The following is a 144,179-nucleotide window of genomic DNA, read 5'->3' as shown; positions in this document are numbered from 1 at the left end:
TTTCGCAACGGTGCATACTCAGGGAGAACACTTGTACCTTGATAATTAGTGCGAGATCATCTTATAAAGCTACCGTCGAACTAAGCAAAATAAGATGTATAAAAGATAAACATCACATGCAATCAAAATATGTGACATGATATGGCCATCATCATCTTGTGCCTTTGATTTCCATCTCCAAAGTATCATCATTATCTCCATCGTCACTGGCATGACACCATGATCTCCATCATCTTGATCTATATCAATGTGTCGTCACATGGTTGTCTCACCAACAATTGCTCTCGCAACTATTGCTATCGCATAGCAATAAAGTAAAGCAATTATTTGGTGCTTGCATCTTATGCAATAGAGAGATAACCATAAGGCTTTTGCCTGTTGCCGATAACTTCAACAAAACATGATCATCTCATACAACAACTTATATCTCATCATGTCTTGACCATATCACATCACAACATGCCCTGCAAAAACAAGTTAGACGTCCTCTACTTTGTAGTTGCAAGTTTTACGTGGCTACTACGGGCTGAGCAAGAACCGTTCTTACCTACGTATCAAAACCACAACGATAGTTCGTCAAGTTGGTGCTGTTTTAACCTTCGCAAGGACCGGGTGTAGCCACACTCAGTTCAACTGAAGTTGGAGAAACTGACACCCTCCAGCCACTTGTGTGCAAAGCACGTCGGTAGAACCAGTCTCGCGTAAGCGTACGCGTAATGTCGGTCCGGGCCGCTTCATCCAACAATACAGCCGAACCAAAGTGTGACATGCTGGTAAGCAGTATGACTTTTATCGCCCACAACTCACTTGTGTTCTACTCGTGCATATTACATCAACGCATAAAACCTGGCTCGGATGCCACTGTAGGGGAACGTAGTAATTTCAAAAAAAATTCCTATGCACACGCAAGATCATGGTGATGCATAGCAACGAGAGGGGAGAGTGTTGTCTACATACCCTCGTAGACCGAAAGCAGAAGCGTTAGCACAACACGGTTGATGTAGTCATACGTCTTCACGATCCGACCGATCAAGTACCGAACGCACGACACCTCCGAGTTCTGCACACGCTCAACTCGATGACGTCCCTCGAACTCTGATCCAGCCGAGTGTTGAGGGAGAGTTTCGTCAGCACAATGGCGTGGTGACGATGATGATGTTCTACCGACACAGGGCTTCGCCTAAGCACCGCTACGATATGATCGAGGTGGATTATGGTGGAGGGGGGCACCGCACACGGCTAAGATATCAAGAGATCAATTGTTGTGTCTTTAGGGTGCCCCCTTCCCCCGTATATAAAGGAGTGGAGGAGGGGGAGGGCCGACCCTCTCTATGGCGCGCCCTAGGGGAGTCCTACTCCCACCGGGAGTAGGATTCCCCTTTTCCTAGTAGAACTAGGAGCCCTTCCAAGTAGTAGGAGTAAGAGGGAAGGAAAGGGAAGGGAAAAGGAGAAGGAAGGAAGGGGGCGCCCCCCTTCCTAGTCCAATTCAGACCAGCCCATGGGGAGGGGTGCGGCCACCCTTTGAGGCCTTTCTCTCCTTTCCCGTATGGCCCATTAAGGCCCAATACGAATTCCCGTAACTCCCCGGTACTCCCGAAAATACCCGAATCACTCGGAACCTTTCCGATGTCTGAATATAGTCGTCCAATATATCGACCTTTACGTCTCGACCATTTTGAGACTCCTCGTCATGTCCCCGGTCTCATCCGGGACTCCGAACTCTTTCGGTACATCAAAACACATAAACTCATAATATAACCGTCATCGAACTTTAAGCGTGCGGACCCTACGGGTTCGAGAACTATGTAGACATGACCGAGACACGTCTCCGGTCAATAACCAATAGCGGAACGTGGATGCTCATATTGGCTCCCACATATTATACGAAGATCTTTATCGGTCGGACCGCATAACTACATGCGTTGTTCCCTTTGTCATCGGTATGTTACTTGCCCGAGATTCGATCGTCGGTATCTCAATACCTAGTTCAATCTCGTTACCGGAAAGTCTCTTTACTCGTTCCGTAATACATCATCCCACAACTAACTCATTAGTTGCAATGCTTGCAAGGCTTAAGTGATGTGCATTACCGAGAGGGCCCAGAGATACCTCTCCAACAATCGGAGTGACAAATCCTAATCTCAAAATACGCCAACCCAACAAGTATCTTTGGAGACACCTGTAGAGCATGTTTATAATCACCCAGTTACATTGTGACGTTTGGTAGCACACAAAGTGTTCCTCCAGTAAACGGGAGTTGCATAATCTCATAGTCATAGGAACATGTATAAGTCATGAAGAAAGCAATAGCAACAAACTAAATGATCAAGTGCTAAGCTAACGGAATGGGTCAAGTCAATCACATCATTCTCCTAATGATGTGATCCCGTTAATCAAATGACAACTCATGTCTATGGTTAGGAAACATAACCATCTTTGATCAATGAGCTAGTCAAGTAGAGGCATACTAGTGACATACTGTTTGTCTATGTATTCACACATGTATTATGTTTCTGGTTAATACAATTCTAGCATGAATAATAAACATTTATCATGATATAAGGAAATAAATAATAACTTTATTATTACCTCTAGGGCATATTTTCTTCAGTCTCCCACTTGCACTAGAGTCAATAATCTAGTTCACATCGCCATGTGATTTAATACCCCCACATTGCATGATCATGTAGTTCACATTGTATTTGTGGCAAAGCCACCATTCATAATTCTTTCATACATGTCACTCTTGAGTCATTGCATATCCCGGTACACCGCCGGAGGCATTCATATAGAGTCATATCTTGTTCTAAGTATCGAGTTGTAATTCTTGAGTTGTAAAGAAAATAAAAGTGTGATGATCATCATTATTAGAGCATTGTCCCAAGTGAGGAAAGGATGATGGAGACTATGATTCCCCCACAAGTCGGGATGAGACTCCGGACGAAAAAAAGAGGCCATAAAAAAAGAGAAAGTCCCAAATAAAAAAATAAAAAAATGAGAGAAAAAGAGAGAAGGGACAATGCTACTATCCTTTTACCACACTTGTGCTTCAAAGTAGCACCATGATCTTCATAATAGAGAGTCTCCTTTGTTATCACTTTCATATACTAGTGGGAATATTTCATTATAGAACTTGGCTTGCATATTCCAATGATGTGCGTCCTCAAAATGCCGTAGGTCTTCGTGAGCAAGCAAGTTGGATGCACACCCACTTAGTTTCTTTTTGATCTTTCATATACTTATAGCTCTAGTGCATCCGTTGCATGGCAATCCCTACTCACTCACATTGATATCTATTGATGGGCATCTCCATAGCTTGTTGATACGCCTAGTTGATGTGAGACTATCTTCTCCCTTTTTGTCTCCTCCACAACCACCATTCTATTCCACCTACAGTGCTATATCCATGGCTCACGCTCATGTATTGCGTGAAGATTGAAAAAGTTTTGAGAATGTCAATAGTATGAAACAATTGCTTGGCTTGTCATTGGGGTTGTGCATGATTTAAATACTTTGTGTGGTGAAGATAGAGCATACCCAGACTATATTATTTTGTAGGGATAAGTTTCTTTGGCCATGTTATTTTGAAGAGACATAATTGCTTAGTTAGTATGCTTGAAGTATTATTATTTTTATGTCAATATTAAACTTTTGTGTTGAATCTTTCAGATTTGAATATTCATACCACAATTAAGAAGAATTACATTGAAAATATGCCAAGTAGCATTCCACATCAAAAATTCTATTTTTATCATTTACCTACTCGAGGACGAGCAGGAATTAAGCTTGGGGATGCTTGATACGTATCCAATGTATCTATAAATTTTGATTGCTCCATGCTATATTATCTACTGTTTTGGACATTAATGGGCTTTATTATACACTTTTATATTATTTTTGGGACTAACCTACTAACCGGATGCCCAGCCCAGAATTGCTGTTTTTTTTTGCCTATTTTAGGGTTTCGAAGAAAAGGAATATCAAACAGAGTCCAAAAAGAATGAAACCTTCGGGAACGTGATTTTTGAAACGAACAAGATCCAGGAGACTTGGACCCTACGTCAAGCAACCAACAGGGAGGCCACAAGGTAGGGGGGCGCGCCTACCCCCCCCCCCCCAGGCGGGCCCTCCACCCTCGTGGGCCCCCTGTTGCTCCACTGACGTACTTCTTCCTCCTATATATACCTACATACCCCCAAATGATCAGAGGCGGAGCCAAAACCCTAATTGCACCATCGTAACTTTCTGTATCCACAAGATCCCATCTTGGGGCCTGTTCTGGAGCTCCGCCGGAGGGGGCAGCGATCACGGAGGGCTTCTACATCAACACCATAGCCTCTCCGATGAAGTGTGAGTAGTTTACCTCAGACCTTCGGGTCCATAGGTATTAGCTAGATGGCTTCTTCTCTCTTTTTGGATCTCAATACAAAGTTCTCCCCCTCTCTTGCGGAGATCTATTTGATGTAATCTTCTTTTGCGGTGTGTTTGTTGAGACCGATGAATTGTGGGTTTATGATCAAGTTTATCTATGAACAATATTTGAATCTTCTCTAAACTCTTTTATGTATGATTGGTTATCATTGCAAGTCTCTTCGAATTATCAGTTTGATTTGGCCTACTAGATTGATCTTTCTTGCAATGGGAGAAGTGCTTAGCTTTGGGTTCAATCTTGCGGTGTCCTTTCCTAGTGACAGTAGGGGCAGCAAGGCACGTATTGTATTGTTGCCATCGAGGATAACAGGATGGGTTTTTCATCATATTGCATGAGTTTATCCCTCTACATCATGTCATCTTGCTTAAAGCGTTACTCTGTTCTCTTGAACTTAATACTCTAGATGCATGCTGGATAGCGGTCGATGTGTGGAGTAATAGTAGTAGATGTAGGGAGGAGTCGGTCTACATGTCTCGGATGTGATGCCTATATACATGATCATACCTAGATATTCTCATAACTATGCTCAATTCTGTCAATTGCTCAACAGTAATTTGTTCACCCACCGTAGAATACCTATGCTCTTGAGAGCCCACTAGTGAAACCTATGGCCCCCGGGTCTATCTTCATCATATTAATCTTCCAATACTTAGTTATTTTCATTGCTTTTATTATACTTTGCATCTTTATCACAAAAACACCAAAAATATTATCTTATCATATCTATCATATCTCACTCTCATAAGTGACCGTGTAGGGATTGACAACCCCTTATCGCGTTGGTTGCGAGGATTTATTTGTTTTGTGTAGGTGCGAGGGACTCGCGCGTAGCCCCCTACTGGATTGATACCTTGGTTCTCAAAAACTGGGGGAAAACTTACGCTACGTTGCTGCACCACCCATTCCTCTTCAAGGGAAAACCAACGCAAGTGCTCAAGAGGTAGCACAAGGTAGCGAACGATAAAAGTGAGCACAAACGGTATTGCAATGCTTGAAAATGAGGCACAAGGTCCGTACTTTCGCTAGAGCAATCTCTCAACAATGCTAATATAATTGGATCATATAACCATCCCTCAACGTGCAATGAAGAATCACTCCAAAGTTTCTATCTAGCGGAGAACATAAGAAGAAATTGTTTGTAGGATACAAAACCACCTCAAAGCTATTCTTTCCGATCAATCTATCCTAGAGTTCGTACTAAAATAACACAAGTTATTCTTTCCGATCGATCTATCAAGAGTTCGTACTAAAATAACAGCAAAACAAATTCAGATTCAAATACTCAATCCAACACAAAGAACCTCAAAGAGTGCCCCAAGATTTCTACCGGAGAAACAAAGACGAGAACGTGCATCAACCCCTATGCATAGATTACCCCAGTGCCACCTCGGGAATACGTGAGTTGAGTGCCAAAACATATATCAAGTGAATCAAAATAATACCCCATTGTCACCACGGGTATTCATATTTAAGACATATATCAAGTGCTCTCAAATCCATAAAAGTATTCAATCTGATAAAATGAAATCTCAAAGGGAAAACTCAATTTATCACAAGATACAGAGGGGAAAACACAATATGATCCGACTATATTAACAAAGCCCGCGATACATCAAGATCGTGACATCTCAAGAACACGAGATAGTGAGATTAAACACACAACTACTAGTACAAACCCTCTGCCCCGAGGGTGTACTACTCCCTCCTCATCATGGTGGCCGCCGGGATGATGAAGATGGCCACGGTGATGATTTCCCCCTCCGACGAAGTGCCGGAACGGGGTCTAGATTGGTTTTTCATGGATACAGAGGCTTGCAGCGGCGGAACTTCTGATCTAGGGTTACCCCCGGGGTTTTTGGAATATTTGAGAATTTATAGGGCGAACAGGCAGTGAGGGAGGCCACCGAGGTGGGAACAACCCACCAGGGCGTGCCCAGGTGGGTTGTGCCCACCTCGGGGCACCCCTCTGGTACTTCTCTGGCCCACTCTGGGTGTTCTAGCCCATAAAAATTCTCCAAAAAGTTTCGTGGTGTTTGCACTCCGTTTGATATTGATTTCCTGCGAAGTAAAAAACAAGCAAAAAATAGCAACTGGCACTGGGCACTATGTCAATAGGTTAGTAACAAAAATTATATAAAGTTGCTATAAAATGATTGTAAAACATCCAAGAATGATAATATAAGAGCATGGAACAATAAAAAATTATAGATACGTTGGAGACGTATGAACATCCCCAAGCTTAATTCCTGCTCGTCCTCGAGTAGGTAAATGATAAAAAAGAATTTTTGATGTGGAATGTTGCCTATCATGTTTATCACATTCTTTTCTTGTGTATCATGGACATATGGACTTTTATATAGTTCAAAGCAATATTGTAGTTTTGACCTGAAGATTTCAATACTCAATCATATCAACAAGCAACCATGTCTTTCAAAATATCAACAGTAAAGCAAGTTATCCCTAGCCCATCATGCTCAATCATTAATCCATTCATGAAACACACTCGCATATTAGCTACATCCAATGCTCAAGTACGATCATAGTGCCCCTTAGTTGGTGCTTATAAGAGAAGATGGAGACTCAAATAAAAATAAAAATTGCATAAAGTAAATAGAAAGGCCCTTCATAGAGGGAAGTAGGGATTTGTAGAGGTGCCAGAGCTCAAGGCTTAAATTGAGAGATAAAATATTTTGGGAGGCATACTTTTCCCATCAACGAAAATGATCGAATAGTTCCCAATACTTTACATGCTAGATATATCATAGGCGGTTCCCAAACAGAAAGTAAAGTTTATTCCTTTTTCCACCATACTTTCACTTTCCATGGTAGCCGTATCCATGGGTGCCTTCCATACCAAAACTTTCCAAGGAATTTATTATTTGACAACATAAAGTAAATTCATTTTTCATTTTGGGACTAGGCATCCCTAATACCTTTGTCATACTCTCATGCAATGACAAGTGAATAAACACTCATCTTGAGAATAACACATCTAGCATGGAAATATATCAGCCACCCCCTACCGTTTCATGAGCAGTACGAGCACACAAAAGAGAAATTTATTTTGAAAAACTAGAGATGGCACAAACAAATTTGCTTAGAACGGAAAAAGAATACCGCATATAGGTAGGTATAGTGGACTCATATGGCAAAACTGGTTTTAAGGATTTTGGATGCACAAGTAGTGATCATACTTAGTGCAAAATGAAGGCTAGCAAAAGATTAAGAAGCATCCAACCAAGAAACGAAAAATCTCATAAGCGAGCATTAAGCATAACTAACACCAAATAATGCACCACATGTAGGATGTAATTTCATTGCATAACTATTGACTTTCGTGCTTGCATAGGGAATCACAAACTTCAACACCAATATTCTTACTAAAGCGTAATTACTCACCAACATGACTCCCATATCACTATCATCATATCTCAAAACTATTACAAAGAATCAAGTTTATTTTGTCCAATGATCTTCATGAAAGTTTTTATTATATCCCTATTGAATATCTATCACTTTGGGACTAATTTCATATGTTGCTCTTGACAAGCTCAAACAAATTGAAGTGAAGAACATGAGCATAAATTTTTTATTCTATCAAATTAATATAAGTGAAGCATGAGAGAATTTATTCAAAATATATTAAAGCACACCATGCTCAAAAATATATAAGTGAAGCACTAGAGCAAAAGACAAACTACTCCAAAAAGATATATGTGAAGATCAAGTGAGTAGTTAAGTAAATAGGTAGCCATGTGAGGACTTTATCTTATTTAAAAACTTTCAAATCTAAGTATTTTATTAAAACAACAAGCAAAACAAAATAAAATAACATTCCAAGAATAGCACACATCATGTGAAGAAGCAAAAACTTAGGATCAATCGATACTAACCGATAATTGTTGATGAAGAAAGGTGGGGTGCCTACCGGGGCATCCCTGAGATTAGATGCTTGAGAATTCTTGAAATATTATCTTGGGATGCCTTGGGCATCCCCAAACTTGAGTTGTCGTGCCTCCTTAATTCCTCTTAGATCACGGTTTTCCCTAAATCTTAAAAACTTCATCCACACAAAACTCAACAAGAACTCATGAGATACTTTAGTATAAATCAATGCGAAACCTTATCATTTTCTACTATAGAAAGTAACTAAAATTATTATTTAACATTGCATACTAACTGCCTCTGCATATTTAATACTCATATTCGCAAATGGACTCAGTAAACAAGCAAACATATGCAAACAATGCAACCATAACAGCAATCAGCCAAAATAGTATGGTCTGTAAAGAATGCAAGAACAATCATACTTCTGTAACTCCAAAAATTATGAAAATTTACCACACTATAGAACATTTATCATTGCTTATTGTGCAAAAAAATCAGCATTTATCACATTCTGACTTTTCTAGGGAATTTTTCCAATAGTGATAAACTTTCTATTTTGAAACGGCATCATGTATACTTGCAAAATAAGCATGGTGAAGGTTATCCTTGACATTTTTATTGAAAATAAAGATGCAAAACATTATTCTAAATAACATAAAGCAAATTATAACAAAATAAAAAGACGCTGCAAGTAAAACTCATATCATGTGATGAATGAAAACATAGCTCCAAGTGAGGTTACCGATAATGTTGGAGACGAAAGAGGGGATGTCTTCCGGGGCATCCCCAAGCTTAGTTGCTTGGATATTAACTTGGGGTGCCTTGGGCATCCCCAAGCTTAGGGTCTTGTCACTACTTATTCTCCTCATATCAATATCTCACCCAAAACTTGAAAACTTTAATCACACAAAACTTAACAGAACTTCGTGAGATAGGTTAGTATGATAAAGACCAAACCGTTCACTTCGGTACTGTCAAAGACAAGATTCATAATTGTTCTCACACAATGGATACTGTACCCTATCATTTCTACAATTTATATTATGCAATATAAGCCATAGAAACTAGAAAACAAGCAAACTATGCATTGAAAACAGAATCTGTCAAAAACAGAACAGTCTGTAGTAATCTGTACTCCAACCATACTTCTGCTACTCCAAAATTCTGAAAAATTAGGAAAACCTGGGAAATTTATATATCAGTCTTTTTAGAAAAGAATCAGGATTTTATCACAACCTGTAAAAAACTAAAATTATTTTACTGCGTGCAAAAGTTTATGTTTCTCAGCAAGATCAAATCAACTATCAATAAACATAATCCCAAAGGCTTTACTTGGCACTTTATTGAAACAAAAGCTTTAAAACATGATTAATACAGTAGCCTAATCATGTGAACACACCAAAACAGTAGGTCAAAGTGTTGGGTTGTCTCTCAACAAGCGTTTTTCTTTAATGCCTTTTTAGCTAGGCATGATGATTTCAATGATGCTCGCATAAAAGATAAGAATTAAAACATAGCAAGAGCATCATGAAACACAAGGCAAGCACATTTAAGCCTAACCCACTTCCTATGCATAGGGATTTTGTGAGCAAACAACTTATGGGAACAAGAATCAACTTGCATAGGAAGGCAAAACAAGCATAACTTCAAAACTTTCAACACATAGACATGAAACTTGATATTATTGCAATTCCTACAAGCATAAGTTCCTCCCTCATAATAATTTTCAGTTGCATCATGAAGAAATTCAACAATATATATAACCATCACATAAAAGCATTATTTTCATTACACAAAAGCATAGAAAACTTATTACTCTCTAGATAAGAAAATTTCTTCTAATCAGTAGTAGTGGGAGCAAACTCAACAAAATAACTATCATGAGAGTGAAAATTAAAATCATGATGAGACAAGTTTCATGGTTATCATTATTCTTTATAGCATACATGTCATCACCATAATCATCATAGATAGCAACTTTGTTATCATAGTCAATTGAAGCCTCATCCAAAATGGTGGATTCATCACTAAATAAAGTCGTGACCTCTCCAAATCCACTTTCATCATTATAATCATCATAAATAGGAGGCATGCAATCATTATAACAAATTTGCACATCAAATCTTGGGGGACTAAAAATATCATCTTCATCAAACATAGCATCCCCAAGCTTATGGCTTTGCATATCATTAGCATCATGGATATTCAAAGAATTCATAATAATAACATTGCAATCATGCTCATCATTTATACCAAACATTCTATTGAATTCATCTTCTATCAATTGAGCACAATTTTCCTTCCCATCATTTTCACGAAATACATTATAAAGATGAATAATATGATGCAAACTCAATTTCATTTTTTGTAGTTTTATTTTATAAACCAAACTAGTGATAAAACAAGAAACTAAAAGATTCAATTGCAAGATATAAAGATATACCTTCAAGCACTCACCTCCCCGGCAACGGCGCCAGAAAAGAGCTTGATGTCTACTATGCAACTTTATTCTTGGAGACTCGTGTTGGGCCTCCAAGCGCAGAGTTTTGTAGGACAATAACAATTTTCCCTCAAGTGGATGACCTAAGGTTTATCATTCCGTGGGAGGCGTAGGATGAAGGTGGTCTCTCTCAAATAACTCTACAACCAAATACAAGAAATCCCTTGTGTCCCCAACACACCCAATACAATGGCAAATTGTATAGGTGCACTAGTTCAGCGAAGAGATGGTAATAAAAGTGTAATATGAATGGTAGAAATATATTTTTATAACATAAATAAATAAAAACAGCAAGGTAGCGAACGATAAAAGTGAGCACAAATGGTATTGCAATGCTTGAAAATGATGCCTAGGGTCCGTACTTTTGCTAGTGCAATCTCTCAACAATGCTAATATAATTGGATCATATAACCATCCCTCAACGTGCGATGAAGAATCACTCCAAAGTTTCTATCTAGCAGAAAACATAAGAAGAAATTGTTTTTAGGGTACGAAACCACCTCAAAGCTATTCTTTCCGATCAATCTCTCCTCATCATGGTGGCCGCCGGGATGATGAAGATGGCCACCAGTGATGATTTCCCCCTCTGGCGGAGTTCCGAAACGGGGTCTAGATTGGTTTTCCATGGCTACATAGGCTTGCGGCGGTGAAACTTCTGATCTAGGGTTACCCCGGGGGTTTTGGAATATTTGAGAATTTATAGGGCGAAGAGGCAGTGCAGGAGGCCACCGAGGAGGGCACAACCCCCCCCCCCCCCCCGGGCGTGCCTGGGCCCCCAGGCGTGCCTAGGTGGGTTGTGCCCCCCTCGGGGCACCCCTCTGGTACTTCTCTGGCCCATCCTAGGTGTTCTGGTCCATAAAAATTATCCAAAAAGTTTCACGGTGTTTGATGACCCACAAGTATAGGGGATCTATCGTAGTCCTTTTGATAAGTAAGAGTGTCGAACCCAACGAGGAGCGGAAGGAAATGACAAGCAGTTTCCAGTAAGGTATTCTCTGCAAGCACTAAAATTATCGGTAATAGATAGTTTTGTGATAAGATAAATCATAACGGGTAACAAGTTAATAAAGTAACTAAGATGCAGCAAGGTGCCCCAATCCTTTTTGTAGCAAAGGACAAGCCTAGACGAACTCTTATATAAAGCAAAGCGCTCCCAAGGACACATGAGAAGTATTGTCAAGTTAGTTTTCATCATGCTCATATGATTCGCGTTCGTTACTTTGATAATTTGATATGTGGGTGGACCAGTGCTTGGGTGCTGCCCTTCCTTGGACAAGCCTCCCACTTATGATTAACCCCTCTCGCAAGCATCTGCAACTACGAAAGAAGAATTAAGGTAAACCTAACCATAGCATGAAACATATGGATCCAAATCAACCCCTTACGAAGCAACACATAAACTAGGGTTTGAGCTTCTGTCACTCTAGCAACCCATCATCTACTTATTACTTCCCAATGCCTTCCCCTAGGCCCAAATCATGGTGAAGTGTCATGTAGTAGACATTCACATAACACCACTAGAGGAGAGGCAACATACATCTCATCAAAATATCGAACGAATACCAAATTTACATGATTACTTATAACAAGATTTCTCCCATGTCCACAGGAAAAAACATAACTACTCACAAAGCATATTTGTGATCAAGATCAGAGGAGTATTAATTATCATTAAGGTTTTGAAAAATATAATATTCCATCGGATAAACCAACTAGCATCAACTACAAGGAGTAATCAACAATACTAGCAACCCACATGTACCAATATGAGGTTTTGGGACCAAGATCGAATACAAGAGATGAACTAGGGTTTGAGAGGAGATGGTGCTGGTGAAGATGTTGATGGAGATTGACCCCCTCTCGATGAGAGGATCATTGGTGATGATGATGGCTTCCATTTCCCCCTCCCAGAGGGATGTTTCCCAAGCAGAACAGCTCCACCGGAGCCCTAGATTGGTTCTGCCCAGGTTCCACCTCAAGACGGCAGCTCTTTGTCCCAAAAGCTTCCTTTTGATTTTTTTCTTGGTCAAAACACATGATATAGCAAAAGATGGGTGTCAGAGGCCTGCCAGGGGGCCAACAAGGACAGGGGCGCGCCCAGGGGGGTAGGACGCGCCCTCCACCCTTGTGGATGGCTGGTGGCCCCCCTATGGTACTTTATTTGCCCAATATTTTTTATATATTCCAAAAACATGCTCCGTGAAGTTTCAGGACTTTTGGAGTTGCGCAGAATAGATCTCTTATAATTGCTCCTTTTCCAGTCGAGAATTCCAGCTGTCGGCATTCTCCCTCTTCATGTAAAGCTTATAAAATAAGAGAGAAAAGGCATAAGTGTTGTGATATACTGTGTAATAACAACCCATGATGCAATAAATATCAACATAAAAGCATGATGCAAAATGGACGTATCAACTCGCCCAAGCTTAGACCTCGCTTGTCCTCAAGTGAAAGCCGATATCGAAAAATATGTGCACAAGTTTAGAGATAGAGGTGTCGATAAAATAAAATACGAACATGAGGGCATCATGATCATCTTTAGAACAACAACATATAATGCCATGTAATTTCTTATGTTAAACTAACAATTCATTCACAAGATAGAGTATGAATCGGAAACTTCATTGAAAACTAACAAACTATGATCTTAGTCATTGAAGCAATTGCAATTTATCATAACATCAGAAAGAGTCAATTAAAGAGCTTTTCAGCAAGTCCACATACTCAACTATCATTTAGTCTTTCACAATTGCTGACACTCACGCGATACTTATGGGTTCATAGTTTTAATCAGACACAGAGAAAGATAGGGGCTTATAGTTTCGCCTCCCAACCTTTTACCTCAAGGGTAATGTCAACAATAATACTTTGTGAAAACCTATATCTGAGTGGATATATATATCCGGATCTCTCCAACATATTGTGCTTGCCAAAGGAAAAAGTGTAAAAAGGAAAGGTGATGATCACCATGACTCTTGTATAAGGGTAAGAGATAAAAGTAAAAGATAGGCCCTTCGCAGAGGGGAACAGAGGTTGTCATGCGCTTTTATGGTTGGATGCATAAAATCTTAATGCAAAAGAACGTCACTTTATTTTGCCGCTTGTGATAAAGACCTTTATTATGCAGTCCATCGCTTTTATTTCTTCCATATCACAAGTTCGTATAAAGCTTATTTTCTTCACACTAATAGATCATACATATTTAGAGAGCAATTTTTATTGCTTGCACCGATGACAACTTACTTGAAGGATCTTACTCAATCCATAGGTAGGTATGGTGGACTCTCATGGCAAAACTGGATTTAGGGATGTTTGGGAGCACAAGTAGTATCTCTACTTGGTGCAAAGAATTTGGCTAGCATGAGATGGAAAGGCAATCTCAACATGTTGGATGATCCATGACAATATAACTTCAATTCGGATATAAGAAAACATAACCTATTATGTTGTCTTCCTTGTCCAACATCAACTTTTTAGCATGTCATATTTTAGTGAGTGCTCACAATTACAAAAGATGTCTAAGATAGTATATTTATATGTGAAGCCTCTCTTTCTTTATTACTTCCTATTAATTGCAACAATGACCAAAACTAAGTTTGTCAACTCTCAACAACTTCTATTAATCATACTCTTTATATGTGAAGTCATTACTCTCCATAAGATCATTACATGATATTTTTATTTCCTTTTATTCTTTCTTTAATTTTAATTCCCTCAAGATCATAGCAAGAAAGCAAAGCGCTCAACTCAAACTACTCTTTATTATCACCTTGGAGACCGAAGAGGGTGGCAGGCAATGAGGAGCCTGGGCGCGCGGGTTGTAGCAGTAGGTCATCCGCGTGCTTCTTGATTGCGGTGAACTTGCGGATGGAGTCGACCATCATCTGACACATGCGAGAGGCGAAGCCAGCATCGACGAGGGTTATGATGCCGATGGTCACGAGCACCGTCTAGAAACGCTGCGCGGTGCAGGACCGTAGGCTAGCGTCTTGGACGATCCGGCACAACCGACTGCCGCTCGTGTCCATCAATGCCATGGGTGCTTGTGGCTTCTGGTCACTTGGTCTTGGTCTTGGATTGGAGTGGGCAGTGCTGCGCAGAGACTAGGAATAGATGGATTGGAGTGGTGGGGTGCCTTTATATGAGAGTCCAAACTGCATTGCATTCATATGCTCCATTCTGCTTCTCCAATTACTTACTCCTACCTCTGCATACTAATTAAATGCGGAGGCATCATTGACCGTTCAACGTTTCGGGAACCGCTACCCTCTGCCTCGTTGGCATTCAAGCCGTATCAACGTAAATGCATGTCAAAAAGAGACTAGTCGGTAGTAGTATACTCAATATTGTGCACCGCGACCAAGGCGGAGAGGAAAACGAGAGAACTACGTATTTATTTACAGTGTAGATTCACTCATTTTGCTCTGTATGTACTCATTTAGGGTGTAGTCACTTCTTGAAATCTCTATAAAGGCATATACTCCCTCCGTTTTATTTACTCTGCATACTAGAGTTGACTGAGGTCCAATTTTCATAAAGTTTGACCAAGTTTATAAAAAATAATATAAACATTTAACATAACAAATATATATGATGTGAAAGTACATTAAACAATACATCTAATTGTATTGATTTGTTATTGCTTATGTTAATATTTTTTTTATTAATTTGGTCAAAGTTTATAAAGCTTGACTTTTACCAAAGCTAATACGAGGACAATAAAAATGGAGGGAGTATTTAGGAACGGAGGGAGTAGTCCCTCCTTTCCGGTTTACAGGGCTATACTATTAAGAGCAAGTACAATAGTGGGCTTATGGCCTGCTGACATGGCTATTTTGTCTCATGCAAGAGCCTGGCTATATGCGTGCTCTAAGGCTCCGCACCACACCCTACCCCTACACAAAGACTGCCATGCGAGCGTTTGCAACTGCCACGTTCGGGTTGCGCTTGGCTCTTCACATCTTCGAGAAGACTAGCAATGATGTTACTACTTCTACAGTATCGAATCAACTGCTGCATGACTATCCACCGCGTGCAGGAGGGATATCTTGCTGTAGTAAGCAAAAGCCTGTCCTCGTCTACGAGCCACCGCGCGCATGGGCGAGGGAGAGGGCGTGTAGTAGTAAAATCAAGATTCTCCTCGTTGTATGAGTTGATGTGAGACATCATAGCACTGGCCCCACATGCTTGCCTCTAAACTTAGCTAAAAGACCCGCATTGTACAATATATTTGCTGCAACCTCTAACATTTACCCCACCACAAATTAAAATAGGGTTTTTATCATTTATGCCACCGGTTGTGTCCCACTACTCAGTTTTGCCACTAGGAATTTCAACCACTCAAAAATGCCATCTCCTCGTTAGACACATGCTCAAAAATGCCAGTGGACACCATTATTGTGATCTCAAATCTCTTTTGCCATGTTATAATGACATAAATACCTATGGACCAGCATGCCAACTCTTCCTTTATATCACTGCAATAAAGTGTGGGGCCTACTTGATCCCAACAGCGTTCTTATTTTCCTTTAAAATTATTCGCTTGGTTACTCCTGACAAGTGGGGCCACACTTATCATTGTGAGATAGAGAGAACCAACATGTGAGTCTAGGCTTATTTTTGTCATATAACATGGTCAACGGGTTTGACATGAAAATAACAATGTCTAATGGCATTTTTGAGCAAACATCTAACGGAACGATGGCATTTTTTAGCAAGCATCTCATGGATCGATGGCATTTTTGAGTAGTTGTAACTTATAATGGCAAAACTGAGTAGTGAGACACAACTAGTGGCATAAATGATAAAAAACCCATTAAAATATATATTCCTATCTTCTACATGAGCGTGCAAACTACAATCACCAGTATGATAGGTAGGGCCAGAAGATTATTTTAATGAAAAATGCTTCGAGACGGCCTCATAGCATGGAGCTGACTCCAATGATTTTAAGCTTAGAGGCATGGTACACGCTATCCTAGACTATGTCACTATACCTCCCCTACACATGAAACTGCCACACGAGCATCCGGGTTGCGCTTGGCTCTTCGCCTCTTTGGGAAGTCGAACAATGATGGTACTATTGCAGTGGAGTACTACAGTATGCTCCTGTCCATCTGACATCGAATGAACTGCTGCATGTCCACTGCGTGCGAGAGGGAGAGCATGTAGTGAAAGCTTCTCCTACTGCTGCGAGCCACCATGCTCATGGGCGAGGGAGAGGGTGTTGTAATCAAACTTCTCCTTGTTGTACGATTTGACACGACACATCAAAGCAGTGCACTCGATACATTTCAATAATTTAAGTTTGCCAATGCATTAATTACAACGCATGCATGCATGCCGTGACTTTCCTTCTGATACTTGCATGTGTTGATTTAATGCACCTTGAAGTAGTATGAATATGTGATGGTAAAACTTTTGTAATGCCCCGGTCCTAAAGCGAGAGATGGTTCTGCACGAGGAGGGCGAGATCATGCCGATGGAACAGGACCCGACGACGGAGCTCTCTATGGTCTCTATGGACCTCACCTTGCTCCACTGGCTCTTGTGCCTCCGCCCCTTGAAGCCTCCAGTGTATGAGGTTAGAATACACCTCGTCCGTTCGGCTGATTGAGCAAGGTGCAGGTTTCTTGATTGATGTGCTATTCAATTGATTTTTGCAATGCAAGGGAGAGCACTTGGCCTGCACGGACTGCCGCAGCGAGCGACCCGGGAACCAGTGGTAGCGCCAGAAGTGTGAGCGCGGTGGCGACTTCGATGTGCGGAACACGGCGATGGACGCTGTCCTCTCCTCAGTGAGGGTGGAGTGCCCCCACGAAGGCTGTGGGCTCTACGTCACTTACCACAAGCTCGCCGATCACCAGAGCGTGTGTCCGCTCGCGCCTTGCAAATGCCCTGTGCTCGTCTACAGCTATGAAGGCCCGCCGTCGGTGCTCTCCCCCCACGTCAGCACCGTGCATCCCATGCCCCTGCACAGGATCCAGTACGGCAAGGTGCTCCAGCTGCAACTGCCACTATCGGATCCACGGCTCTTGCTGTTCGCGGAGGAGGACGGCCGCGCATTTTTCTTGGTCGGCGGCGTGCTCAACATCGGCGCGCCTATCGCCGTGTTGGTCATCTACATCAAAGTGGGGGTGTCCCCACTTCCACCCTATGCGGCCAAGCTGAGGGCAAACGGCCCGCCGGGGGAGCCCAAAGGCAGGACCGACGCCGTCAAGGTGGAAATGGAGGTGATAAGCAGCAAGGATCTCGGCGATGTCGCCGTGCAGGAGCTGACCTTCTTCACAGTTCCGCCCAAGCTGCTGGCCGGGGCTGGGTTGTTGAGGACGGTGTCCCTCCACATTCATATTGACAAGCTCACCTCCTAAATTATTCTACAGTGCCTTCGGTTTATCTTAGTAATATGCTAATATAGGGGTTAGCTCGGTCTACTTTAGCTTAAGAGATGGTGGGTTCTGGTGGCGATGCAGCAATTACTTCGACATCATATCAACAATTAAAATAATTTCCAACAGTAGAATGGATATTTTGTGTCTGTTGGATATAAAGATCCTTTGGGTAAGAAGTATAACAACTTATATGCTTGTTAGTTCAGAAGTGTTGCATACGTGTGCGAGTTGATGCGACACATCAAGGTAGTACTGCTACTAGTAGTACTCCCTCCGATCCTAATTTCTCTAGGCATACCAAGGAGGGCCTGGTTGTGTCTATACTTGGGCAACTCACCCGACTGCGCACCAGGCACATGAAGCTCGTGTTGTGTTGGTGCCGTGTGTGGTCCGCACATTAACCAAAACCTCGCGCCTCCAGCTTAGCCTCCACATTTTAAACTTCTCAATCTCAAGGCCAAGGAGCAATGGGAACCTATGATAGAGCCAATCAGATGGTTGAGAACACTACAATTCGTAGCTACAGATGCGTGTGTGAGAGAGAACGAGTGCGTGCGTGCACCTCTTCTCTTCGTGTATAACGTACTAAACTCAGAGTACAAGTGTATGTGGGTGGCATCAACCTAGGGAGCTAGAGATGGTGCATGCGAGAAGTTCCGAGAGACTAGGTGTGTGCGTGGAAAAGAGGGAGATAGATGATATGTGTCGATGTAATGCGTGTGAAAAAAGACTAGTCTATAGCTCGCCACGAGGCTATTCCTGTCGAGTGCCCCAATAACCGTAAGATATGTATCCCACGGTGCCAGTTATTGCATGTACACAGTAGTAGAAAAAGAAGTACCATGGCATATTACAAAACTGCTACACCACGCCCGAGAACACGTGCCCACATTACGCCATCTGGGAATAGTGCCGCACTTTGAAACTAGAACCATCAATAAATTTTGAGCTTGCGTCTCGTCACATTCCAAATTACTACTCTATATTTAATTGCAAACCTGTTCACACCGATCACAATCTAAACGGTTTCCCACTTAGGAGCGTATTAGTACTCGGTTATAAATACTACTATGCCAAGATGACTGCACATTCCTCCTCAACTCCTCATCCACAAAAACAAACAAGTCATTCAACATCGTTCCCTTGCGTCTACCATGGCCAGCGTGAGTTCTGGGTCGAGAGATTACCACCAGGGAGAGGCGAGCATGGAAGTGGAAGCACGAGAGATGTCCTGCTCGCCGCGAAAGCAGTCGACATGTCCCGTCGCGCGGAAGTAGCAGCACAGAGGTCCCGCCGCGCCGCCAAAGCAGCACGGAGGTCCCGCCACGCCGTCGATGCAGCAGATTGGTCTAGCCGCGCCACAGAAGCAGGAAGGATGTCCTGCTGCGCTACGAATGCCACAGAGATGTCCCGTCGCGCTGCGCTGGCCTGGGAATATGTCTCGCGGGCAGGTGACGACTCTTACATGCGCATGCATGCGATCGTCCATAGCTAGATGGATCAGATCTCCGGCTGGACGAGGTTGCAGGATGACATGAAAGCCTCGTTTGAACAGGCTAACAGCGTGATCCGACAACTCTGGGAGGGAAATGCAAAGGTCCGGGCCGGAAGGGCGAAGCAGGCAGAGGAGATCGCCGCCTTGTTGAAGAGGACATGCGTCATCGTCGAGAAACTTATGAACGAGAATGACATGCTCCGCATCGAGCATGAAAGGCTGGTGAGGGAATCCGTGGATGCTGCCAAGCAGCATGTTAAGGACATGAAACTGATGAAAGAGATCATCGCCGCTCGCCGCGAGAACTAGTCTCCGCGACCTGCAGCGCATCAAGAAAGCAGAGATCAGTGAGCCACATCATTGTATGTGTCTTCCTTCTTCTTTTGCCCTTATGTATTTCAGGCGTAGCCGCATGTGGCTTTTTAAATTATCTTCCTAATTATGTAAGACAATTATTATCCATTGTCGTTGTCCTTAAATATTCATCAGTCTTGCTATAAGTCTCAGTAGATGCTACATAGGTCTGTCGGATCTTACATCAAGATCCGTGCAAAATTTTCTTTTTAGATTTTCGTTTCTCTCTCTTAAATCTTTGTCGAGTGAGACATAGCCACGCCATTAAACAGGGGCTCGGGCGCCATTAATGGAGACCTTGGGAGAGAGGTGTGCGGCAGATGGAGGTCAAAGGGCTCTCCTCCCGATAAGCACACGCAGGGGCCTGATCGCATGCCTCCTGTACTCAAATAGCTACGCTGCACGGCGCCACCTAGCTAATAAAAAAAGGGGACGCGTGGCAGCATGCCAATGGTATGTAGAACGCCCATGGTTTCAATAATAGTACTTGTGTTTCCAATTGTAACATGACAGCACTTATTCCAAAATGACTTTGTGGATTTTAATGTGTGCGCCTTCGCAAATCGGACAACAAAATTACCACAACATGTTGGTGCCATGTCATGATACCAAGCCAAGTTTCATGATTTTCATGCGTGTTTTGGATTTACAGGAATTAGGAAACCAAGTTTCTCAATGTTTCCAGCCGAGCCACGACGCCCAAATGTTTAAATTTCATTCCCATTTCTTGCATGGGACCTAGAAATTTACCCGAGGACACACATGTGATTTTTCAACCAACTTTGGTGCACTAGAGCATGTGCTTGTAGTTCAAATTTGAATTATGCACTTTAAATGACCAGAAACTCAATTAGTGTATAAAAAGGCCAAACAAACCCGGAATAATTCCAAAATTTGAAATGACACTCATATAGTTCTATGTTGCCTCTGTAAAGAAAATCATGGGGGGCAGCATATATCATTTCGCACACAAAGGTGACACGTTCCCTCTCATAACCACGAGCCTTGTTGAGAGAAGCTATGGTTTGCAAGAAGCTTATACCAAAATTTGTTCCAATTCGGCCAATTTTTTTACCACGGCATGTTATTACCACGACATGACACCATGCCAAGTTTCATGATTTTAAGGCGTGTTTTGGATTTACAAGAATTTTAAAACCAAGTTTCTCAATGTTCTCGGCCGAGACACGATGCCCAGATGTTTGAATTTCATTCCCATTTCTTGCATGGGACCTAGAAATTCACCCGAGGACACACATGTTATTTTTCAACCAACTTTGGTGCACTAGAGCATGTGCTTGTAGTTAAAAATTGAATTATGCACATTAAATGACCAGAAACTCAATTAATGTATAAAAAAGGCCAAACGAACCCGGACTAATCCCAAAATTTAACACGACACTCATATAGTTCTATGTTGCCTTTTTCAATAAAATCAAGGGGGCAGCGTATATCGCTTCACACACAAAGGTGACACGTTCCCTCTCAGAACCACGAGCCTTCTTGAGAGAAGCTCCGGTTTGCAAGAAGCTTGTACCAAAACTTGTTCCAATTCGGCCAAGTTTTTTTACCACAACATGTTAGTGACATACATGACACCATGCCAAGTTTCATGATTTCCAGGCGAGTTTTGGATTTACAGGAATTTAAAAACCAAGTTTCTCAATGTTCTCGGCCGAGTCACGACGCCTAGATGCTTGAATTGCATTCCCATTTCTTGCATGGGACCGATAAATTCACCCAAGGACACACATGTGATTTTTCAACCAACTTCGATGCACTGGAGCATGTGCTTGCAATTCAAATTTGAATTATGCACATTAAATGTCTAGAAACTCAATTAATATATAAAAAGGCCAAACAAACCTGGAATAATTCCAAATTTTAAGAAAATGTAAACTTAATTAATATATTGTCTACGTGGGGCATTTAGTAAATGTCCATTATATATGTTTTCTACCATATTCAAATTTAGTAGATATGACAGTTTGATGCACTCACATAATCTATTATTGGCACTATATATAGGGGATGTTGATTCCTATCAACTACCATATCCTAAAGGTTAAAGCAGGTACATAGTCATCTTCTCTGTTTTGCACAGTGCACTACCAACCCCTATACGATGATGCACATTAAACTATTGATACGAGTTTTATGTAAACTAGTGGCTTAAAGTTGATTTTCATATTGTTTGAAATTGTGTCAATAAAGATTATTTTAAGAATATTGTTTGCTGATGTTGTCGTATGTGTGTATGAAAGATGCTTTTTCCCTTCCTGTTGCAACGCACGGGCATGTTTTGCTAGTGTATAAAAAAGGCCTAACGAACCCGACATAATTCCAAAATTTAACAGTGCACTCTTATAGTGCTATGTTGCCTCCGTAAAGAAAATCAGGGGGAGCCAGTATATAGTTTCGCACACAAAGGTGACACGTTCCCTCTCGTAGCCACGAGGCTTGTTGAGAGAATCTCCTATTTGCAAGAAGCTTATACCAAAACTTGTCCCAATTCGGCCAAAAATTATACATATGAAAACAGGGTTTAGATTATCCCGAACATCTCACTACCTAGACCAATGTACCGTGATTTGAATTCAACATAAAATGGATACAAATATTTGAATTGGAGATCATATGGTACATTTAGTTCATAGTGAAATATGATTACTGTTATATGCATGCTTCCTGTTATCAAGATAATATTTAAATGATGGTATAACTTGACAACAATCGTATTCAAATAAGGAAAATTGATTCAAATTTAATCCATATGGTAGACGGCAATATATATGTTCATAGGGTTGAGTAAAATGTTCATATAAGATGGAAGATCAAAATGTAGGAATACATCCATTATAAACCACAAGGTCACCTAACGATATATTCGAATTCAACATAACATGGATTCCAAAACTGAAATTCGAGATCCTGGCATTTGAAATCATATAAAAAGGGACATGACTCTTTCTTGTGGTGGGAATTGATTTGTTTTTTGTTGTTGTTGAGGGAAGTGCGAATTGATTTGGTACTATGCAGGGTAATCTTGTTCTCCCGATTTTTTTACATTTTTCTTGTAGTTTTTTCAATGGCATTTATAGCAATATAGTAAAAGGGGACATGACTCTCTTGTGTCTTGTATGAATTGTTTTTCTTGTACACGTTAAGTTTGTTATGCCAAACATGGAATCCGTGCCTTGTTATCCCGAAATTTTCAAGCTCGAATATATTTTGTCTCTTCTGCTGTGAAACTCCTTCCTCTTCAACTCGCGCCGCACCTTGTTATCCCGAAATTTCGACGCACGCGGAAACTCCCTCCTCATCCAAAATCGGTCCCGCAGCCGAGACACGCAAAATCCCCCTTCTACCCCTCAGCCAGAAATGTCGGCTCGATGTCGTGTGGTCAAAACCGGTGGGGGTACACTGGTAACTTACCCTACATTTTGGATAGGCGCGTCCCTAAGCCATGTCTCCCCTACCTTCCCCTTCGCCCCCATTCGTACACCGAGGCCGCCAAAACCCACAAAACCCCACGCTCCTCCGTCGACCTCCCGACCGCCGCACAGTCGGATACTCTTCCCCGATGATGTCATCCACCACAACAGCTCAGCGTCCCTCATCCACCGCACCAGATGAGGACCCGTCGTTGATCTCGTCGTCCCGCCGGATCAGTCGTCCTGTCCTCCACCTCCAAGGAGCTGCCTCGATGTTCGTCTCGTCTATCGCGCCACCTCCATCCCCACAGCATCGTCTTGACCTGCCCCAACGAAACCGCAACACCCTCACCAATTCCTTCGATGAAGCCGAGGCCTACTCGGCGCCACCAAGGAGGTTCTGCACTCACCGCTGCATTTTATCTTTTATTCGATCTCACGGGGCTGCTGGTGCTCGATACCGAGCAGCCATGGTGGGTCTCCATCGACGGCGCCATCGCCGGCCACTTCATCCACGACGTCTCTCCCCCATGTCGTTGCTTAATCGGCAGCCAATTCCACATCGGCACTAGCTGCTGCTGCTCCAGCTCTCTCTCGCGTTGCGGCTCTATTCTTGTTGTCGGTCGCGCTGCTGCACTACTCTTGCTTTCGTTCGTGTTGGTGCTCTGCTGTGCTATTGCTGACGGCCGCGATGCTGCTCCGCTCTTGTTCTCGTTCATGCTGCTTCTCTGCTCTTGATCTCGCTCGCGCTGCTACTGCTGCTGCACGACCTCCAGTAGCTACAGGAGTTGCTGCTTTAGCACCCGCCCACGGTGCCGCTACACGAGTTGCTCTCTGCTAGTGCGTCCCTGCTCGAGTGGCTGCTGATTTAGATCACTGCTTCTCTGCTACTAGTGCTCAGACGGCCTAAACTTCTATTGCAATGCTCTGGTACTAGTTTAATCAGTTTCGACAGTAAAATTCAGTTTCACCCTAAACTTCAGATTAACATTGTCTGTCTTATCCTGCTTCAGCCTCGCTGCCGTGCACCTCACCAGAGCTGCTCCAACGACGGAACCGTCCATCACAATGGAGTAGTATGCTCGGCGCCATTTCCAGAGGCCTCAAATCTTCTTCCCCACCTCCGACAATCACACCAGCATCACCATCCTCCACGTCCAACCCAATGATGCTGAGGTCGACAAGGCTATGTGATGTCTCTTGAAGCTACGTCGGATTTCCTCAAAGAGGAAGGGATGATGCAGCACAGCGGCGGTAGGTATTTCCCTCAGATGTGAAACCAAGGTTATCGAACCAGTATGAGAACTAAGCTACACAACGTAAACAACACCTGCACACAAATAACAACTACTCGCAACCCGACGTGTTAAAGGGGTTGTCAATCCCTTTCGGGTAACGACGCCAAAAATTGGCAAATGGACATGAGAGAGTTGTAAATATTGATAGATCGAACTATGAATAAAATAAATTGCAGAAAGGTATTTTTGTATTTTTGGTTTATTACATATGAAAATAAAAGGCAAATAAAATAGATCGCGAAGGCAAATAATATAAGAAAGAGAACCGGGAGCCGTAGGTTTCACTAGTGCCTTCTCTCGAGAAAAATAGCAAATGGTGGGTAAACAAATTACTGTTGGGCAATTGATAGAACTTCAAATAATCATGACGATATCCAGGCAATGATCATTACATAGGCATTATGTCCAAGATTAGTAGAACGACTCCTGCCTGCATCTACTAGTATTACTCCACACATCGACCGCTATCCAGCATGCATCTAGTGTATTAAGTTCATGGGGAAACGAAGTAATGCAATAAGAACAATGACATGATGTAGACAAGACCTATCTATGTAAATATAGATCCCATCGTTTTATCCTTAGTAGCAATGATACATACGTGTCAGTTCCCCTTCTTTCACTGGGATCAAGCACTGTAAGATCGAACCCACTACAAAGCACCTCATCCCATTGCAAGATAAATAGATCAAGTTGGCCAAACAAAACCCAAATATCGGAGAAGAAATACGAGGCTATAAGCAATCATGCATATAAGTGATCAAAGTAACTCAAATAACTTTCATGGATATAAAAAGAAAGATCTGATCATAAACTCAAAGTTCATACGATCCCAACAAACACACCGCAAAAAGAGTTACATCATATGGATCTCCAAGAGACAATTGTATTGAGAATCAAACGAGAGAGAGGAAGCCATCTAGCTACTAATTATGGATCCGAAGGTCTACAAAGAACTACTCACGCATCATCGGAGAGGCACCAATGGAAGTGGTGAACCCCTCCATGATGGTGTCTAGGCTGGATCTAGTGGTTCTGGGATCTATGGCGGCTGGAAATGATTTTCGTCGACTCCCCTAGGGTTTCTGGAATATTGGGGTATTTATAGAGCAAAGACGCGGTCCGGGGGCACCGGATGTGAGCACAACCCACCAGGGCACGCCTGGGCCTCCTGGCGCGCCCTGGTGGGTTGTGCTCTCCTCAGAGCAGCCCCCTAGGTGCAGCCTTGGCCCATTAGGTGTCTTCTGGTCCATAAAAAATCTCCGTAAAGTTTCTTTGCATTTGGACTCTGTTTGGTATTGATTTCCTGTGATGTAAAAAACATGCAAAAAAATAGCAACTGGCACTTGGCACTATGTCAATAGATTACTACCAAAAAATCATATAAAATGACTATAAAATGATTATAAAACATCCAAGATTGATAATATTACAGCATGGAACAATCAAAAATTGTAGATACGTTGGAGACGTATCAGCATCCCAAAGCTTAACTGTAACGCCCTCGATGCGGCTATAGCTCCCACGTGTCGAGGCACGACTTAGAGACATAACCGCGTTGAAAGCAATGTCGCAAGTTAGGCAATCTTCACAACATCCCATGTAATATAAATAATAAAGGGGAGATACATAGTTGGCTTACACTCGCCTCGTCAATCAAAGTGCATAAATAACATTACATCATTCAAACACTCATGGCTCGACTACGGCGCCAAAATAAAAGATAACCCAACATGCGACACGGTCCCGATCACCCCAACTGGGCACCACTACTGATCATCAGGGAAAGACACGTAGTATCATTGAGAGTCCTCGTCGAACTCCCACTTGAGCTCAAGCGCGCCATCTGGAGCGGAATCATCAGGCCCTGCATCTGGTTTGGAAGTAATCTGTGAGCCACAGGGACTCAGCAATCTCGCACCCTCGCGATCAAGACTATTTAAGCTTAATAGGTAAGGCAAGGAAAATATGTGTAGCTGCAGCAAGTGACTAGGATATATGGTGGCTATCCTGTTTGCAAAAGAGAGCGAGAAGAGGAGGCAAAGCGCGAACAAGTAACTAGAGGGCAACCTGCTGCAAGCATTACTCCAACACCGTGTTCACCTCCCGGACTCCGCCGAGAAGAGACCATCATGGTAACTCACACTGTTGATTCATTTTGATTAAGTTAAGGTTCAAGTTAACTACAAGCGGACATTAACAAATTCCCATCTGCCCATAACCGCGGGCATGGCTTTCGAAAGTTCAAATCTTTGCAGGGGAGTCCCAACTTAGCCCACGACAAGCTCTCACGGTCAACAAAGGAATAGACCTCCTCCCGAGACGTTCCGATCAGACTCGGTGTCTCGGTTCTTCAAGACATTTCGACAGGTTAAAACAAATCCAGCAACACCGCCCGAATGTGCCGACAAATCCCGATAGGAGCTGCACATATCTCATTCTCAGGGCACACTCAGATTGTCCAAACTTCCGGTAGGCCAGCCCAGTGTTGCCCCTGGTGGCCACCGGCGGCTGACGAGGTGGACAACCACTCAGAGGAGCACTGGCCCGGGGGTTTAAAAATAAGATGACCCTCGGGCTCCGGAAACCCACGGGAAAAAGGGGCTAGGTGGAAAAGGGTAAAACCAAGGTTGGGCATTGCTGGAAAAGCTTTAATCAAGGCGAACTATCAAGGGGTTCCCATTATAACCCAACCGTGTAAGGAACGCAAAATCCGGGAACATAACACCGATATGACGGAAACTAGGGCGGCAAGAGTGGAACAAAACACTAGGCGAGAGGCCGAGCCTTCCACCCTTTACCAAGTATATAGATGCATTAAGATAACATGGCAATATAATGATATCCCAACAAGTAAAATAATGTTCCAACAAGGAACGGTCTCCAATCTTCACCTGCAACTAGCAACACTATAAGAGGGGCTGAGCTAAGCGGTAACATAGCCAATCAATGGTTTGCTAGGACATGGTGGGTTAGAGGTTTGACATGGCAATTTGGGAGGCTTGAAAGCAAGTGGTAGGCATCGTAGCATAGGCATAGCAAAAGAGCGAGCATCTAGCAAAGCAAAGATAGTAGTGATTTCGAGGGTATGATCATCTTGCCTGCAAAGTTGTCAGAGTTAATTGGATCCTCGAAAGCAAACTCAACGGGCTCCTTTTTAGCGAACTCGTATCCCGGATCTACCCAAACAAGACAAACAAGCAAACGGAACACAATCAACCACGTGCAAAGCTCAAACAATATGATGCAAGGATGGCATGCTATGAGGGATGCGATGCGGGATGCATATGCAAGATTTGACAAGGGATGCATGGACCTAGCCTTAACTTGGAAATACAAGTGTGCCACTGGAAAGATGAGATGAAATCGCTTGAAAACAATATAAAGAACGCCGGAATCGGAGCTACAGTTTGGAAATGGCAAGCAATTCAAATATGGCCACGTTCTGCGATTTACAGCAAGTAGCCATCTAAATGCAACAAGATGAACATGCTATAGCACCCAAACATGGCATCAAAATACATGGCAGGGATCCATTCAAGATGCTTAACAAAAGTCTAGCACTGAGCTACGGCCAATTCATCAATTAACATGTTCAAACAAGCATGGCAAAAATGCATTTGGTAAACAGATTTCAGACTTAGTGAAATTAACACTTGTCTGGAATTTCAGATCAGATAGCACTCTTTGGAGCATGAAAACAATATGCTACAAGACCTGAACATGGCAAAGTAAAGCGTGGCATGGAGCTACTCATAGAGCTTAACAAAAGTCCCTTAGTTGCCTTGAGCCAAAAGGGATTAGAAAATACATTTGCAAGCATGTGAACATGGCAAAAACATAATCAGTTCTCAGACTTAGTGAAAACTGGAGCATGCTGAAACAGATATCAAGTAGGCATGTTTACGAGCTCGATGCACTCACTATAGAGCATGTCATGACAGTCTAAACATACACCCATCAAGAATACACAAAATACAAGCTAGAAATGGCAAGAACAATAACATAGCATGCACGGATCAACTACAACATCCTCGGCAAAATCGCTAACAAGTAGACAATCTGCCTAGATTCATGAAATGACAAAAGTAGAGCTCGATTAACTCAAGCTAGGATGCTCCATAATTGCAAACAAAGACATGGATGGATAGAGCACTACAAGATTAACAAAACATCCTTACTGATCATCCTCAAAAGAGGCACGGATCACTAGGAAACAACATGAACATATCGCCATATGAGATAAACAGGTCAAGGACTTGGTGGAAATGCTAAGTCCCTGAAACCAGCATTAACAAATGCCTCACTTTGCAAGCTTGTGCTAGTCACCACACACATCACAAATATACATGGGTTGCACCCCTGGATAGATGGCAAAACATATAACAAAACTCATGAAGAGCTCAGGGGCATATCATGCACACAATAATCATGGCAAAAATGACAAATATCTAATTGGAGCAACAGATCTGACAAATATTTCAAATAGCACTCTTCTAACAGCATTTCGGGCATCAAGATGAACTCAAATGAAAATGATGCAATGAGATGAAATGATTTACTCTCTGAGGCGAACATTTTGATATGCTATATGCCCAAAACGGATCTACGGATGAGGAGTTACAATGCGATGAACATGAGCAAATAATTAGGGTTTCGGGGCAAAAGTCAACCCAAACGGGATCTCAGATCCAGATCTGGCACGCTCCCCGAGGTTGGCCGGAGCTTCGCCGGAACAGGGACTTGCCGGGGCGCCGAAGGAGGAGGAAGACAGCCGGGGCGGTGGTGGCGATGGCGGCGCTCTGTGTGGTGCCGGGGCGGACGCGGCGGCGCTCGTCGGCGCGGGGCGGCGGCCGGAGCTCGCCGGCTCGGCCAGGAAGGACGCGGGCGGGGGCGGAGGCCGGTGAGGTCGTCGGCCGGCGCAAGGCGAGGGCGGCGACCACGGGCGGGCGGCGCCCGTGCGGCGGTGCGGCGGGATGGGCCGCGGGGGCCCCTCCTGGGCCTCCCGGGCCGGCAGCGGACGAGGAAGTGGGGCGGCGGCGCGGCCAACCGGCGGGCGACACGTGGCGGCGGTGGGTCTAGCCGGACATGGCCGTCAGTGCGGGAGGAAGTGTCCGGTGCGCGAGAAGAGGGAGAGATCTAGGGTTTGCTCAAAAAATTTGGGGAGTGGTCTTTATATAGGCATAGAGGGAGCTAGGAGACTCCAAATGAGGTGCGGTTTTCGGCCACGTGATCGTGATCGAACGCTCTAGATGATGGAGAGGGTTTTGTTGGGTTTGGTCCAAATTGGAGGGGTGTTGGGCTGCAACACACACGAGGCCTTTTTGGTCCCTCGGTTAACCATTGGAGCATCAAACAAAATCCAAATGGTACGAAACTTGACAGGCGGTCTACCGGTAGTAAACCAAGGCCGCTTGGCAAGTCCCGGTCCAATCCGGAAATGTTTAATCCCCACACACGAAAGAAAGGTAGAAATGACCACCGGAGGAGAACGAAGCGCCGGAATGCAAAACGAACAACGGGGAAAACGCTCGAATGCATGAGATGAACACGTATGCAAATGCAATGCACATGATGACATGATATGAGATGCATGACAACGATAACAACACACGGAGACAAAAACCCGAACCCGAGAAAATAAAATAACTTAAAGCCGGAAACGGCAAGAGTTGGAGTACATATTGGGTAAATTACATCCGGGGTGTTACAACACTCCACCACTACGAAAGGATCTCGTCCCGAGATCTAGGACTGAAAGAACGCCGGGTACTCAGAATGGAGGTGATCCTCGCGTTCCCAGGTAGCTTCACGGTCGGAATGGTGTGACCACTTGACTTTTAGGAATTTGATTGACTTGTTGCGAGTATTGCGTTCAGTCTCTTCAAGAATAGCAACTGGGTGCTCACGATAAGAGAGATCTTCTTGGAGCTCAATGTCCTCGAAGTTGACGGTGCGGTCAGGAGTCTTGAAGAACTTTCAGAGCTGAGAGACATGGAACACATCATGAACATTTGCAAAGTTTGAAGGGAGCTCGAGTTGATAGGCGAGGTCACCTCTCTTGCTGACAATCTTGAAAGGTCCCACGTATCTGGGGGCAAGCTTCCCTTTGATACCGAAGTGGCGAGTACCTTTCATTGGAGAGACGCGGAGGTAAACATGATCTCCAATCTCGAAAGTCAAATCATGGTGCTTACTGTCATAGTAACTCTTCTGGCGGGATTGGGCTGCTTTGAGGTTATCTCGAATGACTTTGCACATTTCCTCTACCTCTATGATTAAGTCATTTCCGAGAAGCTGACGTTCACCGATTTCAGACCAGCTGAGAGGGGTACGGCACTTCCTGCCATACAGAATTTCCAATGGGGCCTTGCCCGAACTTGCTTGAAAACTATTGTTGTAGGAGAATTCAGCATAAGGAAGACAATCCTCCCACTTCATGCCGAAGAAGATCACACAAGCCCTGAGCATATCTTCAAGAATCTGATTGACACGCTCGACTTGACCGCTAGTTTGAGGATGGAAAGCTGTGCTGAAGCGGATGTTGGTGCCCATGGCCTTCTGAAAAGAATCCCAAAACTTGGAGGTAAAAATGCTGCCACGGTCTGAAGAGATCACTTGTGGGATACCATGCAGAGAGACAATTCGAGAGGTATAGAGTTCCGCCAATTGAGCTGCAGTGATTGACTCTTTGATAGGCAGAAAGTGAGCCACTTTGGTGAGTTTGTCGATGACAACGAATATAGCATCATTGCCACGTTTGGACTTTGGAAACCCAGTCACGAAGTCCATTTCAATGTGGTCAAACTTCCATTCTGGAATGGCAAGAGGTTGGAGGAGACCAGCTGGCCTTTGGTGTTCTGCCTTCACTCTTCTGCAGACATCACACTCACTCACAAACTGAGCAATCTCGCGCTTCATTCGAGTCCACCAATAAGCCTGCTTGAGGTCCTGATACATCTTCGTGCTCCCAGGGTGGATGGAGAGGAGAGAATTGTGAGCCTCATTCATGACCACTTTACGAAGTTCACCTTTGGGTACAACAATACGATCCTCGAAGAAGAGAGTATCCTTGTCATCAAGGCGGTAGCACTTGTACTTGGGTTAACTCTTGGCAATCCCAATCTTCACCTTCTTCACCATAGCATCAAGAAGCTGAGCTTGGCGAATCTGGTCTTCCAAGATAGGAGAGACTAGAAGGTTGGCGAGGAAACCTTGAGGAACAACTTGCAGATTAAGTTTGCGGAAAGCTTCACAAAGCTCGGGTTGATAAGGCTTGAGAATCAGACTGTTGCAATAAGCCTTCCTGCTCAATGCGTCAGCAATCACATTGGCCTTGCCTGGAGTATACTCGATACTTGGATTATACTCTTGAATCATTTCGACCCATCGAGTCTGCCTGAGGTTGAGATTAGGCTGAGTGAAGATGTACTTGAGACTCTTGTGGTCAGTGAAGATGTCCACTTTTCTTCCCAATAAGAGATGTCTCCAAGTCAAAAGAGCATGCACAACTGCCGCCAACTCGAGATCATGAGTGGGGTAGTTCTTCTCGTTGGGCTTCAACTGGCGAGAGGTATAAGCCACAACTTTCTTCTCTTGCATCAACACTGCGCCAAGACCTTGGAGAGAGGCATCACAAAAGACCTCGTACGACTTAGATTCATCAGGCGGAGTCAGAACTGGAGCAGTGACCAATTTCTCTTTCAAAGTGTTGAAAGCAATGTCACACTCCGGAGACCAAACGTACTTGACGTGCTTCTGGAGAAGATTTGAGAGAGGCTTCGCAATCTTAGAAAATTTTTCAACGAATCTACGACAGTAGCTTGCGAGACCGAGGAAGCTACGGAGTTGCTTCACGTTCTGAGGAGGTTCCCAATTCACAATTGTAGACACCTTCTCAGGATTTACCGCAATGCCCTTGGCGGAGATGATACGACCAAGATAAAGGACCTCATCGAGCCAAAATTCGCACTTGGAGAACTTGGCGTAGAACTTGTGTTCTCTGAGCTTATCGAGTACCAAACGCAAGTGCTTGGCATGATCTTCCTTGTTCTTCGAGAAAACCAGAATGTCGTCGAGATAGACCAAAACGAAGTCATTGGTGTAGACGTTGAAGATGAAGTTCATCATGCGAGAGAAAGTCGGAGGAGCGTTGACAAGACCAAAAGACATGTTAGTGTATTCATATGACCCATAGCTTGTCCTGAAAGCCATCTTGGGAATATCTTGCTCACGGATTCGAATCTGATGATAACCCATACAGAGATCAAGCTTGGAGAATACTTGGGCACCTTTGAGTTGTTCGAATAGCTCGTTGATGTTGGGAAGTGGATACTTGTTCTTGATGGTCCTCTTGTTCAATGGACGGTAATCAACACAAAGTCGGTCCGTTCCATCCTTCTTCTTCACAAAAAGAACACCACAACCCCACGGAGAAGAACTAGGCCGGATGAGACCCATTCTCTCTTGAACATCGAGTTGCTTCTTCAGCTCCTTCAACTCTTCAGGTCCGAGCTTGTAAGGACGCTTGCACACTGGTTTCGTGCCAGGCTCAAGATCAATGACGAATTCAACTGGCTGGTGCGGAGGCATTCCTGGAAGCTCTTCTGGAAAGACGTCTTGATATTCGCAAACGACTGGAATTTGCGAGATAGCATCCAGTTCACCCTTCTCATTGAGAGAAAACAGACGAATAGTATTATCCCGAGCGGCAACGACAATTACATCCTCAGATGAATGAGTCAATTGAATCTGCCTGGCTGCACAATCAAGCTGAGCCTTGTGCTTAGATAGCCAATCCATCCCGAGAATAAGATCAATATCCGAGTTACCAAGAACCATTGGAGAAGCCAGAAACTTGAAATCACCCATCATAATAGAAATATCTGGAATCTCGTGGTTAGCGAGCAAACATTTACCCAGAGAGACAACTGCTAACGGTGTATGCATAACTTGGGAAAACAATTCATGCTTAGATGCAAAAGGTTTCGAGATGAAACAATGCGATGCACCAGTGTCAAAAAGAACTTTTGTAGGAACATCATTAACAGGAAGGTTACCCATGATGACATCTGACGAGTCCTCTGCCTGAGCCGCGTTCACCATATTGACCTTGGCATACTTGGGGTTATGCTTGACCACAGCTGTACTTGTCGATCTCACAGGAGGAGGAGGAGGGAGACGCCTCTGATTCATGCATTTGTTGGCATAGTGACCCTTCTGTTGGCACTTGTTGCATGTGACCTCTGAAAGCGGACGGTGGTACGGAGCACTTGATCTTGGAGCTTGAGACGAAGTCTTGTTCTGAAAGCCAGGGTTGGGTGGGTGGGAAGATCCACTGCCACCTTTGCTCTTCTGCTGATACGGCCGACAGAACGGAGGAGGAGGAAGCCAATACTTCTGCTGCTTGGCCACTTGAGTAGAGGAAGAAGGAGTAGTGTCTCTGACTCGCTTCTTGGAAGCATCACACCTCAGTTGAGCGGCCTCTTGCTTCAGTGCCATGTTGTAGAACTCATCGTACCTCAAGGGCTCAAAGAGAACAAGAGCTAGCTGAATTTCTTCTCTGAGACCACCCCTGAACTGGTATATCATGCTCTTCTCATCAGGGACGTCCTGCTTAGCAAAGCGGGCGAGCTTATGAAACAACTTGTTGTAGTCATAGAAAGACAAAGAGCCTTGCTTTAGGTTGCGGAATTCCTCACGCTTGCTTTCAACCATGCTCTGAGGAATATGATGAGCTCTGAAATCTTGACGGAATTCATCCCAGGTAATCGCATGTCCACCTCTGGAATCCTTGTACTGCTGGAACCATTTTGCAGCTTGATCTTTGAGTTGGAAGGAAGCGAACTTGACAAAGTCCTCAGGCCTGACGTTACTGCACTCGAAATGCTTGCACAGATCCACTAGCCAATCATCAGCATCGGTTGCCTCAACACAATTGCTGAAAGTCTTTGGCCCGTTAGCAAGGAACTGGTTGAGTGTAGCAAACTGATTCTGATTGTTGCCTTGGTTCCCTTGGTTGCCTTGATTCGCTTGATTGCGCTCTTGAAGAATTTGCATGATCAACTGTGTGTTTGCAATGGTTGCGGCCATCACAGCTTGCCATGCCTCCGAAGGAGGTGGAGGTGGTGGCGGATCCTGATTCTGATTCTGATTAGTGCTCTTAGCGGGAGCCATCCTGAAGAGGGTGACAACCGTTAGCACATAGATAGACAAATATTGAAGCTGAATCCAATGGAATGAAAATTGCAACATATAGTCTTCACATCCGAACATAAGAACGAATGCATTCCTCTTGAAATGGTCACATATCCATAAATTGAGAAGCCACTTAGAATTTAGGTAGAGAAATAAATCAACAAGGTACGGATCAAGAACGAATACTCGGTAAGAAATCCCAATCTCAAACCAAATATCCGTGGAAGAAGAGCTAGAGCTACAAGAATTCCCACCTATGAAACTCCCGAACCTTTCCGGTTATGCAATCAGGTGTTGGGGATATAGGGGAAGCATAATATCTCACCCAAATCTAGCAAATCCTACATCCAGCTGTATCCATCCTTCAACACATAACCGAGAAAACTTCAGAAACCATCTACCTCAACCTTCGAAAAGCATCCGTTATACAAGTTATGGCGATACTCCCGAACTCCCGCCCCAGTACTGGGTGGCGTCGAGGTTATCTCACCAACGAACTGCATAAAAGAGATTTTCGATGTCGGCGTACTAAACTCAGGTATTCCAAAACTGCAACGATAAAATTATGACGACAACACCTCAGAGCTCAACTCCCCGGGACACTGCCACAAAACCCCTGACAGGAGGCACCAAGACAATGTTCTCGTCACAAAACCATCGGAACGATTCCAAGATACCCGCGTGACCCTAAAATTTTTTTAGTGAAATTTAAGAAGAGAAGAGTCAAAACTCTACGTCAGGATGCCTTACCAGAGCGATGAGGAGAATGGGAAGTAAAAAGAATTCCTAAACTCTCCGGTATATAATTCCTAAATGACTCAAAACATTTTTCTAGACTCAACAACGGCTGCTAAAAAACGATCAAGCAATGGGGCTCCTAAGGTCGGGGAAGGCTCTGATTACCAACTTGTAACGTCCTCGATGCGGCTATAGCTCCCACGTGTCAAGGCACGACTTAGAGACATAACCGCATTGAAAGCAATGTCGCAAGTTAGGCAATCTTCACAACATCCCATGTAATATAAATAATAAAGGGGAGATACATAGTTGGCTTACACTCGCCACGTCAATCAAAGTGCATAAATAACATTACATCATTCAAACACTCATGGCCCGACTACGGCGCCAAAATAAAAGATAACCCAACTGCGACACGGTCCCGATCACCCCAACTGGGCACCACTACTGATCATCAGGGAAAGACACGTAGTATCGTTGAGAGTCCTCGTCGAACTCCCACTTGAGCTCAAGCGCGCCATCTGGAGCGGAATCATCAGGCCCTGCATCTGGTTTGGAAGTAATCTGTGAGCCACAGGGACTCAGCAATCTTGCACCCTCGCGATCAAGACTATTTAAGCTTAATAGGTAAGGCAAGGAAAATATGTGTAGCGCAGCAAGCGACTAGCATATATGGTGGCTATCCTGTTCGCAAAAGAGAGCGAGAAGAGGAGGCAAAGCGCGAACGAGTAACTAGAGGGCAACCTGCGGCAAGCATTACTCCAACACCGTGTTCACCTCCCGGACTCTGCCGAGAAGAGACCATCACGGTAACTCACACTGTTGATTCATTTTGATTAAGTTAAGGTTCAAGTTATATACAACCGGACATTAACAAATTCCCATCTGCCCATAACCGCGGGCACGACTTTCGAAAGTTCAAATCCCTGCAGGGGAGTCCCAACTTAGCTCACGACAAGGTCTCATGGTCAACGAAGGAATAGACCTCCTCCCGAGACGTTCCGATCAGACTCGGTGTCTCGGTTCTTCAAGACACTTCGACAGGTTAAAACAAATCCAGCAACACCACCCGAATGTGCCGACAAATCCCGATAGGAGATGCACATATCTCGTTCTCAGGGCACACTCAGATTGTCCAAACTTCCGGTAGGCCAGCCCAGAGTTGCCCCTGGTGGCCACCGGCGGCTGACGAGGTGGACAACCACTCAGAGGAGCACTGGCCCGGGGGGGGGGGGGGGGGGTTTAAAAATAAGATGACCCTCAGGCTCCGGAAACCCAAGGGGAAAAGGGGCTAGGTGGCAAAAGGTAAAACCAAGGTTGGGCATTGCTGGAAAACCTTTAATCAAGGCGAACTATCAAGGGGTTCCCATTATAACCCAATCGCGTAAGGAACGCAAAATCCGGGAACATAACACCGATATGACGGAAACTAGGGCGGCAAGAGTGGAACAAAACACTAGGCGAGAGGCCGAGCCTTCCACCCTTTACCACGTATATAGATGCATTAAGATAACATGGCAATATAATGATATCCCAACAAGTAAAATAATGTTCCAACAAGGAACGGTCTCCAATCTTCACCTGCAACTAGCAACGCTATAAGAGGGGCTGAGCAAAGCAGTAACATAGCCAATCAACGGTTTGCTAGGACATGGTGGGTTAGAGGTTTGACATGGCAATTTGGGAGGCTTGAAAGCAAGTGGTAGGCATCGTAGCATAGGCATAGCAAAAGAGCGAGCATCTAGCAAAGCAAAGATAGTAGTGATTTCGAGGGTATGATCATCTTGCCTGCAAAGTTGTCAGAGTTAACTGGATTCTCGAAAGCAAACTCAACGGGCTCCTCGTTTGAGAACTCGTCTCCCGGCTCTACCCAAACAAGACAAACAAGCAAACGGAACACAATCAACCACGTGCTAAGCTCAAACAATATGATGCAAGGATGGCATGCTATGAGGGATGCGATGCGGGATGCATATGCAAGATTTGACAAGGGATGCATGGACCTGGCCTCAACTTGGAAATCCAAGTTTGCCATTGGAAAGATGAGGTGAAATCGATTGAAAACGATATAAAGAACGCCGGAATCGGAGTTACGGTTTGGAAATGGCAAGCAATTCAAATATGGCCACGTTCTGCGATTTACAGCAAGTAGCCATCTAAATGCAACAAGATGAACATGCTACAGCACCCAAACATGGCATCAAAATAAATGGCAGGGATCCATTCAAGATGCTTAACAAAAGTCTAGCACTGAGCTACGGCCAATTCATCCATTAACAGGTTCAAACAAGCATGGCAAAAATGCATTTGGTAAACAGATTTCAGACTTAGTGAAATTAACACTTGTCTGGAATTTCAGATCAGATAGCACTCTTTGGAGCATGAAAACAATATGCTACAGGACCTGAACATGGCAAAGTAAAGCATGGCATGGAGCTACTCATAGAGCTTAACAAAAGTCCCTTAGTGACCTTGAGCCAAAAGGGATCAGAAAATACATTTGCAAGAACATGGCAAAAACATAATCAGTTCTCAGACTTAGTGAAAACTGGAGCATGCTGAAACAGATATCAAGTAGGCATGTTTACGAGCTCGATGCACTCACTACAGAGCATGTCATGACAATCTAAACATACACCCATCAAGAATACACAAAATACAAGCTAGACATGGCAAGAACAATAACATAGCATGCACGGATCAACTACAATATCCTCGGCAAAATCGCTAACAAGTAGACAATCTGCCCAGATTCACGAAATGACAAAAGTAGACCTCGATTGACTCAAGCTAGGGTGCTCCATAATTGCAAACAAAGACATGGATGGATAGAGCACTACAAGATTAAAAAAACATCCTTACTGATCATCTTCAAAAGAGGCACGGATCACTAGGAAACAACATGAACATATCGCCATATGAGATAAACAGGTCAAGGACTTAGTGGAAATGCCAAGTCCCTGAAACCAGCATTAACAAATGCCTCACTTTGCAAGCTTGTGCTAGTCACCACACACATCACAGAAATACATGGGTTGCACCCCTGGATAGATGGCAAAACATATAACAAAACTCATGAAGAGCTCAGGGGCATATCATGCACACAATAATCATGGCAAAAATGACAAATATCTAATTGGAGCAACAGATCTGACAAATATTTCAAATAGCACTCTTCTAACAGCATTTCGGGCATCAAGATGAACTCAAATGAAAATGATGCAATGAGATGAAATGATGTACTGTCTGAGGCGAACATTTTGATATGCTATATGCCCAAAACGGATATACGGATGAGGAGTTACGATGCGATGAACATGAGCAAATAATTAGGGTTTCGGGGCAAAAGTCAACCCAAACGGGATCTCAGATCCAGATCTGGCGCGTTCCCCGAGGTTGGCCGGAGCTTCGCCGGAACAGGGACTTACCGGGGCGCCGGAGGAGGAGGAAGACAGCCGGGGCGGTGGTGGCGATGGCGGCGCTCCGTGCGGTGGCGGGGCGGACGCGGCGGCGCTCGCCGGCGCGGGGCGGCGGCCGGAGCTCTCCGGCTCGGCCGGGAAGGAGGCGGGCGGCGGCGGAGGTGTATGAGGTCGTCGGCCGGCGCAAGGCGAGGGCGATGACCGCGGGCGGGCGGCGCCCGTGCGGCGGCGCGGCGGGATAGGCCGCGGGGGCCCCTCCTGGGCCTCCCGGGCCGGCGGCGGACGAGGAAGTGGCGCGGCGGCGCGGCCAACCGGCGGGCGACACGTGGCGGCGGCGGGGCTAGCCGGACATGTCCGTCGGTGCGGGAGGAAGTGTCCGACGCGCGAGGAGAGGGAGAGATCTAGGGTTTGCCCGAAAATTTCGGGGAGTGGTCTTTATATAGGCATAGAGGGAGCTAGGAGACTCCAAATGAGGTGCGGTTTTCGGCCAAATGATCGTGATCGAACGCTCTAGATGATGGAGAGGGTTTTGGTGGGTTTTGGGCCAAACTGGAGGGGTGTTGGGCTGCAACACACACGAGGCCTTTTCGGTCCCTCGGTTAACCGTTGGAGCATCAAACGAAATCCAAATGGTACGAAACTTGACAGGCGGTCTACCGGTAGTAAACCAAGGCCGCTTGGCAAGTCTCGGTCCAATCCGGAAATGTTTAATCCCCACACACAAAAGAAAGGTAGAAATGACCACCGGAGGAGAACGAAGCGCCGGAATGCAAAACGGACAACGGGGAAACGCTCGAATGCATGAGATGAACATGTATGCAAATGCAATGCACATGATGACATGATATGAGATGCATGACAACGATAACAACACACGGAGACAAAAACCGAACCCAAGAAAATAAAATAACTTAAAGCCGGAAATGGCAAGAGTTGGAGTACATATTGGGTAAATTACATCCGGGCTGTTACATTAACTCCTACTCTTCCTCGAGTAGGTAAGTGATAAAAACAGAATTTTTGATGTGGAATGCTGCCTAACATGTCATATCATATTTCTTTTCTTTATAGCATGGACATTTATATTGTTCAAAGCAATAGTCTAGTTTTGACATGATAACTTAAATACTCAAGCATATCAACAAGCAACCATGTATTTCAAAATATCAACGCTAAAATAAGCTATCCCTAGCCCATCATGCTCAATCATTGATCCATTCATGAAACACACTCACATATTAACTACACCCAATGCTCAAGTACGATCATAGTGCCTCCTAGTTGGTGCTTTTGTAAGATAAGATGGAGACTCAAATTCAAAATAAAAATTGCATAAAGTAAAAGAAAGGCCCTTCGCAGGGGAAGTAGGGATTTGTAGAGGTGCCAGAGCTCAAAGTGAAAATTTTGGAGATAAAAACATTTTGGGAGGTGTGTCCTTCCCACCAACGAAAATGACTTAGAGTTCGCAACACTCTCCATTCTAGATATATCATAGGCGGTTCCCAAACAGAAAATAAAGCTTATTCCTTTTTCCACCATACTTTCACTTTCCATGGCTAACCGTATCCACGGGTACCTTCCATACCAACACTTCCCAAGGAATTTATTATTTGACAACATAAAGTAAATTCATTTTTCATTTCGGGACTGGGCGTCCCTAATACCTTTGACTTACTCTCGTGCAATGACAAGTGAATAAACACTCATCGTGAGAATAACACATCTAGCATGGAAAATATTGGCCACCCCTCACCGCTCCACGAGCGGAACGAACACACAAAAGAGAAGTTTATTCTGAAAACTAGAGATGGCACATACAAATTTGCTTCGAATAGCAAAATAATACTGCATATAGGTAGATATAGTGGACTCATGTGGCAAAACTGGTTTAAAGGCTTTTGGATGCACAAGTAGTGATCATACTTACTGCAAAATGAAGGCTAGCAAAAGATTAAGAAGCGACCAACCAAGAAATGAATAATCTCATAAGTGAGCATTAAGCATAATTAACACCGGATAATGCACCACAAGTAGGATATAATTTCATTGCATAATTATTGACTTTCGTGCTTGCATAGGGAATCACAAACCTTAACACGAATATTCTTAATAAAGCATAATTACTCATCAAGATGATTCACATATCACATCATCATATCTCAAAACTATTACTAAGAATCAAGTTTATTTTGTCCAATGATCTTCATGAAATTTTTTATTATATCCTTCTTGGATTTCTATCACTTTGGGACTAATTTTCATGTGTTGCTTTTGACAAGCTCCAACAAATATAAGTGAAGATCATGAGCATAATTTTTCTTTCTCTCAAATTAATTTAAGTGAAGCAAGAGAGAATTTCTTGAAATTTTTACTAAATCTCAAATAAATCTAAGTGAAGCAAGAGAGCATTTCTTAAAAATTACTAAATCACACCATGCTCAAAAAGATATAAGTGAAGTACTAGAGCAAGTCCATAGCTCATAAAAATTTAAGTGAATCATAGAGAGCAATTCTAACAAGTCATGACATAATTTTGGCTCTCTCAAATAGGTGTGTCCCGCAAGGAATCAAGACTAAAAACACAAAATAAAACAAGCAAAGACTCATATCATACAAGAGGCTCCAAGCAATACACATAGTATGTGACGAATAAAAATATAGCTTCGAGTAAAATACCGATGGTCGTTAGAAGAAAGAGGGGATGCCACTCGGGGGTATCCCCAAGCTTAGTTGCTTGCTCTCTTTTGTATAATAGCTTGGGATGCTGGGCCATCCCCAAGCTTAGGCTCTTCTCGCTCCTTATTCCTTCATCCATCATAAAATAACCCAAAACTTGAAAACTTCAATCACACAAAACTCAACAAAAGCCTTCATGAGATCCTTTAGTATAAGAAAACAAATCACTAGTATAAGTGTTGTAGTAAACCAATTCATATTTTGTTCTTGCATTATATCTACTTTATTCCAACTTTCCTATGGCAAAAACTCATCAAAGAAAACCATAGAGCCATCAAAACAAGCACACGACGCAAAGAAAACAGAATCTATCAAAAACAGAACAATATGTAGTAATCTGGGTGTTTCGAATACTTCTGTAACTCCAAAACTATGAAAAATAGGACGAGCTGAGAAATTTGTATAATGATCTACTGCAAAAGGAATTGGTATTTTATCGCTCTCTGGATAAAAATTAGAATTATTTTCGTGAGCGCAAAAGTTTCTGTTTTTTCAGCAAGATCAAACAACTATCACCCAACAAGATTGATACGTCTCCGTCGTATCTACTTTTCTAAACACTTTTGTCCTTGTTTTGGACTCTAACTTGTGTGATTTGAATGGAACTAACCCGGACTGACGCTGTTTTCAGCAGAATTGCCATGGTGTTGTTTTATGTGCAGAAAACAAATATTCTCGGAATGACCTGAAACTCCACGGAACATCTTTCAAAAAAATAATAAAAAATCCTCGCCAAAGATGAAGACCAGGGGGCCCACACCCTGTCTACGATGGTGGGGGGCGCGCCCCCTACCTCATGGGCCCCCTGGATGCCCTCCGACGTCAACTCCAACTCTATATATTTGCTTTCGGAGAAAAAAAATCAGAGAGAAGAAATCATCACGTTTTACGATACGGAGCCGCCGCCAAGCCCTAAAACCTCTCGGGAGGGCTGATCTGGAGTCTGTTCGGGGCTCCGGAGAGGGGGATTTGTCGCCGTCGTCATCATCAACCATCCTCCATCACCAATTTCATGATGCTCACCGCCGTGCGTGAGTAATTCCATCGTAGGCTTGCTGGACGGTGATGGGTTGGATGAGATTTATCATGTAATCGAGTTAGTTTTGTTAGGGTTTGATACCTAGTATCCACTATGTTCTGAGATTGATGTTGCTATGACTTTTCTACGCTTAATGCTTGTCACTAGGGCCCGAGTGCCATGATTTCAGATCTGAACCTATTATGTTTTCATGAATATATGTGAGTTCTTGATCCTATCTTGCAAGTCTATAGTCACCTACTATGTGTTATGATCCGGCAACCCCGAAGTGACAATAATCGGGACCACTCCCGGTGATGACCATAGTTTGAGGAGTTCATGTATTCACTATGTGCTAATGCTTTGTTCCGGTTCTCTATTAAAAGGAGGCCTTAATATCTCTTAGTTTCCAATAGGACCCCGCTGCCACGGGAGGGTAGGACAAAAGATTTCATGCAAGTTCTTTTCCATAAGCACGTATGACTATATACAAAATACATGCCTACATTACATTGATGAATTGGAGCTAGTTCTGTGTCACCCTATGTTATGACTGTTACATGATGAACCACATCCGGCATAATTATCCATCACTGATCCGGTGCCTACGAGTTTTCCATATACTGGTTTACGCTTATTTACTTTTCCGCTGCTACTGTTACAATCACTACAAAATACCAAAAACATTACTTTTGCTGTCTTTACTTTTGTTGCTGCTACCACCACTATCATATTACTTTGCTACTAAACACTTTGCTGCAGATACTAAGTTTCCAGGTGTGATTAAATTGACAACTCAACTGCTAATACTTGAGAATATTCTTTGGCTCCCCTTGTGTCGAATCAATAAATTTGGGTTGAATACTCTACCCTCGAAAGCTGTTGTGATCCCTTATACTTGTGGGTTATCAAGACTAATTTCTGGCGCCGTTTCCGGGGAGCATAGCTCTATTCTTTGAGTCACTTGGCATTTATATCTGCTTATCACTATGAAGAACTTGAGAGATCCAAAAACCAAGATCTATCCCTCAACTACGAGGGGAGGTAAGGAACTGCCATCTAGCTCTGCACTTGATTCACCTTCTGTTATGAGTAAGTTTGCGACACCTACACCTGCTTCTGCTATTCGTGCTGATATGTCGCATGTTATTGATGATGTCACTTCTGCTCTGCATGATACTTATGATGAAACTGCTTCTATACCTGATACTACTGTGCCCCTTGGTGAATTTCTTGATGAACAAATTGCTAGGGCTAGAGAAAAAGAAATTATTGAATCTGAATACGATGATGATAGTGATGATGAAAATATGCATGTTATCCCTGAGGGTTAACTTTTTGATATGGAATCTTCTGCCGCTATTTTAGCTTGCAGAGATAGATACGAGCTTAAGAGGTTATTAGTTAAATGGAACAAAGAATCACTTAGAGATAAAATGAAACCTGACCCTGCTTTTGCTACTTCACCTATTTGTGTTCCTGATAAGGATTATGAATTCTCTATTGATCCTGATATAATTACTTTGGTGGAATCTGATCCGTTTTATGGCTATGAATCTGAAACTGTTGTGGCACATCTTACTAATTTAAATGATATAGCTGCCCTGTTCACTAATGATGAGAGATCGTGTTACTTTTATATACTGAAAATATTTCCGTTCTCATTAAAGGGTGATGCTAAGATATGGTTTAATTCTCTTGATCCTGGTTGTGTGCATAGTCCCCAGGATATGATTTATTACTTCTCTACTAAATATTTCCCTGCTCATAAGAAACAAGCTGCTTTGTGGGAAATATACAACTTCGTGCAAATTAAAGAAGAGAGTCTCCCACAAGCTTGGGGGAGGCTTCTCAAGTTACTTAATGCTTTGCCTGATCATCCTCTTAAGAAACCTGAAATCCTTGATATCTTTTATACTGGACTAATCGATGCTTCCAGAGATTACCTAGATAGTTGTGCTGGTTCTCTTTTCAGGGAAAGAACACCGGATGAAGCTGAAATTCTATTGAATAATATGTTGACAAATTAAAATAATTGGGCACCTCCTGAGCCAGCTCCTGAGCCAACTCCTGCTCCAATTACCGAGCCTATTCTTAAACCAACTCCAAAGAAGAGAGGTGTTCTATTCCTCAGTCCTGAAGATATGCAAGAGGCAAAGAAATCTATGAAAGAAAAAGGTATTAAAGCCGAAGATGTTAAGAAGTTACCTCCTATTGAAGAAATACATGGTCTTAATATACCGCCTGTTGAAGAAACATATGATCTCAGTTCTTTATTTATTGAAGAACCTCCTGATCTCGATATCCTGACACGGGTAGTAAAGGTAAATTCTCTCTATAGGTATGATAAAGCTGAAGTCCCTCCTACTACAATTGCTAGCCAATGCTTGGATGAGTTTGATAATTTTATGTTTAAGCAAGACGACTTCAATGCTTTGGTAGACAATTAAAAGAAAATGCTTATATGATTAGACGTTTGGGTGATTATATGGCTAATATTAAAGGTGAATTTAAACTTGTTGGCAAACATGCTTCTATGGTTACCACTCAAGTAGAACAAGTACTTAAGGCTCAAAAAGAAGTGCTTGATGAAATGAATAGTAAGAAAAATGATTATGTTGTTAGAGTGGCTACTAGAACTGGTAGAATGACTCAGGAACCTTTGTATCCTGAAGACCACCCTAAGAGAATCGAGCAAGATTTTCAGAGAAATAATATTAATGTTCCTTGTTCTTCTAAAAAGAAGAAAAAGAAAAATAATAGAACTGTGCAAACTTCTAGTGAACCTATTGCTGGACCACGTGATAATCGAAATAATATCTCTATGTCTGATGCTAAAACACAATCTGGTAATGAACATGAACCTAATGAAAATATTAATGATGATGTTCATGATGATGCTCAACCTAGTAATGATAATGGTGTAGAAATTGAACCTGCTGTTGATCTTGATAACCCACAATCAAAGAATCAACGTTATGATAAAAGAGACTTTGTTGCTAGGAAACATGGTAAAGAAAGGGAACCTTGGGTTCAGAAACCCATGCCTTTTCCTCCAAAACCATCCAAGAAAAAGGATGATGAGGATTTTGAGCGCTTTGCTAAAATGATTAGGCCTATCTTTTTGCGTATGTGATTAACTGATGTGCTCAAAACAAATCCTTATGCTAAATATATGAATAATATCATTACTAATAAAAGAAAGATACCGAAAGCTGAGATTTCCACCATGCTTGCTAATTATACTTTTAAGGGTGGAATACCAAAGAAACTTGGAGATCCCGGAGTACCTAATATACCTTGCTCCATTAAAAGAAATTATATTAAAACTGCTTTATGTGATTTTGGAGCCGGTGTTAGTGTTATGCCTCTCTCTTTATATCATAGACTTGACTTGAATAAGCTGACACCTACTGAAATATCTTTGCAAATGGATGATAAATCAACTGCTATACCTGTCGGTATTTGTGAGGATGTGCCTGTTGTGGTTGCAAACATTACTATTTTAACAGACTTTGTTATTCTTGATATTCCTGAGGATGATAGTATGTCTATTATTCTTGGAAGACCTTTTCTTAATACTGCAGGGGCTGTTATTGATTGCAACAAAGGCAATGTCACTTTTCATGTTAATGGTAATGAGCATATGGTACATTTCCCGAGGAAACAACCTCAAGTTCATAGTATCAACTCCATTGGAAAAATTCCATCGATTATAATTGGAGGTTTTGAATTTCCTCTTCCTACTGTCAAAAAGAAATATGATATACTTATTATTGGGGATGTGCATATCCCCGTTGAGGTAACCTAGTGTTATTCGAAATTTCTCCGGTTTCATGATTATCGGAATGAGTTTGTTAACAAGACTTGATCAACCTTGTTAGTGGATTCTTTTTGATGAGCATGAGATGGATGAAACTAGAAGCACAACCTTCTGTACCCTCTCTATATTTTCTGTTAATTAGTAGAAACAAAGTAAAAATAGTATTTTTCTGTCTGTTTCCTGACTTATCCGTGCAATATAAAAATATCCCGAAAATAAAAGTCCTCAGAATGCCATGCCAATTTAATATGATTTTTCGGGAATATTTGAGGATTTACTGTGCAAAAATTACCGCAAGAGGAGCTGCCACCTGGCCACGAGGGTGGTGGGCGCCCCCCTCTAGGGCGCGCCCCCTGCCTTGTGGGCCCATGATGGCCCTCCTCCACTTATCCCAGCACCCATCTTCTTCCTCTGTCTCACACAAACCCAAAAAACCAACTCAAGCACGAGTTCCAGCCACTTTTGCTGTGATTTTCGATCTCCTTGCTCAAAGCACCTCTCGCAAAACTGCTTGGGGAGATTGTTCCTTGGTATGTGACTCCTCCATTGGTCCAATTAGTTTTTGTTCTAGTGCTTTATTCTTTGCAAATTTCTGCTGCTTAGGTGACCCTGTTCTTGAGCTTGCATGTCAAATTTATATGGTCAAAGGTAGTTTTGATGCATGATATAGGCCCTAGGCACTTGTAGGAGTAGTTGCTATCAATATTATTGAGTTTGGTTTACTTTTATTTGAAGTTGCTAAAAATTTCAGAATTTTTCAGAAAATGATGAGGAGATTATTGAGGGGCTCATCGAGCCAAAGCTCGAAGGAAAAGGCACCGAAGCCTAAGTATAATTTGCCGCGCACCACGGAGATTCGGGCGTGTGAATGGCCTTCTGATGATTTCTTGAGAGCAGCCGGTATCTATGAAGATTTTCATGAATTGGCTCACAATGCAGGCCTCACTGCTTTCCTCCACGACCAATGCGATCAGTATCTCTTACTCACAAATACCTTTGTGCAAAACTTTCATTTTCATTCTAGGAACTCACCACCTACGGTGGAGTTTCATTTATATGATGAGCATAAGGAGATGTCACTTTATTATTTTTGTCGGATTCATTTAGTCCCTTTTGAGGGCAAGACAGAAGAACCACATCATGATGATGTGGTTGGGTTTATTGATACTATCACTGTATGAGAAACTAGGAAGGTTTCCGATGCACGAATCACTAGCATACATTTTCCTGTTTTACGTTACTTTGCATTATTTGCTAGTCGTTGTTTAATTGGACGCGGAAACCGTGGAAACCTTAGTATCCCTGATATAATTATTCTGTTCCACGGTTTATACAGTGATAACACTTTTAGTATGGGCGGTATTATTGCTAGACGGTTAAGTATGAACTGTACCAAAGGCCCCATCTTTGGAGGCATTTATGCTACATGCCTAGCCGTACATTTTAACATACCTATTAGGCATGCTGAGAAGGAAGAAAAGGTGCTGCCCCGTGTTTATCTAGATCATAAAAGTATGGTGGCACATGATTTTATTGTTAAGAATAGGGCAGGAGAGCTTAAATATCAATTGTTCTTTAACAAACATCATCCTGAGACTATTATCCTGCCTGCTCCTTCTTTGTTTGATTTGACTGTAGGCATGTACCTTGTTCCGTTGACCCTGCACCAGCCGAGGAGTCAGAACCGGAACCACAATTTGATCCTTCATGGTAGTCTAACTATCAGTGGGATCCGGAGATGATTGCCAGCCAGTGGCAATCGGAGCCTTCTTCTTCCTCATCACAGTACGACCCCAACAACTATTATTATGGATATCAGCCAGGCCAACCGTGGCCATAGACCAACTTAGGCCAAAAGCCTAAGCTTGGGGGAGTACGTATTTCTCACTGACATTACATTTATGTTCACACACACTCGTTGCTAGATGTCGGTGCTCATACTTTTTCACTGTAATATCCATGCTAGTTTATTTTCTTTTTCCTGCTTTCTTCTTGTGTGTTTGTTAAACCTTAAGAAAAACCAAAAAAATTAGTAGTAATTTATTTTTCTGCTGTAGTAGTAATAATTAAAAAGAAAACCCAAAAATATTTCCCGTTCTTCTTTTGCTTGTTGGGAGCTTTCCCGTGTAAATAGTTTTATTTCTTTTCTTTTCTTTGGGGGTCAGTAGGAGAAGACCATAATTAAATTGTTGAAGTGGCTCTTATATGCATTATTGTTGATTTAACCAAGAGCCCATATTGCCTTGTCTTCTCCTATTTATTGAATGCTCGCAGATTCCAGCTTAGTCCAATGCACGTGCACTCTTATTATTATTCACACCGTTCGGTCGTGCAAGTGAAAGGCAATTATGATGATATATGATGGACTGACTGAGATGAGAAAAGCTGGTATGAACTCGACCTCTTTTGTTTTTGTAAATATGATGAGTCCCTCGTTCTTGATTCAGCTTATTATGAATAAACATGTTTGCAATGACAATTAGAGATTGTAGTTGCTTGTGCCATGCTTGATTAGCTATGAGTTATAATGATTTACCTTGTGTGACCAACATGCTATTGCGATGATTATGATGTGGTATGATGGGGTGGTATCCTCCTTTAAATGATTTAAGTGACTTGACTTGGCGCATGTTCACACATGTAGTTGAAACAAAATCAACATAGCCTTTACGATATTTATGTTCATGGTGGATTATATCCTACTCATGCTTGCATCCAATGTTTATTAATTTTAATGCATGTACATGGCTGTTGTCGCTCTCTAGTTGGTCGCTTCCCAGTCTTTTGCTAGCCTTCACTTGTACTAAGCGGGAATACTGCTTGTACATCCAATCCCTCAAACCCCAAAGTTATTCCAGATGAGTCCACCATACCTTCCTATATGCGGTATCTACCTGCCGTTCCAAGTAAATTTGTATGTGCCAAACTCTAAACCTTCAAATAAACATTCTATTTTGTATGCTCGAATAGCTCATGTATCAACCAAGGTTGTCCTTATCTTCCGTGTTAGGCGGGTTATTCTCAAGAGGAGTGGACTCCGCTCCTCACTCACGAGAAAATGGCTGGTCACCGGGAGGCCCAGTCCCATGCTTTATGCAAACCAAATCAAAATTAATTGCAAACAAAACTCCCCCTGGGACCTGATGTATGTTGGAGGCAGTCGTTGTTTCGAGCAAGCCATGGATTGATGCTTGTTGGTGGAGGGGGAGTATAAACTTTACCATTCTGTTTGGGAACCGCCTATAATGTGTTTAGCATGGAAGATATCGCCATCTCTTAGTTGTTATGTTGACAATGAAAGTATACCGCTCAAAATATAATTTATCTCTATTTCAAAACCGAGCTCTGGCACCTCTACAAATCCCTTCTTCCCTCTGCGAAGGGCCTATCCATTTACTTTTATGTTGAGTTATCACCCTCTTATTAAAAAGCACTAGCTGGAGAGCACAGCTGTCATTTGCATTCATCACTATTAATCTATGTTGGGTGTGACTATGATTGGCTCTCTTTTACCATGAATTACAATGTCTAGTCAGTCCTTGATCTTTAAAGGTGCTCTGCATTTATGTTTTGCGGTCTCACAAAGGACTAGCGAGATACCATCTTGTTATATCATATTATGATTGTTTTGAGAAAGTGTTGTCATCCGAGATTTATAATTATGGCTTGCTAGTTGATCATGTTATTGATATGAGTAATTATGAGACCTGAGAATTATTGCAAATGTGGTTAGTTATGATCTATGCTAAAAACTTGAATGCTAGCTTGACATAGTTACAACAACAAGAGCAAACAGAGTTTGTAAAAGTTTTTCTTTCTTTCTTTCAGTTTGTCAACTGAATTGCTTGAGGACAAGCAAGGGTTTAAGCTTGGGGGAGTTGATACGTCTCCGTCGTATCTACTTTTCCAAACACTTTTGCCCTTGTTTTGGACTCTAACTTGTGTGATTTGAATGGAACTAACCCGGACTGACGCTGTTTTCAGCAGAATTGCCATGGTGTTGTTTTATGTGCAGAAAACAAATATTCTCGGAATGACCTGAAACTCCACGGAACATCTTAGAAAAAAATAATAAAAAATCCTCGCCAAAGATGAAGACCAGGGGGCCCACACCCTGTCCACGAGGGTAGGGGGGCCCTAGGGCGCGCCCCCTACCTCGTGGGCCCCCTGGATGCCCTCCGATGCCAACTCCAACTCTATATATTTGCTTTCGGAGAGAAAAAAATCAGAGAGAAGAAATCATCGTGTTTTACGATACGGAGCCGCCGCCAAGCCCTAAAACCTCTTAGGAGGGCTGATCTGGAGTCCGTTCGGGGCTCCGGAGAGGGGGATTCGTCGCCGTCGTCATCATCAACCATCCTCCATCACCAATTTCATGATGCTCACCGCCGTGCGTGAGTAATTCCATCGTAGGCTTGCTGGACGGTGATGGGTTGGATGAGATTTATCATGTAATCGAGTTAGTTTTGTTAGGGTTTGATCCCTAGTATCCACTATGTTCTGAGATTGATGTTGCTATGACTTTGCTACGCTCAATGCTTGTCACTAGGGCCCGAGTGCCATGATTTCAGATCTGAACCTATTATGTGTTCATGAATATATGTGAGTTCTTGATCCTATCTTGCAAGTCTATAGTCACCTACTATGTGTTATGATCCGGCAACCCCGAAGTGACAATAATCGGGACCACTCCCGGTGATGACCATAGTTTAAGGAGTTCATATATTCACTATGTGCTAATGCTTTGTTCTGGTTCTCTATTAAAAGGAGGCCTTAATATCCCTTAGTTTCCAATAGGACCCCGCTACCACGGGAGGGTAGGACAAAGATGTCATGCAAGTTCTTTTCCATAAGCTTGTATGACTATATACGGAATACATGCCTACATTACATTGATGAATTGGATCTAGGTCTGTGTCACCCTATGTTAGGACTGTTACATGATGAACCGCATCCGGCATAAGTATCCATCACTGATCCGGTGCCTACGAGTTTTCCATATACTGGTTTACGCGTATTTACTTTTCTGCTGCTACTGTTACAATCACTACAAGATACCAAAAACATTACTTTTGTTGTCTTTACTTTTGTTGCTGCTACCACCACTATCATATTACTTTGCTACTAAACACTTTGCTGCAGATACTAAGTTTCCAGGTGTGGTTGAATTGACAACTCAGCTGCTAATACTTGAGAATATTCTTTGGCTCCCCTTGTGTCAAATCAATAAATTTGGGTTGAATACTCCACCCTCGAAAGCTGTTGTGATCCCCTATACTTGTGGGTTATCAAAGATCCTAAAGGCTTTACATGGCACAAACACTAATTAAAACATAAAAACACAATCATAACAGTAGCATAATTGTTCTAACACTCAAAAACAGGAAGCAAAAAGTAAAAATAAATTTTATTCATTGGGTTGCCTCCCAACAAGCGCCATAGTTTTACGCCCTTAGCTAGGCATAAAGCAAGGATCTAAGTTTTGTCATCCATAGTCTTGGATACTTTGGTATGGGTTTTCTCAAACTCGGGAGGCTCTTTGTGCTTCCCTAAATTTTCAGGGAAAGAAACCATCTTTAGAACCAAAATATCCAATAGCTTATTACAAAGGGTAATCAAGGTATTCATGCGATTGATACTACCATTGAGATGTTTCATAGGTTCATTATATTTTTGTAATTCAACCATGTGTTTATGCAAATCACCAAGTTTGTCCAACATTTGAACTCCCTCTGTGGGTAAAAGAAAACCCCTTCTTTTGAGGTGGAACACCCAAAATTCCTTCTAAAATTTCATAGGCAGCATTGGCATCAGGCTCAATAAAATTCCCTTTAGCGGCAAAATTGAGGAGTTGTCTATGATGCAAAGCCAATCCTATGTAAAAATTACGAAGCAAGATCTTAGCAACCCCTTTAAATTCCAAATACAATAAGATTCCATAAGCCTATACCAAGAATCTTTCGAATTTTCTCCTTGTCTTTGCTTGAAGTAAAGAACTTCAAAATCTGGTGACAAAGGAGGGGTAGGCACGCTAGCCATTATGACTAGAGGGCAAGAACACGGATATATCTGGCAAGAAAATGGCGAACGAAAAAGAGGGGCAAATAAAACGGCTATTTTTGGTAAAGTGGGGGAGAGGAAAACGAGAGGCAAATGGCAAATAATGTAAATTGTGAGGAGATGAGATTTGTGATTAGGAACCTGGTATATGTTGAAGATCCTCCCGACAATGGCACCAGAAATTCCTTTTGATGTCGCTTGAAACTACGTCGGTATTTCCCCAAAGAGGAAGGGATGATGCAGCACAATGATGGTAGGTATTTACCTCAGATGTGAAACCAAGGTTATCGAACCATTAGGAGAACCAAGCAACACAACGTAAACAGCACCTGCACACAAATAACGACTACTCGCAACCAGACGTGTTAAAGGGATTGTCAATCCCTTTCGGGTAACGGCGCCAGAAATTGGCAAACGGACATGAGAGAGTTGTAAGTATTGATAGATCAAACGCCAAATAAAATAAATTGCAGCAAGGTATTTTTGTATTTTTGGTTTAGTATATCTGAAAATAAAAGGCAAATAAAATAGATCCCGAAGGAAAATAATATGAGAAAGAGACCCGGGGGCCGTAGGTTTCACTAGTGGCTTCTCTCGAGAAAAATAGCAAATGGTGGGTAAACAAATTACTATTGGTAAATTGATAGAACTTCAAATAATCATGACGATATCCAGGCAATGATCATTACATAGGCATCACGTCCAAAATTAGTAGACCGACTCCTACCCGCATCTAGTACTATTACTCCACACATCGACCGTTATACATCATGCATCAAGTGTATTAAGTTCATGGGGAAACAGAGTAATGCAATAAGAACGATGACATGATGTAGACAAGATCTATCTATGTAGTGATAGACCCCATCGTTTTATCCTTAGTAGCAATGATACATACGTGTCGGTTCCCCTTCTGTCACTGGGATTAAGCACCGTAAGATCGAACCCACTACAAAGCACCTCTTCCCATTGTAAGATAAATAGATCAAGTTGGCCAAACAAAACCCAAATATTGGAGAAGAAATACGAGGCTATAAGCAATCATGCATATAAGAGATCAAAGAAACTCAAATAACTTTCATGGATATAAAAAGATAGATCTGATCATAAACTCAAAGTTCATCCGATTCCAACGAACACACCGCAAAAAGAGTTACATCATATGGATCTCCAAGATACCATTGTATTGAGAATCAAACGAGAGAGAGGGGAAGCCATATAGATACTAACTACGGACCCAAAGGTCTACAAAGAACTACTCACGCATCATCAGAGAGGCACCAATGGAAGTGGTGAACCCCTCCATGGTGGTGTCTACATTGGATCTGGTGGTTCTGGGCTTTGCGGTGGCTGGTACTGATTTTCGTCAAGTCCCCCCGGGTTTCTGGAATATTGGGATATTTATAGAGCAAAGAGGCGGTCCGGGGGGCACCCTAGGTGGGCACAACCCACCAAGGCGCGTCTGGGCCTCCCGGTGTGCCCTGGTGGGTTGTGCTCTCCTCGGAGCATGTAACACCCTCGATGCGACTATAGCTCCCACGTGTCGAGGCACGACTTAGAGACATAATCGCATTGAAGGCATATGTCGCAAGTTAGGCAATCTTCACAACATCCCATGTAATATAAATCATAAAGGGGAGATAACATAGTTGGCTTACACTCGCCATGTCAATCAAGTACATAAATAACATTACATCATCCAAACACTCATGGCCCGACTACAACGCCAAAATAAAGGATAACCCAACATGCGACACGGTCCCAATCACCCCCAACTGGGCACCACTACTGATCATCGGGAAAGGAAACATAGTATCGTTGAGAGTCCTCGTCGAACTCCCACTTGAGCTCAAGCGCGTCTCCTGGAGCGGAATCATCAGGCCCTGCATCTGGTGTAATAGTAATCTGTGAGCCACAGGGACTCAACAATCTCGCACCCTCGCGATCAAGACTATTTAAGCTTCTAGGTAGGGCAAGATAAATATGAGTGGAGCTACAGCAAGCGACTAGCAAATATGGTGGCTAACTTATTCGCAAAAGAGAGCGAGAAGAGGATGCAAAGCGCGAGCGAGAAACTAGAGAGCAACCTGCGCAAACATTACTCCAACACCGTGTCCACTTCTCGGACTCCGCCGAGAAGAGGCCATCACAGTAACACACTCAGTTGATTCATTTTAATTAAATTAAGGCTCAAGTTATCTACAACCGTACATTAACAAATTCCCATCTGCCCATAACCGCGGGCACGGCTTTCGAAAGTTCAGATCTGCAGGGGAGTCCCAACTTAGCCCATGACAAGTTCTCACGGTCAACGAAGGAATAGACCTCCTCACAAGACGTTCCGATCAGACTCGGTATCTCGGTTCTTCAAGACACTTCGACAGGTTAAAACAAGACCAGCAATACCGCCCGAATGTGCCGACAAATCCCGATAGGAGCTGCACATATCTCTTTCTCAGGTCACACTCAAATTTTCCAAACTTCCGGTAGGCCAGCCCAGAGTTGCCCCTGGTAGCCACCGGCGGCTGACGGTTTGGACCAACACTCAGAGGAGCACTGGCCGGGGGGGGGGGGGTTAAAATAATGATGACCCTTGAGTCTGCAGAACCCAAGGGAAAGAAAAGGCTAGGTGGCAAATGGTAAAACCAATGTTGGGCATTGCTGGAAAAGCTATAATCAAGGCGAACTATCAAGGGGTTCCCATTATAACCCAACCGCGTAAGGAATGCAAAATCCGGGAACATAACACCGATATGACGGAAACTAGGGCGGCAAGAGTGGAACAAAACACTAGGCGAGAGGCCGAGCCTTCCACCCTTTACCAAGTATATAGATGCATTAAGATAACATAGCAATATAATGATATCCCAACAAGTAAATAAATGTTCCAACAAGGAACGGCCTCCAATCTTCACCTGCAACTAGCAACGCTATAAGAGGGGCTGAGCAAAGCGGTAACATAGCCAATCAATGGTTTGCTAGGACATGGTGGGTCAGAGGTTTGACATGGCAATTTGGGAGGCTTGAAAGCAAGTGGTAGGCATCGTAGCATTGGCATAGCAAAAGAGCGAGCAAACTAGCATAGCAAAGATAGTAGTGATTTCGAGGGTATGATCATCTTGCCTGCACAGTTGTCAGAGTTGACTGGATCCTCGAAAGCAAACTCAACGGGCTCCTTGTTAGCGAACTCGTCTCCTGGCTCTACCCAAACAAGACAAACAAGCAACAAGGACACAATCAACCACGTGCAAGGATCAAACAAGATGATGCAATGATGATATGCTATGCGGAATGCGATGCGGGATGCAAAATGCAAGATATGACAGAAAATGCATGAACCTGGCCTCAACTTGGAAATCCAAGTGTGCCACTGGAAAGATGAGATGAAATCGCTTGAAAACAATATAAAGAATGCCGGAATCGGAGTTACGGTTTGGAAATGGCAAGCGATTCAAAAATGGCACCGGTCTGCGATTTACAGCAAGTAGTCATCTAAATGCAATGAGATGAACATGCTACAGCACCCAAACATGACAACAAAATACATGGCAGGGATGCATTCAAGATGCTTAACAAAAGTCTAGCACTGAGCTACGGCCAAATCATCCATTAACAGGTTCAAACAAGCATGGCAAAAATGCATATGGCAAACAGATCTCAGACTTAGTGAAATTAACACTTGTCTGGAATTTCAGATCAGGTAGCCCACTTCGGAGCAACAAAACTACATGCTACAGGACCTGAACATGGCAAAGTAAAGCATGGCATGGAGCTACTCAAAGAGCTTAACAAAAGTCCCTTAGTGACCTCGAGCCAAAAGGGATCAGAAAATACAATTGCAAGCATGCGAACATAGCAAAGAGGAAACTGTCGTCCTGCGCCCGCTGGCGCCCGCCTGGCCTTGGTTGTCATGGCTCGCGTCATCCGAACCTCACGAGGTGAGGCTTGCATAGATATCTCCGCTCCTCAGGAGCCTACCTGTGGAGGCCACTCCTTCTGGTGGTCTCGGTGTCGTCTGCCTCACGAGGCATGGCCCCTCGCGAGGGTCTTGATTTGTTGATGCTGAAGGTGGGCCGTACCAGGCCGTCGATGGAGCCATGCCATGGGCCGCAGGTAGGCAAGTCTAGGTACCCCTGTTCCCAAAACACCGACAGTAGCCCCCGGGCCCAAGGCGCGCTCGAACTTTTCTTCGAGGCGAAGCCAAAGGTCAAGTGTGGAGCGCCGCGGGCCCTAACCGCCTGCGGCCTTGGTCGACGCGTGGCACTTGATTGGACGTGGGCGTCTCGACTTCCCCACGTAGCCTTGATAATTGCCAGGCCTGGCAGCCGCCCATTGTTAGCACAGCTCTGCCTTCATTGCTCGCCATGCTTGCCCTTGGCTCCTCCTCTCCTCTGTGAACCCGTAGCTCGACGCCGACGCCAACCCTTTCTCGCCGCCATGGCCCCTCGGCCGAAGAAGAAGGGAAAGGCCTGCGCTTTGGCGAATCCCGGCCAGTCTTGGAGCCCTCTCTTGAGCGGTCAACGATGATAAACCGCGAGGGGCTGGACAAGGTCCGGCCGACCCTGGTCACCGATTCCAATGAGTGGAAGGCGATGACGGTCTGGCCTCCAACCCGGGCCATGATTGACATGGAAGCCACCGAGATCCCCATTCATCTCCATGCTCTCTTGGCTGGCTTTTGGTTCCCCCGCTTTCTGATTTCTTCAATGTCGTGATCTCACACTACCAGATTTAGGCGATGCATCTGGATCCCCAATCCATCATCCTCCTCGCTGTCTTCGCCTTCCTGTGTGATGCTATGGTGGGCATTTGCTCCCTCCGTTGCCTTGCTTCGCCATTTCTTCTCGCTCCGCCTGGTCGACGCCCGCCAGCGCTCGGGATGCGTAGCCTTCCAGGCTGGCTCGGGCATCGACTTTACGCTCTGCCCAGACGTGGAGGGGTTCCGGAAGCAGTAGGTGTACGTGGACGCCGGCACGCTCAACCCCCTGCTCCTGCTCCCGCGAGCGCCGGCGGCACCCAGCTCTGGCTCAGGGCACATGAAGCTTGTCGACCGCCGGCTTGCCCATGTCTGGTCTAGGCTGGCCAGGTTGAAGAAGGTCAGGGTGACGGCGCCGATGGTGGTGAAGGAGTTCGTCCGGTGGCACATCGCTCCACACCAGCACCATTCGCGCCCAATGTGGGCCTTCACCGGTAGCAAGGACCCCATGAGGCTCCGGGTGCCTGCGCTTCCTTCCAAGATGCTGTGCACGATGCTCGAGCTTATGACATGTGACCTAGCGCTAGCTGCGCTTCTGGAGGAGGGTTGCCTTCTGTACCAATGCTCGAACAAGGAGGACTTCGTGAAGCAGATGCCCCTTTTTGACAAGTGGGGGCTGCGCCCGAAGGGCCTTAAAGGGCCCCACGAGAATCCCATCGTTGTGTCTCCCTTGTTCGTTGATCCTGCGACGCGTGCCCCGAATGTGGATGCAGGGGGCGAACGCCACCGGGTGCCACTGGGGCGATTGCTGGGGAGCGGGTGTCGTCGGGCCCCTCCGAGGTAGCCATCTCTTAAGCTCCGGCGAGCGCCCCTGAGGGAGCTGATGGAGAGCTGGTGCGGCCCGACGGTCCTGAGGTGGTTGCCCCTGAAGCTTGAGCAAGTAGCCCTGAGGTGGCTGCTGGTGGGCGGGTGTGGCTTGATGTTCCTGAGGCTACCGCCCAAGAAGCCCCGTCAAGTGCCCCAGATGCCGGGAGTCGCGCCCCGAACTTCGGCCATCTTCGCCTGAACCTTGAAGCACTCTGCAAGAGGAAGGGCCTCCAAGCTGCAGTGGTGATGCCTACCAGCCACTGAAGCAAAGGAAGTACATAGCTGTTGATGAGTAAGTACCTTATCTTCGTGATTTCCCGCGCACGGCGTCCCCTCCCGACCCTGGTTCTTCAGGATCTCCCCGGCTTTGGCGATGAAACCTCCTGCGAAGTAGCCTGGAAGTCCATGGTCTACTCGTGGTTCCGAGCCCCCTACAACGGACGCCTGCGTGAGGCGCGGGGCCAGTTCATGAGGCGGATGTGCCACTGGGGGGCCGTGAGCCGGTGCTCCTGGCATTCTTCCTTCGCAGCCAGTCCTGGGGCGCAGGAGGCGTGGCGAGGGCTCCCCCGCTGGTCATCACCAGAGGCTGGATGACCCCAGCGTCTGTTTCATCTTTGAGCAGCGAGACCGTGCCGTCCGGTGCCTCTGCCGAAGCTGGGAGAGCGACCGGGAAGGCGCCGGCCTCCAGCCCCCTGCGGGAGGCAGGCGAGCTGCTCCGCGCCTCTCCGGCAGCCCCCGGCACGGAGGACGAGCTTGGCCGCGCGCTGGAGCTCGCGCACCGGCGTAGTGCCGTCTGTCATGAGCTTTTTCGTGAGGCGATGGGCACGCTGAGCCGGCTTGGAGGAGAGCTTGCCGATGTCGATGCCCGCCTTGAGATGGAGGACCTCCGCTTGGCGCACGAGTGGCGCCAGCTGAAGGTCGCCATCAACCTTGGACATCTTCAGCACGAGCGTGCCCGCGCGAGCGACGTGCTGTCCCTTGCAGACTCTCGTGAGGCTTGCGCCTATGCTCAGTAGGAGGCCAGGGACGCCAACCACTGTCGTGAGGCGGCCAAGGAGCGGGAGCTTCAAGCTTCGAACACCGCCCTTGAGCGGCAGATCCAAGCGCGGAAGGACGCCCTAGCAGCATCACTGAGCGAGGGCCCCTCCGAAGAGAAGAAGGTCCAGGAACGCGAGGAGGCGCTGGCGCTGGAGGTCTTGGAGCGCAGCCTGGAGCTTGAGTGGTTGAGATGAGAGAGCGCCACGTAGCCATGGCCGAGGACGCCGTCGCCACTCCGGAGGCCAGGATCTAGCAGGAGGTCGACCAGAGGGCGGCGAAGGCTCGCGCGGCTTTTGTTGACGAGCACTGCCTGAAGTTGGAGCTCCTGGAGGCCGAGCTTAAGGGCAGGACTGCCCCCCTCAAGACGAAGTTGGACACCGCAGAACAATGCGAGAGGGCTGCCAAGGAGGCTCTGGCCTCCGCCCAAGCCGACCTGGCCTCCGCTTGAACTGACCTATCTTCACTTCGGCAGCAAGTCGAGGTCGTTGCATCTCATGTGGAGCAGACCGAGAATGAGGCGTGCTGCCGTCGGACGATGCAGCGCGAGCGTTCCTCGATGCTCCTGGCCCTCAGGGTCAGGGCCAACCAGGCTTTGGGCACCATCATTGAAGAGAGTGTCACCCATCCGAACAAGGACGACGATGCCAACCATATGCGCTTCTTTACCCAGATCGTGACCCGCCTGGAAGACCGAGCCGTGATGGCTTGCCAGCTCATTGAAGAGAGAAGCCGGGGCCTTCTCGGGCGTGCATTCTCGCGAGTCTTCAGTCCCCTCCTCAACCTTGACCCTCACTTCGACTTTGACGCCGCCATAGACCCCGTGCCCCGGGTCATCCAAGACAACCTGGCGGGCTGGGTGGATGACTGTCGGTGTCAAAACCGGCGGATCTCGGGTAGGGGGTCCCGAACTGTGCATCTAAGGTTGATGGTAACAGGAGATAGGGGATACGAAATTTTACCCAGGTTCGGGCCCTCTCGATGGAGGTAATACCCTACGTCCTGCTTGATTGATATTGATGAGTATGAGGGTTACAAGAGTTGATCTACCACGAGATCGTAATGGCTAAAACCCTAGAAGTCTAGCCTGTCAGATTATGATTACCTCTACAGACTAAACCCTCCGGTTTATATAGACACGGAGGGGACTAGGGTTGTACAAAGTCAGTTACAGAGAAAGGAATCTTCATATCCGAACGCCAAGCTTGCCATCCACGCCAAGGAGAGTCCCATCCGGACACGGGAGAGAGTCTTATGTCTTGTATCTTCATAGCCCATTAGTCTGGCCCATGTCACATAGGTCGGACGCCCGAGGACCCCTTAATCCAGGACTCCCTCAGTAGCCCCTGAACCAGGCTTCAATGACGAGGTGTCCGGCGCGCAGATTGTCTTCGGCATTGCAAGGCGGGTTCCTCCTCCGAATACTCCAAAACAGCTCACGAACATAGAGAACGCGTCCGGCTTTGTAAAACAAACACCACATATATCCGCAGAGAGTATAACATTTTATGAGTTCAATCCACTGACAACTTTTGTAGCGTGACATCATGTCATAGCCCAGTCATTATTTCGAACCATTTTTTAGCCCCCCCACTCCATGTTTCAAGATGCGATTTTATTGGCACGTCTTGTCAAAGCAAAGATCGTGTCCCCTTATTGTGGGATTCTCATCAATACGGGCGTGGTTAACCCAACCGTGCCGCCTGCACGACCCTTGGGGAATAGGCGAGTTTTAAGGCGAGTGGGGAGGCACTTGATATTCACTGCCTTTATAAAGGGATAAGGATTCACCTCTTTCATCCACGCGCCTCTTCCTCTCTGCCCATCCATTCTCGAGCTCCAGCGCCCAAGCTTCCATCCTTTCCGCCTCCAAGAAGCACTCCAGCCATGTACGGATCTGGAGCGCAAGGCAAGTGGATGGTTTCCTCCGTCAAGGAGAAGGACATCACCAGGCTCCGGGAGGCCGGGTACCTAGCCAAGGAAATCACCCACCGGCTTCCAGCCGAGGGACGTATCGTCCCTACTCCGGAGCCCCATGAGAGGGTCGTGTTCATCCCCCACTTTGTTCGTGGGTTGGGATTTCCTCTCCACTCATTCGTTCATGGACTCATGTTTTACTACGGGCTGGATTTCCACGATCTGGCCCTCAACTCCTTCCTCAATATCTCGGCATTTATTGTCATGTGTGAGGCCTTCCTCCGTATCCCACCCCACTTCGGACTGTGCTTGAAGATCTTCAACGTGAAGCCGAAGGTGGTGGATGGCCAACATGCAGAGTGCAGAGGCGCCATGGTGAGAAAGCTACCCAATGTCACATGGCCCAAAAGTACCTTCGTGGAGACCGTCAAAGGGTGGCAAGAACAGTGGCTCTATGTCACAGAGCCTCACGACGCCACTTGGGCCGCAACTCCTGAATTCCAGTCCGGCGCCCTGATGCGGCTCACCTCCTGGCTAGAGAACGGCTTGGACTGGTCTTCGTCACACAAGCTGACAGCACTTCAGACGTGCATAAAGTGCATGGTGGACAAGAACGTCAAGCTTGTCAATGTGATCCAGGTGATGCTCGCTCGCTGGATCCTGTCGTGCCAAAGCTGGACTTGCCACTTGTGGGAGTTCGATCCAGCCAAGCACCAGACCTCGCAACAGTTCTTCGGCACTACGCACGAAGACATCTGGAAGCTGCTCTTCAAGGCCAACGAGACGTGGCCGGCAACGACCAAGGACCGCGGGCACGACCTGGCCCATCCCGCTAGTGCGGTAAGTTTTCTGTATTTCAAGGTGTTCCATTTACTTGCATACCCAAGGAAGATGTCTAAGCTTCCCTATTTGTTTTTTTCAGGGCTGGACAAAGAAGGTGGAGCGCATTCAGTGTCCAACTCCGCTGCCCGAAGAACCAGCTATCCCGCTTTTGACGAAGATGCTGGTTCTGGCGCCCAATCAAGCGGCGGAGAAGAAGGCCAAGAAGAAGGCCAAGGGGACCAGGGGTGGTCTCCGCCATAAGGGCACTTCGGATGTGACGTCCGAAGATGCCGACACCCACTCCCCTCCCGTCACCGACGATGAGGAAGAGGAGGAAAGCAATTCTCCCCCTAAGGGGGGAAGGAAGAAAAGGGTGGCCTCCACACATCTCGAGGCATAGGCGTCCAAGAAGGGGAAGTCCTCCATCGTGGACAACTCCGCGTGGGAGATGGATAGCAGCTCCGAGTGGCGCCCCAGGGATAAGCCCCTGGTCGAATCGTAAGTACTCGAAAACGCACACAAATACCCAGCCTCTTTACTTCATAACTTTAACATGTTAAATCATGCACTTGCAGTCCGGCTCATTCTGACCTCGAGCGATCCTCATCTTCGAGAAATTGGTTGGATCCAAAGGTGATGGACGGAGGGTCCCTTCCGGCGGCCTCCTCTACCAAGGCTATGGGGGATGCTGAAGTGTTGTCCCAAAGGACCCTCCCGGCTCAAGGGGAGGCACAAGAAGCCATCACGGTGACGCCAGAGGACGATACCTCAGCCTCCGAACACATGGGGGAGTAGATCCCCATGGAGACTGGCGATGGGGGCAATATCCAATTTGCCCCCCAGCCAAGTACGATCCCGGAGACCTATACAGCTACGGAATCCGGCAAGCAGCCTCCTTCGAAAGAAGGAGGTGCACCGATTCCACCGGTGCCCTCTGTCCATCCAGAGGCACCGGATACTCTTCTGGAAGCGCTACGAAGTGCTTCCATTGTTGAGGAACACCGTACCCTCATGGGTACGGTGGTTGAGAGGATTCGGTCTGCAAAGAGCGGACTGACCGAAGCCTGCACAAGCCTTCTAACAGGCTTTGAGGTAAGCGATGCAATTGTATAAAAAGAATGTCATAGTATAGACAGTAGCGCCTGAGACACTGTCCGGTGTTTGAAAAGAAAAGCCGGACAGAGGATCAACTAATTTTCGCAGGAGACTAACCATACGTGTCTATGTGAATAAGCAGGCGTCTTTGCTGGCTGCGACCTCTCATGTTGCTGAGGTATTCGGACTGAAGCAGAGTCTGGAGTGGACCGAGGAAGAGCTCGGCCGCATGAAAAAACAGCTGGAGGATCATCAAGGTATGCAATGTCCTTTTGTAGATCCAAAAGGGATGAATGATTTGTTCTGACTGTAGTGCCATGATATTTGTTAGGAGCGGCGACCGAGGTGGAGACCCTCAAGAAGGCGCTGGCCGAAGCCCAGGAGAAAGTGGCAAAGGAACAAGCCTCTCATGAGAAACACGAGGCCATGGTTGGTGAGGTCCAGCAGGAGCTCTAGGATGCTATGCAGAAATGCAAGTCCTTGGAGCGCAATATTGCGGATCAAGAGTCCAAACTTGCCAAGGCCCGCCAGAGCGCACACGATGCCCGGATTGAAGCCCAGGGCGTCCTACAAGAAATCCAGGAGGCCAGGAAAATCGCGGTGGGTAAGGCCTTTATTATGCAGAGCAAGTATGTGAAGAGAAGATTTCTCTTACTGACCCGGATTTGGAGTTCTCCAGGAGCGTTTGTGGATCTGCCATGCAGCGTTGCCGATGTTGCGGAGTTCTTCTGAGCCGAAGAGGGGAGCTCGACAGAGAAGTTGTTCTGGTTGCAATACCTTGTGCCAGAACATTTGGTGCCCTTTAGCGATCAGCTAAAACAGCTGGTGGAACTGCATAGGGTGGCCGAACTAGCCATGAAGGATTTAATAATCCGGCTATGGCCTGCCGAAGTCATACCCAGCAGATACTTCGGGCTCGTGAAGCAGCTGGTCAATTCCTGCCCCCAGCTTGACGTCATCAAGTGGTTGGTCTGCATCAAAGGTGCACGGATGGCCTTCACCCGTGTCAAGATACAGTGGGCGAAGATGGACGCCGTCAAGCTCGCGACCGAGTGACCGCCCGCTAGCAAGGAGCACCGCACGTCGGAGCGGTATTTTGATGATATCCTCAAGGGATCCCGCATTGTAGAGGGCTAGTGTTCAAAAGACATTATCTCTGAATGAGTACCTTCATGTTATCCCGCCCTGTATGATGAAAACAAGACTGATATGTAATATAATGCTTGCTGTTTATTTTGGAATTTTACCTCCGGTGCGGCCGTTTTTATTAAATTTGAGAGTTGGCCAGTCGTCAGCTTCAGCCCCCACATAGGTAGTACGGGGGTGTTCGGGATGTAATCTAAACACTTTTGATCCAAGAAATTGGTCCTTGAAGGAGGTGTTTAGCACAACGAACCAGGCAATCGGACTATGTGGCTTTATCACCCTCACTTAGCCATAGGAGTTTGACAATAGAAATGTAGGCGCAGCCCCTAGTATTCGTTAGTCCGGACTAGGGTGATGTAGACACGTGATCGGGTGAAGGTCGATCCTTCACATAATGCGGAAAAAAATTGCAAGAGATTTTAACCTCCGAAGAGCTGACCAGCTCACGCCGCATCATGACAGTCAGTTTTCGGCTTTGTCTACTGAGGTGCTCATCCGGATAAACTGGGACACAATCGCAGTAGTTCCCCCTTTACTACCCTAGCCAATAGAGCGGAACGTAAGGTAGTAAGCACAGGAGCCGGGCAACCCAACTATTGACCAAAGACATGATTCGGAGCCGATGCATATAATGCTAAATTCGGGGGCTGAACTATACTGTAAAAGTGTTCGTACTTGTTGCCGTAGTATGGAGCTCAATAAAGCCCCTGGCGAATTGTGGCGTACCAAAGTGTACGGATGAAGTCGATAAGAATAGCGAAATAAAATGAAGTAGTAAGCTAGTGCCACATAAGTTGGGCCGCAAACTGTTTCCATTATAATTTTGATTAATACGTCAAAGCGTATTTGTATAAATAGTGCGATAAGCAACAATGGCTATTTAACATGCCAAGACCAGGGGTGCGTACGGGTCCTGAAAATAGGTAGAATGATTGTTAAGGAGAACACCTAGAGATTCCCCCACACGTCTGTGCTACTTGCCACCTTGGTATATCCGTCCTTCAAAAGGACCGATTATCAGGCCGTCAAGAGGGGCCTGTAGAAAATAAACCTAAAAGGATAAAAAATAAAAGTAAAAGTATGTGTCTCTAGGGAAGGTCGAGCCATATTGTGCACCACAGTCTGATTATGCCTCCATCTCGGCCCATGGTATTTTTAGTGCGTAGTTATGTACACGCGGTACGTGTGTCGCCACTTGGTCGGGACTGAGACGGAGGTCGAATTGCTAGTATAACTCCTGCCGAGCTGGACTGTCATGCTGCGGAGTAGTCCAAACTCGTTTGACAGCGTCCGAGAGCTTGGCCGCTGAATTAAAGCTCTGCCATAAAAGGCCGCTCTGTACTTCCGCTGCCAGAGTCGTGGTGTGCTCCTCGGTACGGAGGGAGCGCTCCGTGTTTCCATTAATTGTTATGACACCGCATGGTCCGGGTATCTTGAGCTTGAGATAAGCACAGTGCGGCACCGCATTGAATCGAGCAAACACGGTTCGTCCGAGCAGTGCGTGATAGCCAATGCGGAAGGGGACGATGTCGAAGATCAAGTCCTCGCTTCGGAAGTTCTCCGGAGATCCGAAGACGACTTCTAATATAATTGAGCCTGTGCAGCGGGCCTCTACACCTGGTATTACTCCTTTAAAGGTAGTTTTTGTGAGCTTGATTCTTTATGGATCGATGCCCATTTTGCACACTGTATCCTGATAGAGTAGGTTGAGGCTGTTGCCACCGTCCATGAGGACTCGTGTGAGGTGGAATCCATCAATTATTGGGTCGAGAACCAGTGCGGCTGAACCACCAAGACGGATACTGGTCGGATGGTCCCTGTGATCAAAGGTAATCGGGCACGACGACCATGGGTTGAATTTTGGGGTGACTGTCTCTATCGCATAGACGTCCCTGAGCGCGCTCATGCGCTCCCTCTTGGGGATATGGGTAGTTTATATCATGTTCACCATTTTGACCTAAGGGGGAAACTTCTTCTGTCCCCCCGTATTCGGCGGTTGGGGCTCCTCATCATCATTCTCGCTTTGCGACCCCTTCTCCTTGTCTTCGGCATTTAACTTGCTGGCTTGTTTGAAGACCCAACAACTTCAGTGGGTATGATTGGTTGGTTTATCAGGGGTGTTGTGGATCTGACATAGACGGTCGAGTATGCGGTCCAGGATGGAAGGGCCCAAATTGTTCCTTTTATATGGCTTCTTTCGCTGACTAGACTTGGAGCCACTGAATCCGGCATTGCCCGTCGTGTTATCAGTATTGTCACCATTGTTTCGACGCTTATGCCTGTTGCGTCGGGGCTTGCCGTTGCTATTTCTGGCTTCGGAGGTGCCAGGTTTGCTTGTATTATTATTGCTACGGGCTAGCCAGCTATCTTCGCCCGTGCCAAAGCGGGTCATGAGTGCCGTGAGGTCTGCCATGGACTTCGGCTTTTCCTGGCCGAGGTGTCGGGCGAGCCATTCATCGCGGATGCTGTGTTTAAAGGCCGCTAGGGCTTCGGCATCCGGACAATTGATGATCTATTTCTTTTTAGTTAAGAACCTAGTCCAGAATTTCCTCACCGACTCTCCGGGCTATTGGACTATGTGACTTAAGTTGTCGGCATCCGGAGGTCTGACGTATGTGCCTTGGAAGTTGTCGTGGAAGGCGTCTTCTAGGTCTTCCTAGCTGCCAATAGAGTTTTCAGGTAGGATGTTCAGCCAGTGCCGGGCTGGTCCCTTCAGTTTTAGGGGGAGGTATTTAATGGCATGAAGATCATCACCGTGGGCCATATGAATATGGAGAATAAAGTCTTCAATCCATACCACAGGATCTGTGGTTCCATCATATGATTCGATATTCAAGGGTTTGAACCCTTTTGGGAATTCATGTCCCATTACTTCATCAGTGAAGCAGAGGGGGTGTGCGGCGCCTCTATATCGGGCCAGATCGTGACGTAGTTCGGATGGAGTCCATCTACGGTTTTCGGCCCAGATGTGATTGTGCTTGCCGTGTTCGGCTTGATAGCCGTCGTCGCGTGTCGGGACATGCCCCCACGATCCGTAGATCGACCTGGCCGGACCTACTTTGTTCTTCAGGTCCTACCACAGGTCATATGTGTATCCCCGAGCTGTTTTATCTCTGCCTTTACGGTGAGGTAGGACGGGCTGGTGTTCGGCTTGAGTTGTCGTTTTGTCCCGGCCACGTGGTGGTCGATCAGCCGCATTACGTGCTGATGGTACGGGTTCAAGTGCCTCGTCATCGAATTGAGGTAGCAGTTTACACTTCCGGTAACTTTTGGTTTGGCGCTCGAGGCCGTATTCCTCTGCTGCCAAGACATTAGTCCATCTATCGTTGAGCAGATCTTGATCAGCTTGAAGCTGTTGCTGCTTCTTTTTCAGGCTCCTTGAAGTGGCTATTAGCCATTTCTTAAAGCGCTCCTGCTCGAGAGGTTCCTCAGGCACGATAAAGTCTTTATCGCCGAGGCTCACCTCATCCTCGGAGGGTGGAAGGTTATTACTGTCCTCCGAGTCTTTGTTTGCAGCCTGTTCATCAGGGCTAACTTTCCCATCCTCCCGATCGTCTTGTTCGGAGTTTTGCTCGACGGGGTTTTCTTGGTCTTTGGCATCATCCGGAGTGTTGTTGTCTCTTGTGTCGGTATTGCTGTCTTTGCAGCGGCGTGGTTTAGAGCGGCGTCGTCGGTGCTTTGGTTGTATCTCGGGAGGTTTATCCTCTACTGGAATTTTCTCATTATCACTGTCACCCTCCTTGGGTGTATCCTCCAAGTACACGGCATACGAGGAGGTGGCCGTCCAACGTCCGGTAAACGGCAGGTTTTTAGCTTGCTCCTCTCCGGCATCGTCATCCATACCGTTGATGTCTTCGGAGCCGTAATAGAGCATGTCAGTTAAGTCCTCGACTATGGCGATGAAGTGGGTGGTGGGTGGGACGTGAAATTCCCCGCTCTCAGCCCCTAGTCCGGGTTGGGCGTAGTTCGGATGCTGCTCCTCTCTAATCACAAGGGATCGCATTAAGTCTAGAGCCTCACTTAAAGGCGAGGTTTGTTGAGGGAGACAAGAATCCATGGAGTATGGCAGGAAGGGAATTCCTCGGCAGAGCTAACACGATGCTGACTCCGAGAGTTCGGAGCCAGCGTCCAGGGAAGAGTCCGGCTTGGTGATGGTTGTCGGCAACACTGCTTCCTCCGTCTCTCCTGTACTGGGCCTAGTGGCCACAGATAGTCTGACGGGTTTAGAAATCCCGTCTTCGGTCCTGGCGAGGCACTCCGGCTCTAAGGCCAGAGTGGAGGTTGGGGTCGTGAATCCTTGGAATATCAAGTCTCCTTGGATATGAGCGACATAATCCAGGTTTCCAAAACTAATCTGGTGACCTGGGGCGTAGCTGTCGATCTGCTCTAGATGGCCAAGCGAGTTGGCCCACAGTGCGAAGCCGCCGAATACGAAGATCTGGCCGGGGAGAAAAACCTCCCCTAGGGCAGTATCGTTGTAGATGATGGATGGAGCCATTGAACCTTCTGACGGAAACATAGTGGAACTCCCGATGAAAGCACCAATGTCGGTGTCAAAACCGGCGGATCTCGGGTAGGGGCTCCCAAACTGTGCGTCTAAGGTTGATGGTAACAGGAGACATGGGGCACGAAGTTTTACCCGGGTTTGGGCCCTCTCGATAGAGGTAATACCCTATGTCCTGCTTGATTGATATTGATGAGTATGAGGGTTACAAGAGTTGATCTACCACGAGATTGTAATGGCTAAAACCCTAGAAGTCTAGCCTATCAGATTATGATTACCTCTATGGACTAAACCCTCCGGTTTATATAGACACCAGAGGGGACTAGGGTTGTACAAAGTCGGTTACATAGAAAGGAATCTTCATATCCGAACGCCAAGCTTGCCATCCGCGCCAAGGAGAGTCCCATACGGACACGGGAGAGAGTCTTCTGTCTTGTGTCTTCATAGCCCATTAGTCCGGTCCATCTCACATAGGTTGGACGCCCGAGGACCCCTTAATCCAGGACTCCCTCATTGACCATGTGGACGACATGGTCGTGGAGTTCGCTCCCGAGGATGAAGCGGTCATGATTGCGGACGACGGGGGCAGTGCTGATGGCGATGATGAGGATGATACCAGCGATAGTGCAGGCAGCAGGGATGAAGACGATGAAGACGGCGCCAGAAGCAGCGCGTCCAGCTAGGCCTGTATTTCCTTTTTTGCTCTGACCTGTATGGAAAAAACCTTCGGGCACAGCCCTGCTGGGCGTGTAAGCATTTTTTGAAGGGGGAGCCCCTTATAATGTATGAAATGACAATATGCCTTAAAATAGGGCTTGGAACGTGTCGCCGTGGACCTTGGAGGGCGATACGTCTCCAACGTATCTATAATTTTTTATTATTCCATGCTGTTATATTATCATTTTTGGATGTTTTATAATCACTTTATAGTTATTTTATATATATATTTGGAACTAACATATTGACATAGTGCCAAGTGCCAGTTGTTGTTTTTTGCTTGTTTTTTACATAGCAGGAAATCGATATCAAACGGAGTCCAAACACCGCGAAACTTTTTGTGAATTTTTTATGGACCAGTAGACTGATACGTCTCCAACGTATCTATAATTTTTATTGTTCCATGTTGTTATATTATCATTCTTGGATGTTTTATAGTCATTTTATATCATTTTTTGGTACAAACCTATTGACATAGCGCCAAGTGTCAGTTGCTATTTTTGCATGTTTTTTACACCACGGGTAATCAATATCAAACAGAGTCCAAACAACGAAACTTTTTGTGGATTTTTTTGACCAGAAGACACCCAATGGGCCGGAGAAGCACCTCCCGGGTGCTTTGAGGGGAGTGACGGTGTCCTGGACTAGGGGGTACTCACCACGTCATCTCCCGGTCTGTTAGATTGGGCCGAGGACCCTCATGCATGGCCGTATACTCATGGGCCAGTTCGGACAGCTGCCTCATACATGGAAGATTCCACAAGACTTGGTGATCAAGACAAGGACTCCTCTCCACCGGCGTATTCGGCTAGGACTCTTGTTATCCTAGGCCTCTGATGCATTATATAAATCGAGGCCAGGCTAATCGATAGATATATCCATACAATCATACCATAGGCTAGCTTTTAGGGTTTAGCCTCTCCAATCTCGTGGTAGATCAACTCTTGTAATACACATATCATCAAGAATAAATCAAGCAGGACGTAGGGTTTTACCTCCATCAAGAGGGCCCGAACCTGGGTAAAACATCGTGTTCCCTGCCTCATGTAACCATCCGCCTTAGACGCACAGTTCGGGACCCCCTACCCGAGATCTGCTGGTTTTGACACCGACATTGGTGCTTTCATTGAGTTCCACTGTGTGATCGACAAAAGGATCAATGACTCGCCCGCAGGTCAACTGCGACGTCGGCATCTTTGTCGCCGGCTCGACTGGTCACCTTGGCTCGACCGAGGACCGTGCTCCATCTTTGATCGTCATGTTCAGACGGGGGCCTTCTTCAACATCAACTCCGATCTCTATCATGATCATAGAGGAGTCATCCATGGAGCTCGAGGGCTCAACGTCAACATTGCCCTCGGGCGGCCGTGCTGTTTTTATGGACAGCGAACTTGTATTCGCCGTCACCATCTCCTCGAGCGTCGGTTTGACGATTGCTTTGGTGGAATAGTGCGGGATTACGTCTACAACAGCCATGCAAAATCTCGTCGAGTTCCGATGGAGGAATCTCCAACAATCTACGATATACCGGAGCCCTGTCAAATCTGGACGGGAATCTGGACGAGTTTAGGGCGTGGCCTCCAGAGCCCAGCTCGGAGGTCCTTTGGAAGATCCAACCGTTCATATACTGAGGAATTCTCATATCTACCACCCCTCCAAATTTCAGCTCAATCCGACGGTTCAAACTCCGGGAACCTTCCGATGAGTGGACCAATTTTCGGATCTGTTTTCTACGCGAATACAAATCCGACCCGAATTCATATTTCTTTATGAACGTGATATTGGACAACCTTTTTAGAGGAGTTCTCTTCTAGGGTATTGTGCGTCATTTTTACACACGTGCCCGTAAAATCTTAAGCCTCCCCTGAGGTCATCTTCATCATCATGCTGGTGTCAAACCAGTCCGGCAATATTGCTCCAAGGCTGCCGACCTGCGCTAGACACGTTGTCACTTTGTTGAGCCGAGATTAGCTTCTTCGGATCATCATCTCGGCGAGCGAACAAGAGGTCGGAATCACCAAGGATAAATCATCACCAACATCGCCGCCCCACGGATTACACGGAGCGGTAACACAGGCATCGCCGCATGGTCACTTCATCAAACCGGCATTGACCGCGTCACAAGTTACGACCTGCGTCAGCATGGCCGCACTGTTGCTTCTCCAAGCCGATGTCCATCATGTCGAACTGCTTCAAAACCTCGGCTGACACGGCAGCTACAACGTCTCCTTACCGACCTGCTCCGTCTTCTCGGCTAGACCGAGGGCTTCACCATCTCTTCATCAACTTACTTCGAAGACTTCGGCGTCACCAGCCGACCAGCTTCATCACATTAGCTGGACCGCGGGCTTTTCCTCGGCGAGCCAACCTTTGCCAGCATCGCCATGCCACCGCTTCATCACCCATCAGGCAATGGGTGTGCGGATCGAGTCCCATGTCTGGGAGTAACTTTTCTGCAGATTGCTACAATAGACAAATCAGGTGCTATTAATCCTTGTTTTTTTTTCTTGCCTGGGTTTATTTTTCCCAAGGAATTATTACTCCGGTTTGTTTCATCATCTATACACAAGTCTATCAAATGGTGGCCGCATTAACAACGGTGGCATAGCAGTTTGGTCAGTTTCCGTATACAGCTCGGCGAATGCCGCATCCGGAACTCACATCGTCCTGCGAATTCGGGCTTGGCCACGCCTTCACTACGTCATGCCGACGCCCTGCATCAACATGACTTCGGCGCCAGGCCACATCTCTTTCAATAAATTATTTTTGTGAAAAGCAATTATCCTTTTTGGACCGCACTATTTTATGTGTGTAGGTGATCGACTTCGACTACGTCACGTGATCTATTCGGCAAGCCGACGTCGTCGTCCCAATTGGCGTAAATCGGCTCGCGTGATCACCTTGTTCGTCGTGTTGCCATACCGACGTGTTCGGTTGCCTCGGGGACTTCAGCATCGCTGATAGAGCTCTACCTCATTGAGTGTTCGGCGCAGATGCCATATTTCTTTTATTACTCACTTTGCGTAAATTACTAATTATGCAAGAATTTTTTTCCTATTATCTCTGGCTTGCACTATTTTCTGTGCACAGGTAGATAATCCGGGTCGGGCAGCACTGTCACCTCGGCTGGCCAAGGGCTTCGTCATCACTTCATTAACACACACTGGGGGCTTCGGCGTCACACTGCTGGCCTGCTCCGTCGCCGCGGTAGGACTGTGGTTTTCACCTCGCCCATCGACTATGCTGCGTCACCCCTTAATCAAGCCGAGCTCTTTACTCGAACATCTCGGGACTAGCTTGGGGGCTAGGATCTCGTCCCACCACAATCTCGGCCTGTGTCATCAACATCGAGCACATTAACCAGCTAAGTCGCTTTCATGCTCAAAAACTTTCAGTTTTAAATTTGGTTTGGTTCGACCAAGCATTATACTTTTTGGCAAAAAGTTGTTTGTGACAAAATTCTTTGTCAAAGCCTTGTCTGTTGCAAGCAAATCCAAATACCTCGTTTACTTGGGGGCTTACTTCATGGAGCTTTTCCTCTTGCATATGATTATACTTGTACGGCTTCGTTCCTCGTTCGTGTATTACACCACAATATGCACCAAATTGACTTAAGCGATTTGCAAGCTGGGTTGCCTGGCTCCTGCGCTTACCCCTACATTCCCGATTGTTCGGCTAGGGATTAAAGGGAGCACCTCTGCAATTGTCATGACCGGGTCATCCGAGCTCTGACCTCAGACTGGGTGAAGCCGAAAGCTAGCGCTCTTATTGTTTTCAATAATGGTCGGCACACAACGGAACTCATGAGTACAAAAAATATATTGCACAAGTCTCATAATAATAATGAGCACCGAAGAAAGGTATCGGTGGGGGTACTATTTTTTTCGAAGATGCTTCTTACACTTCGCCAGTAATATAGCATAAGTTCCTTGAGCGTGCTTTGTCTGTTACAGCCTTATGGCATGATTGCCTGATCATCTGAAACACCGTTGATACTCTCGACAGGTGGAGTACATGACACTTTTTGGCCCTTGGCCGAAGAGGGAGAAGCCGACAGTCGGTTAAGACGCGTTTAAAGTTCGGGTGAACACAGATATGATATAAGTACTTCGGTACATACAATCATTATACATAAAATTCTTTTACCCAAGTCACTTGGGGGCTCTTAAAATTTATATGAACTATTTTATAGTAAATGTGTTTTCTTCTTGGTCGTTGCAAAGTCTTTTTCTACCGCTCCTTTTTCGACTCGAGTTTATGGTCAATAGCCGCATAGAAGCCGTAGGCTGACCTGCGTGAAGTCTTGAGATCGGATGTGTCATGTTAAAGCACGATAGAAGCACATTTTTTTCCAATTTTCGGATTGGCACCGAGCACTTGATCTTGTTCGGACGTCAAGTTTTTACTGACGTTTTTTGGTTTTCCAAGCTTATGGCACTTTTAAACTATTTGTGTGTTTTCAGCACAAGTCTCGTAGTGCAACGCAAGACACCTCTAGAGATTTGACAAAAACATTCTCGGATATTGTTGTATATGCATCGGTGTCGAATTGTGTCTTCGGTCAATAGTTGGGTTGCCCGGCTCCTGCGCTTGCCTCCTACGTTCCGCTCTGTTCGGCTAGGTGTGCAAAGGGAGAACCACTGCGATTGTGCTTCCAGCTCACATGGTTAAGCACCTCAGTGGAGAAAGCCGAAAACTGACTGTCACAATAAGCGTAAACTGGTCAGCAATCCGATGACTGTGTTAAATGACGGCCATTCATAACATTGGCCGAAGTGTTTACGGCTTGACCTCGACTGTCGCCGAACACTACCGGGGGCTAGTAACTGGCCTCCCAAACTAAATCCTCAATGTTTTGCTCTTACATTAGAGCTGAGGTTTCATGATCATGCTTAGCATGACAACCCAAAGAAAGGAACCATAGCGGGACTATTTTCTTTGGAAGACATTTCTTATGTTAAATAGTAATATAACATATCTCTCTGCGTACCTTTGTTTATAAAACCGTATGGCTAGATTGCCTTGTTTGTCATAAATCTTTGCCCTCATAAAGGCTTTATAAAGTAAGACAAACACTCCTCGGCTACTGGCCGAGGAGGTGGAAGCCGATGGTCGGTCAACAAAGTTTTGTACAATGCGGATCCGAGCATTAAATGACGTAAAGTACTTGGATACATAGAGTCATTACACATAATTTGTGATTTTACTATGGATATCGATCCTTAATTCGGCCACCCGTGCCCGCATTAAGGCTCGGGGGCTACTGGGCTTCGGGCTTATTATTTACAAATATTACAGGGGCACATCGATCCCCTGGGCTGGTGTTGCCACCCGACCAGTGTCTCGGGGGCTACTGCATTGCTTGTTCTATGCAAAAAAATTAAGTGCAATATAGTTCCCGAGGAGATTTTGATCCTCAGGTTGGTCGGCCGCACCCAACCTGAGTCTCGAGGACTGAGCACGCCGCTTTTTGTGTCCCGAAGTATTTTGCCGAGCTAGGACTTGATCCTCAGGCCGATTTTGCAAATCAACCTGAGTCTCAGCGGCTACTGGGATCAGCGGTCTTACGTCATCCTTCAAGTGCATCTCGGGTTTTAAACCGATACACACGCTGAGGGTTACTAGCTATATATCTCGGCAGAGAATAAATTGCACCAATAAAAATATTGACAAAAATCGGCCCACAGTCGGGGTGGTGCACCACCTCGGAAGCAGTCTGGCATAAATCTCGGGTGCTAGTGGCTGGCTCCATAGAGGGCATTTCCAGCATTAAGCTCGGCTAAACTCCTTCAACTTTTTTGAACCAAGGTGATATGACACCTTGGATATATTCCGGCGTTGGAGCCCGGATACAGTCCGGTGTTAGAGTTTGGACATAGTCCGGCGTTGGAGCTCGGATACATTCCGGCATTGGAGCTCGGAAAGCGGTCCGGCGTTGGTGCTCGACTACAAAAGATACCTCGAATGCAGTCCGGCGTTGGAGCTCGGACGCAAGAGGACACTGCCTCCCGGGAACAACTTCAAACCCGAGGTGTGGCATAAAAATAACAAGGCACTGATAAAGGCCGGACACTTAAAGGGGCTCCTCGGATACCCGACGTGTAAACCCGTCGAATGCATTTCGGCAATCCTCAAGATCGAAGATGAGAAGATTTGTTGAACCAGTTTTCAAGACCGACAACCGAAGATGAAGAATAGTTCGAAAGAATCGAGGAGCGTCCCTAACTTGAAGACCGGTTCAGGGGGCTACTGACGGTGTCCTAGACTAGGGGGTACTCACCACGTCATCTCCCGATCTGTTAGATTGGGCTGAGGACCCTCATGCATGGCCGTATACTCATGGGCCAGTTCGGACAGCTGCCGCATACATGGAAGATTCCACAAGACTTGGTGATCAAGACAAGGACTCCTCCCCACCGGCGTATTCGGCTATGACTCTTGTTATCCTAGGCCTCTGGTGCATTATATAAACCGAGGCGAGGCTAATCAATAGATATATCCATACAATCATACCATAGGCTAGCTTCTAGGGTTTAGCCTCTCCGATCTCGTGGTAGATCAACTCTTGTAATACCCATATCATCAAGAATAAATCAAGCAGGATGTAGGGTTTTACCTCCATCAAGAGGGCCCGAACCTGGGTAAAACATCGTGTTCCCTGCCTCCTGTAACAATCCGCCTTAGACACACAGTTTGGGACCCCCTACCCGAGATCCGTCGGTTTTGACACCGACGGGAAGCACAACCCACCAGGGCGCGCCTGGGGGCCCAGGCGCGCCCTGGTGTGTTGTGCCCACCTCGGGTGCCCCCCCGGCCGCCTCTTTGCTCTAAAAATACCCCAATATTCCAGAAAACTAGGGGAGTTGACGAAAATCAATTCCAGCCACCGCAGAGACCAAAACCACCAGATCGAATCTAGACACCATCACGGAGGGGTTCACCACTTCCATTGGTGCATCTCCAATGATGCGTGAGTAGTTCTTTGTAGACCTTCAGGTTCGTAGTTAGTAGCTAGATGGCTTCCTCTCTCTTGTTTGATTCTCAATACAATGGTCTCTTGGAGATCCATATGATGTAACACTTTTTGTGGTGTGTTTGTTGGGATCCGATGAACTTTGAATTTATGATCAAATCTATCTATTTTTATCCATGAAAGTTATTTGAGTTTCTTTGATCTCTTATATGCATGAATGATTGCTTACAGCCTCATATTTCTTATCCGATATTTGGGTTTCATTTGGCCAACTTGATCTATTTATCTTGCAATGGGAAGAGGTGCTTTGTAGTGGGTTCGATCTTACGGTGCTTGATCCTAGTGACAGAAGGGGAACCGACACGTATGTATCATTGCTACTAAGGATAAAATAATGGGGTCTATTTCTACATAAATAGATATTGTCTACATCATGTCATCGTTCTTATTGCATTACTCTATTTCTCCATGAACTTAATACACTAGATGCATGCTGGATAGCGGTTGATGTGTGGAGTAATAGTAGTTGATGCAGGCAGGAGTCGGTCTACTAATCTTGGATGTGATGCCTATATAATGATCATTGCCTAGATATCGTCATGATTATTTGAAGTTCTATCAATTGCTCAACAGTAATTTGTTCACCCACCGTTTGCTATTTTTTCTTGAGAGAAGCCACTAGTGAAATCTACCCCGGGTCTCATTATCATATTATTTGCCTTTGCAATCTATTTTATTTGCCTTTTATTTTTAGATCTATTAAATAAAAAATAAAAAATACCTTGCTGCAATTTATTTTATTTGGCGTTCAATCTATCAATATTTACCACTCTCTCACGTCCGTTTGCCAATTTGTGGCACCGTTACCTGAAAGGGATTGACAACCCCTTTTACAAGTCGGGTTGTGAGTATTTGTTATATGTGTGCAGGTCATGTTTATGTAGTGTTGCTTGGTTCTCCTACTGGTTCGATAACCTTGGTTTCACCACTGAGGGAAATACCTACTGTCGTTGTGCTGCATCATCCCTTCCTCTTTGGGCAAATACCGACGTAGCTTCAAATCGCATCAAAGACCACCGGTGGGCCAAAGAAGCACCTGGGGGGTGCCCCGAGGGGGGCACAACCCACCAGGGCGCGCCTAGGGGGCCAGGCGGGCCTAGGTGGCTTGTGCCCACCTCGGGTGCCTCTGAAACCCCCTGTTTGCCCTATAAAATCCAAATATTTCAAAAATCCTCGGGGTTAACCTAGACCAGAAGTTCTGCCACCGCAGGCCTCTATAGCCACGAAAAACCAATCTAGACCCCGTTCCCGCACTCTGTCGGAGGGGGAAATCATCACCGCTTGCCATCTTCATCATCACGGCAGCCACCACAATGAAGAGGGAGTAGTCCACCCTCGGGCCTGAGGGTTTGTACGAGTAGCTGTGTGTTTAATCTCTCTCTCTCTCTCATGTTCTTGAGATGGCACGATCTTGATGTATCGCGGGCTTTGTTAATATGGTAAGATCATATGGTGTTTTCCCCTCTCTAACTTTTTGTGAATTGACTTTTCCCTTTGAGATTTCGTTTCATCAGATTGAATACTTTTATGGATATGAGAGAACTTGATATATGTCTTGCATATGAATACCCATGGTGACAATGGGGTGTTATATTGATTCACTTGAGATATGTTTTGGCATTCAACTCGCGGATTCCCGAGGTGACATTGGGGTAATCTATGCATAGGGGTTGATGCACGTTCTCGTCTTTTGTTTCTCCGGTAGAAATCTTGGGGCACTCTTTGAGGTTCTTTGTGTTGGATTGAGTATTATGAATCTGAATTTGCTCTGGTGTTATATTAGTACGAACTCTTGATAGATCGATCGGAAAGAATAACTTAATGTTATTTTAGGACGAACTCTTGATAGATCGATCGGAAAGAATAACTTGGTGTTATTTTAGTACAAACTCTTGGATAGATCGATAGGAAAGAATAGCTACAAACAATTTCTTCTTATGTTCTCCGCTAGATCGGAACTTTGGAGTGATTCTTCATCGCACGTTGAGGGATGGTTACATGATCCAATTATATTAGCACTGTTGAGAGATTGCACTAGCGAAAGTATGGACCCTAGGCCTCATTTTCAAGCATTGCAATACCATTTTTGTGCCCGTTTACTATTTACTACCTTGCTGTTTTTATTTATTCAGATTATAAAAATATATTTCTACCATCCATATTACACTTTTATCACCATATCTTCGCCGAACTAGCGCACCTATACAATTTGCCATTGTATTAGGTGTGTTGGGGACACAAGAGATTTCTTGTATTTGGTTGCAGGGTTGTTTGAGAGAGACCATCTTCATCCTACGCCTCCCATGGATTGATAAACCTAAGGTCATCCACTTGAGGGAAAATTGGTACTGTGTTACAAAACTCTGCGCTTGGAGGCCCAACACGAGTCCACCAGAATAAAGTTGTGTAGTATACATCAAGCTCTTTTCTAGCGCCGTTGCCGGGGAGGTTAGGTAAGCGGCACTCACATCCCGTCAACGAAGCTCTTTTCTAGCGCCGTTGCTGGGGAGGTGAGTGCATGAATGTTTATCTTTAGATATTGCAATTGAATCTTTTAGTTTCTTGTTTTATCACTAGTTTGGTTTATAAAAGAAAACTGCAAAAAATGGAGTTGAGGTTGCATCATATTATTCATCTTTACAATGTCTTTCGTGAAAATGATGGAAAAGAAAATTGTGCTAAATTGTTAGAAGAAGAATGCTATAAAATGTTTGGCGTAAATGGTGAGCATGATTGCAATGTTGTTAGTATGAATTCTATGAATATCCATGATACTAACGATATGCAAGGCCATAAGCTTGGGGATGCTATATTTGATGAAGATGATATTTTTAGTCCCCCAAGTTTTGATGAGAACATTTACTATGATGATTGCATGCCTCCTATTTATGATGATTATATTGATGAAAGTGGCTTTGGAGAGGTCATCACTTTATTTAGTGATGAATCCGCCATTTTGGATGAGGCTTCAGTTGACTATGATAACAAAGTTGCTATCTATGATGATTATGGTGATGATATGTATTCTATAAAGAATAATGATAACCATGAAACTTTTTGTCATGATTTTAATTTTCACTCTCATGATAGTTACTTTGTTGAGTTTGCTCCCACTACTATTGATGAGAAGAATTTTTCTTATGTGGAGACTAATAAGTTTTCTATGCTATTGTGTCATGAAAAGAATGCTTTGTGTGATGGTTATATTGTTGAATTTCTTCATGATGCTACTGAAAATTATTATGAGGGAGGAACTTATGCTTGTAGGAATTGCAATAGTATCAAGTTTCCTCTCTATGTGTTGAAAGTTTTGAAGTTATGCTTGTTTTGCCTTCCTATGCTAGTTGATTCTTATTTCCCTGAGTTGTTTGCTCACAAAATCCCTATGCATAGGAAGTGAGTTAGACTTAAATGTGCTAGTCATATGATTCATGATGCTCTCTTCGTGTTTCAATTCTTATCTTTTATGTGAGCATCATTGAAATCATCATGCCTAGCTAAAATGCATTAAAGAAAAGTGCTTGTTGGGGGACAACCCAACACTTTTACCTACTGTTTTTGTGTGTTCACATGATTAGGATACTGTAGTAATCATGTTTTATCTAAGCAACTAAGCTTGGGGATGCCCCGGAAGGCATCCCCTCTTTCGTCTTCAACATTATCGGTAACCTCACTTGGAGCTATGTCTTCATTCGTCACATGATATGAGTTTTACTTGAAGCTTCATTTTATTTTGTTAGGATTTGCTTGATGTTATTTAGAATAATGTTTTTCATCTTTTGTTTCAATAAAAGTGGCAATGAGAGCCTTTGCCATGCTTATTTTGCAACTATACATGTTGCTGTTTGAAAACAGAAAGTTTACCGCTGTTGCAAAAATTCCCTAGAAAAGACAGAATGCGATAAAATGTCGAAACTTTTTGCAAAATGAGCTCTGATAAATATTCTACAGTGTGGCAAATTTTCATAACTTTTGGAATTAGGGAAGTATTGATACTCTTGCATTCTTTACAGACTGTACTGTTTGGGCAGATTGCTATTATGTTTGCATTGTTTGCATATGTTTGCTTGTTTAATGATTCTATTTGAGGATATAAGTATTAAATATGCAGAGGAATTTAGTGTGCAATGTTGAATAATAATTTTAGTGATTTGCTACAGTAGGGAATGATAAGGTTTTTGCATTGGTTTATACTAACTTATCTCACGAATTCTTGTTGAGTTTTGTGTGGATGAAGCTTTTGAGATTTAGGAAAACCATGATATGAGAAGAATTAAGGAGACACAAAGATCAAGATTGGGGATTCCCAAGTTATCCCAAGATAATATTTCAATAAGTCTCAAGCATCTAAGCTTGGGGATGCCCCGGTAGGCATCCCACCTTTCTTCTTCAACAATCATCGGTTAGTATTGGTTGAGCCTAAGTTTTTGCTTCTTCACATGATGTGTGCTATTCTTGGAATGCCATTTTGTTTTGTTTTGCTTGCTATTTTAATAAAATGCTTAGATCTGAAAGTTTTTGAATAATAGAGAGTCCTCAAATAGCTACCTATTTACTTAACTACTCGCTTGATCTTGACTTATATCTTCTTTGGAGTAGCTCGCCATTTGCTCTAGTGCTTCACTTATATCTTTTTGAGCATGGTGTGCTTTAGTATTTTTGAAGAAATTATCTCTTGCTTCACTTAAATTAATTTGAGAGAAATAAATATTATGCTCTTCACTTATATTTGTTTGAGCTTATCAAAAGCAATACATGAAAAATAGTTCCAAAGAGATAGATATCCAAGAAGCATATAACAAAAACTTTCATCAAGATCATTGGAGAAATAAACTTGATTCCTTGTAATAGTTTTGAGATATGATGATGTGATATGTGAGTCATGTTGATGAGTAATTATGCCTTAGTAAGAATATTGGTGTTAAGGTTTGTGATTCCCGTTGGGTAACGTAGCATGCAATTTCAAAAAAATTCCTACGAACACACAAGAAATATCTAGGAGATGCATAACAAAGAGAGAGGGAGAGTGTGTCCACGTACCCTTGTAGACCGAAAGCGGAAGCACTAGGTTAATGCAATTTATGTAGTCGAATGTCTTCACGATCCAACCGATCTAGTACCGATCGTACGACACCTCCGAGTTTAGCACACATTCAGCTTGATGACGTCCCTCGAACTCTTGATCCAGCAGAGGGTCGAGGGAGAGTTCCGTCAGCAGTACGGCATGGTGACAATGATGGTGATGTGATCAGCGCAGGGCTTCGCCTAAGCACTACAACGCTATAACCAGAGGAGTAAACTGTGGAGGGGGGCACCACACATGGCTAAGAGAACAATTGATGTGCTATGAGGTGCCCCTGCCCACGTACATAAAGGAGGGGAGGAGGAGGCTAGCCACCAAGGGGGCGCGCCAAGGGGGGAGTCCTACTAGGACTCCACTCCTAGTAGGATTCGCCCCCCCCTTCTTGCTTTCTCATCGGAGGGGAAAAGGAAGGAGAGGGAGAGGGAAAGGGAAAGGGGGCCGCGCCCCCTCCTCCTTGTCCTATTCGGACTCCCTTGGAGGGGGGCACGCGCCACCCTTGCGGGCTCCCCTCTCTCTCCCCTAAGGTCCATGTAGGCCCAATACTTCCCCGGGGGGTTCCAGCAACCCCTTGGTACTCTGAAATATACCCAAACCTTTTCTAAACCATTTCGAGACTCCTCCTCATGTCCGTGGTCTCATCCGGGACTCCGAACAAACTTTGATCACCAAAAACACATAACTCATAATTCAAATCGTCATCAAACATTAAGCGTGTGGACCCTATGGGTTCGAGAACTATGTAGACATGATCGAGACACATCTCCGCTCAATAACCAATAATGGAACCTGGATGCTCATATTGGTTCCTAGATATTCTACGAAGATCTTTATCGGTCAAACCGCAATAACAACATACGGTTTTCCCTTTGTCATCGGTGTGTTACTTGCCTGAGATTCGATCATGGTATCCTCATACCTAGTTCAATATCGTTACTGGCAAGTCTCTTTACTCTTTCCATAATGCATCATCCCACAACTAACTCATTATTCATATTGCTTACAAGGCTTATAGTGATGTGCATTACCGAGAGGGCCCAGAGATACCTCTCCGATACTCGGAGTGACAAATCCTAATCTTGATCTATGCCAACCTAACAAACACCTTCGAAGACACCCGTAGAGCATCTTTATAATCACCCAGTTTCATTGTGACGTTTGATAGCACACAAGGTGTTCCTCCGGTATTCGGGAATTGCATAATCTCATAGTTAGAGCATTATGTATAAGTCATGAAGAAAGCAATAGCAATAAAACTTAATGATCAATATGTTAAGCTAACGGATGGATCTTGTCCATCACATCATTCTCCTAATGATGTGATCCCGTTCATAAAATGACAACACATGTCAATGGTCAGGAAACTTAACCATCTTTGATTAACGAGCTAGTCAAGTAGAGGCATACTAGGGACACTTTGTTTTGTCTATGTATTCACACATGTATCAAGTTTCCGGTTAATACAATTCTAGCATGAATAATAAACATTTATCATGATATAAGGAAATATAAATAACAACTTTATTATTGCCTCTAGGGCATATTTCCTTCAGTCTCCCACCTGCACTAGAGTCAATAATCTAGATTACATAGTAATGATTCTAACACCCATGGAGTCTTGGTGTTGATCATGTTTTGCTCGTGGAAGAGGCTTAGTTAACGGGTCTGTAACATTCAGATCCGTATTTATTTAAATCTCTATGTCTCCCTCCTTAACTTGATCGTGGATGGAATTTAAGCGTCTCTTGATGTGTTTGGTTCTCTTGTGAAATCTGGATTCCTTCGCTAAGGCAATTGCTCCAGTATTGTCAGAAATGATTTTCATTGGACCCGATGCACTAGTTATTACACCAAGATCGGATATGAACTCCTTCATCCAGATTCCTTCATTTGTTGCTTCCGAAGCAGCTATGTACTCCACTTCACATGTAGATCCCGCCACGATGCTCTGCTTGGAATTGCACCAACTTGCATCTCCACCATTCAATATAAATACGTATCCGGTTTCCGACTTTGAGTCATCCAGATCAGTGTCAAAGCTTGCATCAACGTAACCATTTACGACAAGCTCTTTGTCACCTCCATAAACGAGAAACATATCCTTAGTCCTTTTTAGGTATTTTAGGATGTTCTTGACTGTTTTCCAGTGATCCACTCATGGATTACTTTGGTACCTCCCTGCTAAACTTATAGCAAGGCACACATCAGGTCTGGTACACAGCATTGCATACATGATAGAACCTATGGCTGAAGCATAGGGAATGACTTTCATTTTGTCTCTATCTTCTGCAGTGGTCGGGCATTGAGTCTGACTCAACTTCACACCTTGTAACACATGCAAGAACCCTTTCTTTGACCGATCCATTTTGAACTTCTTCAAAACTTTATCAAGGTATATGCTTTGTGAAAGTCCAATTAAGCGTCTTGATCTATCTCTATAGATCTTGATGCCCAATATATAAGCAGCTTTACCGAGGTCTTTCATTGAAAAATTCTTATTCAAGTATCCTTTTATGCTATCTAGATATTCTATATTATTTCCAATCAACAATATGTCATCCACATATAATATTAGAAATGCTACAGAGCTCCCACTCAATTTCTTGTAAATACAGGCTTCTCCAAAAGTTTGTATAAAACCATATGCTTTGATCACACTATCAAAGTGTATATTCCAACTCCGAGATGCTTGCACCATTCCATAAATGGATCGCTGGAGCTTGCACACTTTGTTAGCACCTTTAGGATCGACAAAACCTTCTGGATGCATCATATACAACTCTTCTTTAAGAAATCCATTAAGGAATGTGGTTTTGACATCCATTTTCCAAATTTCATAATCATAAAATGCGGCAATTGCTAACATGATTCGGACATACTTAATCATCGCTATGGGTGAGAAAGTCTCATCGTAGTCAACTCCTTGAACTTGTCGAAAACCTTTCGCAACAAGTCGAGCTTTGTAGACAATAACATTACCTTCAGTGTCAGTCTTCTTCTTGAAGATCCATTTATTCTCTATGGCTTGCTGATCATCCAGCAAGCCAACCAAAGTCCACACTTTGTTCTCATACATGGATCCCATCTCAGATTTCATGGCCTCAAGCCATTTTGCGGAATCTGGGCTCATCATCGCTTCCTCATAGTTCGTAGGTTCGTCATGGTCTAGTAACATGACTTCCAGAAAAGGGTTACCGTACCACTCTGGTGCAGAACATACTCTGGCTGACCTACGAGGTTCGGTAGTAACTTGATCTGAAGTTTCATGATCATCATCATTAACTTCCTCACTAATTGGTGTAGGCATCACTGGAACTGATTTCTGTGATGAACTAGTTTCCAATTCGAGAGAAGGTACAATTACCTCATCAAGTTCTACTTTCCTCTCACTCACTTCTTTCAAGAGAAACTCCTCTAGGAAGGATCCATTCTTAGCAACGCATATCTTGCCTTCGGATTTGTGATAGAAGGTGTACCCAACAATTTCCTTTGGGTATCCTATGAAGACGCATTTCTCTAATTTGGGTTTGAGCTTATCAGGTTGAAGCTTTTTCACATAAGCATTGCAGCCCCAAACTTTAAGAAACAACAACTTAGGTTTCTTGCCAAACCACAGTTCGTATGGTGTCGTCTAACGGATTTAGATGGTGCCCTATTTAATGTGAATGCAACAGTCTCTAAAGCATAACCCAAAAACAATAGTGTTAAATCGGTAAGAGACATCATAGATCGCACCATATCTAATAAAGTACGGTTACGACGTTCGGACACACCATTACGCTGTGGTGTTCCAGGTGGCGTGAGTTGCGAAAATATTCCACATTGTTTCAAATGAAGACCAAACTCGTAACTCCAATATTCGCCTCTGCAATCAGATCGTAGAAACTTTATTTTCTTATTACGATGATTTTCCACTTCACTCTGAAATTCTTTGAACTTTTCAAATGTTTCAAACTTATGTTTCATTAAGTAGATATACCCATATCTTCTCAAATCATCTGTGCGGGTCAGAAAATAACGATACCCGCCATGAGCCTCAACACTCATCGTACCACATACACTAGTATGTATTATTTTCAATAAGTCAGTGGCTCGCTCCATTGTTCTGGAGGACACAGTCTTAGTCATCTTACCCATGAGGCATGGTTCGCAAGCATCAAATGATTCATAATCAAGTGATTCCAAAATCCCATCAGCATGGAGTATCTTCATGCGCTTTACACCAATATGACCTAAACGGCAGTGCCACAAATAAGTTGCACTATCATTATTAACTTTGCATCTTTTGGCTTCAATATTATGAATATGTGTATCACTACGATCGAGATTTGATAAAAATATACCACTCATCAAGGGTGCATGACCATAAAAGATATTACTCATATAAATAGAATAACCATTATTCTCTGATTTAAATGAATAACCATCTCGCATCAAACAACATCCAGATATAATGTTCATGCTCAATGCTGGCACCAAATAACAATTATTTAGGTCTAAACTAATCCTGAAGGTAGATGAAGAGGTAGCGTGCCGACGGCGATCACATCGACCTTGGAACCATTTCTGACGCGCATCATCTCCTCGTCCTTAGCCAATCTTCGTTTAATCTGTAGCCCCTGTTTCGAGTTGCAAATATGAGCAACGAAACTAGTATCAAATACCCAAATGCTACTACGAGCATTAGTAAGGTACACATAAATAACATTTATATCAAATATACCTTTCACTTTGCCATCCTTCTTATCCGCCAAATACTTGGGGTAGTTCCGCTTCCAGTGACTAGTCCGTTTGTAGTACAAGCACTCAGTTTCAGGCTTAGGTCCAGACTTGGGCTTCTTCCCGAGAGTAGCAACTTGCTTGCTATTCTTCTTGAAGTTCCCCCTCTTCCCTTTGCCCTTTTTATTGAAACTAGTGGTCTTGTTAACCATCAACACTTGATGCTCCTTCTTGATTTCTACCTCCGCAGCCTTTAGCATTGCGAAGAGTTTGGGAATTGTCTTTTCCATCCCTTGCATGTTATAGTTCATCATGAAGCCTTTATAGCTTGGTGGTAGTGATTGAAGAACTCTGTCAATGACACTATCATCAAGAATATTAACTCCCAGCTGAGTCAAGTGGTTATGGTACCCAGACATTCTGAGTATGTGTTAACTGACAGAACTGTTTTCCTCCATCTTGCAGCTATATAACTTGTTGGAGACTTCATATCTCTCAACTCGGGCATTTGCTAGAAATATTATCTTCAACTCTTGGAACATCTCATATGCTCCATGACGTTCAAAACATCTTTGAAGTCCCGATTCTAAGCCGTAGAGCATGGCACACTGAACTATCGAGTAGTCATCAGCTTTAGTCTGCCAGACGTTCATAACGTCAGGAGTTGCTCCTGCAGCGGGTCTTGCACCTAGCGGTGCTTCTAGGACGTAATTCTTCTGTGCAACAATGAGGATAATCCTCAAGTTATGGACCTAGTCCGTGTAGTTGCTACCATCATCTTTCAAATTAGCTTTCGCTAGGAACGCATTAAAATTCAAGGGAATGGTAGCACGGGCCATTGATCTACAACAACATAGATATGCAAAAACTATCAGGACTAAGTTCATGAAAAATTTAAGTTCAATTAATCATATTACTTAAGAACTCCCAATTAGATAGACATCCCTCTAGTCATCTAAATGATCATGTGACCCATATAAGCTAGACCATGTCCGATCCTCACGTGAGATGGAGTAGTTTTCAATGGTGAACATCTCTATGTTGATCATATCTACTATATGATTCACGTTCGACCTTTCGGTCTCAGTGTTCCGAGGCCATATCTACATATGCTAGGCTCGTCAAGTTTAACTCGAGTATTCTGCATGTGCAAAACTGTCTTACACCCATTGTTTGTGAACGTAGAGCTGATCACACCCGATCATCACCTGGTGTCTCGGCACGATGAACTGTAGCAACGGTGCATACTCAGGGAGAACACTTATACCTTGAAATTTAGTGAGGATCATCTTATAATGCTACCGCCGTACTAAGCAAAATAAGATGCATAAAAGATAAACATCACATGCAATCAAAATATGTGACATGATATGGCCATCATCATCATGTGCCTTTGATCTCCATCACCAAAGCACCGCCATTATCTCCATCGTCATCAGCTTGACACCTTGATCTCCATCGTAGCGTCGTTGTCATCTCGCCAACTATTGCTTCGACAACTATCGCTAACTCATAGTGGTAAAGTAAATAAATTACATGGCGATTGCATTTCATACAATAAAGCGACAAGCATAAGGCTCCTGCCAGTTGCCGATAACTTTTTCAAAACATGATCATATCATACAGTAACTTATATCACATCATGTCTTGACCATATCACGTCACAACATGCCCTACAGAAACAAGTTAGACGTCCTCTACTTAATTGTTGCAAGTTTTACGCGGCTGCTACGAGGTTCTAGTAAGAATTGTTCTTACCTACACATCAAAGCCACAACGTGTTGGGGAACGTAGCAGAAATTCAAAATTTTCTATGCATCACCAAGATCAATCTATGGAGTAATCTAGCAACGAGGGGAAGGAGAGTGCATCTACATACCCTTGTAGATTGCTAAACGGAAGCGTTCAAGTGAACGGGGTTGATGGAGTCGTACTCGTCGTGATCCAAATCACCGATGATCCTAGTGCCGAACGGACGGCACCTCCGTGTTCAACACACGTACAGCCCGGTGACGTCTCCTACGCCTTGATCCAGCAAGGGGAGAAGGAGAGGTTGGGGAAGACTTCATCCAGCAGCAGCATGACGGCGTGGTGGTGGTGGAGGAGCGCGGGACTCCAGCAGAGCTTCGCCAAGCACTACGAGAGACGAGGAGGAAGAGGGGTAGGGCTGCACCAACTGGGAGATTGAATCGTGTGTTGGGCTGCCCCTTTGCCTCCACTATATATAGGGGGAGAGGGAGGGCTGCACCCCCACATAGGGTTCCCACCCCAAGGGGTGCGACAGCCCTAGATCCCATCTAGGGTGGCGGCCACAAGGGGGAGAGGGGGAGGCGCACCTAGGGTGGGCCTTAGGGCCCATCTGCCCTAGGGTTTGCCCCCTTCCCCTATTGGAGGCGCCTTGGGCCTTGGTGGGAGGCGCCCTAGCCCACCTAGGGGCTGGTCCCTTCCCACTATTGGCCCATGTAGGCCTCCGGGGCTGGTGGCCCCACCTGGTGGACCCCCGGACCCCTCCGGTGGTCCCGGTACACTACCGGTGATGCCCGGAACACTTCCGGTGGCCAAAACCATACTTCCTATATATCAATCTTTACCTCCGGACCATTCCGGAACTCCTCGTGACGTCCAGGATCTCATCCGGGACTCTGAACAACATTCGGTAACCGCGTACATACTTTCCCTATAACCCTAGCGTCATCGAACCTTAAGTGTGTAGACCCTACGGGTTCGGGAGTCATGCAGACATGGTCGAGACAACTCTCCGGTCAATAACCAACAGCGGGATCTGGATACCCATGTTGGCTCCCACATGCTCCACGATGATCACATCGGATGAACCACGATGTCAAGGACTTAATCAATCCCATATACAATTCCCTTTGTCTAGCGGTACGATACTTGCCCGAGATTCGATCGTCGGTATCCCGATACCTGGTTCAATCTCATTACCGGAAAGTCTCTTTTACTCGTTCCGTAACACATCATCCCGTGATCAACTCCTTGATCACATTGTGCACATTATGATGATGTCATACCGAGTGGGCCCAGAGATACCTCTCCGTTTACACGGAGTGGCAAATCCCAGTCTCGATTCGTGCCAACCCAACAGACACTTTCGGAGATACCTGTAGTGTACCTTTATAGCCACCCAGTTACGTTGTGACGTTTGGCACACCCAAAGCATTCCTACGGTATCCGGGAGTTGCACAATCTCATGGTCTAAGGAAATGATACTTGACATTAGAAAAGCTTTAGCATACGAACTACACGATCTTTGTGCTAGGCTTAGGATTGGGTCTTGTCCATCACATCATTCTCCTAATGATGTGATCCCGTTATCAACGACATCCAATGTCCATGGTCAGGAAACTATAACCATCTATTGATCAATGTGCTAGTCAACTAGAGGTTTACCAGGGACATGGTGTTGTCTATGTATCCACACATGTATCTGAGTTTCCTATCAATGCAATTCTAGCATGGATAATAAACGATTATCATGAACAAGGAAATATGATAATAACTAATTTATTATTGCCTCTAGGGCATATTTCCAACAGTCTCCCACTTGCACTAGAGTCAATAATCCAGTTCACATCGATATGTGATTAACACTCAAGGTCACATCCCCATGTGACTAACACCCAAAGAGTTCTGGGTTTGATCATGTTATGCTTGTGTGAGAGGTTTCAGTCAACGTGTCTGCAACATTCAGATCCGTATGTACTTCGCAAATTTCTATGTCATCTTGTAGATGCAACTACTACGCTACATTTGGAGCCATTTCAAATAACTATTCTACTTGGAGCTATTCTAAATTGTTGCTCCATTATACGTATCCGGTATCTCTACTCAGAGCTATCCGGATAGGTGTTAAGCTTGCATCGACGTAACTCTTTACGTCGAACTCTTTATCACCTCCATAACCGAGAAACATATCCTTATTCCTCTAAGGATAATTTAGACCACTATCTGGTGATCTACTCCTAGATTACCTTTGTACCCTCTTGCCAGATATATGGCAAGGCACGCATCAGGTGCGGTACTTAGCATGGCATCCCGTATAGAGCCTATGACAAAAGCATAGGGGACGACCTTCGTCCTTCCTCTTTCTTCTGCCGTGGTCGAGCTTTAAGTCTTAACTTCATACCTTACAACTTAGGCAAGAACTCCTTCTTTGGCTGATCCATCTTGAACACCTTCAAGATCATGTCAAGGTATGTGCTCATTTGAAAGTACCATTAAGCGGTTTTTATCTATCCTTATAGATCTTGATGCTCAATGTTCAAATAGCTTAATTCAGGTTTTCCATTGAAAAACACTTTCCAAATAACCCTATATGCTTTCCAGAAATTCTACATCATTTCTGATCAACAATATGTCATCAACATATACTCATCAGAAATTCTATAGTGCTCCCACTCACTTCTTTGGAAATACAAGTTTCTCATAAACTTTATATACACCCAAAATCTTTGATCATCTCATCAAAGCATACATTCCAACTCCGAGATGCTTACTCCAGTCCTTAGAAGGATTGCTGGAGCTTTGCATACTTGTTAGCATCTTTCAGGGTTGACAAAACCTTCCGGTTGTATCACATACAACCTTTCCTCAAGAAAATCGTCGAGGAAACAATGTTTTTGACATCCTATCTGCAAGATTTCATAAATAATGCAGTAATCGCTAATATAATTCCAACAGACTCTTAGCATCGCTACGAGTGAGAAAGTCTCATCGTAGTCAACTCCTTGAACTTGTCGGAAAACATCTTAACGACAAGTCGAGCTTTCTTAATGGTGATACTTACCATCATTGTCTGTCTTCCTTTTAAAATCCATATGTACCTAATAGCCTTACGACCATCAAGCAGTTCTTCCAAAGTCTACACTTTGTTTTCATATATGGATCCTCTCTCGTATTATATGGCCTCGAGCCATTTTGGAATCCATGCCCACCATCGCTTCTCCATAGCTCGTAGGTTCATTGTTGTCTAGCAACATGACTTCCAAGATAGGATTACGTACCACTGAAGTAGTACGCATCCTTGTCATCCCACGAAGTTTGGTAGTGACTTGATCTGAAGTTTCATGATCACTATCATAAGCTTCCACTTCAATTGGTGTAGGTGCCATAGGAACAACTCCCTGTGCCCTGCCACACACTAGTTGAAGAGACGGTTTAATAACCTCATCAAGTCTCCACCATCCTCCCACTCAATTCTTTCGAGAGAAACTTTTCCTCGAGAAAGGACCCGATTCTAGAAACAATCCCTTATTGCTTTCAGATCTAAGACAGGAGGTATACCCAACTATTTTGGGTGTCCTATGAAGATGCATTTATCCTCTTTGGGTTCGAGCTTATCATCCTAAAACTTTTTCACATAAGCGTCGCAGCCCCAAACTTTTAAGAAATGACAGCTTAGGTTTCTCTAAACCATAATTCATACGGTGTCATCTCATCGGAATTACGTGGTGCCCTATTTAAAGTGAATGTGGTTGTCTCTAATGCCTAACCCATAAACTATCATGGTAATTCGATAAGAGACATCATGGTATGCATCATATCCAATAGGGTGCAGTTATGATGTTCGGACACACCATCACACTATGGTGTTCCAGGCTGTATTAGTTGTGAAACAATTTCCACAATGTCTTAATTCTGTGCCAAACTCGTAATTCAGATATTCATCTCTATGATCATATCATAGATATTTTATCCTCTTGTCACGACGATCTTTCAACTTCACCCTGAAATTACTTGAACCTTTCAATAATTTAGACTCGTGATTCATCAAGTAAATATACTCAACATCTACTCAAATCATCTGTGAAGTAAGAACACAACGATATCCACTACACGCCTCAGCACTCATTGGACTGCACACATCAAAATGTATTACTTCCAATAAGTTGCTTTCTAGTTCCATTTTACTGAAAACGAGGCTTTCAGTCATCTTGCCCATGTGGTATGATTTGCATGTCTCAAGTGATTCAAAATCAAGTGAGTCCAAACGGTCCATTTGCATGGAGTTTCTTCATGCATATACACCAATAGACATGGTTCGCATGTCTCAAACTTTTCAAAAACGAGTGAGCCCAAAGATCCATCAACATGGAGCTTCTTCATGCGTTTTATACTGATATGACTTACGTGGCAGTGCCACAAGTAGGTGGTACTATCATTACTATCTTATACCTTTTGGCATGAACATGTGTATCACTACGATCGAGATTCAATAAACCATTCATTTTAGGTGCAAGACCATTGAAGGTATTATTCAAATAAACAGAGTAACCATTATTCTCCTTAAATGAATAACCGTATTGCGATAGACATAATCCAATCATGTCTATGCTCAACGCAAACACCAATCTCGATGGTAGAGGGAGCGTGCGATGCTTGATCACATCAAGCTTGGAAAAACTTCCAACACATATCGCCAGCTCACCTTTAGCCAGTCTCCGTTTACTCCGCAACCTTTTATTTCGAGTTTACTAACACTTAGCAACCGAACCGGTATCTAATACCATGGTGCTACTAGGAGTACTAGTAAAGTACACATTAACACTATGTATATCCAATATACTTCTATCGACCTTGCCAGCCTTCTCATCTACCAAGTATCTAGGGTAATTCTGCTCCAGTGGTTGTTCCTCTTATTACAGAAGCACTTAGTCTCGGGTTTGGGTTCAACCTTGGGTTTCTTCACTAGAGTAGCAGCTGAATTGCCGTTTCATGAAGTATCCCTTCTTGAAACTAGTGGTTTCACCAACCATCAACAATTGATGCTCCTTCTTGATTTCTACTTTTGTGGTGTCAAACATCGCGAATATATCAAGGATCATCATATATTGTCCCTGATATATTATAGTTCATCACAAAGCTCTAGCAGCTTGGTGGTAATGAGTTCGGAGAAACATCACTATCTCATCTGGAAGATCAACTCCCACTTGATTCAAATGATTGTTGTACTCAGACAATGTGTGCACAAGCTCAACAATTGAGCTTTCCTCCCTTAGTTTGCAGGCTAAGAAAATCGTCGGAGGTCTTATACCTCTTAACGTGGGCACGAGCCTGAAATCCCAATTTCAGCCCTCGAAACATCTCATATGTTTCGCGACGTTTCAAAACATCTTCGGTGCCTCAACTCTAAACCGTTTAACTGAACTATCATGTAGTTATCAAAATGTGTATGTCAGATGTTCGCAACATCCACAGACAACGTTCGAGGTTCAGCACACTGAGCGGTGCATTAAGGACATAAGCCTTCTATGAAGCAATGAGGACAATCCTCAGTTTACGCACCTAGTCCGCATAATTGCTACTATCAATTTTCAATGAAATTTTCTCTAGGAACATATCTAAACAGTAGAACTGAAGCGCGAGCCACGACATAATTTGCGAAGACCTTTTGACTATGTTCAGGATAATTAGGTTCATCTTATGAACTCCCACTCAGATAGACATCCCTCTAGTCATCTAAGTGATTACATGATCTGAGTCAACTAGGCCGTGTCCGACCATCACGTGAGACAGACTAGTCATCATCGGTGAACATCTTCATGTTGATCGTATCTACCATACGACTCATGCTCGACCTTTCGGTCCTCTGTGTTTCGAGGCCATGTCTGTACATGATAGGCTCGTCAAGTCAACCTAAGTGTTTCGCATGTGTCCCGAGGCCATGTCTGTACATGGTAGGCTCGTCAACACCCGTTGTATTCGAACGTTAGAATCTATCACACCCGATCATCACGTGGTGCTTCGAAACAACGAACCTTCGCCACAGTGCACAGTTAGGGGGAACACTTTCTTGAAATTTTAATGAGGGATCATCTTATTTACTACCGTCGTTCTAAGCAAATAAGATGCAAAAACATGATAAACATCACATGCAATCAAAAAGTGACATGATATGGCCAATATCATTTTGCTCCTTTTGATCTCCATCTTCGGGGCTCCATGATCATCGTTGTCACCGGCATGACACCATGATCTCCATCATCATGATCTCCATCATCGTGTCTTCATGAAGTTGTCTCGCCAACTATTACTTCTACTACTACAGCTAACGGTTAGCAATAAAGTAAAGTAATTACATGACGTTTATATTGACACGCAGGTCATAAATAAATTAAGACAACTCCTATGGCTCCTTCCGGTTGTCATACTCATCGACATGCAAGTCGTGATTCCTATTACAAGAACATGATCATCTCATACATCACATATATCATTCATCAAATCCTTTGGCCATATCACATCACAAAACACTTGCTGCAAAAACAAGTTAGACATCCTCTAATTGTTGTTGCAAGTTTTTACGTGGCTGCTATAGGTTTCTAGCAAGAACGTTTCTTACCTACGCCAAAACCACAACGTGAATTGCCAATTTCTACTTACCCTTCATAAGGACCCTGTTCATCGAATCCGATCTGACTAAAGTGGGAGAGACAGACACCCGCCAGCCACCTTATGCAACTAGTGCATGTTACTCGGTGGAACCGGTCTCACGTAAGCGTACGTGTAAGGTTGGTCCGCGCCGCTTCATCCCACGATGCCGCCGAATCAAGATAAGACTAGCAACGGCAAGATAATTGACAATATCGACGCCCACAACTACTTTGTGTTCTACTCGTGCATAGTAACTACGCATAGACCTAGCTCATGATGCCACTGTTGGGGAACATAGCAAAAATTCAAAATTTTCTACGCATCACCAAGATCAACCTATGGAGTAATCTAGCAACAAGGGGAAGGAGAGTGCATCTACATACCCTTGTAGATCGCTAAGCGGAAGCGTTCAAGTGAACGGGGTTGATGGAGTCGTACTCGTCGTGATCCAAATCACCGATGATCCTAGTGCCGAACGGACGACACCTCCGTGAACAACACACGTACAACTCAGTGACGTCTCCTACGCCTTGATCCAGCAAGGGGAGAAGGAGAGGTTGGGGCAGACTCCATCCAGCAGCAGCACGACGGCGTGGTGGTGGTGGAGGAGCGCGGGATTCCAGCAGGGCTTCGCCAAGCACTACGAGAGACGAGGAGGAAGAGGGCTAGGGCTGCGCCAACAGGGAGATTGAATCGTGTGTTGGGCTGCCCCTTTGCCTCCACTATATATAGGGGGAGAGGGATGGCTGCACCCCCACCTAGGGTTCCCACCCCAAGGGGTGCGACAGCCCTAGATCCCATCTAGGGTGGCGGCCACAAGGGGGGGGGGAGGGGGAGGCGCACCTAGGGTGGGCCTTAGGGCCCATCTGCCCTAGGGTTTGCCCCCTTCCCCTATTGGAGGCGCCTTGGGCCTTGGTGGGAGGCGCCCTAGCCCACCTAGGGGCTGGTCCCTTCCCACTATTGGCCCATGTAGGCCTCCGGGGCTGGTGGCCCCACCTGGTGGACCCCCGGACCCCTCCGGTGGTCCCGGTACACTACCGGTGATGCCCGAAACACTTCCGGTGGCCAAAACCATACTTCCTATATATCAATCTTTACCTCCGGACCATTCCGGAACTCCTCGTGACGTACGGGATCTCATCCGGGACTCCGAACAACATTCCGTAACCGCGTACATACTTTCCCTATAACCCTAGCGTCATCGAACCTTAGTGTGTAGACCCTACGGGTTCGGGAGTCATGCAGACATGGCCGAGACAACTCTCCGGTCAATAACCAACAGCGGGATCTGGATACCCATGTTGGCTCCCACATGCTCCACGATGATCTCATCGGATGAACCACGATGTCAAGGACTTAATCAATCCCGTATACAATTCCCTTTGTCTAGCGGTACGATACTTGCCCGAGATTCGATCGTCGGTATCCCGATACCTGGTTCAATCTCGTTACCGGCAAGTCTCTTTTACTCGTTCCGTAACACATCATCCCGTGATCAACTCCTTGATCACATTGTGCACATTATGATGATGTCCTACCAAGTGGGCCCAGAGATACCTCTCTGTTTACACAGAGTGCCAAATCCCAGTCTCGATTCGTGCCAACCCAACAGTCACTTTCAGAGATACCTGTAGTGTACCTTTATAGCCACCCAGTTACGTTGTGACGTTTGGCACACCCAAAGCATTCCTACGGTATCCGGGAGTTGCACAATCTCATGGTCTAAGGAAATGATACTTGACATTAGAAAAGCTTTAACATACGAACTACACGATCTTTGTGCTAGGCTTAGGATTGGGTCTTGTCCATCACATCATTCTCCTAATGATGTGATCCCGTTATCAACGACATCCAATGTCCACGGTCAGGAAACTGTAACCATCTATTGATCAACGAGCTAGTCAACTAGAGGTTTACCAGGGCATGGTGTTGTCTATGTATCCACACATGTATCTGAGTTTCCTATCAATACAATTCTAGCATGGATAATAAACGATTATCATGAACAAGGAAATATGATAATAACTAATTTATTATTGCCTCTAGGGCATATATCCAACACAACAGTGATTTATCAAGTTTGTTGTTTTAACCTTCAACAAAGACCAGCCGCAATGAGGATAATCCTCAAGTTCGTTGTCGTCTCGCCAACTATTGCTTCTACGACTATCGCTACCGATTAGTGATAAAGTAAAGCAATTGCATGGCGATTGCATTTCATAGAATAAAGCGACAACCATAAGGCTCCTGCCAGTTGCCGATAACTTCTACAAAACATGATCATCTCATACAACAATTTATATCTCATCATGTCTTGACCATATCACATCACAACATGCCCTACAAAAACAAGTTAGACGTCCTCTACTTTGTTGTTGCAAGTTTTATGTGGCTACTACGGGCTTCTAGCAAGAATCGTTCTTACCTACGCATCAAAACCGCAACGATTTAACCTTCAACAAGGACAGGGCGTTGTCGGATTTCGGGTTCCGGCAGACCCTTGAGATTCGAACACTGGGGTGCGCGCGGAGATTTCGCCTCCTACCTACCTGCACCCCTCCGCCATGCAAAGGTCTAAGCTATGGAAAGAACAACACGAGAGACACAGGGTTTATACTGGTTCGGGCCACCGTTGTGGTGTAATACCCTACTCCAGTGTGTGGTGTGGTGGATTGCCTCTTGGGCTGATGATGATGAACAATACAAGGAAGAACAGCCTCGCGAGGGTCTGTTCTTGGCTGGGGGGATGAAGTGCTGGGAGGAGTTCAGTCACCCTTCTCTCTCTCGCCCTTCTCGATTGTCCTCTCTCTTCATCCCGCGGGTGGCTGGTCCTATTTATAGAGGCCCTGGTCCTCTTCCCAAATATCGAGCGGGAAGGGAGCCAACAATGGCGGGCTAATTTGAAAGGGGACAGCTAGTACCAGTTATCCTGACAAAAGTAGTCTTCGCCTGCACAAAGCTCTGGTGGTGACGCCGTCTTGGGCTCCACAATGACCTCTGTCCTGCAGTCCTCATGGTCTTGGTCTTGTTGCACCAAAATGGCAACCTTTGCCTGATGCCTCGGTACTCCGCGGCTGTGCTTGCCCCCTTTGCATCAAAGGCGAAAGGAGGACACTGCGCGGGCTGGCACCCGCCTGGCGCCCTTGGTCATCATGGCTTGCATCACGGGCACCTCATGAGGTACCCTGCCTTGATCTCTCCGCCTCCTCGCGAGCCAGCCTGATGAGGCCGTGCTTGAGGAAGCTCCGTGTCGTCTGCCCCGCGAGGCTTGGCCCCTCGCGAGGGTCTTGGGTCTGTGTTGATGAAGATGGGCCGTGCTGGGCCCCCCTTTGAGCCACGCCGCAGGCCGCAGGCAGGCAAGTCTAGGGACCCCCATTCCCAGAACGCCGACAGTAGCCCCCGGGCCCAAGGCGCGCCCGGGCTTGGCTGTGCAGGGAGGCGAAAGGGCAAGAGCGAAGCGCCGCGTGCCCTAACAGCCTGCGGTCCTGGGCGCCGCGTGGCGGTTGATTGGACGTGGGCGTCTCCACTTCCCCATGGCGCCTCGGCAACTGCACGGATTGGACAAGTCCCTGCATGCAAAGAGGGTCATAATTACCTGCGATCGTGGGGGCCGTCGGTTGGCCCTCGCCAGCTATAAGTACGGATCGGCGCACGCCCTTCCGCTTCATCCCCCCTTGCTTCTCCTTCTTCTTCATGGCCCCGTCGAGGAGGTTCTCGGCCGCAGAGAAGGGGAAGGCTCGCCAGGTTGAGCCTGCCTGGCCCCCGCCCAAGCGCGGCCGAGGGCGCCCTCGCAAACATCCTGTGGCCACCACGGCAGCTCCCCGTGGCCGTGGAGACGATTTCCAGCACAGCGACGGGCGGATTGCTGCGGCCGCGGGGCGCGCTCCGGCTATGCGTCCCCCTAGGCCGTGCTTTCGCGCTGCTGAGGTGCTGCCGGAGTTCATCGTGTGGTCGGTGGAGCCGACTAGCACCCGGCTTCCACTTCCTCGCTTCCTCCTCGGCGAGCTCCCAGCCGGCGCCCCGGGTGGCCTCTGGCTTCAGGACGACGGCTGCTGCAGCTGGGCCTCATGGGCTTCATTGGAGGTCTTCGCAGCCGGGAGCCTTGCTCTGGCCCGCAGTTGGCAGACGTTTGCCCACGCACGTAGCCTGAGCCATCGGTGCACCCTACACTTCAAGTTCGATGGTGATGCCACCCTCTACGTGAGGGTGTTTGGGGAAGATGGTCGCCGTGCAGGGTGCTGCCCCGAGGGCGACGACCGCGGCCGGGAACCCAGCTCCGGCGATGATGGAGAGGGCAACGCTCGCATGGCTAGCGGCGCTCAGGGTTCCCCAAGCTTCTCCGGTTCTTCTTCAGGCGGCGACTCTTCTAGCGGTGGCCACGGTCAGCCTCCATGCCGTCGTATCTGCTTGGGAGGTGGTAGCGTGTCCGCCCGCCGTCGCGCCCCGGTGAAGCGCGAGAGGGAGTCTGCCTGAGCCCCGGAGGCAGCTCGGGTCTTCCCTGCGGGCCGGTGTGAGGCGAGATGTGCCTGATTTGTTCTTTCCTTTCCTTTTTCCTGCGTAAAAAGACAGTAGTGTGGAGCCCCGTGGGGGCGTGTTTGGGTTATTGCTATTAATCATCGTTTTTCTTCCGTTATCGTACCTTCCGGCTACGTGCCCGCGCGTGGATAGTTCCCGGCCCCAGCCGTGGGGGGGCGACCGACCCAGGCCCTGTGTTCGTGTCGCGGTGCCCGTGGGGCACGGACTGGAGGGGTGCTCCTGTAATGGGCCCAGGTCGCGGACCCTTTGAACGACTAGGATAGGAACACTCGCAAGGGCGCTCGGTTGCCCCCCCCCCCCTCGTGAGGCCTTGCATAAGAGAAATCGAGGCGGAGAGTGAAAAGTCGAAGAACCACAAGCCAAAGATGGTAACAACTTCAATAAAACTTCGAATGAGAAGGAACAAGCCAACTGCGGAAAGCAAATGAAAAGCCGCGTCCGGCACCTAATCTAGTCTTCGATGTCTTCTCACCAGCGCGGAGCTAAGTGCTACCACTGGGCGTGGGAGGGAGCCCCAAGGCCTGAGGCCGGCGCTCCTGAGACTCCGGGGCGTGTACAACCCCAACTCATTATTACGTGAGAGTGTCACGGGCGGCGAGCTTCACAGGCGTTGGCCTTCTTCACAGGCTCCGGGCCTTTTCCAAAATGCGACAGCTTCATAGGCGTTGGCCTTCTTCACAGGCTCCGGGCCTTTTCCAAAACGCGACAGCTTCACAAGCATTCGCCTTCTTCACAGGCTCTGGGCCTTTTCCAAAACGCGACAGCTTCACAGGCATTCGCCTTCTTCACAGGCTCTGGGCCTTTTCCAAAACGCGACAGCTTCACAGGCATTCGCCTTCTTCACAGGCTCTGGGCCTTTTCCAAAACACAACAGCTTCACAGGCACTCGCCTTCTTCACAGGCTCTAGGCCTTTTCCAAAACGCGACAGCTTCACAGGCATTCGTCTTCTTCACAGGCTCTAGGCCTTTTTAGGGGTAGAACCTCCGGAGGTGCTGGATGTTCCATGCGTTCTGGACGGGCACCCCCTCCTGAGTCTCCAAGCGCGCGGAGCCGGGCCTGGAAACATGAACAACTTTGAATGGGCCCTCCCACATGGGAGAGAGCTTGTGCAGCCCCTCCCTGGAGAAAACCCGCCTGAGCACGAGGTCTCCTACCTCAAGAGTTCTGGGGCGGATGTTGCGGCAGTGATATCGCCGCAGTGCTTGTTGGTACCTCGCCGCTCACAGCGCGGCTTCTCGGCGAGGTTCCTCCCCCAGCACGAGGTCCATCCGCCGCATGGCGTCCTGCTGCACCTCGTCGAACGCTAGGACCCGCACGGAGCGACGTCTGACCTCGTGAGGGAGGACCGCTTCGGCTCCGTAGACCAGGAAGAACGGGGTCTCTCCAGTCGGCTTGGTCGCAGTTGTGCGGATGGACCACAATACGGACTGAAGCTCGTCGTACCAACCTCTGCCGCAGGCCTCCGGCTTCTTCTTGAACGTCCTGGTCTTGAGGCCCCTCAGGACCTCTGCGTTGGCTCTCTCGGCTTGGCCGTTGCTTTGGGGGTGCGCCACCGAAGCGTAGCATATCTGCGTTCCAAGGTTAGCACAGTATGTTTTGAAGAGGTTACTGGTGAACTGCGAACCGTTGTCCGTGATGATGCGGTTCGGCACCCCGAACCGGCTCACGATGCCCTTGATGTACTTGACCGCGGAACCCGCGGGAATGGTGCGGACAGCCTCTGCTTCAGCCCACTTGGTGAACTTGTCCACAGCGACGTAGAGGTAGCGGTAGCCCCCTGGCGCCCGAGGAAACGAGCCCAAGATGTCCAACCCCCAGACTGTGAATGGCCACGAAAGGGGTATAGTCTGCAGGCCTCCTGCTGGCTGATGGATCTACTTGGCATGGAACTGGCAGGCCTCACAAGCTTTCACTAATTCGACAACGTCATTGAGCGCGGTGGGCCAATAAAACCCACTGCGGAACGCCTTGCCGACGAGGGTCCGTGATGATGAATGATGTCCATAGTCTCCGCCGTGTATATCTTCCAGTAGTTCCTTCCCTTGCTTCCTGGAGATGCAGCGCAGGGATACATCGTTTGGTCGCTTCCGGTAGAGCTCTCCATCCTTGATGCAGTATGTCGTGGCCTGGCGTGCCACTTGCTCCGCTTCCTCCTCCTTCTCCGGCAGGGTCCCTTGTGTTAACTAACTCCGGAGCTTCGTGATCCAGCATCCCTCCTGAGGTTCCATCGTCAGGAGCAGGCGTGCTCCTGAGGCTGGGCCACAGGCCGGAGCTCCCCTGGCAGGTGGCTGGGGGAGCTCCTCCCGAGGCTGAGCCGGGTTTGACATTGACGGCAGGGCTGAGGGCTTGAAGAGCTGCTCCTCGAAAACGCCAGGCTCCTGAGGTAACCGCCTGGACGCCCGTTTGGCGATGTCATCGGCCTCCTGATTGGTGCCACGGGGCACATGCTGCAACTCCAACCCCCAGAACTGCTTCTCCACCCTGCGGACCTCCGCAAGGTAGGCTTCCATGTGCTCATCTTTTGGCTCGTACACCTTGTTGGAGAAATTGACAAGGAGCTGCGAATCGCCCTTGAAGGTGAGGCGTTTCACTCCCAGGGCAGCTGCGGCCTTCAAGCCTGCTATTAAACCTTCATACTCCGCTATGTTGTTGGAGACCTTTTCACCTTGCTGGAAACAGAGCTGCACAGCGTAGTAGAGCTTGTCCTGAGTAGGTGATATAAGCACCGCCCCAGCCCCAGCGCCATGCCTGGAGAACGCCCCATCAAAGTACATGACCCAGCCTTCTGGCGCCTCACTTCCCGGGGAGAGGGGCCGATCCTCGTCTGCCTTGAGGCCCGGTGCCTCCGTCCATTCTGCCACAAAATCCGCCAACGCTGCTCCCTTGATGACTCTGGTTGTGCTGAATTCGAGCTAAAACGCTTGCAGTTCTATGTTCCACTCAGCGACCCTTCCAGCTGAGTTAGGGCTCCTGAGCACTCTCTCCAGGGGGTATGACGAGACGACCTTGATGGGGTGACCCTGGAAGTAGTGCCGCAGCTTGCGCGAGGCCACCAGTAGTGCAAGGAGGAGTTTCTGAGGCATGGGGTACCGTGCCCTCTCGTCCCGCAACACCGTGCTGATGAAGTACACTAGGTGCTCAACGAGCTTGGGTGCGAGTGCTGGCGGCTCCCTTCGGAGACCATGGCACCTCTTGAGGCGATGAGGCCTCCAGAGACTGGCCATCTGGGAGAGGGGCCTCTTCCGCCTCCGGTGCACTCCTCTACGGTGGCTGATCCTCCTCAGCCGCGGTGGCGGTTTCTGTGGGCCTTCCTTGTTCCTGTTCTGCCTTGTCCCCGGCTGCTGCCGCGGTTTTGATTTGACGCTCTTCTCTAACTGCCACCAGGGCTGCGCTGGCGGGGTAGGGAGTGGCGGCAAGGTAAAGCACCAGGGGCTCTTGAGGGCGCGGAGCCACCATGATCGGTGGGCTGGTCAGGTATCTCTTGAGATCCTGGAACGCCTTGTCGGCCTCTTTAGTCCACTCAAAGGGCCCCTTTTTCTTCATTAGCTGGAAGAAGGGCAACGCTCGTTCCCCCAACTTGGAGATGAAGCGCCCTAGCACGGTCACGCGCCCCATGAGCTTCTGCATTTCTCTGAGGGTCTTTGGCGGGCTCATGTCTTCCACCGCCTTGACCTTTTCCGGGTTAGCCTCGATGCCTCGGTGGGACACGAGGAAACCCAAGAGCTTGCCCGAGGGGACTCCGAACACACACTTCTCTGGGTTGAGCCATAGGTTCACTGCGTTGAGGCTCGCGAAGGTTTCCTCCAGGTCTTGTATCAAGGTCCTGGCCTCCCAAGACTTTACCACAATGTCATCGACATAAGCTTCAACATTCTTCCCGAGCTGCGGGCCCAAGGTGATGTGCATCAGCCGCTGAAAGGTCGCCCCTGCGTTACGCAGCCCGAATGGCATGCATGTGTAGCAGTACACCCCACACGGGGTTAAGAAGGCTGTCTTTTCGACATCTTCTACCGCCATCTTGATCCGGTGATACCCAGAGAAGGCATCCAAGAAGCATAGCAGGTCGCATTCCACGGTGGAATCGACGATCTGGTCGATGCGGGGGAGCGGGAACGGATCTTGCGGGCATGCTTTGTTGAGGTTGGTGAAGTCGACACACATGCGCTCCTTCCCTCCCTTCTTTGGCACGACGACAGGGTTGGCCAACCAATCGGGGTATCGGACCTCGCGAATGACCCCAACGGCTTCTAATTTGCGGGTCTCTTGGACGATGAAGGCCTGCTTTTCTGTGGACTGCCGCCTGGCCTTCTTCTTGTTTGCGCGCAGGAACCCGACCAGGGCCTCCTCCTACTCGGGTTCGAGGTTGGCCTATGGTGAAGGTGGCGTTGGTGGACCCATCCTCATCGACGGGTATCTTCTTGGTTTCTGCCTTGTCTTGCGTGAACAACTGTTTCTTCTTGGCGGGTGCAGCCCCCTTGGGCTCGGGGGTCTCCAAGTCGGCGGGCTGTGCCGACGCCGCCGTCTTGAAGGCGAGCTTGAGCACCCGCAGCGCGTCTCCGGTGTCCCCATGCACAGTGAGGACACCGCTGCTCCCAGGCATCTTCATGAGGTTGTACGCCGGGTGCGTCGCGGCCATGAACTGGGCCAGCGCTGGGTAGCCGAGGATGGCGTTGTAGGGGAGGCCGATGGGGGCGATGTCGAAGTCGACCAGCTCCGTGCGGAAGTTGTTGTAGGTGCCGAAGGTTACTGGGAGCCGGATCTGTCCCAAGGAGCTAGATGATCTGCCCCCAACGCCTGAGAAGGGCCGGCTGGGTTGCAGCCGTTCCAGGGGAATGCAGAGGAGGTTGAAGGCCTCGACCGAGAGCACGCTGAGGCCCGCACCGCCATCAATGAGAGTTCTAGTGACGGCCACCTGGCAGATGGTGGGGGTGCACAGCATGGGGAGCGCACCCGAGCAGGCCGAGTTGGAGGGGTGGTCCTCCGAGCTAAAGGTCAGGCCGGCCTCGGACGCCGCCCAGTCCGGGAGAGCCCCCTGCCGCGTGGAAGCGGCGCTGACCCGGCGGATGAACGGCTTGACATGGTGACTTGTAGGCGACGCCTGCGAGCCGCCCAGGAGGGTCGCGACGGCCGGGGGTGTTGGTGTAGCGCGATGGGTGGGGAAGAGGCTGCGGGGCTCTTCCCGAGAGGCCACGGAGGCTGCCGGCAAGTGGAGCAACCATGTGCGTGGAGCGCCGGTGAGGGCCATGGGGAGCCAGTTGGCCACGACCCTATCGTCACCTCCGGCTTCGAGGAGGGCCTCCTCGCTCGCCAGCAAGAAGGCCAGCGGGTCTGTCGCGCCGCCGTAGCACGTCGGCGTCGTTGGCTTGAACTTGTCCGGCCACCGTACCTGTTGCAGGGCTGGGGCCAGGGCTCGGAGCCCCCTGGGCCCCGTGCTGGCACCGGCGGCCGGAGCGGGCGACGCGCTACTCATTGCGAGGCAGGCCGTGGCGGTGGCGGAAGAGAAAACTCCGGCGCACCCCTTCCTAGCGCGCCAAATGTCGGATTTCGGGTTCCGGCAGACCCTTGAGATTCGAACACTGGGGTGCGCGCGGAGATTTCGCCTCCTACCTACCTGCACCCCTCCGCCATGCAAAGATCTATGCTATGGAAAGAACAACATGAGAGACACAGGTTTTATACTGGTTCGGGCCACCGTTGTGGTGTAATACCCTACTCTAGTGTGTGGTGTGGTGGATTGCCTCTTGGGCTGATGATGATGAACAATACAAGGAAGAACAGCCTCACGAGGGTCTGTTCTTGGCTGGGGGGATGAACTGCTGGGAGGAGTTCAGTCACCCTTCTCTCTCTCTCTCTCCCTTCTCGATTGTCCTCTCTCTTCATCCTGCGGGTGGCTGGTTCTATTTATAGAGGCCCTGGCCCTCTTCCCAAATATCGAGCGGGAAGGGAGCCAACAATGGCGGGCTAATTTGAAAGGAGACAGCTAGTACCAGTTATCCTGATAAAAGTAGTCTTCGCCTGCACAAAGCTCTGGTGGTGACGCCGTCTTGGGCTCCACAATGACCTCCGTCTTGAAGTCCTCCTGGTCTTGGTCTTGTTGCACCGAAATGGCAACCTTTGCCTGATGCCTCGGTACTCCACGGCTGTGCTTGCCCCCTTTGCACCAAAGGGGAAAGGAGGACACTACGCGGGCTGGCACCCGCCTGGCGCCCTTGGTCATCATGGCTTGCGTCACGGGCACCTCATGAGGTACCCCGCCTTGATCTCTCTGCCTCCTCGCGAGCCAGCCTGACGAGGCCGTGCCTGAGGAAGCTCCGTGTCATCCGCCCCGCGATGCTTGGCCCCTCGCGAGGGTCTTGGGTCTGTGTTGATGAAGATGGGCCATGCTGGGCCCCCCTTTGAGCCACGCCGCAGGCCGCAGGCAGGCAAGTCTGGGGGCCCCCGTTCCCAGAACGCCGACAGGCGTAGTCAAATTTGATTCAACTAAAGTTGGAGAAACAGACACCCGCGAGCCACCTTTATGCAAAACAAGTTGCATGTCTATCGGTGGAACGGTTCTGATGAACGTGGCCATGTAAGGTTGGTTCGGGCCGCTTCATCCAACAATACTGCCGAATCAAAATAAGACATTTGTGGTAAGCACTATGACTATTATCGCCCACAACTCTTTGTGTTCTACTCGTGCATATCATCTATGCATAAACCTGGCTCTGATACCACTGTTGGGTAACATAATATTTCAAAAAAATTACTACGATCATGCAAGATCTATCTAGGAGATGCATGGCAATGAGAGGGGGAGAGTGTGTCTACGTACCCTCGTAGACCAAAAGCGGAAACATTTAGTAACGCGGTTGATGTAGTCAAACGTCTTCCCAATCCAACCGATCTAGTACCGAACGTACGGCGCCTCCGAGTTCAGCACACGTTCAGGTCGATGACGTCCCTCGAACTCTTGATCCAGCAGAGGGTCGAGGGAGAGTTCCGTCAGCACGACAGCGTGGTGACGGTGATGGTGATGTGATCCACGCAAGGCTTCGCCTAAACACTACGATGCTATGACCGGAGGAGTAAACTATGGAGGGGGCACCGCACACGGCTAAGAGAACAATTGATGTGCTATAAGGTGCCCCCTGCCCCCGTATATAAAGGAGGGGAGGAGGAGGCTGGCCACCAAGGGGGCGCACCAAGGGGGTTCCTACTAGGACTCCACTCCTAGTAGGATTCGCCCCCTTCCTTTCTCATCGGAGGGGAAAAGGAAGGAGAGGGAGAGGTAAAGGGAGCCGCCCCCTCCTCCTTGTCCTATTCGGACTCCCTTGGAGGGGGCGTGCACCACCCCTTGTGGCCTTGTAACACCCACAATGCGGCTATATCTCCCATGTGTCGGGGCACGACTTAGAGGCATAGCCGCATGGTAGGTTTGACGCAAGAGGGGTGATCTTCACACAATGCCATGTACTGAATAAGAAAGGGATAAAGAGTTGGCTTACAATCGCCACTTCACACAAATACAAGTTAACCATACATCATCCAGAATACAATCAAGGTCCGACTACAGAACCAAAATAAAAGAAGACAACCCCAAATGCATAGATCCCCGATCGTCCCAACTGGGCTCCACTACTGATCAACCGGAAAAGACACAAAACAATGATCAAGATCTTCATCGAGCTCCCACTTGAGCTCGGATGTGCCACCTGCATTGGTATCATCGGCACCTGCAACTGTTTGGAAATATCTGTGAGTCATGAGGACTCAGCAATCTCACACCCGCGAGATCAAGACTATTTAAGCTTATGGGTAGGGTAAGGCAATGAGGTGGAGCTGCAGCAAGCACTAAGCATATATGGTGGCTAACATACGCAAATAAGAGCGAGAAGAGAAGCAAAGCAACAGTCGAGAAGCTAGAAGCGATCAAGAAGTGATCATGAAACTACTTACGTTCAAGCATAACATAAGACCTTGTTCACTTCCCGGACTCCGCCGAAAAGAGACCATCATAGTTACACACACGGTTGATGTATCTTAGTTAAGTCAAGTGTCAAGTTCTCTACAACCGGACATTAACAAATTCCCATCTGCCACATAACCGCGGGCATGGCTCTCGAAAGTTTATACCCTGCAGGGGTGTCCCAACTTGGCCCATCACAAGCTCTCAAGGTCAACGAAGGATATTCCTTCTCCCGAAAAGACCCGATCAGTCTCGGAATCCCGGTTACAAGACATTTCGACAATGGTAAAACAAGACCTGCAAAGCCACCCGATGTGCCGACAATCCCAATAGGAGCTGCACATATCTCGTTCTCAGGGCAACACTGGATGAGCAATCCGTACAACTAAAACCAACCCTCAAGTTTCCCCGAGGTGGCGCTGCAAGGGCTCTAGTTCGGACCAACACTTAGAGAAGCACTGGCCCGGGGAGATTAAAAATAAAGATGACCCTTGGGAGCGCGACTCCCAAAGGAAAAGTATAGGTGGTGGTGAGGCAAATGGTAAATACAAGGTTGGGCCTTGCTAGAGGACTGTTATTCAAAGCGAAATGTCAAGGGGTTCCCATAACGCCCAACCACGTAAGTAACGCAAAATCAAGTAACATAACACCGGTATGACGGAAACTAGGGCGACAAGAGTGGAACAAAACACCAGGCATAAGGCCGAGCCTTCCACCCTTTACCAAGTATATAGATGCATTAATTAAATAAGATATATTGTGATATCCCAATATATCCATGTTCCAACATGGAACAAACTTCAGCTTCACCTGCAACTAACAACGCTATAAGAGGGGCTGAGCAAAAGCGGTAACTTAGCCAAACAACGGTTTGCTATGAAAGGTGGGTTAGAGGCTTGACATGGTAATATGGGAGGCATGATATAACAAGTGGTAGGTAGCGCGACAAAGCGATAGAACGAACAACTAGTAAGCAAAGATAGAAGTGATTTCGAGGGTATGATCATCTTGCCTGAGATCCCGCAAGGAAGAAGAACGAGTCCATGAAGAAGGCAAACGGATGTAGTCGAACGAATCCTCACAACTCCGGAACGGAACCGAAACAAACGAGAGAAGCAACCTAGAAAGAAGCAAGCAACAAAGTAAACAACCATCACATAAACATGGCATGATGCACAACCAAGTATGATGCATGTCCGGTTTAATGATGCATGACATGGCAAAGTGCACAAACAACTCTACAAGTTAAGTGGATCTCAATATGCAACGAATTGCATATTGATGAAACACCACATTCAACCATTTAGTTCACTCTCGTTTATGTACCCAACAATATTAAATGTTGTTAAACATGTCAAGAGGTGAGGCATAAGAGAACTACCTATCTAGGCAAGTTTAAATGAGGCCGTAACAACAAACAACAAGTCTGGAAAATCCCCATGTGCATATTTTAGATTTGGCACTGTTCTGCCCTAAACCACATTTTTAGAGTTGTTAAACATGCAAAGTAAGTACATCATGTTAAACTAGGCATTTTTCTACCCCATTTACATATAAAGTTTATTAAATTTGGAGCTACGGTTATTAAGTTATGAACTAAAACATTTTAGCATGTCATTTATGAAAATTAATGCAAACAACAATTTTAAATATTTTAACGTGGATAAAAGATGCATGTTATGAAAGTAGATGAAAATCTAAGCATTTTACATATATGACATGTTTCATTTGGGTGCATGCACATTTAGTTATTAGCAATGCAAAATAAAGGCATTTCTGTAAATATGCAATGCATTGGAAATTAACCAAAACCACAGGCGGAAAAAAATATAACATGCACGGGCCCGAAGCATCATGCTGCGGCGGCCCAGATGAGGAATCGGCCAAAGTGGCTGTGGGTGTGCAAAATAGCAGGAAAACAGAGCTAGAAAAAGGGGGCGGCTGGGACTTGAACCCACCACATCCTGGATAGAGGAGCAGAGTGCTGACCATTGCGCTGCTGCTGTACGTTTGTGCAAACCAAGGGCATGGCTGAACTTGAACAAAAAAACAGAGGCCAGGCCTTCTTCTTCGTGGAACACAGACGAACTGGGCGACGACTCCGGCAAGCAAGACGGCGACCCTCGCGATCACAGGCCGGCGGCGGGGTTGCGGAAATAGGTGAGTGTTTGTGTGGCGTGACGGGCGTGTGCGCAGGTGGTGAAGCGCTTCGAGAACGAGCTCGAACAGGAGCTCGCCTCGGACGCGGCAGCGAGGCACGGCGAGGCGCTGGTTGTGCTGGGTGGTGCGAAGGTGCGGGCGTGCTGCGCGAGCATGGGACGTGACCTGCGGGGGCTGTAGTGTCGACCAGCGAAGCGAGCAGCGGCATGAGCATCAAAGCAAGCGGTCGCGAGCGCACACAAGGAGCAGATAAGAACAAGGTGGGCGAGCAGAACACCGGGCGAGCTCGTCGGAGGAACTCCGGCGACCAAAACTCACACAGGAGGCCACCGAAAGATGCTACGCTACAAGGCGATCCTAAATGTGCTACAGATGCATCAAAACACGGACGGAAACCTCACCGGCGATGAGGTCCCGCGGTGGTGGGGCTAGAGAAAACCAACAATGAAAATCAAAGACCTTATATGCCCTACGTGTCGGCGCGAGTGCAGCGGAAGCAAAATCGTAGGCAGGGGTCACCGGAACTATGCCGGCGACCATGCCGTGGTGGAGAAGCTCTTGGGTCCGAGAGGACATGACCGAAATAGGGCACAAACGAGAGGAGGACCATGCGTGGGAGGTGATCGTGCTCATGTAGGGTTGGTTGCTGGAGTAGATCGAGCTCGGGGATGGCCGGCGGTGACGAATTTCGATGGCGGTGTGCTCCTGCCGAAGATGAAGAAGATGAAGACGACAACGAGGATCTTGGCATTCCGCGGCGATGAAGAGGAAGAAGACGACGTTGTGGAAGAAGATCGCGGAGCCCTCGGGCCCTTCTGGCTCCTGGCATTGCTTGAAGTCGGAGAAGAGGACGACGAGGCCTCGCAAACGATGGTGGAGTGTGCTCGGTGGTTCTCTACTCCTCTGTTTCTTGAGGAAGAAGGAGAAACAGAGGGAAGGAAAGGGGTGGCGGTAGCGAGAGGGGGGAGAGTAAACCCTGGGGCGCGGGGCTGCGGTCTTTATGAGGGGAGGCATGAGGCCGTGGCTGCCCTCGTGGCCATGTGCCTCTCTTAGAGGAGTTTTAACATGAGAGGGAAACGAGCGAAGGAGGAGGAAGCACAGTAACGAAGGAAGTATGACATGCAGGCCCCGCATGGGTGAAAGTGGCTAGTGGCGAAGGAGCTTCTGCTGGGCCGTGGCACTAGTGGGCTGGCAGATGATGCTACTGGTGCTAGAAGGCTCGAGTCCAGGTAAAGCCCTTCTCTTGTTTCTTTCAAATCTCTGTTTATTTATAAATAACCAAATAGAAGAAGGGAAAAGACCAGGGTGTCTGGAGAAGAATAAGGAGCAAGTAAAAATATTCCTGGGCTCCTCGATTTATGAAGGATTTTAATAAATTGGTTTGGGAATTTTTAAGGATAGAAAAATAATTCATGTTTGAATTAAGTTCAAACTTGAGCCATTTTTGAACCCAACCAAAACATCTTCAAATGAGCTGAAATTGGCAGAGAGGGTTTAGGCATGGTGAACTAGCATCAGGAAAAGAATGAACATTTATGGAGGAGGGGGAAAGGTCACTTGCCAAAATGAAAGAAAGAAGAAGGAAGGAGGAGGTGATGATGCAAGATCATACATGGAGAATCCAACAATGTAACATGCATGAATATGACAATGCACATGATGATTATGAGAATGCAAAATGACAAGAGGCACAAATGCAACATGACAACGATGGGCATGGCAATGCAACATAACCAAATGATGAACATGATGCAAGAAGCAAAAAAAATGACACTGGCACACATCCGATCATGGCAACAAACAGATCAAACACACAACGACAACGAGATAAAAGTAAGGCATCTGGAGCGTCGGTCTCGGGGCGTTACAGGGCTCCCCTCTCTCTCCCCTAAGGCCCATGTAGGCCCAATACTTCCCCGGGTGGTTCCGGTAACCCCTCGGTACTCTGAAATATACCCAAACTTTTCCAAAACCATTCCGGTGTCCGAATATCATCGTCCAACATATCAATCTTTACCTCTCAACCATTTCAAGACTCTTCATGTCCGTGATCTCATCGGGACTCCGAACAAACTTCGGTCACCAAAAACACATAACTCATAATACAAATCGTCATCGAATGTTAAGCAAGCGGACCCTACGGGCTCGAGAACTATGTAGACATGACCGAGACACATCTCCGATCAATAACCAATAGCGGAACCTGGATGATCATATTGGTTCCTATATATTCTACGAAGATCTTTATCGGTCAAACCGCAATAACAACATATGTTATTCCCTTTGTCATCGCTATGTTACTTGCCCGAGATTTGATAGTCGGTATCCTCATACATGGTTCAATCTCATTACCGGCAAGTCTCTCTACTCGTTCCGTAATGCATCATCCCGCAACTAACTCATTAGCCATATTGGTTGCAAGGCTTGTAGTGATGTGCATTACCGAGAGGGCCCATAGATACCTCTCCGATACTCGGAGTGACAAATCCTAATCTTGATCTATGCTAACCCAACAAACACCTTCGGAGACACCTGTAGAGCATCTTTATAATCACCCAGTTATGTTGTGACGTTTGATAGCACTTTATAGTCCAAATGTACATGTTGTAAAGAAAAGAATATGAGATGACATGTTAGGCAGCATTCCACATCAAAAATTCTATTTTTATCCTTTACCTACTCGAGGACGAGCAGGAATTAAGCTTGGGGATGCTGATAGGTCTCCAACGTATCTACAATTTTTTATTGTTCCATGATGTTATATTATCATTCTTGGATGCTTTATAATCATTTTATATCATTTTTTGGGACTAACCTATTGACCCATTGCCCAGTGCCAGTTGTTATTTTTTTGCTTGTTTTTTACATCGCAGGAAATCAATATCAAATAGAGTCCAAACACCACGAAACTTTTTGGAGATTTTTTATGGACCAGAACACCCAGGATGGGCCAGAGAAGCACCTAGGGGTGCCCCGATGGGGGCACAACCCACCAGGGCGCGCATGGCGGCCCAGGCGCGCCCAGGTGGGTTGTGCCCACCTCGGTGGCCTCCCGCACCCCCTCTTTACCCTATAAATTCCCAAAAATTCCAGAAACCCTCAGGGTTAACCTAGGCCAGAAGTTCCACCGCCGCAAGGCTCTGTAGCCACCGAAAACCAATCTAGACCCTGTTCCGGCACCTGCTGGAGGGGGGAATCATCTCTGGTAGTGGCATTTGGACTACATTTGATATTGATTCACGTTCGACCTTCGGTCTCAGTGTTCCGAGGTCATATTTGCATATGCTAGGCTCATCAAGTTTAACCCGAGTTTTCTGCATGTGCAAAACTGGCTTGCACCCTTGTATGTGAACGTAGAGCCTATCACACCCGATCATCACGTGGTGTCTCAGCACGAAGAACTTTCGCAACAGTGCATACTCAGGGAGAACACTTATACTTTGAAATTTAGTTAAGGGATCATCTTATAATGCTACCAGCGTACTAAGCAAAATAAGATGCATAAAAGATAAACATCACATGCAATCAAAATATGTGACATGATATGGCTATCATCATCTTGTGCCTTTGATCTCCATCTCCAAAGCACCATCATGATCTCCATCGTCACCGGCTTCACACCTTGATCTCCATCGTAGCGCCGTTATCGTCTCGCCAACTATTGCTTCTACAACTATCGCTACCTCATAGTGATAAAGTAAAGCAATTACATGGTGATTGCATTTCATACAATAAAGCGACAACCATAAGGCTCCTGCCAGTTGCCTATAACTTTTACAAAACATGAGCATCTCATACAATAATTTATATCACATCATGTCTTGACCATATCACATCACAACATGCCCTGCAAAAACAAGTTAGACGTCCTCTACTTTGTTGTTGCAAGTTTTACGTGGCTGCTGTCGGCTTCTAGCAAGAACCGTTCTTACCTACGCGTCAAAACCACAACGATTTTTCATCAAGTGTGTCGTTTTAACCTTCAACAAGGATCGGCCGTAGTAAAATTTGATTCAACTAAAGTTGGAGAAACAGACACCCGTCAGCCACCTTTATGCAAAACAAGTGGCATGTCTGTTGGTGGAACCGATCTCATGAACGTGGTCATGTAAGGTTGGTCCAGGCCGCTTCATGCTACAATACCGCCGAATCAAAATAAGACGTTGGTGGTAAGCAGTGTGACTATTATCACCCACAACTCTTTGTGTTCTACTCGTGCATATCATCTATGCATAGACCTGGCTCGGATGCCACTGTTGGGGAATGTAGTATTTCAAAAAAAATCCTGTGATCACGCAAGATCTATCTAGGAGATGCATGGCAACGAGAGGGGGGAGTGTGTCTACGTACCCTCGTAGACCGAAAGCAGAAGCGTTTTGTAACGGTGTTGATGTAGTCGAACTTCTTCGCGATCCAACCGATCCAACTACCGAACATACGGCACATCCGCGATCTGCACACATTCATCTCGGTGATGTCCCTTGAACTCTTGATCCAGTTGAGGCCGAGGGAAAGTTTCATCAGCACGATGGCATGGTGACGGTGATGATGAAGTTACCAACGCAGGGCTTCGCCTAAGCACTATGACAATATGACCGAGGTGTAAAATTGTGGAGGGGGGCACCGCACACGGCTAAAGATCAACTTGTGTGTCTTTGGGGTGCCCCCTGCCTTCGTATATAAAGGAGGGAGAGGGAGAGGCAGCCGGCCCTAGGGGGCATGCCAAGGTGTGGAGTCCTACTAGGACTCCCTAGTCCTAGTAGGATTCCACCTCCCATACGGAGTAGGAAAGGGGGAACAGAGAAGGAGAAGGAAAGGGTGGGTAGCCCCCTTCTCCTAGTCCTAATCGGCCTCCTGCCCAAGGGGGTGCACCAGCCCCTTGTGGGATGGTGTGCTTCCCTCTTATGTCCCATAAGGCCCATAACTTCTTCCGGGGGGTTCCGGTACTCCGAAAAAATGCCCGAACCACTCGGAACCATTCTGATGTCCAAATGCAACCTTCCAATATATGAATCTTTACCTCTTGACCATTTCGAGACTCCTCGTCATGTATGTGATCTCATCCGGGACTCCAAACAAACTTCAGTTCATCAATTCACATAACTCATAATACAATTCGTCATCGAACGTTAACGGGTTCAAGAACTATGTAGACATGATCGAGACACTTCTCCGGTCAATAACCCATAGTGGAACCTGGATGCTCATATTGGCTCCTACATAGTCTACGAAGATCTTTATCGGTCAAACCGCATAACAACATACGTTGTTCCCTTTGTCATCAGTATGTTACTTGCCCAATATTCGATCGTCGGTATCATCATACCTAGTTCAATCTTGTTACCAGCAAGTCTCTTTACTCGTTCCGTAATGCATCATCCCATGACTAACTCATTAGTCGCATTGCTTGCAAGGCTCATAGTGATGTGCATTACCGAGAGGGCCCAGAGATACCTCTCCGATACACGGAGTGACAAATCCTAATCTTGATCTATGCCAACTCAACAAACACCATCGGAGACACCTGTAGAGCATCTTTATAATCACCCAGTTATGTTGTGAGGTTTGATAGCACACAAGGTGTTCCTCTGGTATTCGGGAGTTGCATAATCTCATAGTCCGAGGAACATGTATAAGTCATGAAGAAAGCAATAGCAATAAAATAAATGATCATAGTGCTAAGCTAACAGATGGGTCTTGTCCATCACATCATTCTATAATGATGTGATCCTGTTCATCAAATGACAACACATGTCTATGGCTGGGAAACTTAACCATGTTTGATTAATGAGCTAGTCAAGTAGAGGCATACTAGGGACACTTTGTTTGTCTATGTATTCACACATGTACTAAGTTTCCGGTTAATACAATTCTAGCATGAATAATAAACATTTATCATGATATAATGAAATATAAATAAAAAATTTATTATTGACTCTAGGGCATATTTCCTTCACCTCTTTGGGGAAATACCGAAGTAGCTTCAAGTGACATCAAGGGCACCCGTGGATACAGTTAGCCATGGAAAGTGAAAGTATAGTTGAAAAAGGAATAAACTTTATTTTCTGTTTGGGAACCGCCTATGATGTATCTATCATGGAAAGTGTTGGGAGCTCTAAGTCATTTTCGTTGGTGGGAAAAGTATGCCTCTCAAAATGTTTTTATCTCTCAATTTTCGCTTTGAGCTCTGGCACCTCTACAAATCCCTACTTCCCTCCGTGAAGGGCCTTTATTTTACTTTATGCAAAAAAAATTGAGTCTCCATCTTCTCTTATAAAGCACCAACTATGGCGCACTATTATTGTACTTGAGCATTGGGTGTAGCTAATATGCGAGTGTGTTTCATGAATGGATCAATGATTGAGCATGATGTGCTAGGGATAACTTATTTTAGCATTGATATTTTGAAAGACATTGTTGCTTGTTGATATGCTTGAGTATTTAAGTCCTCATGTCAAAACTAGACTATTGCTTTGAACCATATAAAGTTCCAAATGTCCATGCTACAAAGAAAAGAATATGAGATGACATGATAGGCAGCATTCGACATCAAAAATTTTGTTTTTATCATTTACCTACTCGAGGACGAGTAGGAATTAAGCTTGGGGATGCTAATACGTCTCCAACGTATCTATAATTTTTGATTATTCCATGCTATTATATTATCATTCTTGCATGTTTTATAATCATTTTATAGTTATTTTATATCTTTTTTGGTACTAACCTATTGACATAGTGCCAAGTGCCAGTTGCTGTTTTTGCTTGTTTTTTACATCGCAGGAAATCGATATCAAATGGAGTCCAAACACCGTGAAACTTTTTGTGGTTTTTATGGACCAGAAGTCCACCAGTGGGCCAGAGAAGCACCCGGGGGTGCCCCGAGGGGGTGCCCAGGTGGGTTGTGCCCACCTCGGTGGCCTCCCACACCCGCTATTTGCCCTATAAAATCCCAAATATTCCAAAAACCCTCGGTGTTAACCTAGATCAGAAATCCTGCCGCCGCAGGCCTCTGCAGCCACGAAAAGCCAATCTAGACCCTGTTCCAGCACTCTATCGGAGGGGGAAATCATCACCGGTGGCCATCTTCATCATCACGATAGCCACCACAATGAGGAGGGAGTAGTCCACCCTCGGGGCTAAGGGTTTGTACCAGTATCTATGTGTTTAATCTCTTTCTCTCTCTCATGTTCTTGAGATGGCAAGATCTTGATGTATCGCGGGCTTTGTTAATATAGTCGGATCATATGGTGTTTTCCCCTCTCTAACTTGTTGTGAATTGAGTTTTCCCTTTGAGATTTCGTTTTATCAGATTGAATACTTTTATGGATTTGAGAGCACTTGATATATGTCTTACATATGAATACCCGTGGTGACAATGGGGTGTTCTATTGATTCACTTGAGATATGTTTTGGCACTCAACTCGCGGATTCCCGAGGTGACATTGGGGTAATCTATGCATAGGGGTTGATGCATGTTCTCGTCTTTTGTTTCTCCGGTAGAAATCTTGGGGCACTCATTGAGGTTCTTTGTGTTGGATTGAGTATTATAAATCTGAATTTGCTATGGTGTTATTTTAGTACGAACTCTTGATAGATCGATTGGAAAGAATAACTTAGTGTTATTTTAGTATGAACTCTTGATAGATCGATCGGAAAGAATAACTTGGTGTTATTTTAGTACGAACTCTTGGCTAGATCGATCAGAAAGAATAGCTACAAACAATTTCTTCTTATGTTCTCCACTAGATAGGAACTTTGGAGTGATTCTTCATCGCACGTTGAGGGATGGTTATATGATCCAATTATATTAGCACTGTTGAGAGATTGCACTAGCGAAAGTACGGACCCTAGGCCTCATTTTCAAGCATTGCAATACCGTTTTTGTGCCCGTTTACTATTTACTACATTGCTGTTTTTATTTATTCAGATTATAAAAATATATTTCTAACATCCATATTACACTTTGATCACCATCTCTTCGCCGAACTAGTGCACCTGTACAATTTTCCATTGTATTAGGTGCGCTGGGGACACATGAGATTTCTTGTATTTGGTTGTAGGGTTGTTTGAGAGAGACCACCTTCATCCTACGCCTCCCACAGATTGATAAACCTTAGGTCATCCACTTGAGGGAAAATTGCTACTGTCCTACAAAACTCTGCGCTTGGAGGCCCAACACAAGTCTACAAGAATGAAGTTGCATAGTATACATCAGAAGGGAGTAATTGTCGCGATTTATCTCCGGTCTTGTGGGTCCCGAGGGGGCCTTGTTGTTGTAGAAGCGCCCTCCTCCTGAGGTGAGCCCTCCAGGGGCTTGTGAGGTTTCAGCCCTCTTGACGAGCCTGCCGGCCCGCCCAAGAGAGCCTCGCGAGGAGCCATTTTCCGGATTATGGCAAGGTGTGCATGTGGTGGTCCTGAGGCGGTTGCATCCTTGACCCCCGGGGGGGGGGGGGGCCTGGCGTCGCCTAGGCTAGACCGAGTGTACTCGACGCACGCATACCACGCCCAGCCCCCACTCGCGGGGCGCTCGCAGGGGGTGGAAGGCGCGAGCCTCACTCTTAAACACGAAGCCAGAAAGCAAGAAATCGCCACGAGCCAAGAAAACTCCCCCCGTTTTTGATAAACGCAAGAAACTCCAAATCTCATTCCAAAAGACGGCAAGTTGGGTTACAGGAAGAGGGCAAAAGAAAACAGCCGCGTCCGGCGCCTAGCTAGTCTTCTTGTGTTCTCACCAGCATGGAGCCAAGTGCTTCCACTGGGCGTGGGCATAGTCATTGGGGGACAGTGTTGACGGCCAGCGTGTAGCGTGGTGCTTCCACTTGGACGTGGGTGGGATCCCCCGTGAGGCCCAAGGGCGACAACAGGAGACTCTGGGGCGTGTACATCCCCACTCATTATTACGTGAGAGTGTCATGAGCAGAGACCTTCACATGCACGGGGCCTTGCTTCATGGCGCCTGACGAGGGCCCCGCCCCGCGCCTCCCCCGACCACCGTTGGGGCGTTCGGAAACCAGGACGATACCAAGAGGCAAGGGGGACACTGGCGGTGCCCTCGGCGACCGCAGGCCCTCCGCCTGGGGGAAGGGCTCGCCGGCGCCTTCCCTGGCAGAGGACCTACCTCCATGCGGCGCCTTGCTCCATGTGGCGCGGGGGAGGCCCTAGCTCCTGGCTCCCCCCGCGCAGCCCCCAGTGCACCCCACCCTCCGGCATCGGGGCCATTGCCCTGGGGTCCCTGGCTGCCGCCATGGCTTGGTTCACCTGCGGTCCATGGTTAGCATAATATTGCTCCTGAGATATTGGTTGTACCTAGTGGTTGTTGTCGTTAAAGATGTCAGTGAAGCTCCGGGGCGGCTCGTGGAGAGCCTCGGCTTCGTGTGCCCCAGACACCTAACCCAGCGAGGGGAACTGGCCGAGGCATTCTCCTGGGGGGCACGTAGGCGTCTGAGATTGCCGCGCCAGGGTCGCCGCATGGCCATCCCGTGTCGTTGGCCACCAGGCCAGGCGCCAAGTTGTGACAGGCATAGGATGGCGCCCCGGCGCAGCCACAAGAGGGTCCGTCCGAGCTTGCCTCGCCCAGGGGTGGCACACTTGGGTAGGATGAGTGGCGCTGCAGGTCAGGTTGGCGATGTCGGGCTCCCCAGGCGCCCCAAGGAGGGGCGCGCGGACGTGATGGCAGTGGGCACGTGCCCCCGGTGTCGTTTGCGACATAGGCAGGGTGTAGAAGGGCGCCGCGCCCCTACAAGCGGCATCAAGCAGCTCAGCGACTTGCTTCAGCAGGGCATTACGACCGCCTTCCGCCAACCTACATCGCAACAGCTCTCGCGCCACGATGAGCGCGGCTCGCATGTTCGCTTGCTCCTAGCGAGTGTGCGGCGCCATTGCCGCGGTGTACCTCGAAGATCTCATGGTGGCATGAGTACGACATGGTGCGAGGGCGGGCGGGGGTGGCCCACGCCACCCGCAATCAATGATGTTGGGTGGCGCGCCGGCTGCAAGGAGCGCGGAGTGGAGATCCTCTTGGGCGGGCAACACTGCTCGGGCAGGCCGAGCAACCAAGCTCTCAACATGAGCCCTCAGAGCGTCAGCAATGAGAACGACGGGGTGGTGGCGGATCGACTGGAAGAAGAGGGGCTCTGATGCACCCCTACCTGGCGTGCCAAATGTTGAATTTCGGGTTCCGCAAACCCTTGAGAGGTTCGAACTCTAGGGTGTGTGCGAAGAACTCAACCTCCCAAGGCTGCCTACTCGCTAATCTTATGGCCTAGCTCGACGAACTGGAAGGAAACGGGACATAGCAGTTTACCCAGGTTCGGGCCACCTTGTGGTGTAAAACCCTACTCCTGCTTTGTGGTGGATTGGCCTTGAGGGGGTGAGGATGAAGTAGTACAGTGGGAGAACAACCTCGAGAGGTGGCGTGTTCTTGTGCTCGAGTGAGCTGGTGAGGATGGAATGGATCCGATCTGGTCCCTCTCGTCCCCCTCTATGGTGGTGGCTAAGTCATATTTATAGTGGCCTTGGTCCTCTTCCCAAAATGAAGGCAGGAAGGGATCCCATAATGGCCAAATTCGAAGGGGGGCAACTAGTACATGTTATCCTAACAAAAGTACTCTTCGCCTGCAAAGCTCCTGGTCGTGACACCGCGGTGGGCTCGGCGATGACCTCCGTCATGTCGTCCTGGCGATCTTGGTCTTGTTGCACAAGAATGGAAACCTTTGGCTGATTCCTCGGGACTCCGCACTTGTGCTTGCCTCCTTAGCATCGAAGAGGAAATTGTCGTCCTGCACCCGCTGGCGCCTGCTTGGCCTTGGTCGTCATGGCTCACGTCATCCGAACCTCGCGAGGTGAGGCTTGCATAGATATCTCCGCTCCTCAGGAGCCTGCCTATGGAGGCCGCTCCTTCTGGAGGTCTCGGTGTCGTATGCCTCACGAGGCTTGGCCCCTCGCGAGGGTCTTGAGTTGTTGATACTGAAGGTGGGCAGTACTAGACCGTCAATGGAGCCACGCTGTGGGCCGCAGGCAGGCAAGTCTGGGTACCCCCTGAGGGAGTCCTGGATTAGGGGGTCTCCGGACAGCCGGACTATATCCTTTGGCCGGACTGTTGGACTATGAAGATACAAGATTGAAGACTTCGTCCCGTGTCCGGATAGGACTCCACTTGGTGTGGAAGGCAAGCTAGGCAATACGGATATGGATATCTCCCCCTTTGTAACCGACCTTGTGTAACCCTAACCCTCTCCGGTGTCTATATAAACCGGAGGGTTTTAGTCCGTAGGACAACATACAATCATACCATAGGCTAGCTTATAGGGTTTAGCCTCCCCGATCTCGTGGTAGGTCAACTCTTGTAATACTCATAACATCAAGAATAAATCGAGCAGGACGTAGGGTTTTACCTCCATCAAGAGGGCCCGAACCTAGGTAAAATATCGTGTCCCCTGCCTCCTGTTACCATTCGCCTTAGATGCACAGTTCGGGACCCCCTACCCGAGATCCGCCGGTTTTGACACCGACATTGGTGCTTTCATTGAGAGTGCCTCTGTGTCGTCGCCGTTAGGCCTGATGGCTCCTACGATCATCCATAGCGATGCAGTCCAGGGTGAGACTTTTCTCCCCGGGCAGATCTTTCTGTTCGGCGGCTTCGCACTGCGGGCCAACTCGCTTGGCCATCTGGAGCAGATCGAAAGTGACGCCCCTGGCCACCAGGTCAAGTTTGGAAGCTTAAATTACACGGCCGATGCCCGCGGAGACTTGATCTTCGACGGATTCGAGCCCCGGCCTTGTGCGCCACGCGGTCACGATGGGTATGATTTAGCTCGACCATCGGACCATATTCAGTAGATCGCACTGGTAGCCGCTCTGAGCCTCAATTCGGAGCTAGTTGCACCATCCATGGACGGAGGGATAGACCCCGCCACGGAGGCCTTATCCTCAGCGGCGATCGAGCCGAACATCGACCTTACCCTGCACGAGAGCCATGTTGTCAAATTGCCGGATCCTTCTCCGGGCACGGACTCCGAACCACCAGCGCCCGTTCCTAGCGAATCCGATTGGGCGCCGATCATGGAGTTTACCTCCGCGGATGTTTTTCAGCACTCGCCCTTTGGCGACATACTGAACTCATTAAGGTCTCTCTCCTTGTCAGGAGAGTCCTGGCCGAAATTTTTGGGGAACGTAGTAATTTCAAAAAAAATTCCTACGCACACGCAAGATCATGGTGATGCATAGCAACGAGAGGGGAGAGTGTGATCTACGTACCCTTGTAGACCGATAGCGGAAGCGTTAGTACAATGCGGTTGATGTAGTCGTACGTCTTCACGACCCGGCCGATCAAGCACCGAAACTACGACACCTCCGAGTTCTAGCACACGTTCAGCTCGATGACGATCCCCGGACTCCGATCCAGCAAAGTGTCGGGGAAGAGTTCCGTTAGCACGACGATGTGATGACCACCTTGATGTTCTACCGTCGCAGGGCTTCACCTAAGCACCGCTACAATATTATCGAGGATTATGGTGGAAGGGGGCACCACACACGGCCAAGAATATGATCACGTGGATCAACTTGTGTGTCTAGGGGTGCCCCCTGCCCCCGTATATAAAGGAGCAAGGGGAGGAGGCCGGCCGGCCCTATAGGCGCGCCAAGGAGGAGTCCTCCTCCTAGTAGGAGTAGGACTCCTACTAGGAGGGGGAAGGAAGTGGGGAGGGAGAAGGAAAGGGGGGCGCCGCCCCCCTCTCCTAGTCCAATTCGGACCAGGGGGGAGGAGGCACGTGGCCCACCCTTGCTGCCCCTCTCTCTCTCTCCACTAAGGCCCATATGGCCCATTACTTCTCCCGGTAGGGTTCCGGTAACCCTCCAGCTCTCTCGTTTTCTCCGAAATCACCCGGAACACTTCCGGTGTCCGAATATAGCCGTACAATATATCAATCTTTATGTCTCGACCATTTCGAGACTCCTCGTTATGTCCGTGATCACATCCGGGACTCCGAACTAACTTCGGTACATCAAAACTCATAAACTCATAATATATCTATCATCGAAAGCTTAAGCGTGCGGACCCTATGGGTTCGAGAACAATGTAGACATGACCGAGACACGTCTCCGGCCAATAACCAATAGCGGAACCTGGATGCTCATATTGGCTCCTACATATTCTATGAAGATCTTTATCGGTCAGACCGCATAACAACATACGTTGTTCCCTTTGTCATCGGTATATTACTTGCCCGAGATTCGATCGTCGGTATCTTAATACCTAGTTCAATCTCGTTACCGGCAAGTCTATTTACTCGTTTCGTAATACATCATCTCGCAACTAACTCATTAGTTGCACTGCTTGCAAGGCTTATGTGATGTGCATTACCGAGAGGGCCCAGAGATACCTCTCCGACAATCGAAGTGACAAATCCTAATCTCGAAATACGCCAACCCAACATTTACCTTTGGAGACACCTGTAGAGCTCCTTTATAATCACCCAGTTACGTTGTGACGTTTGGTAGCACACAAAGTGTTCCTCCGGCAAACGGGAGTTGCATAATCTCATAGTCATAGGAACATGTATAAGTCATGAAGAAAGCAATAGCAACATACTAAACGATCACGTGCTAAAGCTAATGGAATGGGTCATGTCAATCACATCATTCTCCTAATAATGTGATCCCGTTAATCAAATGACAACACATGTCTATGGTTAGGAAACATAACCATCTTTGATTAATGAGCTAGTCAAGTAGAGGCATACTAGTGACGTTTTGGTCTGTCTATGTATTCACACAAGTATTATGTTTCCGGATAATACAATTCTAGCATGAATAATAAACATTTATAATGATATAATGAAATAAAATAATAACATTATTATTGCCTCTAGGGCATATTTCCTTCATAACTATGTCCGGCAGGACTGGGATGCGGATGACGAAGAAATTCGCCGCCCACCCACCACCCACTTAGTAGCCACTGTCGACGATTTAACCGACATGCTCAACTTCGACTCCGGAGACATCGACGGTATGGACGACGATGCAGGAGACGAATGGGAACCACTGCCCACAGGGCACCAGACGCCCACTTCATCACATGACGTATACATGGTGGACACACCAAAAGAAGACGACGACGAGGAACGGAAGGACGCAACAAAGGGTTGTCACCTCGAGAAGCAGTCAAAGCGGTGGCGTAAGCACTGCCCCAAATCCCGCCTCGGCAGAAACAACGATCATATAGACCCAGCGTTAGAGTAGGGTGAACCATCGCCGGACCACGGCAACACAGAGAATCAAACCGAACAACCCGACTCTGTCAAAGATAATAGTCCGGACGACATCACACCGGACAGACACCCGGAGCAACAGAATGCCCATCAAAGGCTTGTTGCCACTGCGAGGAGTCTAAAAAAGCAGAAGCAAAGGCTCAAGGCTGCGCAAGACACACTCAGAATCAGATGGAGTAAAGTACTCAACACAGTAGCGAAGTACGACGGTAATCGCCCCACCAAGAGCTACCCGAAGCGGAAGTTGCTACCTGAATTCGATGAGGAGGCCTTAGATCCCCCGCAACCAAAAATTAAAACGGCCATCTGGCCGGATAGACGACCTCACGGCCAACATAGAGCATTAAACAACGCCGCATATAAGCCAATACGCGATTCACGCGAGGGATCGCATCAAAAGGACGGCGCAACCAGATCCATCTATGGACCACGCAAGTGCGCTCCAGCATATGATGCAACACAACAAACATCTGAACAACGCGTTACACCCAGGTACATGGGTGCCGCACACCCCCTATGTTTCACCGATGAGGTGCTGGACCATGAATTTCCGGAGGGATTCAAACCCAATAAACATAGAGGCATACGACAGAACAACAGACCATGGGGTCTGGATTGAGGACTATATCCTCCATATCCATATGGCTCGAGGAGATGATCTCCACGCCATTAAGTATTTACCCCTCAAACTCAAAGGGCCAGCTCGGCACTGGCTTAAAAGCCTCCCAGAAAGCTCCATTGGAAGCTGGGAAGAGCTCGAAGACGCTTTTCGGGCAAATTTTCAAGGGACTTATGTCCGACCTCCAGATGCAGACGATTTAAGTCATATAACTCAACAGCCCAGAGAGTCAGCCCAAAAGCTTTGGAACAGGTTTCTTACTAAAAAGAACCAAATAGTCAAGTTTCCGGACGCTGAAGCCTTGGCAGCTTTTAAACACATCGTCCGAGACGAATGGCTTGCCAGACACCTCAGCCAAGAAAAGCCGAGAGCAATGGCAGCATTAACAAGCCTCATGACCCGCTTTTGCGCGGGCGAGGACAACTGTCTAGCCCGATGCAGCACCAGCGACCCAAGTACATCCGAAGTTAGATATGGAAACGGGAAATCACGACACAACAAAAATAATAAGTGCCGGAATAAAGAAGACAACCCAAAGAGCACGGCGGTAAACGCCGGATTCAGAAGCTCTCGGCCAGGTCAGCAAAAGCCTCCCTCTAAAGGTGCCAGAGATGAACTGTCCAGCCTAAACAAAATTCTGGACCAAATATGTCAAATCCATAGCACCCCCGATAAACCTGCAAATCATACCCACAGAGAATGTTGGGTCTTCAAGCAGTCCGGCAAGCTCAATGCCCAACATAAGGGGCAGGATACACCAAGCGAAGACAAAGATGAGCCTCGCAAGCAAAGCACTGGGGAACAGAGGAAATTTCCACCAGAAGTCAAAACAGTAAATGTGTTACACGTGATAAAGGGGAGAAGCAAAGCAGCACTCCTAGATAAATACGCCCAAGGGCCTATCACAGCGGAGTTCTGCCACTGGCCGTCTCAACCGATCACCTTCGACCATCAGGATTACTCGGCAAGCATCCGGCGCGCAGGATGGGCTGCCTTGGTATTAGATCCAATAATTGACGGATACCACTTCACACGAGTCCTGATGGACGGTGGCAACAGTCTAAACCTGATATATCAGGACACAATCCGCAAAATGGGGATAGACCCAACGAAAATTTGCCAAAGCAATACTACCTTTAAAGGAGTAACGCCAGGCCCAGGGGCTCATTGCACGGGCTCCCTGCTACTAGAGGTTATATTCGGCTTCCCCGATAACTTCCATAGCAAAAATTTAACCTTCCACGTTGCTCCGTTCCAAAGTGGCTATCAAGCACTACTTGGACGCGAAGCTTTCGCTCTCTTTAATGCAATACGCATTACGCTTCCCTCACGCTTAAGATGCCCGGTCCATGTGGCATCATTACAATAAATGGAAATATTGAGCGAACCCTGCGCGCCAAAGAGAGTGCGGCTGCCTCACACTAAAACGGCCTCACCAACTAAAGCATTCGATAGGTCGTCAAGATTACGGACATGGTTAGATGAGTCCGATGCAGCTATATGTAATTCATACAGGTTTGATGGCCACACCACTATTACAAATACAAGGGGCTCAACGCACGCAGACAAGTGGCAATTTTTACTCATCTTGAATTATACATGGTTTCTTTAAACCTACCTTTTTGCACGACAACTTTTCACCTAAGTTCCTCTCTTTTACAGATGACCATCGTGCTACACCCGTCCAGGATACGGCACAACGGAGACACAGGCGCAGACGTGCAGCAGGGACCCATTCCAAGGATTCTTTCTAGATTAAGACCCTGCGTCAACCTTTTTTTACTATCTCTTGTTGATACACATCCCTCGGATTCTTAGTACAATTGAGAAGGATGCTGACGTCTTGGCATGTGGCCACGTCAGAATAATGCATGTACCTAGACACCAGGGGCTTCTTACAAAGGGCACTATTTAGGCCCGGTTTATACCATAAAGACCGAATACCTTAGGGAGTGTTCGGCGTCGCGAGTTTGGCCTTATATGCATCAACTCTGAATCATGTCTTTGGTCAAATGTTGGGTTTGCCCGGCTCCTGTGTTTTGCCGCCTTACGTTCCGCTCTATCGGCTAAGGTGGCACCAGGAGAACTACTGCGATTGTGCCCCGGCTCATCCGGACGAGCACCTTAGTAGAGAAAGCCGAAAACTGACTGTCATGATTATAGCGTGAGACTGGTCAACCGCTCGATGACATATCGGAATGTTAGAATTCCTCCGCCTTAACGAAGGACCATTTTCCGGCCAGGCATATACGCACCCCGAATTCGGGAGAGTGCGGAGCCACCAGGGGCTATATAGTAGCCCCACCATCAAACTCATATGGCTAAGTGAAAGTGTTCAAGCATTATAGTCTGGTTGCCTCGTTCGCTGCGCTATCACCTCCTTAATAGGAACAAGACGTTGGATTAAGTGTGAACATGCATCTTCTGCGAACACCTCCACATTATATGCGTGGGGGTTGAAGCCGACGACTGCAATCTTTCAGGTTATATACATATATACATAAACGGCCGCACATGAGGCATCATATTAGTTTCAGGCAACAGTATAAATACAGCCTTAATAAATTTCATAAACATTGTTTTTACAAATGGGAATACATGTCACTCAAACATAATATTCTTCGAGCACTGGGCCTCTATCAAATGAGCACCCTCAAGAACTTCTTCAAAATAGTGCTCGGCAGCCACTCGGCCTATGGCCGAACCCTTCGCCGCAGCAGTGGTAGAATCCATCTCCGCCCAGTATGCTTTCACACGGGCAAGGGCCATCCGCGAGCCCTCTATGCACGCTGACCTCTTCATTGCATTGATGCGCGGCACCGCACCAAGGAACTGCTGCACCAAGCTAAAATAGTTGTTCGGCTTTGGCCTTTCCGGCCACAGCTGATCAACGAAAGACCTCATGGCGAGTCCGGACAACCTATTGAGTTTGGCCCATTCGGCTAGCTGACCAGTCAATGGAAGCGGACGCTTTGGAACGTTAAAGTGCGACCAGAACAGCTTGTCCACTTCATGATCTGTTTGATCTCGGAAGTATTCGGCCGCATCGACAGCGCTCGCCGCCAAGTCCATATATGCGTCTGTCGAACTCCACAGCCGATCCAGAGGGGCATACCGCGGATCTCCGAACTTCCTTCGTAGCATAAAGGGCTTCCCAGCCGCAATATCCCTGGCTTCACGCAGTTCCTCCTTCTTCGCTCTCATGTCAGAGCGGGTGTCCTTGGTCGCCATTGTGGCCTTCTCAAGGTCCGTCGCCCTCACCCGGTTTTCTTCTTTGAGGAACTGGCAACGGTCGGCCGTGCCTTTTAACTTTACATCCATTTCGGCCATCTTCTCTTTGGTCTCGCCATGCACGGCCTTCTCGTCTATCAAGTCTTTGACCGCCTTTAAAGCGGTCGCATTACTAATTCTTGCTTGTTCCTTGGCTCGGGAAAGTTCCACCCGAAGGTTCTCCACGGTGGCAGCTCCATCTGCAGTCACAACATGTGTTACGCTGCTCTTACTATGTGACATTCACCAGAAAATATCACTTACCCTGTGCCTCGTCAAGCCGCTTATTAACAAGCTCGATGTCGGCATCCGGCGCATCCAGTTGCCGCTTTAGTTTGGCAATCTCATGAGTCCGGCCAGCAACCGGAGCTCCAACCACCTGCACATAAAGGCGGTTTGGTTATTACCTGGGACTACGATCCTCTGTTCACCATCGTTCTCGAATGTGCGGTACTATCTACACAGGGCAGACCTAAAATGTGCGGTACTATCAAAAAGTATATCATTTCACGTACCTCAAAGCCCGTCAGTAGACTCATAAAGGCCTCATGCAATCCACTTTCGGCGGACAAAATTCTTTCCATCACCGTACCCATCAACATATGGTGTTCTTCTGAGATGGCCGCTCACTCCAATAGCTCCCTCAGTATGTCCGACCGCATACCAGACGGTGCCGGACTCTTCTGTTTGCTCTCTTCAAGAGTCGGATACTGGGGACTTCGGGTGACCATAGGATTATCTTCTGGCCTCACCGGATTCGGGGAGGCCCTCTGAGACGACACTTCAAGGTCGCCCGCTTCTTGAGCGGAGGAGTCCGGGGGAGGCGTTTCGCTCTCCATCATCTCTGGAAGAAGATCCCCCGAAGAGGAGCTTTGCTAAGAAGGGCTGAGATCCGAACTGCAAGATAAATGCTTCGCTTATTTTCCTTGGAAGAAAGGTAGAATATCTTCACTATCAAGTATTTTTCGATAACTTACAGCTCATTAGAGGGATGATCTCCGCACGGACTTTGTGCGGCAAGAGCACCCTCCAAGGCAGGACCCTTTGGTGGAGATTTCTTCTCCCGTTTGGAAACCTTGGTTTCCGGATCTTCAGAGGTAGTCCTCTTCCTTCCCCGGGGTGAGAGAATGTCAGATTCCTCCCCTTGGTTATCCTCCCTCACGGAGGCGCTCGTTCCCTCGGTCGGGATAGGTAGCGGTGGAGGCCCGCTTTCGCCCTCTTTATTCCCCCCTGTATCTTCCTTTGAGGGCTCCGGGCAAGGTGCTAGCTTGAGGCATCTTTTCCAGTACCAGATTGTCCAAACCCTTAGGAAGGGGGGCCGAACACCGAATTATCTTCGCCTTTGTTAGCCAGTCCTGGTCAAGAGCGATTTCTCAGAATGACGTCATGATAAATGAAAGACGGTGTGTTAGGCTAGAGGATTACTTACTTGGTCGGCGGTGCGGTTGCTGCTCAGGCCCACATCCTCGGTAGTATCTAGACACTCTATTTGAGGTCCGAAGAATGATTTATACATCTCCTCGTGCGTCAGGCCGAGGAAATTCTGAATAGTGTGTGATCCTTCTGGGTTGAACTCCCACATGCGGAGGGGCCGGCGTTTGCAAGGCTGGACTCGATGAACCAACATGACTTGCACCACCATAACCATATTGAAATCTCATTCGAAGAGATCTTGAATGCGGCTCTGCAGTATAGGCACGTCCTTGGCTGGGCCCCAGCTCAGCCCTCTGCTAATCCATGACATCAGTTGTGGTGGATGGCCTGAGCGGAAAGCAGGGGCAGCCACCCACTTGGCACTTTTGGGAGCTGTGATGTAAAACCAGTCCCGTTGCCATAATTCGGACACCTCTAGAAAGGAACCCTTTGGCCATGAGCTCCAGCGATCTTGCTTATTAATGCACCTCCGCACGCTACATTCTGCCCCTCGACCATCTTCGGCTTCACGTCAAAGGTCTTGAGCCATAGGCCGAAGTGAGGGGTAATGCGGAGGAAGGCCTCACATACGACAATAAATGCCGAGATGTGGAGAAAGGAGTCCGGGGCTAGACTGTGGAAATCTAGCCCGTAATAGAACATCAAACCCCTAACGAAGGGATCCAGAGTGAGGCCTAGACCTCGGAGGAAGTGCGAGATGAACACAACATTCTCGTTTGGTTCGGGAGTAGGGACGACCTGCCCTCGGGCAGGAAGCCGATGCGAAACCTCGACGGTCAGGTATCTGGCCTCCCTCAACTTCTTGATATCCTCTTCCGTAACGGAGGAGGGCATCCACCGGCCTTGAAGGCTAGATCCAGACATGATTGAAGGTCCGAAGCACCTGACCTGGGCTTTGGGTGTTAGAACTCGAGGCGGGGGAACGATTCGATTGAGCACGGGAGGGAAACAAGTAAAAGCCTTGTCCCTTTATAAAGAGGGTGAATATCAAGCGTCCTCCTAGTGGCCGTTTGGGACTTGCCTAAAATCTAGGAGTCCTGGGCACGGTTGGGTTACCCACGACCGTATTGATGAGAATCCCGTAATTAGGGGAACACGATCTCTGCTTTGACAAGATGTGTCAAGAAACCGCCTCGCATTATGTGTGGAGCTGGTTGAAGAAAAATGGTTCGAATAATCACCGAGCCATGGCCTGATGTCATGTTGCCAAAGCGTGTCAGCAGATTAAGATTTGTGGAAATATTATTCTCTCTACGGTGGTATGTGGAATTTATTTTGCAGGGTCGGACACTATCCTGGTATTCAAACTCTTCTGTGATGTGTTCGGAGGAGGAACCCGCCTTGCAATGCCGAAGACAACACTGCGCCCCAACTCATAATCATTGAAGCCTAGTTCAGGGGCTACTGAGGGAGTCCTGGATTAGGGGGTCTCCCGACAACCGGACTATATCCTTTGACCAGACTGTTGGACTATGAAGATACAAGATTGAAGACTTCGTCCCATGTCCGGATAGGACTCTACTTGGCGTGGACGGCAAGCTAGGCAATACGGATATGGATATCTCCTCCTTTGTAACCGACATTGTGTAACCCTAACCCTCTCCGGTGTCTATATAAATCGGAGGGTTTTAGTCCGTAGGACAACATACAATCATACCATAGGCTAGCTTCTAGGGTTTAGCCTCCCCGATCTCGTGGTAGATCAACTCTTGTAATACTCATATCATCAAGAATAAATCGAGTAGGACGTAGGGTTTTACCTCCATTGAGAGGGCCCGAACCTGGGTAAAACATCATGTCCCCTGCCTCCTGTTACCATCCGCCTTAGACGCACAGTTCGGGACCCCCTACCCGAGATCCGTCGGTTTTGACACCGACACCCCCGTTCCTAGAACGCCGACAATACCTATCTCTTTATCTTTGTCGAGTTCCCAATCTTCAGAGTTGCGTTTAATTCTTTCCAGAAGATCCCATCTGAATTCAATAGTTTTCTTCATAAAGGAACCAGATGAAGAAGAATCGAGCATGGTTTGATCATCATGAGAAAGTCGAGCATAAAAATTCTGTAAGATAATTTCTTTTGAGAGCTCATGATTGGGGCATGTGTACATCATGTACTTAATCCTCCCCAAGCTTGAGTGATGATTTCTTCTTCATGAGGCCAAAAATTATATATATAATTCCGATCATGATGAACCAGATGCATCTGATAAAACTTTTGATGGAATTCCAATCTCAATCGGTTCCAATGCCAAGTTTTAATATCATCACATAGCCTATACCATGTCAATGCCTTTACCTTAAAAGATAGAGGGAAAACCTTCTTCTTAACTTCATCTCCGAGTAAACCTGCAAGCTTAAATAATTCACAAACTTCATCCACATAGATTAGGTGCATATCAGGATGTGTTGTTCCATCTCCTCCATAAGGATTAGCTAGCAGTTTCTCTATCATACCCGAAGGAATCTCATAATAAATATTTTCAGTAGGTGCAGTAGGTTGAGGAGAAACTCTTTGTGCTTCCGGTCAAGGTGAAGATACCGCGAACAAACCCTTCAAAGGATTGTTTTCCATAGTAACAAGTGACCATAAATTTCAACACGTAATATAAATGTTTCCTTATCGAATTCCACTAACCAAAGGCGCTTCACTCCCCGACAACGGTGCCAGAAAAGAGTATTGATGACCCACAAGTATAAATTACCAATCATAGTCCTTTTAATAAGTAAGAGTGTCGAACCCAACGAGGAGCAAAAGGAAATGACAAGCGGTTTTCAGCAAGGTATTATCTGAAGGCACTGAAATTGTCGGTAGCAGATAGTTTGTTAGCAGAGTAACTTGTAACGAGCAAATAATAGTCATGGTAACAAAGGTGCAGCAAGGCAGCCCAATCCTTTTTGTACCAAAGGACATGCCAAAACGGTCTCTTATAAGAAGTAAAGCGTTCTTGAGGACACACGGGAATTTCATCTAGTCACTTCCATCATGTATGTTTGATTCGCGTTCGTTACTTTGATAATTTGATATATGGGTGGACCGGTGCTTGGGTGTTGTTCTTACTTGAACAAACCTCCCACTTATGATTACCCCCTGTCGCAAGCATCTGCAACTACTAAAGAAGAACTAAGATAAATCTAACTGTAGCATGAAACATATGGATCCAAATCAGCCCCTTACGGAATAGCGCATAAACTAGGGTTTAAGCTTTTGTCACTCTAGCAACCCATCATCTAATAACTACTCCAGAATTGTTTCACTTAGGCCCAAATATGGGGAAGTGTCATGTAGTCGACATTCACATAACACCAGTAAGGGAAACAACAACATACATATCATCAAAATATCAAGTGAATACCAAATTCACATGATTACTTATGATAAGACTTCTCCATGTCCTCAAGAACAAACGTAACTACACATAAAACATATTCATGCTCAAGATCAGAGGGGTATTGAATAGCATCATGGATCTGAACATATGATATTTCACCAAATAAACCAACAAGCATCAACTACGAGATGTAATCAACACTACTAACAACCCCCAGGTACCAATCTGAGGTTTTAAGACAAGGATTAAATACAAGAGATGAACCGGGGTTTGAGATGAGATGGTGCTGGTGAAGATGTTGATGAAGATTGGTCCTCCCATGATGAGAGGACCATTGGTGATGATGATGGCTTCGATTTCCCCCTCCCGGAGGGAAGCTTCCCCAGCGGAATCTATCCACCGGAGAGCAAAGTGCTCCTGCCTAGGTTCCGCCTCGAGACGGCAACGCTTCATTCCAAAACCTTCCTTTTGATTATTTCTAGGGCAAATGGCATCATATAGGAGAAGATGGGCCCCAGAGGCCTGCCAGGGGCACCACAAGCTCGGGGGACGTGCCCCTAGGCCTGGGCTGCCTGGTGGGTCCCCCTCTAGTATTTCTTTCGCCAATAATTTTAATATATACCAAAATAATTCTCCGTCAATTTTCAGCTCATTTGGAGCTGTTCACAATTTTTTTTGATGTAGCCCTTTTCGGTCTAGAATTCCAGTTGCCGGCAATCTCCCTCTTTATGTGAAACTTGAAAAATAAGAGAGAAATGGTATAAGAATTGTGATACGTCTCCAACATATCTATAATTTATGAAGTATTCATGCTATTATATTATCCATCTTCGATATTTAATGGGTCTTTATATGTTGTCTTATATGATTGTTGGGACTAACCTATGAACCTAGAGCCCAATGACAGTTTCTGTTTTCTTTCTTGTTTTTGAGTATCGCAGAAAAGGAAAATGAAACGGAGTCCAATTGACCTGAAAATTCACAGAGATTGTTTTTGGACCAGAAGAAGCCCACGAAGTACCGGAGATGGACCAGGGGAGTCCCGAGGCCACCACGCGGGTGGGGGGCGCGCCCCCCTATCTCGTGGCCGCCTCGGGGACCCCCGGACTCGTTCCCGACTCCAGCACCTCTTATTTATACCCAAACTTTCAAAAGCAAACCTAGATCGGAAGTTCTGCCGCCGCAAGCCTCTGTAGCCATGAAAAATCAATCTAGGCCCTCTCTGGCACCCTGCCGGAGGGGGCCATCATCACCGAAGGCTATGGAGGAGGATCCCGGAGGGGCCATCATCACCATGAAGGCCAAGGACCAGAGGGAGAACCTCTCCCCATCCAGGGGGAGGCCATGGAGGAGGAATCACAAGGGGGAGAACCTCTCCTCCTCTCTCTCGGTGGCACCGGAGTGCCATCGGGAGGGGAATCATCGCCGCGGTGATCGTCTTCATCAACATCACCATCCTCATCTCTTTTACGCGGTCCACTCTCCCGCACCCTGCTGTAATCCCTACTTGAACATGGTGCTTTGTGCCACATATTATGATCCAATGATGTGTTGCCATCCTATGATGTTTTGAGTAGATATCCTTTGTCTTTGGGTTGATCGATGATCTAGATTGGTATGAGTTGTATGTTTTATTTTGGTGCTGTCCTATTGTGCCCTCCATGTCGTGCAAGTGTGAGAGATTCTCACTTTAGGGTGTTGCACTATGTTCATGATTCGCTTATAGTGGGTTGCTTGAGTGACAGAAGCATAAACACGAGTAAGGGGGTTGTTGTGTATGGGATAAAGGGGACTTGATGCTTTAATGCTATGGTTGGGTTTTACCTTAATGATCTTTAGTAGTTGTGGATGCTTGATAGAGTTCCAATCATAAGTGCATATGATCCAAGAAGATAATGTATGTTAGCTTATGCCTCTCCCTCATATGAAATTGCAATGACGACTACCGGTCTTGTTAACAATTGCCTAAGACAATTCCGCACACCGATCCACCATTATTCCACACTCGCTATTTATAATATTTAGTAATATATTCTAACTTTATCATAGAAGCGCCTAATTTTTATTTTATCTCTCCAATACCATGCAAAGTTACCCTCTTCATACCCACAACGTAGTTTTATTTCTTGTTTCTAGTTGGAAACAAATGTTTGGTGTACGTAGAGTCGTATCAGTGGCAGATAGGACTTGCGGGAATATTGATCTTACCTTTAGCTCCTTGTGGGTTCGACACTCCAAACTTATCACTTCCACCTTTGGGAATTTCTACGATGATTCCCTGCACTTGGGGATTATCAAGCTCTTTTCTGGCGCCGTTGCCGGGGAGCAATAGCGTGGGGTTGATATTCTTGTGTGTGCTTGTTTACTTTCTTCACTAAGTAGATTTTGGTTTCCTTTTTGTTTATTTTTAGTTGTGGGTGAAACATACAAGAAAAATTAAAGAATGAAAATACAAAAAGAATTTACTTGCCTCGCATGCCTAAAAAGTTTTTTTCAATAAGAGAAGTGATTGGAAGATTATGCATTGAAGAAATGAGGGTCGACCTTGAGCACTTGTGTTCATGCTCATGGAAACAATGTAAAAAAAATCATGGAAGCTTCTGTGAAAATAATTATCCCCTTGTATATATCCATTGTATTATAAAAATAATGTGCCAAGCTTCGGTTCTAGGATGATTAGATTGCTTGTTACTATGTACAGTACAAAAACAGAAACTTTGGCTGTAGCACGTGATTTTAAATTTTTTACTGGAAAGTCAAATGGGTATGAAATTTTTTGCAAATTACTTATGTATATTTTTTAAAATTTTCATATATTTTTAGAATTTTTTGGAGTTATAGAAGTTCACTAAACTTCCAGATTACTGCAGACTGTCCTGTTTTTGACAGATTCTGTTTGCTATGAGTTGTTCGCTTATTTTGATGAATCTATGGGTAGTATCGGGGGTATGAACCATGGTGCAGTTGGAATACAGTAGATATAGTTCTAATATGTAATTGGAATAAGTTTGCAATAGTTCCTAAAGGTAGTAATTTTCTTTATTACACTAACGGATCTCACAAAGTTTTTGTTGAAGTTTTGTGTGGATGAAGTGTTCGAAGATCGAGGAGCTATCAATATGAGAAGAATAAAGAGAGGCAAGAGCTCAAGCTTGGGGATTCCCAAGGCACCACAAGTAAATATTTCAAGGATACTCAAGCATCTAAGCTTGGGGATGCCCCAGTTGGCATCCCATCCTTCTTCTTCAACAATTATCGGTATACCTCGGTTTTTGTTTTGTTCACATAATTTGTGTCCTTTGTGTTTTGTTTTTACTTTAAGAACCATGCTAGTATGAGATATCCCTTTATTTATTTATAGAGTACTTCATGTGCTTCACTTATATCTTTTAAGTATGATGTTATAGAATTGCTCTTTGTGCTTCACTTAAATATTTTGAGTATGGTTTTATAGAATGCTTTGTGTGCTTCACTTATATATTTTGAGCTTGGATATTGGTTAGTCTATATTAATTGTAGAATGCTCTATGAACTTCACTATCTTTTGGAGTATGAATAATACTATCATCTAAAGTGGATTTAGAAGAAGTTTGCTCCCACTATTCCGAATGAGGAGAATTTTGCTTATGTGGAGAGTAGTAAAATTTCTATGCTCGTAGATCATGAAAAGAATGTGTTATGTGATGGTTATATTGTTGAACTCATTCATGATGCTACTGAAAAATATTATGAGGGAGGAATACAAGTTTGTAGGAGTTGCAATAATATCAAGTTTCCTCTCTATATGTTTAAAGTTTTGAAGTTATACTTGTTTTCCCTTCCTATGCTAGTTGATTCTTGTTCCTATAAATTATGTGCTCACAAATCCCTAGGCATAGGAAGTCGGTTAGATTTAAATATGCTAGCCATACTCTTCATGATGCTCTCTTTATGTTTCAATTCTTATCTTTTATGTGAGCATCATTGAAATCATCATGCCTAGCTAAAAGGCATTAAACAAAAGCGCTTGTTGGGAGAAAACCCAATATTTACCCTTAATTTTTTCATGTGTTTACATGATTAAGCTACTGTAGTAATCATGTTTTGTAGCTTCTGTTTCAATAAAGTGCTAACTAAGACCTTTGGGAACACTTGGGTGAAAGTTATTGTGATCTTGCTGTAAAAAAACAGAAACTTTGCGCTCACGAGTTTAGCTTCCATTTTTTACAGAAGAGTGTGATTGAGTTGATTCTTTTTTAAGAAGATTAATAGACAAATTCCTCACGTCCACAAATTTATTTAATAATTTTTGGAGTAGCATAAGTATGGTTGGTGTTAAGATCATTATAGACTGTTCTGTTTCTGACAGATTCTGTTTTCATTGCATAGTTTGCTTGTTTTCTAGTTTCTATGGCTTATATTTCTCAATATAAATTGTAGAAATGATATGGTAAAGTAGGAATTGTGTGAGAACAATTATTAACCTTGTCTTTGACAGTACCAAAGTGAATGGTTTACTCTTTATCATACTAACCTATCTCACGAAGTTCCGTTAAGTTTTGTGCGATTGAAGTTTTCAAGCTTTGTGAGAGATATCGGTATGAAGAGAATAAGGAGTGGAAATACCCTAAGCTTGGGGATGCCCAAGGCAACCCAAAGTAATATTCAAGGAAGACTCAAGTGCCTAAGCTTGGGGATGCCCCGGAAGGCATCCATCTTTCATCTTCAAAACTATCGGTATACCTTACTCGAAGCTATATTTTTATTCGTCACATGATATGTGTTTTGCTTGGAGTGTATTTTAAATTTTACTTGTTGTTGGAATAAAATCATTGGATCTGAAATCTTGAGTGAAATAGAATCCTCCCATGGCTACCTAATTATTTGACTACTCAGCGTTCTTCACTTATATCTTTTTGGAGTAGTTTGTCATTTACTCACGCGCTTCATGTATATCCTATGAGTAAATGGTTGAATGAATTGAATATCATAAATCTGAATTTATATAAGTTTCATATGCTTACAACATGGGGAGTAATGACTTCAGACATAATAAGTATAGGTAGTAAACTTATTGGAAGTTAGCAAGAGCAGAATTGGTCACTTGAACAATTCATGAAAGAATATTGAAGGAAGAGAGATTTCACATATAAATATACTATCTTGGACATCTTTTGAAATTGTGAGCACTCATTAAAATATGACATGCTAAAAGGTTGATGTTGGGCAAGGAATACAACTTAATGGGTTATGTTTTCCTATATCTGAAATGTTATATTCTCTTGGATCATCCAACATGTTGAGCTTGCCTTTCCCTGTCATGCTAGCAAAAAAATTTGCACCAAGTAGAGATACTACTTGTGCTTCCAAATATCCTTAAACCCAGTTTAGCCATGAGAGTTCACCATATCTACCTATGGATTGAGTGAGATCCTTCAAGTAAGTTGTCATTGTTGCAAGCAATAAAAAAAATTCTCTAAATATGTATGATTTATTAGTGTGGAGAAAATAAGCTTTATACGATTTTGTGATGTGGAAGAAATAAAAGCGATGGACTGCATAATAAAGGTCCATATCACAAGTGGCAATATAAAGTGACATTCTTTTGCATTAAGATTTTGTGCATCCAACCATAAAAGCGCGTGACAACCTCTACTTCCCTCCGCGAAGGGCATATCTTTTACTTCTATCTTCTACCCTTATACAATAGTCATGGTGATCATCACCTTTCCCTTTTTACACTTTTTCCTTTGGCAAGCACTTTGTGTTGGTGCGATCCAGATATATATCACTTGGGTGTAGGTTTTCATAAATTATTATTGTTGACATTACCCTTGAGGTAAAAGGTTGGGAGGCGAAACTATAAGCCCCTATCTTTATCTGTGTCCGATTAAAACTTTGAACCCATAAATATCACATGAGTGTTAGCAATTGTGAAAGATTAAATGATAGTTCAGTATGTGGAGTTTGCTGAATCAAAGCTCTTACATAGACCCTTCTCGAAAATAAGATGAATTGCAATTGTTTGATGACTAAGAGCGCGGTTTGTTAGTTTTCAAGAAAGTTTATGATCTATACTTTAACATGTGAATAGCTTGTTACTTGATCATGAGAAGTTTTATGAGTTGAGCCACTATTATGATATATAATGATGCTAGAAAAAGTGATTGGAACTATCATTGATCAAACTCATGCACTTGTTAGCATTCACACTTCATAAATTATTTCTTTTCTTATTTACCTACTCGAGGACGAGCAGGAATTAAGCTTGGGGATGCTGATATGTCTCCAACGTATCTATAATTTATGAAGTATTCATGCTATTATACTATCCATCTTAGATGTTTAATGGGCCTTTATATGCTGTTTTGTATGATTTTTGGGACTAACCTATTAACCTAGAGCCTAGTGCCAGTTTCTATTTTTTTTTCTTGTTTTTGAGTATCGCGGATAAGGAAAATGAAACGGAGTCCAATTGACCTGAAAATTCATGGAGATTGTTTTTGGACCAGAAGAAACCCACAGAGTACTAGAGATGGACCAGGGGAGTCCCGAGGCCACCACGAGGGTGGGGGGCGCGCCCTACCCCCCTAGGAACGCCCCCTATCTCGTGGCCGCCTCGGGGACCCCCCTGACTTGTTCCCGACTCCAACACCTCTTATTTATACCCAAACTTCCAGAAAGAAACCTAGATCAGAAGTTATGCCGCCGCAAGCCTCTATAGCCACGAGAAATCAATCTAGGCCCTCTCTGGCACCCTGCCGGAGGGGGCCATAATCACCGGAGGCTATGGAGGAGGATCCCGGAGGGGCCATCATCACCATGAAGGCTAAGGACCAGAGGGAGAACCTCTCCCCAGGCCATGGAGGAGGAAGCACAAGGGGGAGAACCTCTCCTCCTCTCTCTCGGTGGCACCGGAGTGCCATCGGGAGGGGAATCATCGCCGCGGTGATCGTCTTCGTCAACATCACCATCATCATCTCTTTTACGCGGTCCACTCCCCCGCACCTCGCTGTAATCCCTACTTGAACATGGTGCTTTATGACACATATTATGATCCAATTATGTATTGCCATCCTATGATGTTTTGAGTAGATATCCTTTGTCTTTGGGTTGATTGATGATCTAAATTGGTATGAGTTGTATGTTTTATTTTGGTGTTGTCCTATTGTGCCCTCTATGTCGCGCAAGTGTGAGGGATTCTCATTGTAGGGTGTTGCAATATGTTCATGATTCGCTTATAGTGGTTTGCTTGAGTGGCAGAAGCATAAACCCGAGTAAGGGGGTTGTTGCGTATGGGATAAAGGGGACTTGATGCTTTAATGCTATGGTTGGGTTTTACCTTAATGATCTTTAGTAGTTGTGGATGCTTGCTAGAGTTCCAATCGTAAGTGCATATGATCCAAGAAGAGAAAGTATGTTAGCCTATGCCTCTCCCTCATATGAAATTGCAATGATGACTACTGGCCTTGTTAACAATTGCCTAAGACAATTCCGCACACCGATCCACCATATTCCACACTCGCTATTTATAATATTTAATAATATATTCTAACTTTATGATAACAGTGCCTACTTTTATATTTTATCTCTCCGATACCATGCAAAGTTACCCTCTTCATACCCACAACGTAGTTTTATTTCTCGTTTCTCGTTGTAAGCAAACGTTTAGTGTACATAGAGTCGTATCAGTGGCAGATAGTACTTGAGAGAATACTGATCTTACCTTTAGCTCCTTATGGGTTCGACACTCCATACTTATCACTTCCACCTTTGGGAATTGCTACGATGATTCCCTGCACTTGGGATTATCAAATTGTATTATAAAGTGAACTAACAGTCCATAATGCAATAAATATCAACATAAAAACATGATGCAAAATGGACGTATCAGACAACAACGCGATCATCTGGAAAGCGTGGGCACTGGGGCAGCTCAAAATCTTCCTTTGGCTCCTATTCCAAAATAGGCTTTGGTGCAATGATCGTCTCCGGCGCAGGGGATGGACAAACGGATATTTCTGCCAACTGTGTTTCAAAAACCTAGAATCCTAGGTGCATTTGTTATGGAAGTGTGAGGTTGCTAGGGCTGTGTGCAACACGATGGCCCTCTCGCATGGCTACAAGTCCTTCTATGTGTGTCGGATTTCGGGTTCCGCAGACCCTTGAGAGGTTCGAACTCTGGGGTGCGTGTGAAGAACTCGTCCTCCCCAGTTTGCCAACTCACTAATCTCACGGCCTGGCTCGACAAACTGAATGGAAAGGGGACACGGCAGTTTACCCAGGTTCAGGCCACCTTGCGGTGTAAAACCCTACTCCTGCTTTGTGGTGGATTGGCCTCGATGAGCTAAGGAGGAACTAGTACAATGGAGAACAACCTCGGGAGGAGGGGTGTTCTTGGGCTTGAGTGAGCTGGTGAGCTAATCAGGGTTGAATCAATCCCCCCTCTATGGTGGTGGCTAGGTCCTATTTATAGTGGCCTTGGCCCTCTTACCAAATGAAAGCGGGAAGGGATCCCACAACGGCCAGATTCGAAGGGAGACAACTAGTACATGCCATCCTGACAAAAGTGGTCTTTGCCTGCAAAAGCCTCTGGTCGTGACGTCATGGTGGGCTCGACGATGACTGCCGTCCTGTTGTCTTGGCGGTCTTGGTCTTGTTGCTCCGGAATGGAAATCTTTGCTGATTCCTCGGGACTCCGCGCCTACGCCTACCTCCTTAGCACCAAAGAGGAAACTAGTACACTGCGCCCGCTAGCACCCGCCTAGCCTTAGTCGTCATGGCTCACGTCATCCGAACATCGCGAGGTGAGGCTTGCATAGGAATCTCCACTCCTCGGGAGCCAGCTTGGGGAGGCTGCTCCTCGTGGAGGTCTTGGTGTCGTCCGCCTCGCGAGGCTTGGCCCCCCGCGAGGGTCTCGATTTGTTTGCTGCTGAAGTTGGGCCGTACCAGGCCATCGATGGAGCCACACCGTGGGCTGCAGGCTGGCAAGTCTGGGTACCCTCGTTCCCAGAACACCGATAGATGCCCCTGAGCCCAAGGGTTGCTCGAACTTGGCCCCGAGGCGAAGCCAAAGGGCAAGTGTGGAGCATCGTGGGCCCTAACCGCCTACGGCCTTGGTCGACATGTGGCAATTCACGGGACGTGGGCATCTCCGGTTCCCCATGCAGCCTCGATAACCATTTGACTTGACGAGGCTCTGTTGCATGCAGAGAAAAACCATCATTGAGTGGGATCATGGATGCCGGCGGTTGGCCTCCCTCGGGCTATAAATGAGGGGTGGGGCAGAGCCCCTCTTGCTCATCTCCGTCTTCTTGGTGCCTGCTTATTCTCCTTCTTCCGTGTCTCGTCGTCTTGTTGTAGTTCTCATGGCACCGATCAGGAGGTTCTCCGCCGCCGAGAAGGGGAAACCACCCAAGGTGGGTGTCGGTGTCAAAACCGGCGGATCTCGGGTAGGGGGTCCCGAACTGTGCGTCTAGGCCGGATGGTAACAGGAGGCAAGGGACACGAAGATTTACCCAGGTTTGGGCCCTCTCGATGGAGGTAAAACCCTACGTCCTGCTTGATTAATATTGATGATATGGGTAGTACAAGAGTAGAAATACCACGAGATCGGAGAGGCTAAACCCTAGAAGCTAGCATATGGTATGATTGTTGATGTGTATGTTGTCCTACGGACTAAAACCCTCCGGTTTATATAGACACCGGAGAGGGTTAGGGTTACATAAAGTCGGTTACAATGGTAGGAGATCTGCATATCCGTATCGCCAAGCTTGCCTTCCACGCCAAGGAAAGTCCCTCCCGGACACGGGACGAAGTCTTCAATCTTGTATCTTCATAGTCCAGGAGTCCGGCTGAAGGTATAGTCTGGCCATCCGGACACCCCCTAATCCAGGACTCCCTCAGTAGCCCCTGAACTAGGCTTCAATGACGACGAGTCCGGCGTGCAGATTGTCTTCGGCATTGCAAGGCGGGTTCCTCCTCCAAGTACTTCATAGAAGATTTTGAACACAAAGATAGTATCCGGCTCTGCAAAATAAGTTTCCACATATTGCCATAGAGAATAACATTTACACAAATCTAATCTGCTGACGTATTCCGTAGTGTGACACACCACGGCCAAGCCTTTATCCGAGTCATTTCATTATCCCACCTCAGCGCGTCATGCGAGGCGGTTTCCTTGGCACATCTTGTTAAAGCAGAGATCGTGTCCCCTTATTCCAGGATTCTCATCAATACGGGCGTGGGTAACCCAACCGCGTCATTGATTACGGCGCTTGGAGATAAGCGAGTTTTACCAGGTTGGTGGGGACACGTAGTTAAGTCCACCCATATAAGGGGATAGGGATCCACCTTTTCACCTACGCCTTCTTCCTCCCCTGCTTATCCATTCTCGCGCACTCGAGCTCCAGCGCCCAAGTCCGCAATCCCCACCTCAACCTTCTCCAGCCATGTCCGGAGCGGGAGGCAAGTGGATGGTCTCCTCCGTCATGGAGGGACACATCAAAAAACTGAGGAAGGCCAGATACTTGTCTAACGATATTGTGTACCGGCTTCCCGAAAAGGGGCAGCTCATCCCCACCCCTAGGCCCCATGAGAGGGTGGTGTTCCTCCCCCATTTCCTCCGCGGACTAGGCTTCCCTCTTCACCCATTTGTTCGGGGACTCATGTTCTACTATGGCCTGGATTTCCACGATCTGGCCCCGAACTTTGTCCTCAACATCTCGGCGTTTATCGTCGTGTGCGAGGCCTTCCTCCGCATCCGCCCCCATTTCGGCCTATGGCTCAAGACTTTCAACGTCAAGCCGAAGGTGGTGCGCGGAAACCAGGCGGAGTGCGGAGGCGCCATGGTGGGAAAGATGGCCAACGTCTTATGGCTCGAGGGCTCCTTTGTGGAGACCCTAAAGGGGTGGCAATCGAGGTGGTTTTACATTACCGAGCCGCGCGACCCCGAATGGGTCGCAGCCCCCGTGTTTCGATCCAGAACCCCTACGCGGCTCACCTCCTGGAAGGAGAAGGGCCTGTCGTGGGGTAAAAAAGGAGAGCTGACCAAACTCCAAACATGCATCCAAACCCTGGTGGACAAGAAGCTCAAACTTGTCAACGTTGTCCAGGTTATGCTCATCCACTTGATCCTCCCATGTCAACAACAGGCTTTCAACCTATGGGAGTTCGACCTGACGCAGCACCAAACTCTGAGCAGGCTCTTCGACACGACATACGAAGATGCCTGGAAGGTGCTTGTAACACCCCGGATGTAACTTACCTAATATGTAATCCAACTCTTACCGTTTTCGGCGCTAAGTTATTTTATTTCCTCGGGTTCGGGTTTTTGTCTCCATGTCTTGTTGTCGTTGTCATGCATCTCATATCATGTCATCATGTGCATTGCATTTGCATACTTGTTCGTCTCATGCATCCGAGCATTTTCCCCGTTGTCCGTTTTGCATTCCGGCGCTCCTATCTCCTCCGGTGGCCCTTTCTACCTTTCTTTCGTGTGTGGGGGGTAAACATTTCCAGATTGGACCGAGACTTGCCAAGTGGCCTTGGTTTACTACCGGTAGACCGCCTATCATGTTTCGTACCATTTGGACTTCGTTTGATACTCCAACGGTTAACCGAGGGACCGAGAAGGCCTTGTGTGTGTTGCAGCCCAACACCCCTCCAATTTGACCCAAAACCCACCAAAACCCTCTCCATCATCTAGAGCGTTCGATCACGATCGTGTGGCCGAAAACCGCACCTCATTTGGACTCTCCAAGCTCCCTCTATGCCTATAAATAGGTCCTCCGAAATCCACGGTTCCTTTCCCCCGAAACCCTAGT

Source organism: Triticum aestivum, chromosome 3A, assembly GCF_018294505.1.
Source record: "Triticum aestivum cultivar Chinese Spring chromosome 3A, IWGSC CS RefSeq v2.1, whole genome shotgun sequence".
NCBI lineage: Eukaryota > Viridiplantae > Streptophyta > Magnoliopsida > Poales > Poaceae > Triticum > Triticum aestivum.
Note: the sequence above shows the minus strand (reverse complement) of the source record.